At 36.0% G+C, this 130,634-nt stretch overlaps 3 protein-coding genes across 12 annotated transcripts in view; 1 reads left to right on the top strand and 2 right to left on the bottom strand.

Annotated features, from left to right (window-relative positions):
- Window positions 1-20,784: 20,784 nt before the first annotated feature.
- On the bottom strand, window positions 20,785-24,285 carry LOC118542502 (uncharacterized). Its single transcript, XM_036102766.2, has 3 exons — window positions 24,198-24,285; window positions 22,903-23,586; window positions 20,785-21,264 (listed from the first exon to the last, which is right to left on the bottom strand). Exons 1-3 carry the CDS (start codon window positions 24,283-24,285, stop codon window positions 21,086-21,088), a joined length of 951 nt encoding a protein of 316 aa, XP_035958659.1. The 3' UTR covers window positions 20,785-21,085.
- PHF3 (PHD finger protein 3) lies at window positions 23,304-108,172 on the top strand. Of its 9 annotated transcripts, none has more exons than XM_078055172.1 (16): window positions 23,304-23,443; window positions 33,609-33,877; window positions 67,110-67,271; window positions 72,021-73,803; window positions 79,301-79,610; window positions 88,960-89,143; window positions 91,839-91,986; window positions 92,069-92,225; window positions 93,769-93,885; window positions 95,585-95,716; window positions 96,717-96,852; window positions 99,322-99,517; window positions 100,027-100,174; window positions 102,475-102,564; window positions 104,688-104,883; window positions 105,311-108,172. In XM_078055172.1, exons 2-16 carry the CDS (start codon window positions 33,634-33,636, stop codon window positions 107,431-107,433), a joined length of 6,126 nt encoding a protein of 2,041 aa, XP_077911298.1. In that variant the 5' UTR covers window positions 23,304-23,443; window positions 33,609-33,633; the 3' UTR covers window positions 107,434-108,172. The 9 variants fall into 9 exon arrangements, with proteins under 9 accessions (XP_077911298.1, XP_077911301.1, XP_077911299.1 ...); XM_078055173.1 differs by having other exon boundaries at window positions 23,319-23,443; window positions 33,701-33,877; XM_078055171.1 differs by lacking the exon at window positions 23,304-23,443 and adding an exon at window positions 24,231-24,382.
- A 7,049-nt stretch (window positions 108,173-115,221) lies between these two features.
- The window catches only part of EYS (EGF-like photoreceptor maintenance factor), a 1,566,128-nt gene continuing 1,550,715 nt past the window's right edge, over window positions 115,222-130,634 (bottom strand). For both annotated transcript variants that reach the window (XM_078055169.1, XM_078055170.1), the window contains 2 exons: window positions 121,902-122,063; window positions 115,222-116,445 (listed from right to left, as the gene is read on the bottom strand). In XM_078055169.1, coding sequence (XP_077911295.1) covers window positions 115,247-116,445; window positions 121,902-122,063 — 1,361 coding nt within the window. In that variant the 3' untranslated portion in view covers window positions 115,222-115,246. The remainder of the gene's footprint in view (window positions 116,446-121,901; window positions 122,064-130,634) is intronic.

Below are 130,634 nucleotides of genomic sequence, written 5' to 3'. Positions count from 1 at the left end.
AGGATCATGACCTGAGCTGAAGGCAGTCGCTTAACTGACTGAGCCACCCAGGCGCCCTAAATAAAATCTTTAATTAAAAAAAATTGTAATGATTTCCCTGTGCTATCACTAAATTAAAATTTTAGAGTGATAAATGTAAGGGGAATTAGGTAAAAGAATTCCCCTTGTCAGGATAGGAGCAGCTATTAGTTGTTATACTATATTATATTATTTATTAATCATCTTACATTGATTTATAGAATTTTTGTCTTATAGCCTTCTACTTAAAATTCATTTGGCATCACAGAAAATGAAAACAATGATGTAATACAAAATGAAGCCTTTTTTTTAAATTAAGGGATTCTTCCTATTGTACTTTTTAGCCTTTGGGAAACATTTTATTACATTCTTTTTAAAAAAAAGAAAGCAAGAAGAAATGGGAGGGGGAAGGAAAGAAAAGAAAAGAAACCCGGTATAGCACAAAGTAACAATATTAGAAAAATAAGTAAGACCTGAATCTAGCCTTGTTGGAACCCATGGTCTGCTGGGAGAGTTAGATAGCTAAACTTCGCAATGAAAAGTGATGAATGTGTTTTCCACTGCTATGGTAACTGAAGATTGGAGCCCAACCTTCAGAGAAAGTTCAGGAAAACATCCTTAACTTCTAATGTCAAATTTTGCCAACACTTTGGAAATTTTTTTAAAGATTTATTTATTTATTCCAGGGGGGAGGGGCAGAGGGAGAGGGAGAGAAAGTTTGAGCACGGAGACCCCAGATCACCACCTGAGGTGAAACCAAGAGTTGAGGGCTTAACCGACAGAGCCACCCAGATGCCCCTGGAATCTTATTTCTAAGTGAGCATGTGGAGAGCATTTTGATAAGCCTCAGCTATGCTCTTAATTTTTATGCTTTTGAACATTTAGGTTCCACTCAGTATTTTGTAATTATATGTGTAAAACCTTTTCATGTCCACTAAAACAGGTACTAGATCTGAATGCAGTCAACTGAATGCAGTTTTAAGGCAATTCTTTGTGAATTGTGTAAAGAAGATTCTTTACTGTGTAAAGAAGATTCTTTGTGTAAAGAAGATTCTTTAACTGTGTGTTCTTTTGGTGTAATTATCTTAAACTGACATTGCAAAATAATTTCTGTAGTTAGAACTTATTAAATCTCAAATAGGCCATTAATGCAATTAAGTTGCAATATCTTTTCTCTTCAAAACATATGGCATGTACCTGGATTTTAGAGTCACAAAGTCTTGCATTTGGCACCTTGCTCTATCACTAATAAGCCGTCTGACCTGGAAGGTTATTAACTTCTGTGAGTCTTAGTTTTCTCATCTGTAAAATAGGGATAATAATAACTGCTTGTGCTTAATTCAGTACCTGAGACAGTGAAGGCACTGACTAAACTATTACAACTTTGTGGCCCTTTCCTTAAGGCGCATCCATAATTGAGTAGTCAAAGCAATGGTGTCTGTGGTTTGAGGACCTGGAAAGTGACTGGCAAGATTTGTTTTTATTCTTATAAACTAATAAGTTAATATGTTACTGTTTTGTGGATACTGGCCCAAAACACAAGACTGATAGGTAGGAAAGAAAGGACTTTATTACTCACAGCATGGTAAGCTGCATGAGCTTTGGGTGGATGCTATGCATGCAATCAGTTTCCATTGAGGCTGAGGAATACTGAGCTTCAGGAATTCGTCACTTTTACAGTAAGCGGTAAGCAAACCTACTCTTTGTCTGAGGTAGGCATTACCTCATCCCTCAAGGTTGCTCACTGCAAACACAACCCTGAGAAATGTCCCAGGGAAGGAACAGTAAGAGCCTTGCATTTTTGGCATACCTAGCAAGATTGTACAGGGATGCTCAAGGCCCATGGTGAATTGCCTCTCCACTCCTACCTATCTCACAGGTGAGATTGTTATTAAATATAGATTGAGAGGTGCTTTGGGCTTTTTGGAAAAAAACAACTCCCTAGAATTTAGCATAAGACGAGACACAGTGTTTAATGAATAAATTAATGAATAAATGAGAAGTATGCCCACGAAAATATAATTAGTATATTTATTGAATGGGTTTTTGTTGTAATTTTATTTTAAAATTAACATAAATGTTAAAAGGGCAATAATTTGTTAATTAAAGTAAAACTATGTATCTTGATTATTACTGGTATTTTGTAAAACCATGAGGTAGCCAGAGTCCTACTAGGAAATGTAGAAATCTAACTGTGAGATAATAACGAGATAAAAGGGGACTCGGGTGTTTAAACAGATAAATGGCCAGAGTTGACAATACCAAAGTAAACATATCCATAACTATTGAATTTGCTTATTATTGTTAACTGCCATCAGCTATTCAAGTTGTAATTTATTTTTTTTAAAGATTGATTGATTGATTGATTGATTTGACAGCGAGAGAGAGCGGGAGAGCACAAGCAGGGGGAGGGGCAGAGGGAGAGGGAGAAGCAGACTTCCCGCTGAGCAGGGAGCCCGATGCAGGGCTCCATCCCAGGACCCTGGGATCATGACCGGAGACAAAGGCAGCCGCTTAACCGACTGAGACACCCAGGTGCCCATCACGTTGCAATTTAGAGAAAAGAGTAAATACATGAGTAACTGAATATGTGATATTAGAAATCCTACAGGGCTATACTATTAATTTTAACTCTGTGGAGCTGCCTTATCTAGACATGCTTTTTGGCTTTCACAGCACACCACTTCCTTTATCCTTTCAAAGCCAACCTTCTATATCCTAAGACAGCTGCTTGGTTTAAACTCAGTATATTCTTTCGACAATAATTTCTTCACATGCTCTGATCAATTTCAGTTCTGCATTTGTGTCACGTGCAAAATGTGGATGGTGTGCTCACTAGCTTTTGTCACCCTAAGGGAGGCAGGGTATAAATTAAACAGTCCATGCAGTGAGAGCAGACACTGCCCTCCACACTTAAAGTCCACTCTTACAATTTCCAAAATCCTCTGACGTCTTGTATGCAACTACTTATACCAAAAAATATGAAAGCTTTAACTATGTTTGGGAGGTAGAGAAAGTTAAGCCATTCATTACCAGAAAGGAAATCTTACAGATCAAACACCCCCAGGGAGTGGAGTTCTTGCCAGTCAGATCGTCCTGAGTCTATTGCAGGTGAACATTGAGGCTACCTTCTCTTGGCCTCGCTCTTCCTATCCTCCCTTAAGATCCCTATAAAGTTCTTCATCCTTTCCCATCTCTTCCCTCCCATCCCCACCACCCTACTTCCTTTTCCTCACTCTCTGACTCAAAGTCCTTCTGAATCTGACAAACAACTGCCTGAGATAGAGAAGGAGAAAAGGAAGTGGGGTGGGGGGTTAGAGCGCACTGCAGACTCTCAGATCTTACACACGATGCAGAAGAGGGAAAATTGACCACCTCAAGGTCACAATCATGAAGACAACGAAACTTTCTTTTAGTATCGAATCTAGTGTGTAGTTTTGCCAAAGGGTACGGTATTTTTTTCTTCCATCTTGTTCTCCTTGTAGTATCCCAGCTTTGGGTGAGCCACATCCCCAGCAGAGTTGTGGGTAACTGTCCTAGGATAAGACTGGGGGGAGGAGGAGTCTCTTACCAAAAATACATGGTTACTTTTGCATGTGATTGGCTTATTAGAGGCATCACATAATATTTCCTTATCTCCTAACCCATATTTGTCAACCCCAGGGATGGACCTTCCCTTGCGTCCTGAGTGTCATGGAGCACATAACACAAACACAGTTGCTAAATTGCTCTCTTTATTACCTCCCTGGATCATTTTTCCCTTACTTTTTTTACCATACCAAATTCTTATCATCTGATGATACTTATCAATTTTCTTCATATACAAAATGTATTTGTATACACATCCTTCATATTCTCTGCTAGACTGTAAGCTATCTAAGAACAAGTTGCACTTTCAATTTTTATATGCTCACCACTGAACATCTGAAACATATTAAGAATGTATAAATAAATACGTTGAAAAAGAGTGCGAATAAACATTCTCTTCTTTTCTACAACTCTGTGATGACTCTGCTTTTGGTTTCTCTTTCATTTGGCATCTTTGACTCTTTAGTGTTTTTACTATATAGCTCTTGCTATAATGTTTCCCTCATTTTTACTTTCTAAGGCCACGAGATCTTTCTTCTCTACACTGCTTTTATAGGTCTTGTGACATAGTGACATACTTCAATAGCTGTGTAACATATTTTTAATGTCATCTTTTATGAACATAAAATGAATTCTATGCAGACACATGGCAGATGAGGCACTTTCAACCAGAATGAACTCTATTTTGTTACCTGCAATCTTCCCAAGTATGACCATACTATTATCTAAAATTGAGAGGAAGCCTTATCTTTCAGTTAAGAGACTTTTTATTAAATGTGACTGAGTGGGAAGTTTGGGAGGAAGTGATGAGTTTAAATTTAAAGAAAAATATTATGCACATATTAAGTAAATGTTCAAAATGGTTTAAAATGGAAAATACTCTGCTGCCCTGCCTCTAGTTCTTTTAATGATTACCTTCATCTCTCCATAGCTGTAAATAGTTTATTATTTCTAGATTTATCACCTTTATTTAATATGTACTACATCTTGACCCCTAATACAAATTATTTTTCATACTAATTTTCCCATCCACACCTTCTGCCAAATTAAATAGTTGCTTTATTTCCATTATTGATCCATCATTACTAGGTTGACATGAGTAAGTTACTTAACCCTCTGTGACTCTGTTTTACTGACTCCCAAAAAAAGAAAATCTGAGTACTTCATAAGATTGTTGTGGAGATTAAATGAGTTAATATATGTAAAGAACTGTGCCTAGCATATAGTAAATATTATATAAGTAATGACTTGTTGTTGCTATTTTCCTTCAAATGATTACATTTATAAATTAACATTATATTCTTAAATATTAATTTCTCATTCCATCAGTTTAGAAAATAAATACTAGCTCCCTACTCAAAATGCTATTCTTGCATTTTCCTCCATCTGACCTCTGATCTTGCACCTCCAAGTGTATTGGAATTAAATAATTTAATTGCGTTAATTTAATTCAATAATTAATTCTGCTTTGTAACCAAAATTAAGGTTTCTGTGTTTTGCAATGAATGATCTTGAAAATTGAACTCTCCCTCAAAAGACAGCATTTACATTGTGGTAATGATGTGAATATTATTCAACAAACAGAAGAAGCAAATGATATGATTATACTTCTTTATAAGTCCAACATCATTACCACATACCGATCAAAAAATGATGTTCTAAACATTGATAAAATATTTCCTCTTCTCACATTCAATCGTCTATTCAAATCATTCCACATTTTAGTTTGCTATATTTATACCATTGTTTCTGATAAAGCTTTTATTTTTCACTGGTATTTCTAATTGCTTTTCTTTTGCCTTGCTGGTAAAAGAAACATTACCCTTTACCATATGCTGAAGATTATCCACCCTGTACATACTACTATCTGTTGCATTACTATTTCAGGATCCTTCTGATTTCCTGCTTCCATCTGGACAAACTTTGTCCTGATTTTCCTTTGGCTTAGCTTCATTGCTCTAATACTTTCCTCATCATTCACTTCGTTCCTTGTTTTGCTAAACTAGATGACGGGGAGGTAAACTTTCTGAGTTCTTGCAAGTCTAAAATTGTACTATTTGCCCTCATAATCGTCTGATTATTTAACTGTGCATAAAATACTGAGTCCAAAATCATTTCTCTCTTCAGTATTTGTTCATATCCAGTGCTGCTAATTAGAAGACAGATGCTAGTTGGATTCTCATTACTCTGTTAGTGAACCTGGATTTTCTTTGTGGAGGCTTTAGAATTTTCTTTATCCTTGGTAATTTGAAATATAATGAGGACATGTGTGTATGTAATTTTATATACATCTATATAAAATTATATATATATAATTGACTTGACTCTTCATAGGTATTTTCAATTTAAAAACTTTGTTTTCAATCCCCAAACATTTCTTTTCTAATTTCCTCTCTCTAATTCTTCAATTCTCTCTTTCTGAAATACATGTTAGTTAAATGTTGGAGTTCCTGGATTGAGCCTATATATACCACCTTTCCATCCTTATCTTTTTCCTTCTCATTCTGGGAGATTTTCTTGCAGTCCTTCTATTAATTTTTTTTAAATAATTTTTTGTTGGGGCGCCTGGGTGGCTCAGTCCGTTGAGCAACCGACTCTTGATTTCCCCTCAGGTCACGATCTCAGGGTCGTGAGATCGAGCCCCACATTGAGCTGTGCACTCAGTGTGGAGTCAGCTTGTCCCTCTCTCTCTGCTTCTCTTTCCTCTCACTCTCACTCTCTTTCAAGTAAATAAATAAATAAAATCTTTTAAAAAAATAATATTTTGCTTCCAAAAGTTCTTGTCTTCTGATTGTTTATTTTTCATAGTTTCTAGCAGTCTATAGCATAGTTTTATGAATAAAATATCATTTTGAACTTTTCAGAGGATAAATTCTGAGTTTTATTAGTGTTATACATTCTCAATCACACATTGTCTCTGTTTTTGCCAGTTTTACTGTTTGTTCATCTTGGCCGTTTACATTTATTTTATTTTTATTTTTATTTTTATTGTTTTAGAGGTGGGGGGAGGGACAGAGGGAGAGAGAAAGCAGGCTCCACACCCAGCTCAGGGCTCGATCTCACAACCCTGAGATCATGAGCTGAGCAAAAATGAAGAGTTTAGGCACTCAACCAACTGAGCCACCCAGGTGCCCCTTGGCATTTCTACATTTAGACTGTCAATTTTCTTCATATTTCTTCATATTTCTCCATTTATGTTTATTTTTAAAAAGTAGATTGAGGGACGCCTGGGTGGCTCAGTCGGTTAAGCATCTGCCTTTGGCTCAGGTCATGATCCCAGGGTCCTGGAATCAAGTCCTGCATCGGGCTCCCTTCTCAGTGGGGAGCCTGCTTCTCCTTCTGTCTGCTGTTCCCCCTGCTTGTTCCCTCTCTCTTTCTGACAAATAAATAAATAAAATCTTTAAAAAAAAAAAGTAGATTGATTGATGCATGCTTGTGTGGGTTTCTATTGCTGTGTGTTGTTTCTCCAATAGGCTTCTCCACTGACTAGTAGCAACATATATGTAGATGAGTTAGAGGTATTGGTTGGCCAACTTTATTTAGGCTTTTCAAACAGAGAGCAAGAGAACAGTTTGGAGAAACACCAAAGAGTCAGAGTGGGGATGGGGGCAGTTTGCTCTGGGATATAACTCTTGTACTAGAAGCCTTAAACCTCCGTAGGAAGTTCTTTAAATTTCTTTAGAAAACAACCTCTATTCAGCTCTACTGGTAAATTCAGGGCATTTAGTTGCTCTGCTCCTACGGGGAGAGTAAAGTTGGAAGGACAAACTGAACAGTTGTTCCTGAAGTGGACTAATAACTATCCTGTTAGAACATGCCAGTTCTACAACCAGCGCCTCTCTAGGTTCCACTGGAAAGTTCAGATCCTATCATGCTATAGCTTTCTCCTCTTTGTAGAGCTTCCCAAGTGTCATTTGTCAACAAACTACCATCCATTTTCCATCTTTCAGAAATTCATTGAAAACTCTGGTTAAATAATCAACCACTTCCCCATTTTATTTACTATTAAGGGTTTATTCTCTTTTGTATTTCTGTTTTGTCACTTAGATGATGATATTTGGGGGGGAAGGAGTATTAAATAACTGTACTCAGGCTATTAACTTAATTCCCTCATTTTACAAATATTTACTGAGGGCATACCAGGTGTCAATATTAACATGAGATTGGTTTGTTGAGCTATAGATTTTCTCTTTCTCAGAAGGCCATTTTGGGAGAGCAAATAATTTTCAAATTTTTCTAAACAAATACACCAAATAATCATGCAATGTTGCTAGCATTAGATACAATCCTGGGTCACAAGTCTGCACACTCCTTTGCAACTCGTCCTGTGATAGCAGAACCTTTCATTTCACCTTTATTGTTTACTATGACTCCCATGTTATTTTCAAATAAATGGGGAAATCTGGAATTTCACACCAGAGGACCCACCACGTCCTTGCTTTGACATCTTGAACACTGCTCGGAGGCCATTTTTCTTCTTATTTCATATGTGAGAGACATAAAGCACCCTGAAGTCTGCCCTCTAACCATAGCTCTACTAGGTGGAGCTAGTAGGAAAACTAGATGGAGCTGATTAAGTCTCTCCTTGAACCAGCAGCCAAACTCCCTCTCTCTCCCTTACACTTTTCCCTGAGGTGTTTTTTTACCTTTCTGGAATGTTGCCCTTCCCTTACAGTCTGGCTTCCACATAACCTTAACAGTACAGAATAAATGGCAAGTTATTAAAAAAAGTTATTAGGCCAAATTTGAAGGAAAAAATAAGAACCTAGGGAGTTACTTTAAAAAAAAGAAGCTGCTTTTGACCAAAAACATTTTCCCAAGATCAAGGGTGAGAGAAGAATTTGATGTCGTTATGGACTGTAAGGCAGATAAATCCATCCAAATCTGGAACAACGGTCAGGGGTTGGGGTGTGCTCTAAAGGATCATCCCTGCAATAAACAGGGACTCTTCTTTCAAACTGAGAAAGAGCATATGTAGAGTTACAGCCCAGTCAAATTCCCTGGGACATCCAGAAAAACTCAAGACATGAACCTGGTTTTCTATGGCCCAGGACTTATAACATGCCCAGACACAAATGCTAATTTTTCTGGAGGAAAGTAACTTCAAAGTGTTTTATTTTCAAACATCACGCCCAGGAAACTGACATAACCAGGCACCTCCAAAAACTAGCTGCTATGAGCCAGAAGCAGATCCTCAGAGACTTCAGGTGTTGGAACCACCACATGGAGACTCCATAAACACGATGCTGACCATTTAAAGGAACGAATACAGCATCGAAGATATCTTCAGAGAATAGAAAACTATAAAAAATGATACCCGGGGGTAGGTAAGTGTGGAAGATAGAACAGCCTTTTCATCTTGAGAACCTAACAGGAGAGGTGTTAGACCCTTAACGGGCTTGAAAAATAATAGATATTAACAAGAGCTGACAGAATCTGAACGTTCACTACATATTAAATATTTCAGTCGGCTAGGGCTGCCAAACCAAAATACCACGGACTGGGGGCCAGGGGCGGGGGGGTACTTAAACAAGAGCAATTTATTTCTCACAGTTCTGGAGGCTGGAAGTCTAAGATTAAGGTGCCAGCTGGGGTGGTTCCTCCTGAGGCTTTACTCCTTGGCTTGCAGATGTCTGCCTTCTCTCTGTGTCTTCACATGGCCTTTTCTTTGTGCACTCGCATCCCTGGGGGCTCCTCCTCTTCTTATAAAGTCTCAGTCATACCGGATTAGGGTCCCATCCTTATTACTTCATTTAGCCTTAATTATCTCTTTAAAGACCTTAATCAAATACAGTCACATTGAAGGTTAGGGCTTCAATGTATGAATTTTGTTAAGAGAAAATATTTGCTAGGAAACTTTAAGAAGAATGCTATATCCATTTTGAGTGAACAGATGTTTATAAAAGCTTAAATAATAATAAAAGAACAAAAGAGATGAGATTTTATCATCATCATAGTTATAATCTTTGTAGAACTTTGGTAGAACCATTTGACATGCTGAAATTCATAGCATCAAACAAAATCATCTTCAAGAACTGTATTTTATTTTTAGCTATTTAATTTCATTTATATTAAAAAGTCTTTGAAGAAAAAATCCCTTTGGGAATTTTTTACTTCTGTGAGGCAGAATTAAAAAGAATATTAATTTTGTCAACTCAGATTCTGGAGTTGCTTGTTTACAAACTATTCAAGGAAGATGAAATATCTGCTATCACATGTATAGATACCCCCAGGCTGATAGAACCAAAGAAAGCCTTTTTACTATGCTTTGCAGATAATAATACTAGCATAGCAGAATTTACTAACAACCACTGATTGCCTGCAAGAGAAGTTCATTTGCTGCTGAAGAAATAAAATGATGTGCCTGGAGAAGGTAAGCCTTTCTCACGTGATATAGTGTAAAGATCCTACCGTCATTTAACTCCAAGAAGATTCTGGAATTAGTAAGCTTGTAATGAATGCTGAGAAGGACATGGAAATTCAGTGGTGATTCTATTTTCCTTAAAGCCAAAGCCATTTCCACTGCCACATTTTTAAATCCAAAGTGTAACCACAAAATGTTTGTGTAAAGGTAGTAGTTGATGCAAAAATATTTTTTAAAATGTGTATATGTAAAAGCAAATTTTTAAAATTCACTTTTTATCATAAAACTTTTCAAATACACACATGAAAGAACAGTATAATAAACCCTTTTGGACTTGTCACCTAGCATCTACAATTACCAGCATTTTATTACTCTTCTTTTATCTAATCTCCAGTAACTTTTAAATTTATTTATATTTTCTGGAGTCTTTTAAATAAAATTCCAGATATCATATGATTTCACCCCATCTGAATTTCCACATGTATCTCTAAAAGATAAGGATTCTTTAAAAATACTATTATTACACTTAACGAAGTTTTTAAAATTTTGTAAACACCCAGTCTATGTTCAGTTTTTACCCGTTGCATTAAGAGTCTTTTTTGTGGTTTAGTTATTAGTTCATCCAATTGTTTATTAGCTTGTTTAAATCAGAATCTAAATAAGATCTACGCATTGTATTAGTTTCACATGTCTTTAAGTTTCTTTTACTTTTTCTTTTATTTTCTTCTATTTTTTAAGTAGGCTCCATGCCCAATGTGGGCTTGAACTCATGACCCTGAGATAAAGAGTTGGATGCTCTATCTACTGAGCCGGCCAGGCATCCCTAAGATTCTCTTAATCATAATATTTCTCCCTTCTTTTTTGTTCTTTTTTTGTAATGTTAATTTGTTAAAGAAACTGGGTGTTTTGACTTGTAGAATTTTCCACATTTTGGATTTGCCTGATTGTATCTTCATAGTGAAGGGAACAACAATCTTAAGACTGATTCTAAAAAAATAAATACATAAGTAATAAAAATAAGTAAATTAAAAAGACTGCTTCTAAAAATAATTAGAAACATCTTTTTCCTTCAGTTTTTAAATTGAGAAATAATTGACATACATCACCATGTAAGTTTAAGGAGTACAGTAAGATGGTTTGATTTACATGTATTGTAAAGTGATTACTACAATAGGTTCAACTAACATCCATTTCTCATACAGATAAATTAAAAAGAAAGGAAAAAAATAAATTTCTCTTTGTGACAATAACTCTTAGGAACATCTTTTTGAGGAAGAACAGGATGTTTATATCATAATATTGTCTTTAAAAATATATATATCAAAAGTACCAACCAAATCTTCAAGTCTGGAAATAAAAATAAATCTTTATTTTAGTCAATTACTTCTAGAGAAGAAGGAAAGCTTAATCCCCTCAGTAGCAACATCACTATCAGCAGTACCTACACTGACAGATTTACCTGGAAAAATCTGTAGCTCCTTTAAAGATCTCAGTTGAAAGTAAATAAAAAACTCCAATATGATACTTAGTCTCACAAATGCACATATATTGACCATAAGGGCAACATAGTTGCTGTGTGTTGAACAATGGTTTTTCATGCATATGCTACAAGATAAAGATCAAACTGTTGCAGTACCTGGCTGGCTCAGTCAGTAGAACATGCCACTCTTGATCTCAGGGTTGTGAATTCAAGCCCCACGTTGGGCATGGAGACTACTTAAAATAAAAATAAAATAAAATATTTTGAAAAATCAAACTTAAAATTGAACTGCTAATATTTTTAATAATAAACTTATAATAATGAAATTTTTTTAAAGTTTTATTGCTTCCTAGTGGTTTATTCTTTTTTTTAAAAAGACTTTATTTATTTATTTGTCAGAGAGAGAGAGAGAGCACACGCACAAGCAGGGGGAAGCAGCAGGTAGAGGGAGAAGCAGGTTCTCCACTGAGCAAGGAGCCCGATGTGGAACTTGATCCCAGGACCCTGGGATCATGACCTGAGATGAAGGCAGACACTTAATTGACTGATCCACCCAGGCATCCCTAGAGGTTTATTCTTTTAATGTACCATTTGGTTTGGCATCAGTTTTTGCTGCATATTCATTTTACCATTCAGCCATATGTCATTTGCCTAAAATGTTAACCTCTATGTGACTAAATACTTATTTCATTTTATTGTAACATGAAAGAGATGCTCACTTCCTCCTGCCCCAGCTGGAACTGGGGTGCTCCAGTCCATCTTTAGTGTGTAGGAATTCAATTTCCTCATATTCTAGTTAGTGATAACATATTTGAACCAAACATCCCTCCTACCACTTTTACTGGGGGACAGGAGGGAGAGACACAGACAGACAAGAATCTAGTGATCCCGTAAGAAGTATCAATGGCTAAAATTTTTGGTTTTGCTTTTGTTTTTTAAAAGACTTACATTTGAGAGAGAGAGAGAGAGAGCAGGGGGAAGGGCAGAAGGTGAGGGAGAGGAAGTCCCAAGCAGATGCCACGCCAAGCACAGAGCCTGACGTGAGACTTGATCTCAAGCCCCTGAGATCACGACCTGGGCCAAAACCAAAAGTGGGATGCCCAACCAACTGTGCCACCCACTTGCCCCTAAAATTTTTGGTTTAGATGTATTTGCTTTAATCTGAAGTTTTGTGAGTTTCATATATGCTCACAGTCTTCTCCTATTACTATGTCCCACTTTTCCTCATGTTCATTGCCTACTAAATCACTACAAATATGTTTGGTGAGGGAGAAGCACTGTGAAAATAGTGATGGAGGGCTGAAGACCATGTCTTTCAGAGCTATCAAAACTGTGAACATTTAAGGTGCCAACAAAACACCACATTCCCTGAAGGTAGGTGCCAAAGCTGTCTATGTTCTACTCCAGGCATGGAGGAATGACCTCCTCCCCCGTCCACACCACACTTAGTCTTCTGGATACCAAAGAAGCAGTGCTTTGTATCTTCACATTTTATGAGCGCCTTCATTGAGAAATTCTTTGGCTTCTACCTACAGAAGCACTGGGACAAAATAATGCTCTCCTTGGCTTATGAGCCAATATGCTGTCCAGACACGACTTTCTTTGACCCCTGGCCTGGTGGATGCTGGAGTGGGGTGATTGGGGCATTGGTGGGATAAAGACAGAGGAAAGGATGACAATGAAACACTACAAAAATCCTTTTGTAGAGGTTAAATTCTTCCTGCAAATCCATTCTTGGCAGATTTAAGTCATCAAGCCATGGAATGTTTATTGAATTACTACTATGAGCCAAATATTGTGCTGAGAGCTAGAGGCTAGGATTTGAGCTGCATACAGTCTCTGTTCTTTTGAAGCCTACAATCCAGAAGAGAGAATGAACACTGAACAATTAATATACACATGCTTAATAAAATAGTTACAAGTGGGCAGTGTTAGGAAAAAGTTGAGGGATGCCCAAGAAAATATAACAGAGGACCTGTGATGTAGGTGTCCTGAAAGAAGTGATGTTTGAGCTAAAACCAAAAAATTATATAGTTTCATGATTCCATTGATATGAAACATCCAGAATAGACAAATCTACAAAGACAGAAATTAGATTAGTGAAAGTGATTACTGGTTGCTTAGGGCTGGCAGGAGGATGGAAGTTGGACAGTGATGGCTAAAAGATATGAGATTACTTTTTGAAATGATTTAAATCTCCTAAAATTGATTGTGGTGATGGTGTGCAACTGTGAATGTACTAAAAATCATTGGATTACACACTTTAAATGCACAAATTATACAGTATGTGAAATATGTCTCCATAAAGCTGTTACCAAAAAAAAAAAAAAAAAAAAAATCAGATCATGTCATTCCTTGCTTAACACATTCCGCAGTGGCATTCAATTTTGTCTGTAATAGATTCTAATTTCTCTGCTTTAGCCTACCAGGTTCTTGCCAATCTCTCAGTTTTCTGTCTTGCACCATATGCTCCAGTCACACTAGCCTTTTCTGTTTCTAGAGCATCCCAAATTCATTACCATCACAGTCTTGAATTAGCTTTTTCATTCCCTAGAGTACTCTTCCATTGTGACCTCCCTGGTTGTCTCTTGTCACACAGTCTCATCCCCTTACTTCCTCTTGTCTGATGAAATCCTTTTCTCTGGTCCTCCCTTCCAGTCTTTCCAGTATGTGCTCTAAATTTCCACCTTAGGATCAGTAAAGTTTCCTACATATTTCTTTTTTTAATTTTTCAAAAAGATTTTATTTCTTAAGTAATGTCTATACCCAACGTGGGGCTTGAACTCACAACCCAAGATCAAAAGTCACATGCTCTACCAACTGAACCAGCCAGATACATGTGCTCTTCCCCCCTCCCCCCACTTTTTTTTAAGTTACCTACATCTTTTCTTTCTTTCTTTCTTTCTTTCTTTCTTTCTTTCTTTCTTTCTTTCTTTCTTTCTTTTTCTTTCTTTCTGTTTCCTACATATTTCTATTGAATGAACTACCTGAGAGAACTTTTCTCATAAAGCCTGGACCCTTCTAGCAAATGCTACATTTTCTTGAGGCTCTGTCTCTATAGACATTAGGTTGTACATAATATTTTGTAACTTATTTTCTTCAGCAACAGTTTGAATTCAAACACAAATTATAAACAAGTTATTAGCTTTCGGTGATATAACTCGAAAAAGTTTTAAATGGGCAACCTGGCCTAGGAATGCCAGGACTGGTCCTTTTTGAACAAAACCATGACTACATTTAGTACCATAAGAAAAGAAGTCCCTCATACCTCATTCCAAGTCAGTCTTGCCTCATGGCCTTATGTTCTGTTGTAACTTGCTGAGCTTCCTGTTGAAGTGGCTTCTCCACCTCTGGACTGAGTGACATAGACTCAGTGCATCTTGGGAAACTGCAAGCTGCAGAAATGACTACCATCTCCTTCTTTATCTTCTGCTTGGTGTGAAGACAGTTGTAATCCTTCCCATGCCTTTGGGCTATGGACCTACCCTTTTGCTTTTCCACTGCGAGTGGGCCTAGTGCAGGCAGCATAAAACTTGTCTTAATCATATCTGATAAATCTGGTTCTCTACTACTCAGAGGACAAATCACAGCTCTAGCAACTGGGAGATCAGTCTTCAACTAGTTGAAAGTTATATTTAACCGCCTCTCAACAGATCCCCTTCATGTCCTTGACTTAATTGAAATCTGGCTATTCCCTGAGGACCTTATTTGCTCTGCAACTCTCTCAAGCTGAGACTACCTATTTTTCACACCCCTCTTACCTTGGGCTAGGCTTTCCATTTCTCCACTCCAGCTTCTTCTAGCTCATTTATTTCTTTCCATTCTGGGGGTGGGGGGCAAAACAAAACTGCTACCACTCTATCCCCCTTCTCGTTACCATCATCTATCTGTTCCTGGTCTTTTCGTGATGCCTTTAGCTTCTAGCTCAGCCATCTGCACTCCTACCATCATGTAATTTTCACAATGTAAGTTTTCATGTAAAGGATTCATTTAATACACTGAACTCTCACATCCTTGACACTCACTTCCACTTCATCTTAAGAATTCATTCTCATAGTCATACCTGAAAACTTGTAATCCCCTGAAATTATAACACTTCCAATCGTTTTGATTTCAGAAATCCTCAATTTAGTCACCAGCCTGGCCTTCCACCACCCTTACTTTATCATCCTTTGTACTGTTATTTTCTACCTCATTCAGATGCCAACCTATTGAACCTCACTACTTTCTCATTATCTAGCATGTTCTTCTTGTCTTTACTTCCTGCATCCCTCTGTTTATAGACTATGGTCTATCAATGTTACTACTCCCTAAAAATTATCTACCACTCATTGCTTCTCTTTTCTTCCACTACACTTGTCTGGCAAAACCTCAACTCTAATTGAATCCAATTATCCACAGTCTCAATGCCTATTGCTGTGTAGTAGACTGTTGCTGAGGTAAATCACACAACCAGGCTAACTGGCTTCATTTTATCATCACTGAAACCTTAAATAGACCCCCAAAACTACCCAAAACATCTCTTCCATTTCCTTAGTAAGCTTGCTTTTCCACTCCTAGAAACATCAACTTCATTGCTTTTCCTTTCTCTTCAAATATTCCAATATGCTTCCTTTGCTTACCGTTAGTCATTAGGAAGAACCCCCTCATCCTCTCACAACAACAAAACAATAGTTTTAACTGTAGCTTTATCCACTCTTCCCTCCTTTAAAATGGTGAGATTATACTTATGCCTATATAAGGCCAACCTCCAAAGGTTTAGGGTCAGCACTTAAACCAGCAAACTAACTACTCACACACACACACAACTCTCCTTTGAGTAGAGCTCCGTTGCCTCTTGCTGTTGCTCTGTTTCTATGCTTCCCTTAACAACAAAACTTCTCAAATCAGCTGCTATGCACATCATCTCTGCCTCCATGCCTGTTTTGTGCTCATTACCTACTGTTTCTCCTTCTGTTTCTGTGGAGGGAGCATTAGTTGCAAATCAGCTAGTTTCTTCATATCAAGCTTGATACTATTCTTTTATTTCTTATGTGGCAAAGCCATCACTATGAATTGCACATCTTTTATTAAACACTATGAGCCAAAAACTGTTCTTGATTAACCTAAATTACAGAAAGAGAATTCCAGCAAAGCAAAGCACACCCTTTGTAGAACACAAGATGAGAACAGCAGCAGAACCTACGGTGCCCAAGAGAGGGTACAGCAAGATCTGTGCTCACGCACAGTGACTGAAGGTTTACAGTTCAGTCTACCTAGTGTTAGTTCTCAATGTCTTAGAGTGTGCAATAGCACTCAGAACATGCATAAATACATCAATATATCAATGCCTACTAACGGCTGCTTTAAATATATATATCTTTAAAGAAAAATATTTCAGAACCAAGTAACATAAAAATCAGTGCGGTGTGGGGCAACATTAACCAAATAAGCCAGGCAATAAGTGTGCTTACTGCTAGGGACACAGAAAAGAAATGATGTCTTTGTCCTCGAAGAGCTCAATTTTTTTTTTTTTTTTTTAAGATTTCTTCATTGATTTGAGAGACAGAGAGTGCACAAGCGGAGGGGAGGGGCAGAAAGAGAGGAAAAGAATCTCAAGCAGACTCCCCACAGAGCGCAGAGCCTGACTCCGGACTCAATCTCAGGACCCTGAGACCATGACCTGAGCCAAAATCAAGGGTCGGCCACTTAACCGACTCAGCCTCCCAGGCGCCCCCAAGAGCTCAAGTTCTAACTGGAAAGACAGCAGCCTAGTAAGTTCTATAACAGAAGTGTGTACAGGATACAAAGTGGAGGATGAAGTATTTTGCTGTGGGAGGGAGACAATTAGGAAAGATTTTATGAATGAGACGTGAGTAAGAGTTTGCCAAATAGAACTTTCCGGTAGAGGAAGCATGTGCAAAGGAATGGAAGCATGAGATTGCCCCACAGAATTATGAGGAATTTGGTGGCTAGACCGTAAGAACAAGAAAAAGATACTGATGAATTGAGATCAGATCATAGATGATCTTATAAATCGTGCTAAGAAATTAAACATAAGATTATATTTTAGTCAGTGTGGAACTTTGAAAGGTCATAGGGAGAGGACTAACATTATTAAATTAGCCTTGGTTTTTGAGAAAGATTGTGTCCTGACCTGTGGTCAATAGATTGAAGGGAAACTAGAGGGGAGACTACTTCCACAATAAAGTCCAGAGGAGGGGCAGATTTTGGAGATCTCTAGGAGGAAGAATGGATAGGATTTGGCACCATTCTGTTCATTTGGTCATTCTAATAACTTAGTCACTACTTCAGAGGACATGTTCTAAATATTCAGAAGTTGTAAATAAAGTTTTACACATCCTTTAAGTAGGCTTCAGGCCCCGCTTGGAGCCCAACATAGAGCTCGATGTGGGTCATGAGCCTATGACCCCTGAGATCAAGACCTGAGCCGAGATCAAGAGCCAGATGTTCAACTGACTGAGCCACCCAGGTGCCCCAAGTTTTACACATCCTTTAAAATGTTGTTGTGGAGCTACATGATTAACTGGGAGGAATCTTTACTATATATAATTGATTTTTAAAAAACAAACTTAAAGTAATACATACAGTAAATCCCATTTTATATATAAATCTTTGCATACTCAACTTTTATTTTCTTAAGATAAATTTCTAGAGGTTGAATTCTAAAGTCAGAAGATGAAAAGTTTAAAATACATCTGGGACGGGGTGCAGGGGTGTGTGTGTGCATGTGTGCATATATATTGTTATATAGAACAAAAGTCTGTAAGATATATACTAATATGATGACTGAACTTATAGGTTGTTTTCAATTTTATATTATGAGCATCCCTATTCATAAATCTTTAGATTCCTCTCCTACTATTTCTTTAGATAAAGTCCTAAGAATGGAAATTCTGTATCAAAAAGTGTGCACATTTAAAGGCTTTTCAGAGATGCCTGGGTGGTTCATTCAGTTAAGCATCTGCTTATCTCTTTCTCTATAATAAATAAATAAATAATCTTTAAAAAATAAAGGCTTTTGATACACCCTGCCAAATTTTTTTCTAGAAAATTATCAATTCGTATTCCATCCTTAGTATATGACAGTTTATACATGCCCACATCAACACTAAATGGTGACTTTTAAAAATATTTTACCTATCTGCCTGCTGATATATGATATGAAGTTGATCATTTTCTTTTCTTTTTTTAAAAGATTTTGTTTATTTGAGAGAGAGAAAGAACGAGCAGTGTGGAGGGGCAGAGGGAGAGAGAAAGAGAAGCAGACTCCCTCTATCCCAGGACCCAGAGATCATGATCTGAGCTGAAGGCAGACACTTAACTGACTGAGCCACCCAAGTGCCCCATTTGATCATTTTCTGACACATTTATTAAAGATTCATTTTCTGGAGTCTTAAACATATCTGGAAATACTCTTAGCATAAAGTGTGAGATTGGGATTCAACTTCAATTTTTCCCCTAATTGTTGCCATGTAGCAAATAATCCTTTCCCTACAGACTTGAGATGGCATCTTTATTAGAGACAAAAATTTTATTTATATTCATTTTTCTGCTTCCAGACTTTTTTTTAACAGCTTTATTGAGATGTAAATTCACAAACTACACAATTAACCCATCTAAACTGTGCAATTTAATTGTTTTTGGTATATTATTTATTTTTAAAGACTGTGGTAAAACATATATAAAAATTGCCATTTTAACATGATTCAATGTACAACTTAGTGGCATTAATTACATCCAGAATGTTGCATTATTTCTAAAACTTTTTCATCATCCAAATGGAAACTCTGTAACCATTAAATAGCAAATCCTCATTCCTACTGTTCCTGGCCATCCTATTCTGTTAATCGACCATGTCTCTGTTCTCCAGACAGTCTCATGCCATTTTTATTATGATACATTTATATATTCTGGGACACCTGGGTGGCTCAGTTGGTTAAGCGTCTGCCTTCAGCTCAGGTCATGATCCCAGGGTTGTGGGATGGAGTCCCGCATCCCATCGCATCGGGGCTCCTTGCTCAGCAGGGAGCCTGCTTCTCCCTCTGCCTGCTGCTCCTCGTGCTTATGTTCTCTCTCTCTCTCTCTCTCGAACAAATAAATAAATAAAATCTATAGCTATCGTTGAGCTGCATCTTAAGAGGATGCAGGAGCAATCCACTTAACATGGTGGGAGGGTCTTTGGTGATGTTTGGGGTCAGTTCAGAAGAGGGCATTCCTGTCAGAGGTAACAGCATGAGCAAAGACTTTAGGTTGAGAGATAGTATGGATGTATGTAGGAACCAGTAAGAACTTACATATTGCTGTATCATAAATTTAAAAAGCAGGGAATAGTGAGAGAAGATATTGAAGAGCTGGACAAGGACTAATCCTAAAGTGTCTTAATGGTCATATTAGGAAGTTTGGATTTATTCTTTTTATTTTGGAGAACCAGGGAAAGATTTCAAGTAGGGAGATGACATTATCAGTGAGGGACATTATCACACTTACTTTATTTATTTATTTTTAGGGAGGGAGAGAGAGATGGGAGGGAGAGGAAGAGGGAGAGGCCCCAAGGTCAGCACAGAGCCTGACAGTGGGGTTTGATCTCACAACCCTGAGACTATGACCTGAGCTGAAATTGAGAGTTGGATGCTTAACTGACTGAGCCACTCAGGCATCCCTCATTAACACAGTTTCTTTGTTAAAAGATTTTCAATCATTTTCAGTATTTTCATTTGCAGTATGTCCAACCAGATAATGAATTGTTTGCAGCTCCAGAACCACACGGATTTTCTGGAACTTTCTTGTCCTTGAAGGCATCGCTATGTCAGAAATGCCTTCTCTCCACTCCAGGCCAGTTAAAACATGAATACATGTCCTCTGTGCCAAGCGCTGTCAAAGCACTTAATGACAGAATTGATCCTTCCCCGTGCTAAAGTCCGCAAAGGTCCTTTCTATGCCTTGTGCATGGAAAAGTTTTATTTTATTGTTTGACCTAGTCTCTCTAGGCCTCCCTGATCCAGTATGCTGTCCAAATGATTTACCCTGGGTCAGGATACGCATTTCCTTTTCACCTACTGTTTCCTGCTGAAAGCCTGAGTAGTTAGGAGCTATCTTTCTGGAGAAAGTAGGTAAAAAATTGTGTGGGAAGGGCGGAAGCCTGACATAAGGAACAATGTGTTCTGGGTTAAGTCCCTAAATTCCACAATGATCTTAGTAAAATGAATTCTGAATATTTTGATTTCACTGCCTTGGTCCCATGTTTAAGAATAAAAACATTTACATCTATTCTAAACTAACAGGAAATTGTGTCTGTGTATACAGAAAGTTTTCCAGAAAAAAACCCATTAAATATATTTGATATTTTTATTGATTTTCTGTTTGCTGCAGTTAACTCTTCCCATTTTTTCATCTTTAATGAACTGATACTGTAGAGACCAGTGTTTCAGTGATGACAAGCATTTTTCATATCAAACTTAACCTGCATACCAGCTTGGTGAGCCTCACTCTCTGGACCAGGCTCAATATTCCTGGGTAAAGTTTTGCAAGATCCAAATTTTGTCAATTTTCATTTTCCATCATTTTTAGTCGATTACAAGTATACTGGTTAGTATTATGCACTGTTAGTTTTCTTGTCTTGTTTTCTACCAAATTTAATTTTCCTGAGTTAATTGTGAGGTTTCAACACTATCAATACAATCTGATTTTCCAATAGGTCCTTTAACCAAAGCGGTGTCCTCCATGTTGTTAAAGCCATTCCCAGTATGATTATGATGGTTCTTTCTTCTTGTAACCTTTTCATAGACTGGGTAAAGACAGATTGTGTTTATATCTAGAAGCAAAAAGCAAAGATCATTAATGAACAAATCTGAACCTGGGTGCTTGGCTGGTTCAAAATAAGAATCAAAACATCATGCTTTGTGGTAAGCTTGTTGGCTTTTTTAGGATGAGAAATCTTTGTTTTGTGAATGTGACAGACTTGTCATTTCTATATTTTCTTTTTAGCTCCATTGTGTTTTTTCATAAATTTACTAAAATTTCTTTAACAAGATAAGTTTCCCCCAGCTCTTCCAAGGAAATTTTCCATCTAATGATTTTCCATTTGAATTCTACTCTAGTAAGTCCCTTAAGATTGGATTTTGTTTATAATCTTATTCTTTCCCAATGCCTTTTTCAAATTTCACATTAAGGTCCAGAAGAAGAGTAAAAATAAATTTAAGACTTATTTGTGCAATTCATCCCAGACATTCCAAGGGAAAAAAAAAAATTGATTACTCATTTCTATTTTCCTTTCTCAAAACAAAACAAAACAAAACAACCCATAACAAAAGATAGTAAAACCAAGTTTTTAGGGATTGATGAGTCAAGGCAGGGGATGGAATTCTAGGATTCCAGTAGAATTAGGACAATCTTAAACCTCCGTTGTGGAAGAGCATTTAGTATTGGGAGTGCTCCAAATACCAGAAGTCTGGAGAGAGTAAAGAACAGCTCTTCACCACATGCCTGTGAGCTATTATTCTACTCTGCACAAAACCTACAGTGTGGACTACGGTTGGCATGAGGCTTAAATTAACAAGTAAAGGTTTCTGAAGAGCCCAGCAGGTGCTGGCTATCATTCTTAGTGGGTACTGTAATGGTCCTTGCAAAAAGAAGGCACAATCCCTGTCCTTAAAGGGGCTCATTTTGGTCCTAGTGAAGTCTAGCAACAATTACCTCACAGTGTTTATAATGGACTGAGATAGAGGTCAGCGCAAGCTGCTGTGGAAGCAAGTAATCTAGACCAGTGGTTTTCAAACTTTTTCGTCTCAGGACCCCTATACACTTCCAAGAGCTTTTGTTTATATGGGTTAGTTATTTACCATCATAGGAATTAAATCTAAGAATAAAACATTTTTTAAAATAACAAAATTCTTTATCATAAATAATCGATTATGAAAAATATATTTTCCAACAAAATTTAATGAAAAGAGTGGCATTGTTTTAAATTTTTGCACATTTCTTCAGTGTCTGGCTGAATAGATGGCTGGATTCTCCTGCTTCTGAATTTAATCAGTTGCTACATGTTTTGGTTGAAGAAGATGAAGAAAAGTTGGCCTTAAACATATGGAATTGTCAGAGTTAAAGCTTCTCTGAAAGGTCTCGGGAATCCTTTAGAGGATCCTCTTGATACATTTTGAGAACTGCTGACTTCGACCGGGAATGATTCTTGGAGAAGGCAACTTGAGTCCTGAAGATGACTAGCTATTTAGAGACAAGGTGGGGAATGGAGGTGGTTAATGATGGGACTGTTGTGCACACCCAGCAGGGATACTTGGGCAAGGGGCTCAACTACTCCGCTCTAGTCTTCCATTTTTGAAAGCAAACCCAATTAATGAAAAGTATGGGGGGGGGCAAATTTGACCATCAATATTACATTATCTATGAAGCCTTCGTGCTTATTACAATCGAGAAAAACCGATCTATGCCTCACCCCTTCGGGCCGCCAGCGAGATGATAGCTAAAAGCCCGCAGGCGTGCCGCGCCCTCAGAAGACTGGGAGGGGCGCGGAAGCGCAGGGGAGTGCGACTGCCTGGGCCCCGCGGAGGCGCGGCGCGGGAGGGCCCACACTGCGCAGGCGCAGCGTGCAGGCCGCGGCCCCCGGAACGGTAAACAGTGGGGTCACGTGACGCGGCCCGGCTCCTGCCTCCGCGCCGCCGCCGCACGCCAATGGCTGCGGGGTCTCGCGCCGCCGCACGGTCCCCACGAGGCGAGCGACCCTCGGGCCCTGGGCGGCGGTGGCTGCTACGAAGATAAAGAGGGCGGCGCGGAAGCCGGGCTAGTGTCGTCAGCAGCAGCCGCTCGGCCCGGTGAGGAAAAGAGGCTGTGGCAGCGACGCCGACGTCCTGCGCGTACCCCCTCTCCTCGGCACCCACCGGGCCCCCTCCTCCTCGGCGGCGGCGGCGGCGGCGGCGGCGGCAGCGGCCACCATCTTCCTCTTGCTGCCAGTGGTAGCGCTCGTCTGGCGGAGCTGGGTGAGTTGCGGCTCTGGCCGCGGCCAGGGAGACGGGCAATCCTCCCCTCCCCCATCCCTTTCCACACGCACAGCGCCTCCGCGGGCCTCCCCGCCCCTCCCGCGGCGGACACTCCGCGCCTTTCTCCCGCGCAGCCGGGAAACCTCACCGGCCTCTTGCGCAACGTCCTCGGCCTGCCCGGGCCGCGCCTCTGTAGCCCGGGACCGTTTCGACCGCGGGCTGGGAGGGAGGCGCGGCGGCGAGATCGCCAGGCGGGGAGGGTTGGGACCGCGGCCTCTCCCCGGCTCCTGCTCCCGGGCCTTCGGCGGTGAGTGTGCCCTACCGCCGCCGCCGCCGCGCGGGCGCGCAGGCCCGCAGGGACCGCGGGCGCTGCCAGGAAGGCCTGGTCCGCAGGCCCCCGGACCCGGCCCTTCGGACCTCTTCCCTCCATAGGAGTCCGGCTTTGAGCTTTGGGCCCTGGGTCTGGGAAGCCAGGATTGGCCTTTGCCGCGAGGCCGAGCCTCGTCCCAGCTTTTGGAGAGGGGGGAGTTGGCGCTCTATCCATCCTCCTGCTACCGCGCGCTTTTGTGCTCGGGACCCAAACTGTCGACTCCTTTTGCTTAGTTTGAAATGGGAAGCCTAGAATCTGGCCTTCGGATAATACGAGTAATTTAATGAACCACTTGTCGATACGTGTGTGTTAATGGTGCTAAATAACTGATCACCTGACACGGGGGGGGCGGGGAGGAGGAAGAAAGGGAGAGAATGTTGGTACCGCGCATAGTCCTGTTTCCCTTCTTTCCCCCAGCAATGTGTTGCCGGGTCCGATGACCTTTTCCCATCTTTGGATTTTTAAGTGCCATTTCCTACTAGAGACTATGATTCGAGGTAGTTTGAATGCATGATTATTGGTGCTATTCAGGAATCATTCGCAGATTATGATCATGGATAATCATTAATGTAAGTGGCAACAACGCTTTGTTATCTACCTTTTTAAAATCTTCATTATGTGTAGAGATACTTAATTTAAAATCAGACATTGGTTACTGAGCCTTTCCCAAATGCTTTACTACCTTATTTTAAGCTTAAAAAAAAAAAAAGATACAGTAAACTATTTAGGGAGTACTTAGATAGTACATTGTTCTATTTAGTTACTATTTTGGGGTCGGACTTGTCTTCCTTTTTACAAACTCGTTGTTTGAGATCTTCCGAAACTACGCCTGCATTACTCATTCATTTCCTACCATTTTTTGATTCTTGAATGAAGTGTTTGGGATTGTGAAAATGTTTGTAGATATGTTTGTGGTTGGAAAGAGACGTGAGTCAAAGAACCAAGAAATCTTTGCAGCATTCTTCTGTTTTTGAGTTTGTATATTCATTCCAGAGCACAAGAGATGTGTAAAGATTATTATTTCGGGTAGTTTTTACCTTCACTACCACTCGACCTTTTCTTAATTTTCTATTATTTTCTGTCCAGTTCTTCTGTTTACTAGCCCTATAGTACAATAACGAATTTTTTCTCCATCATCATTATCACTATTTTAAATTACATATAATTTGAGAGGGGACTTAGGTAGGAACTATTATTGCTCTGATTAAGCCACACACTGTTCAATTCTTGAGCTGCCGAAAGACTTCTACTCAACTGAAGTGGGCCACTTTTTAAGTATGCAGAATTTCAACAATAGATTTTAAGCTTTATTTCATAGCTGTATTGGTGATTTGTCAAAAGGATAACAAATGAGTTACTGATGGGACCAGTTTTCCCTTGTTCCTTGCATACTTTATAGGTCCGTTTATTGAAGAGCATGAAAATGTAATTTATTATAGTGCTTTTGCATCCTTTGGGAGGGTAGTGAACTTCCTTATCTATCACATGCCGTTGGGATAGACTTCACATAACTTTAGTTGATCCTTTGGTATACTCCTCTGTTGCATATTCAAATAAGTCAAATCTAAAAGAAGTGGTATGTGTAAATGTAGGTGAAAATTAGCGTTGGTTAAGTGCAAATTTCAGAATAGAAAAGTGGTAAAGAAGTTGTCTTTATGTTAAAATGGTTTAAAACCATACTATTAAAATTTAAAATGTATTGAGATTGGAATTAGTTAAGAAAGGTTGATAATTTTTGAGTTCTGTAATAGCATATTAATAAAACTATTATTGATAAAAGTTTGGAAAGCAATTGACAGTTTGGATTACTGCAAAATTATCTTGAATTTAGATTTTTACATAGTATGGATTATATTTGGAAAAAACTGATGAATGTAAATTAGGCATACAGTTCTGTTTTTTTGAGTGCTGAAACGTAATGGTTATCTTCCTTGGTAATATGGTGTTTGCCTTTTTGATACATTTTGCTTTCTTAAATGTGCACTTTTTTCCTTGTTTTTTACACAGATTTCTCATGAAATCCTTTTTACTTAATTTTTTGTCTAGAGATAAGATCTTTTTATTTTTTGAGGTAATGAGATTTATTGATTACCATCTCAGGTTTGTAGGTTACCCATAACTACTTCACCAGTGTCATGAAGTATCAGGAGGAGGGCTGATTTCAAAATATTTTCATTCATCCATGTTTCAGGAATTCTTTCTGACAAGTGGCTGCTGATTTCTTTCTTGTGTGGAGCAGTACATCTTGGGCTCTGTTTCTCTTTTATTTCTTCTTGGAGCACCTCTGAGAATCCTGGAGTATCTTTTCAGAAGCTTAGACATTTTATTTTTTTAACTACAAAAATGACTTGGCAAGTTGTTAGACACTTACAATACAGTTGTATGTTGAACAGTAAAAGGTAACTCCCTTTTAGTTTCTGCTGTTTGATTACTGGGAAAAGATATTGAGGGTATTGATTCAAAATATTTGAGACCCAGGTGCTGTTTGTACCCTCAAGAAACCTGGACTAGGTTGAGAAACGAGATTCAAAGACATGAGGTGTTAAATCATTGTATTAGAGTTAAAAGAAGAAATTTCAAGAATTACAAAAGGCATTGTGTGAGGAATTGTCAAATGTATAGACTGGACACTTACTCCTATGCATTGTATGTTTAATTTAGATCATTTTTTAATGGTCGGGATTTTCATTTTTATGATCATTTGTACCATGAAGAGAGGTGATGGATGAAGAGAAATAGTTGAATAAAAATTTCAAAATACTATTCAGAAGTTTTAATCCGCACAATCTATTAGATGAAGTTTTAAATGGCATAGTAGATTGTACAGAAAGGCTAAATGTAATACTTTTGTTTCATTCATAATTTGTGTGAGTTGGCCACATGAAAAAATTCTAAAATTGTAGACTGTGAAAATAAATTGCAGAGTTTGTAGTGGATAACTTCCAAAATGATGTTTATACACACTGAGGATAGATAGCCACTGTATTTTTTATATGTAGGGAGTGGCTTAGTGCGTATTTTCTAACTTATTTTGGAAGAAGTGTATGTCACTTTATTTTTAGTATTTTTAGGATTTCATTAATGATATATTAAGAACTGAAAAATTAGTATGTGTTATGAGTAGAGTGCATAAAGTATAGTAGTTTAAGTGTGCAGACTCAGGAATCACAACACTGCCTGGGTTCCAGTTTGGGTATACTGGATATGTGACCTTGGGCAAATTACAGAATGGTCTGGGCCTCAGTTTGCTCATCTGTAAAATAGATATAATAATTGCACCTACCTCACAGTGTTGTTGAGAGGGACTAATGAGATAATGCATACAAGACACTGAGCATAGGGCCTGGCACATAGTATATGCTAAAAGGACATGTTAGCAGGACTGTTATTACCTACGCCATAGTTCTAATGATGAACTACTTCCACTGTTTCTGTGGTTAATCCAAACTGCTAATGCTTCCCATAATATCAATAGGATATAGTTGTAAACTTTGAAGTTAACTCAATACAGTTGGCTAGTGTAATTCTGCTTTTGCCAGTTTCAACTTGTACTTGATAGTTCTTTTTCTAGATTCTTAGGTCAGCTTTAGTCTTAGTATGGCAGACGCCTTGGGTTCTTACATTCTTTTACCTGATAAATTCAGAAAAGTTACAAACCTTGCTGCTTCTTACACATTCTAACCAGTGAAACTGGAGTAGAATTTGATGTGTGTGTTTGGAGCAATTGATGAGGTTGCATTACCCTATAGAATTATACTTTCTAGAATTGTGTCATACCACATGGTTTGACCATTTAGTGATTTTCCTTACCTCTATCCTGGAAGGATAATCTGTTATTCATCTTTAATGTTGTTATATTATGGTGGTTAAGAACTGACTTTTGTCTCAGAGCAGAATTGAGTCCCAGCTCTGTCACTTATTTATTCTATAATATTGGGTGTAACTTCGCTAAGCTTTAGCCCCACTCTTATGACTTGAGAATAATGATAGTACCTTCCTAATTGTGTGGTTGTGAAGATTAAATGACATGCATTTAGCTTTAGTATAGTGCCTGGCACATAATAAATATTCAATGCATTTTACTTTATAAACAGATATTATAGGGTAGTGGTAAGTGCATTGATTCTCGAATGAAATTTTCTGGGTTCAGATTTCAGCACCACTGAGCAAGTAATTTAATCTCCTTGATCCCAATTAATTTCTTCCTTCCTTCATTGTTTCTTTCTTCCTTTGTTTACTGGATTATAATACAGCATTGTTGTGAGGATTAAATTAATAAATGTAGAGCAGAGTTTCTTAACTTTAGCAGTTTTCTGGCTGGATAATTCTTTGTTGTGGGGCTTTCCTAGTGCATTGTAGTATATTTACTAGATGCCAGTAGCCTGCCCTTCAGTTGCGATGGCCAAATGTCCTCTAGAGGGGCATAATCACCTCTGATTGAGAATTACTGATGTAAAGCATGTAGAACATTGCCTGGTGTGAAATTAGAGCACATCGTTTTACGTTTTTCGTCACCATTAGTAGTGGTACTTTTATTTTTCTACTACTACTGCCTATTAGAAATTTGTTTATGGTAGGCATGACTAATGAATTGATGGCTTAATTTAAACTGTAGTATAGGGGCTGGAAGGCACCAAGTTTCCATTTCCAGGCTTTGTGTTTAGGTCTTTGCCTGGATTGCTTTTCCCCATTTTTGTATGGATCACTCTCTCTTTCCAGTTTTTGGCTTACATGTTGCCCTGTAATAAGATCTTCATTTAGCATTGTATGTAGAAACTCTCCTCCTCCCCGCATCACTATTACCCTGTTTAAATTTTCATCATAGATTTTATAATCTCCTGAATATATTTGTACCCCCCATGCCATCCCCATACACATACACACAAATATAGACTGTATGAGACAGAGCTTCATCATGCGATAACCTCTTAGGGCCTTTGATAGCTTTAGTGATTTATTGTTAGGCTTAGATCTATATATATATATATATTTAAGGAGATAACATGATAAAATACACAGTTTGACTTTGAAGATGCTTCTGAAAAGTCAAGATAATTTTAATGTACTCTTAATTTAAAGGGGATTTTTGTAGAAGTGTAATTTTTTGTGTGTGTGTGCTGTTGGTGCTTTCTAAATCTTTTGCTTTCTAGTCATACATGGAAAAATACATGTTGGCTTTTTTGAGCATAAACTAAATTTGGCTGCAGTATAATTTTTTGTGAGTTAAGATAAAACAAGTATTTTAAAGCAGTAAATATCTTCAAACTCAGATTAAATTTTATTCAGAATGTTGGTAGTAATACTTATTTTTTAATTGTATTCTGAGTCTTTCTAAATGGTCTGTTAGGACCAAACTCTGTCATTCATAATTAGCACATGCAATTCCCTTTGCCTGGAGTATCCCCTGGACCTTGAGGATCCAGCTGCTTAGATATTCTTGGCCTCATAAGTTTCACCTTCCTCTGTGATGATGTCAGTCCTTCAGTATGACACTTTCATATTTTGTTGTGATGTTTACATGTTGTTGTATTTGTTTATATGTCTATACTTTTTTATATTGTGAGTTCCTTGAATTTTGAGAAATATGTTTGTTTCACAGGTACCTGTGATAACTAACTAAGTGGATTATCCAATTCTCTGACTTAGTTGGATATATTTTATGGTCTGTAAACATGAGTTGTGACTGTGAACTGAGAAATAATTTCTGATTTTAGCATATATATATTCTCAAATTATTAGTATCGATTTAATTGGATATATTCGTGTCATTAGCCACTTAGCATACACCCTAGATAGGCTTGTTATATTTTATTTTTCTTTATTTTTTTGAAGATTTTTTTTATTATTATTTTTTTTATGGGGGGTGCAGGGACAGAGGGAAAGGGACAGAGAGAATCTCAAATAGGCTTCACACAGTGTAGAGCCCGATGTGGGCTTGATTTCACAACCTTGAGGTCATGACCTGAGCTGAAATCAAGAATTGGACTCTTAGCTGACTGAGCCACTTGGGTGCCCTTTGAAGATTTTATTTTTAAGTAATATGTCTACACTCAGCGTGGGGCTCAAACTCACAACCATGAGATCAAGAGTTGGATGCCCCACTGACTGAGCCAGCCAGGCTCCCCTGTTTTAATTATTAAATTTATAATGGCAAATATAAGGAAGCATTTAAGTATGATGTCATTGTAAGAAATAGGAATTTGTTTAACTCAGTCTGTTTAATTAACAGATATTGAATCAACTCTTAATTTTTTTCTTAATTAGTTCTGATTGTTTATCCACATTACTAGGTATCTCCCCTAATTCTATTTTATTATTATTTTTAAAATAAACTTTTAAACAATATCATTTTTTTGAAGTTTATTTATTTAAATAATCTCTACACCCAACTTTGGGCTGGAACTCATGACCCCAAGATCAAGAGTCACTTGCTCTTCCAACTGAGCCAGCCAGCTGCCCCTTCTCTAATTTTAGGTTAGTGTTTTAAAAAAGACTTACTTTGGAATAATTTTAGACTTACAGAGAAATTGCTGACATTGTATAGAGTTCATATATATCCTCATCCCAATTTCCTGATTGTTACATCTGACATAATGCTAGTGCCTTAATCAGAACTAGAGATCAAAATTGGTACATTGCTGTTAACTAACTTCCAGACTTTATTTTGATTTTACTAGTTTTTCTACTACTATCCTTTTTTTCTTCCATGATCCAACCCAGTTAACCACCCTGCGTTTAGTAGATTTTTATGTTCATTTTAAGTGACTTAATATTCCTGCAGTCAGCTTAATGTTTGTTTTCCAGTTTAGCATGGAAATAACAATAAAATGTTATTATTTTTGATACTGAATACTTGAAACTGATTTTTTAAAATAAATTACTTTATACTTCCATTAAATGTTACTTTCAAGATAGTCTTGTGGGATGACTATATACTATCATTTTTGGAATTCTTTGGAATTGCCCCCAAAGCCAGTTGCAGCTGCTTATGAAAAGTCAGTCTTACTAATTTATAACAATTTTACAAGAAAACTAGTCTTGTGATGTGCTGTGTAAAAATTGTCTTTTTGGGACCCTTAAGTTTGGGATGCTTTATTACCCTATTCTCTGTTGGCATATTAAAGATGTCTCAGTGGTAGATGCTTAACAAACGTGTGTTGAATGAATTAAAGGATTATTAAAGAAATGTAATTTTGTTTTGCCAGTCCTTCTCAACATTTGACCATGGAAGCTTTTTCCCTGATGTGCTTATTTAAATCCAGATAAAACACACGTTTTAAGTCATATACCAGTTTTGGCCAAATACCTGTACTGAAAAGTTTGGTTCACCCATCTTATTTACAATATGTTTTACTTTTTTTTTTTAATTGGTCTTTAAAGACTAAATATTGTTTACCATTGAGATTAAAAAATATGCCACAGGCTCTTAAGGTAAGGATGGTTCACTAATAACAGTGTTATTGAAAAACATGTGTTGCCTATTTAGGTCACTATTTAGAATGGGCTGGTCTTCCCTATAGCTTTGTGAGTTTGAGCTGTGTGATCATAATTTCTGAATATTCTGAATGTCTCCATCACTTGAAAGCACACAGCTAGTAGTAACAGAAAGACTGACTTCAGGTGAAGTTTGTAGAATTTACCAGACTCGTGTTGCTGTGAGAATGAGTGCATTTTTAGTAGATTCAGCATACTTTTTTTTTTAAAGAAGGAAAGTTAACTTTGCTTTTAGAACTGGAATTGCCCTTTTTTTCCTTTTGATTTATCTAAGGAAAGAAAAGATTACTAATTGGGATGCAACTTTGAAGAGGAGGTAGTCTTGGATTCCAGCACATTCAGATAAACTAATTTGTCTTTAGTTCTAGCTACTTGGTTGTGTAAACATTTAGTAACATCTTCGTAAATTATTTTTAATTACCAGAAATTTATTATACTAAAATTTTTTTTGGAACTTAAAAACATATTAGTGGAAGTATTGGTGATGTATGATAATTGAGCCTTTCTTAGTACTGAGAATCAGGTAACATTAGGGAATTAAAACTTTTCCTGACTTGTCAGCATTGTGAGCTATAATTTTCTTTTAATGGTATAGTTAGAGAATGCATGTAAAATAACCAGCAGATCAATCAAATAGTTAACATTTTATTTCAGTGTTTTATCAATATTTTAATATAAGTAAATAGAAAAATTTGAGAAGAGGTAGTAAAATCCTATTTAGAAGGGGATTAACTTTTGTAAGAATGAGGAAATTGTCTTTCCTTTTTTTAGGATTTTAAATTGCGTTACAATAAACTTTCCATTTAAAATGAACAGGTTGATGAATTTCCGTGGATGTATACATTCATGATTTAGGACGTTTTCATCATCTCCCAAAGTATCTTCCTGTCCCTTTGCAGTCTAGCCTTATGTTACCCGAGGACCCAGGCAACCACCGATTTGTTGAAAGTTATGGAAAATTATTTTTAAAGAAGAGCTTTGATGAGTCAAATCTAGTCAATTTCTAGCTCTGTAGCTCAGTGTGAAAGAGGAAGAGGTATGGCTATGGGCTATGGAGCCTTGGAACCTGGGATTGAATCTTGGCTATTTTTTGGTTTTGGGGGAAGACATTTAAATCGTTTAAATGAATTTTGTTTTATAAAACAGATTATTTACATGTATTTTCTATATAGAGCCTATTATTGGAAATAAATGGGTTAAATTTAAGTAAAATGGTTAGCAGCATATAATATATAACCAGTAAATTGTTGAGTGTCTTTGGACTTCCTCTTCTTTCATCATTTTTATAGGGGAAAGATCAAGGACAGTTTGAGGAAATTTTGGTAGATTTGGAGTCAGTCTAAAAATCATTGGAATTTTGGAACCCAAGATGTTCTCAATTAGTTGATTTTCTAGCTAACTGAATATTATTAGATGTTTTTGTTGATGAGCCCCCCCACCTTCCAGAATACATTGGTTCAGTTTTTTCTGAAACCAGTATTGAAGATAATTCAACTTTTGATTATTTGAGGATCTTCTAGGGCATTAGATGACCTTTCTGAGCAGTACCTAGTATCAGTAGGCGACTAGCTTGACATCTGTATATATCTCACATAACTCACTAAAATAAAATTAAATCTCTGCTATGTTGTTTTCTTGTCATTTATCTCATTTTATACTAAAGGAGTCCCCCCCACTAAAATGAGTGTATGTTGTTCACGTCTCTGCCTGCATATGTGTAGTTTTTTGAGTTTTGATTTGTTGGGTTTAATTAATAGTTTCTTTCCATTTTTTCCTCCTACCCCTACAAACAACCTTTTCTTTCTATATTACCTTTCTTTAAATAATGTAAATGCTTTGTAAGTAAAACAAGGCTATTTTACAGTTTTAATAGGTATGGGACAATAATTTGATTTTGGCTCTTTTATATGGATTTATTGTAAAAGCAGTGTCATTCTTAATTTATGAAAAGATTATGGTTAAAAACATACGGTTTTTATGGTTTAAGCCATGTCATTCTTTCAACTGTATCAAATTAATGGATTATATACATAGGTTCCCCCCCCTCAAAATAATGAATCGAGTAAACATTTAATAGGATTTCTGGTAAAATGATACTCTACATGTGTGATAAAGAAACATTTAGTAAAGATTCGTTCTACATGTCCAAATGTTTATTCTAAAAACAGTGAGGATTTTTTTTAAACAATTCAGAAATACCTAAGTGTGTTCTTAGACTCAAAACTATTAAAATAATTTGGTTTTAGGTGATTATCAATTGATAGCTTTATTTCTTATGGTATTTTTTTTGTCTTTCTATAGGGCTGAAAGACACACAGAAGTCTTCATGGATATAGTTGATACATTTAATCATTTAATTCCTACTGAACACTTAGATGATGCCCTATTTCTAGGATCCAACCTGGAGAATGAAGTCTGTGAGGATTTTAGTACAAGTCAAAATGTCTTAGAGGACTCGCTGAAGAACATGCTCAGCGATAAGGATCCTATGCTAGGATCTGCAAGTAACCAGTTCTGTTTGCCTGTTTTGGATAGCAATGATCCCAATTTCCAGATGCCTTGTTCAACAGGTAATTCTTACTTTTTTTTTTTCTTTTTTCTTTTTCTTTTTTTTTTTTTAGTCTGCAATTTAAAATAAAAAGAATTTTCAGCAGCATCTTTTTTTTCCTTTTTTTTTTTTTTTGGTGAGGGTAGTGAATTTAGGATTCTTTAACTTGAATTTAGAGCTCTTTTCTAGACATCAGAATTAGACTTTAAATTTTCTTCCAAGGAATGTGGAATTATCTTTGAGGATATTATGGATGTAGATAGGATGACCAGTGACCATATAATTTATTATCCAAAGGGGGATACTTTTTGAGAATTACAGGGGTGCTGTTAATAGTTACATCATGACAAAAAGCATAAATTGGGACTCTCCCTAGTATATAGGGATTTCCTAGCAAATCGGGACATTATATTACCCTAGGCCTGCTGGAGTCAAGGGGAACTGCTGAATAGACCTTTTTCAGTGCCCCTTCCAGCCCTTCAAATTTAATATATTGTATGCTTCAATTTTAGATATTTTGGCATTTTGAGAACTCTAGACCTGTGCTGTCCAACTTAGTAACCACTAGCCACATGTAACTATTAATCACTTGAGAGGAGTCCAGTCTTAATTGAGATGGGCTGTAAAGTGCACATGAGATTTTAAAGACTCAATATGAAAAAATATATAAAATATATTTTACCAGAGTTTTTTAAAATGTTGATTACATTTGTGATATTTTAGATACTTTTGGTTAAATAAAATATATGATTAAAATTAATTTCACCTTTTTACCTTTTTTTTAAAGTGGCTACTTGAAAATTTAAAATTATGTATGTGGTTTCCATTATATTTCTATTGGATAACACTGCTCTAGGTTCTGTAGTTGAAGTAACTGAAAGATTGAGGATAGTAACTTTCTAGTAAGGCTAAACTAATTCTTACTACTTCAGAGATATATTAATATGTGGAAGAATATGTAGGCTTTCTTTTATAAAGCAAAGCAAATATTACAACAAACCTTGGGGCAATTAGCTATTCCTTAAGCTAAAATTAAATAAAGGAAAACCAGCTTCACATGGAGAAGTTAGGCTTCCCCTCACTGTTCCCTAGAATAGTTCACAGGTTTATGTGGTGTTGATCTGTCTTTCAGTGACTCTAGACTTCTGCACTGTAGTTTTTCAGTATAGTTTTTGTTTCCTTTTAATATTTTCTACCTAATATTTTAATGACATTTAAAGTTTAGATTAGGCTGGCCTGCTATTCATCCATAAATCTGTCAGATTACTCTGCTTGAAGACCTCAACACTTTGACTACTAGGAATTTTTTCATTTTAACAACTCTTTAATGCTGAGGTCTTTTGAACTGCTTGCTAATGGTGTATCTCTGAATTATATACATTGTGTTGTGTTATTGCGTAGGTTTACATTGTTTTTGTTGTATTCTAAATGTTACAAAGCTTTTAAAATTTTGTTTTATGTATGCATTGTTCAAGTTTTTTACTTTGGTTCCTGTGTCAGTACAATATACCTAATTATCTTTATTGTCAAGTGCTTTTGACAGTTCTTGGTTGTATACACAGTTTCACAGTTCAGTCCAAATTCAGGAAAAACATTTATTGCATACTTAATGTGCTTGTTACTGGAAATATAGATCCTCTTAGGGATGTTATTCTAGGTCTGAAATTGGCAAATGTATCATCTTGTTAGACTTCTTTATTTATAAAATTTCAGCCCTTTAGTAATACTACTGGTATTCCTACTTGCTGTCCCCCTTTTTAAAAAAAATTATTTCTGTTGATATGAAAAGTTTTTATTGATGTGAAAAGTCTTTTCAGTTTGGTGAACATTTCTTTTGTTATTTGAAGATACTTGACAATTTTTTTGAGGTATGATTAATTAATACTTGTTTGTGATTCTATTATCTTACAAACTAACTTTTTTATTTAAGAACTTAAGTGAATTCTTTTCTAAAAATTTTTTAAAATTGCTACAATTTATCTTTGTTCTGAAGCAGAATTGTTTGTATTAACATGTGTGTAGTATATATGTTTTTAAGGTATGTAGGGAATTTGTAGAGGAAATTTTAAATAATAAAGCTCTTCTGTCTAGGATTGTTGAGGTTTCTTTGCCACCAGGTAGGGCATATATCTTGATTGCTTCGAAGTTCCCTTTGCCGTTTGGGATATTTGGTTGAGTAAAAGACCTGTATATTTTCTAATGATTGCAACATGGAAATCATTTCAATTTTAAAAGAATTTGTTTTGACATAATTTTAGATTTAAGAGAAAGTTGGAAAGAAGAAATTTTATTATAAACTAGTGAAAACCTTAGATGGACAACTTTTATAAGTTTTAGCTATTCACATACTACTTCAGCTTTTTGTTATAAAAAGGACAGTTTTTACCCAGATGTTTTGTTTGTGGGTCCATAGATTTTTACTAATTGTCTTGACTGACCTTTAGCAGGGAAATGATCCTGGCAGTATTACTCATGTCAATGAAAGCTATAGATTATGGTTATTTTGTAACCTTGGTTTGAGTAGTGCTAAAACTAGCAAACAAAGTAACTGCTATGTCTTGTTCTCTGCTATGCTGAACCAAGTTGATTTGCTGTAGTTGTTAAAGACCAGTTTTTTGTTGACACGGTTGAGTAGCTTGCATACATTTCAGTTGTCTCCAGAAATCATAGAATAGCTTTAAAAATTACAAAAATAGGAAAGAAACATGGAAGATTACTTTTAGGGCTCTGTTCAAGGCAAAAGAGTTAGGATGCTAATTGCTTCATTTTGGGACATAACCAGTAGATTTCTCATCCCTTTTTTTTTTTTTAATGCTTTTGACTCTAAAGCATTTCTTTATATACATATTGCTGTATTTATTTATGGTTTTTAGATTTGCCCAGTAAACATTTTTTTTTTTAAGTCTAGTAAGGAAAATCATTAAGTATTGTTGGGGAAATGTTTGGTCTTGATGTTCAGTCAAGCCAGTTATTGGTATTTAAAAATCCTGTTATCCTTAAAATTAAAATATTTGCCCACCTAATAGTTTCAAGATGCCAAATATATTATTTATATAAACACTTGAAGAGTATATGTAAAATCATTGAAATGGTTTTTGAAAAACTGGTGGTATAGAGTGTCATGAAGAAATAGTTTATCATTTTACAAACATGTTCCCCTTTTACATAGATGACTAGGATTCATAAATGTGAAGCAAATCTTGTATTATTTCTTTACATGGTATATTGAAAAGTTCAGTGGCTGTAATTTGATTTATTTTCTTAAGACCAGGAAGACAGATACATTGTAGATACATGGGTATTCAGAGTAGCCTTTCATTCAGATAGCACTCATAGCTACTGCACCCTTCAGTAATATCAAGGTGTTCTTTCCAGGCTACATCATGGCTTACAAAATCTTCATTCACTAAATTAAAAAAAAAAAAAAAAAGCCCCTCCTGTGGCATGGTGTTTGGAGATTAAAGAACTCAGAAAGTCATTAAATTCTTACAGGTATCTTGCTTATTTGCTAAGTTGATTCATATTGTATACTTAAGTATTTTTTTCAACTGTAAAGGAAAATTTCTGCTAGCATGCATATGTGATAGTTACTTTCCTATCATGAATGACATTGATAATATATGACATTAAGCAGTTTTGTTTAAGAAGAATTTTAGCTTATACTGCTTTCCTCTCACCAAAGTATCGTAATACTTGTTAAGACTGGTTTTGTAAGCCTCTTAGCAGTAGTGTGATTTATTCTCTTTTTTGGCACAGAAGTTTTAACTTTCAATCATAGCGCTATAGTTGGGGCTTCTTCATCATTAGAGGCAGAATTCATCTATGTAATACTAGAAAAATGGTGTACTTGTCCTGAAAAAAATAATTTCTGTCTTAGTGCATCACTGAGATTTGTTTAAAAGGTGTTCACAAGTTTTTATGGCTTCATGCTTCTCTTAGACAAATTTCCAATCAGACAGTACATTGAACTAAACACAGTGGACCTTTGGTCCAATAAAATCCTGTTTTCAAATTTTAATTATTGTTCTTGTCCGGGGGTGACAAACTCTTTGTGCAAATTATTTAGACACATGGATCCAAGTACACGTATAAATTCATTCCATATTTGCACTGGGGTCCTTTTTCACCGTTTTTGTTTATTATTCTGAATGGTAGTTTCTTTTTTTTTTTTTTTTTTAACTTCTTGTGCCATTACAAGAAGTCACAATCAATGAACCTCTTGTGTGGTTGATCTTTTTGAGAATTGCATTTGAATGAGAAAATACAAATCTAATACATGTAAGTGAAGTAGTTATACAAATGAGATAAATGTATTGTTTGAGACAAAGTGTATACTGTTTAAGACAAAGTGTATTCTGTTAATTGATTGGTAGAGTAACTAATCAGCCTTGTAAGAACATGCATAGCCCTTTAAGAATAAAACTTAATTTCTTAAGATTGATATTAATATTAAATATCATTTTGAGTTCTACTTTAGAGGGGTTTTGGCAAAAGAGGGTGTGTTTAGAAGAGAGCAAATAGAAAAGATTGGCGGGTGCCTGGGTGGCTCGGTAGTTAAGCATCTGCCTTCGGCTCAGGTCATGATCCCAGGGTCCCGGGATCCAGTCCCACATCGGGCTCCCTCGTCGGCGGGAAGCCTGCTCTCCCTCTCCCACTCCCGCTGCTTGTGTTCCTGCTCTCACTATCTCTGTCTCTGTCAAATAAATAAAAAAAAAATCTTAGAAGAAAAGATTGGCAAAAGTTTGTAGAATTAGAGATGTAACTTAGTGGAGGAGAGAAAATGCTGGAAGGTGGGAAGAGTAGGATATAATAGCAGCCATAGATCCTTGAGAGTTTGTCAAATTGGCAAGAGATTTGACCTTTTAATGGGTAATGGGAAAGAGCTGGATCCATTATGTAGCAGTTAGAGATACAGTTTGATTGGCTAGAAGGAAGAACTTGGGGTTCCCCAAAAATAGAGTAATAGTTTCCTGGGGATATGAGATTTATGCTTTTTTTTTTTTTACAATTGACTTTTGCTCTGCTTAGCTTGAGCTAAATATAAAACCAAGTATATTTTAATTTTACTTCGCATTGACTGAGCCTTTAATTTTCTGTCTTTTTAATTTAAAATCTGAAATCATGGGGAGCCTGGGTGGCTCAGTCGGTTAAGTTTCTGCCTTTGGCTCAGGTCATGATCCCAGGGTCCTGGGCGGGCTCCCTGCTCAGTGGGGAGTCCGCTTCTCTCTCTCCCCCTGCTCCTCCACCCCACTTGTGCTCACTCTCTGTTGCTCACTCTCAAATTAATAAAATTTAAAAAGAAATCTGAAATCATGTCTTCATCACTATATCCCTAACTAATGTCTTTTAGTTTTTTCTTTTATTTATTACTTAAAGTTTATTTCTATTTTTATTCCTGTAACCCATTGCTTACTTCACTTAAAAACAAAATACAAACCTTGGATCAAGACTAGAATAGTTTTTATTCTTTGGGTTGCTAACTGAATCTTTTTTTTTAAATTTAACTTGCATATCTATGCTGTTATAACAGGCTTCTTTTTTCAAGGTCTTGGACATTTGGTTCTGTTGAATCTACCTTTTTTCTGGAGGTCTGCCTCACAGGGTCCTTTGTCTTGTTCTTGTCTGGGTTGGCTGTTCTCTAGGCCTGTTGAGTATCTGTCATCCCTGAGCTTCACCGTGCTCCTGGAGTAGAGAGCTATTGTTTCCCTGTATTTCATTTTCTTTATCTGTGCCCTCTTAATGACATCCTTAGTAACTTTCTGATAACATCATATTTCAGTAATAATTTGCTTTTATATAGAAAACAAAGTTGAATATCACCTTTTAAAATTTTAAGACATTGCTTCTTAGCTTCTACACCTGGTATTGTGGATAGGTTGTCTGATTTCTTGTATGAGACTTTTAGGTGGCCTTTGTTAGGTGGCCATCCCTGCATCCCTGCTTTAGGATCTTTTCTTTATCTTTTGGTGTTTAGCATTTAATTTTTGCGGGTACTTGGTGGCCCTTTTCAGTTTGAAGAGTGATTCCTTCAGCTCTGAAATTTTCTTCTGGTTTTTTTTTTTTTCTTTTGCAACTGCTAGTAGACAGATTTTGCTCCTTCTGGAGCCCATGGTTGTTTTTTGTTTTTCTTTTATTACTTTCTTGCATCTTTACCATCTTTTGTCTTTTTAAAGTTCACTGCCATATTTTCTCTCTTTGAATATTTAATTTTGACAATTATAGTTTCTAAGAACTCTTGTGTTCATTTGTACCATTTTTCTAAAAAATTTTATTTATTTATTTACTTATTTATTTATTTATTTTATTTTATTTTAAGTAAGCTCTATACCCAGTGTGGGGCTTGAATTCAACCCTAAGATCAAGAGTTGCAAGCTGTATGTCCTGAGCCAGCCAGGAGCCCCTATTCGTACCATTTTAAAAATAGTATTCTGTTGTTATAGGGATATAGTAAGAGTCTCTTTATAGTCCAAATTGGTTTGTGTATTTGTATATTTTGATCTTTCTCATTGTGTTGCAAGTGTTTTCCAAATGTCTAATTATTTTTGGTTGTTTGTTGATGTTTAAACTGGGAGAATTGGAAATTTATGTCAGGTTTGCTGTGGGATAAGTGAATGTTAGCTAAATAGCCTGCAGTTATTTGGGGGAACCTCTGAATACCAGGGTGAGAGGCCCTTTATCATGAGGTGCTGTCTTAGTCTCTCCAGCTTGTTCATTCAGGTTCAGTTTAGGGTTAAGAAAAGATTTTCTTGCTTGGAGTTCAGTGCTTGGCTGCAGGCCTTGCTGTGGGTGGTATTAAAGTCAGGAGAAAAGATGAGGTTGACCACTTAGCACATTAGTCCTTAAGTTAATTCTTCATTTCTAGCCCAGTCACTACCAATGCCCTTTGCTGGGTGGGGATTGTTCCCTTTTAAGTTGCAGCTCCTTTTGGCTCTAGGCTGTAACTTTTTCATGCTCTGTTTCGTTAATCTCTTCTCTTCAGTTTTCTTTTTGTCTTTCAGAAGTGTGTTACAATCTTTCATCTGTTTTTGGGCTTCCACTTTTTGTTATTATGGGCTTTTACCTTTTATTTCTTTATTCTCATTTTAATGGGATTTAGGTAGAAGTAGGAGATAAAAGTTGGCCATATGGAGCCAATGACTCTTTTAATTGGATCAGATAAAATTTCTGATAACCAGTAATTCCTACTTAAGAATTTTGGAACCCTGTCCATTATTATCTTGCCTTTGTCAGTTTAGAATTTTACCCTGTTCTTTATTTCTTCTATGGTCAGTTTGCATTTGTTCCCTTCCTTTTAAGATTTCTTAACCTATTAGTAGTATTAATCTTAATTGCTAGTTTTTTGTTAGTGATAAAGTTATTAACAAACTCCTCAGAGTTTGCAGGTTTATTAGTCAGAGTTTTCCAAAGAAAGAGAAACCAGTAGGGGGTGTGTGTGTATTATATAGGGAGAGATATTAAAATTAAGATTGTTTTATTTTAAGAAATTGGTTTATGTGATTGTGGAGGCTAGCAAGCCTAAATCTGCAGGGTAGGCTGGTAGGCTGGAGACCATAGGAAGAATTGATGTTGTATCATGAGTCTGAAGAATCTTGAGTCTGAAGACAAAATTCCCTCTTACTTGGGGGACCTCCATCTTTTTTCTCTTAAGGCCTTCAGTTGACTTGATGGGCCCAATCCATGTTACGGAGGATAATCTGCTTTATTTAAAGTCTACTGGTGTAAATGTTAATCTCATCAAAAATATATTCACAGTAACATTTAGATAGGCATGTCAATAAATAAGTTCTGTGGCATAATGAAGTTGACACATAATATTAACCATCAGAGCAAGGTACCAAACTCTCAGAACATGATACATTATTCTTTGAACTATTAGTGCTAGTTTATGTATGTTGTCATGAAAACAACTTTTAATCTCAGGATTTTTGAGAAAGTGGTTTCATGGGGAGTTTGCAGGCAGAGGTATCTTATAAAGCCCCCAGGTCTTTTCTCTTGTAAGGGATTATATATGAAGGAAGTTGATAGAAAAGCTAGTATTTGTGGATGTTAATCTAACAAGTACTGTACAAAAGTATTTGGCCAGCATTATCTCATTAACTCTTTACAAAAACCTTAAAAGCTGTAAATAACTATTATTAATCTCATAGGTAAATAAACTGAGATTTTGAGAGTTAAGTCATTTTCCAAGTTTACTAATAAGTAGGTCATAGTAACTTAGGCTAGAAAAGATTTTCAGTCTTTTTTGCCTTCAAGTACATGAGTGCTCTTTTTTTTTTTTAATTTTTTTTATTGTTATGTTAATCCCCATACATTACATCATTAGTTTTAGATATAGTGTTCCATGATTCATTGTTTGTGCATAACACCCAGTGCTCCATGCAGAACGTGCCCTCCTCAATACCCATCACCAGGCTAACCCATCCTCCCACCCCCCTCCCCTCTAGAACCCTCAGTTTGTTTTTCAGAGTCCATCGTCTCTCAAGTACATGAGTGCTCTTATGGTCAAGTCTCTAAACTGTATCCCAAACTTCATTCGGCTTCATAGTCAGCAAAAGTAGCATGAGGAGTGTTGTTTTGTTTTTGTTTTTCTTTTTGTTTTAAGTTCCATTTTTAAAAGAACAAAGGGGTTAGTTGTCCTCTTTTCCTTTCAAAGAATGTGTGGATTTGTAGGAGAGATTTATGAATGCCTGATATGACTCTTCACTGTTAAAGACCAGGTGTTTTAGAGAGAGATAGTCATTAGCCAGTGATTTAGGCAATTGTAAATATTAGAAAGTTGCTCTAAGGATGTGCTTTTTACTCAGTGTCAACAGGTAGAAGTGTACTACAAGCTATGTAAAACTTTCTTCAACAGGTAAAGTACTGATTCAAGATGCTATTCAGTTAGATAAAAGGAAAAAAAATCTAACCTCTTCTCATTTTATAGTTGAAATTGAGAGTTAAAAATAAACATTAACTTGAAGAAATTTTGTTAACAGTGGGTCATTTTGGCTTTATTCACTTATTGAGTGTGTATTTTGTATCAGGTAGTGTGCCAGACAGTAGATATACAATGCTGAGTAAAACAAAACTCAGTTTCTCTTTTAAAGGAGCTTTAAGTTTAGTATAGAAGTAACGTTTCTGATATTTTGAGGTTGCTTAATAAGTCTAGTTATTTAACATGCACTTGCTGGGAGAGGTAGTCTATCATGGGTCTTGTGTGTTCCTGAATGTTCCTGCTGAGTGTGCCAAGAATGCAAGGTCTTAACCAGTCTGAAACTGGGCTATTTTTTTAGGGTTGCATATTGAAAAATATAAAAAATTGTATTTTTAAGGTTGTGCAAGCAACCTTGAAGACTAAGATAACATTTATTCCTTCACCCCCCCCCCACCAGACAAATTGCAAGTTTGCTTATTGCTTACTATGAAAACAGTAAATTCCCCACACTGTTCCTCTCTTGTATCTCAACCCACTATGTAGGCCCACCTGTTGCCCCTATGGAACTTGGGGGTGGGGGGGGTAAAGAGAACTGACAACATCGAGGTCATGCTGCTTGCTCTGCCATGATGACAGAATTCTTTGTCTCTGACCCAGTAGTTTCATGTCTTTTGTCAACACCCATGTATCAGTAACAGGCTAGTTTTTTAGTTTGCAAGTAGGGTAAAATCCCAGACCCTTCGTAGTTCTCAATATTAGTGTGTTGAAGTTCAGAAATGATAATATGAGGGCTTATTACCAAGCACTTTAATTATTAAATATGAAAAAGTGATTTATTTCCGTGAAGGCAAAGATAGCTTTATATATAGTATGTTGTTTATACTGGCATTAGAATAGTTCCTAGTCTAGCACATAGTAGGTGTTCAGTAAATTTTAACCGGGGTGGGTGGGAAGGGACAAAGAAAGGGAAAACAGTAGGGCCAGGTAGTGGGACCAGAAGTTAAGGTGGTAAATAAAATGTTTGCTGCAGGTGGGCACAGCTTTGGCTCTCAGATTTCTAGCAGTCATTGTGGAAGAGGAAAACATTCCAAGGTGAAAAATTAGTGTCTTAAAGTAAAACCTAATCCAGTACCCAGGAAAAGGAAAACTATTTCTGACACTAAAACTAGAAATTTTATCCACAAAGTTTTGTCCTAATGTGTGATGCAATTAAAAAAAAATCCTTAGCAGCGTACTCTCAATAAACAAAGGGCTCAACACTCAATATGTATCCCAGTATGAGCACTATCACAAGGACTAACAGAATGGTCTGACCCAATCCTATGTTAGATTTTACGCTATCTTTCAAAACAACCTTACTTGGATGTCATTTCTTAAACCAGATTTTTAAACGTATTCATGTGAGGGTGAGTTATATAATACTGTCTGAGAACTGGTGGGAATGCAATTACCCCCCCCCCTTTTTTTTGCCACTGTGAATGCATAGACATAAGCTTTATAAATAAACAGGGCTGTGTATGGGATTGTGTAAATTTAAAAGCTCTGATGGGGGTATTTGTTTGAATAGGAGGCTTCTCTCCCTCCCTAGCAGAGGAGGACAGAGCCATTATTTTCCTCAGAAAATGATTTTGGGATCCTCCATAATGCATAAATGGACAGGAGAAGCCTCATATTTCAGATATAAATGAAGATCATTTTGGCATAGCTAATCTTTGTTTTATAGCCCTTGTTTTAAGTAGCAACTTGTTGAGTAAAATTAATAGATTCTACCCTCTTTAATTCCAATCGATTATCCTTGCTGTTCTCTTCTAATCTCGAGAGGATTGCATAATCCTTGTGGCTATTTTCACTATTATCACTGCCTAGATTCCTTTGGAACTCTTTAGGCTTGTTCATTCTACTTCTGCCCCTTGTACTTTTCTCCCTTCCGTATTTATTTGCCTTAGTTGGAGAATGTTTTGAAAAGATTTCTTAGTTTTAGCTATTAGTGTTGCTATTGTCCTCTGCCATCTCTTCTCTAAAATACTGCCTTTCTCTAATTTTGCTCTTCTTTTTTCATAGACTTTATTAAGTCTAAGTGCATCTCGAATGGTAATTAGTTACAAAATGTGTACTTATAATAAAAGAGGTAAATTATCATGGGAGGATTAACTAGAAGTTTATTTACTAAAGCAGAGAAATACCCAAAATTGTTCTGAGCATAATTGGTCTAATTCCTTTTTCCCTGGTAAAGCTATTTCCTATAATCAGAGTCTCAGATTAAGGTGAAAGCAGTAGTTGGGTTGCACATCTTCAGTACGTACCAGTCCAGGAATACAGTGTGAATAATACCTCCTGAAGTTAAGTGAACAGCTGCTGGGATAGCTTAGGGGAGTAAACATTTTAAGTTTATATTTGGATATTTTTATTTAAAATGATGGCTGATAATTATTTAATTACACTGGTTATTTTAATAGTTTTTAATCTTCTTAAATAGGATGAATGTCATATCTGATAAATCTCATACTAGTTTGAAAAACTAGTCTAAAACTAGACTTCTGTCTGTGATGATTAGACTACCATCACCTAGGGGTGGTGCCCTCTAATAGCAAGAAAAGAGAAAAATATCTCCTGTATTTTGAGTCAGAAAAGCAAGAAATTTTTTTCTCCTCCCAGAGCTAAGTATAGTCTTAATTTTAAAAACTTTCATCACAGGAAATATTCTTGTTTTTTAAAAAATGTAAAATTTGGGGCGCCTGGGTAGCTCAGGCAGTTAATTAAGCGTCTGCCTTCAGCTCAGGTCATGATCTCAGGGTCCTGGGATGGGGCTCCCAGCTCAGCAGGGAGTCTGCTTCTCCCTCTCCCTGGGCGTGTCTCCCCCCGCCCCTTGTGTACTGTCTCTCTCTGAAATAAATAAAATCTTTAAAAAAGAAAAATGTAAAATTTATAAAATATGGCTGGCACAGTATTTTGAAGAGAATAATGTCAGATATTAAAGATATCCTAATTATAGTTAAAATGAAGAACATAAACAGGAGTCTGTTCTGATGATGTATAAATTTGAATTTACTTTTCTCATTAATAGGGTTAGGAATGGTTAGATTTCATATTAGCTTTCACGTGCTTTTTAAACGCATACTCTGTTGAATTAGAATAGAGTGAGCCTGACCTTGGCACCTGGTTTTGTGGAGAAGTATGAAAGAGAAGTGTTGTTAAGCCCCTTATCCTGGTGCATTTTGAAAATATGTGATATGCTTGTTTTTGACCATCTTATATTTTATTATCTCAATTCTCTCACCTTCCTACCTCTTTCTTCCTAGCTGATTTCCTTTCAGCCTCATTCTTTATCTGTGAGGTTTTTTTTTTTTTTTTTTCTCCAGAATTAACCGCTTACTCTATTATCAAAACGTATTTTTATACCTTGTTTGTGATCTCAAGTCACAGTTTAAGCAAAGTAAGCTTATCTGGCTAATTTAAACATGATTGATAACTTTTTATCAGTTCCAGAGCTACTTACATTATTAAAAGAGGATGCTTTCTAATGCAGATGATTTTGCAGTTATTGGATGTTTGTACATTCTAACATAGTTGGTAAAAAAGTTTTCTGTATTATATGTGGATGATGGGTAGTATTCTTTGGGCAGGAAAGCTAATGTTCTGAGTTTAAAAGTTTAAACTTTTTGCAGTTTAAAAGACGAGTTCTTAAGTTGACAGCTGTTTAATGTGATAGCAATTTGATCAAATATACTTCTCATCACAGAATATTTGTTATATACTAGATGTGAAATAGATGTGAAAACATTGATATTTAGTGTATTTATTAATCAGCATGAGATGGTTTGTGAGCAGCTTTTTAATCTTTAGTGAATTCTGCTTTGCAGTTTAAAAATTTTGGTATAAAAAGAAAATCAAGGATCCTTGTGCAAATGCTTCTTGGCTTTGGTTTTGATCTTCTGTTCCTTTGTCTAATTAATCCTATAGTTTTTATTCTTACCATTTTTTTCCATTGGTAAGAAAAATGAATAATGAACTCTCATTTTGCTATCTCTTGATTTTTCTATCTCTTTAGGATGTTGACCAAAAGGAATTCTGATAAAAGAGTGAGAGCTGCATCTGCAGTTCTTATGGGATCTCAATGATGAGACAGTTTGGCTGACTTTTAGTGACCCTAGAGAGAGATTAACTTGTTTTAAGGCCCTGTCCTGGCGTACCTTCCCTGTCCTAGTGATTGTTGTACCTGCCAGCCAGAGGAATTGAATTTCATAATTCCTTGGCACTGGCAGATTCCTGTTGTTAGAGAATTGGAAAAGCCGAATTACCTAGAATTACTCGAATCATAGATGTAGGCATCCTCAGCCTACTGGCTGATCCCAGAAATACTTTCCCTATTCCAGGCTCTGTTCTTTCCCTAGTCTGTTGCTGTGATGGATTTGGTTCTCACAGATTATGATTTACTGGGTCATCTTGATAAAATTTTTTGCTTTTTTGGCCTAGGATTAAGTTCAGCTTGGGAGTGACAGAAAACTCCAAATAACAGTGGTATGAAGAAAAATGTATTTTGTTATATAGTAGCTCGGAAGGTAACTGAGAGTTGGTGTGGAGCTTCACAGTGTAAGGGACCTAAGCTCCTTCTACCTTGTACTATCATGTATGATCCCTAATTTCGGGTTCACCTCATAGTTTGACATGGCTTCTCCAGCTGTGAAGCTGGATTCTAGTCAGTAAAAGAGAAAAAGGGAGTGGGAAGGTACGTCCCCTTCCTTTGTCCTGAAAGTTGCATGTACCATTTCTCCTTTCATTCCAGCGGCCATAACTTAGTGGCCATATCTAGCAGTAAGGTAGGTTGAAAAGTGTAGTCTTTATTTTGGGTGACCATATACTCAGCTAAAAAACAGAAATTCTGCATGAGGAAGGGTGGATGAACAGATACTGGGCAACAGTTGGCCAGCCCTTGCAAGCACAGATTCTGTAGCTCACTCTGTGGAGAGGCTAAGATCAGGATCTTTTTCTTGGTAAGCTGACCTCAACATACAGGTTATCCTGGGAGGTTTGAATACTTGGCTTGTTTTCAGAGTTGATTCTGCTTCACTCACCAAAGACTTTCCGAGGCTGTATATCTGTTTTTTACCCCCAACTAATGGAACTTGGGTCTCAGTTCATAAAATTCCAGGTCTCTGTTCATAGATCATGATTGTCTGCTCATTTCAAAAATTTTAAGAGAATTCTTCTATTGTTTCACCCTGAAGAGATGGGTGTCAGAATTGCTACTTGTATATCTGAGCCTTTATTTCATTAAGGTAATGGTGTCCAAACCTTTTTGACTGTACATGTTTATTAGACATTTTGGAGAGTTCATCAGTACTTGTATGTGTATTGATACACTTGTCCTACTATACTAGTATATTAATGTTCATTATATAACATAAAACATATTGTATTTTTTTATAAAGATATTTTAAAATAAGCTGTAGATAACATAAATGATATTTGCACTTTAAAAATTATCAATTGTACAAGAACTTTTTTGGAGTGCAGTTTCATTATACTTAATTATTTTTGAAAATTACATCTTGTCACTTTGATACAATGTTGTATACATTTGGTTCCAAGTTGAGTTTATTTTGATGCTTGATTTTAATGGCTCTCATGGATGAAAGCCATAACTCAAGAAAGATACATGTATTTAAATGGAAGAAATTTACTGTAGGCTCTACATAACAGATTATAATCCTAGGTTTTTGTTCCTATCTATCAGGTATACGAACGCTTTTATTGCAGCTACACTGGGAACATTTCTGCCATCTTCACTGTGTCCGTTATTCATTTAAACCAATAGGAAGTTTTTACCTTTCAAAATATTTATCATTTGAGCTCAGAACTCACTAAACCTTTTTATTTGGAAAAATTTTAAAGTGTCCAGATAAGAGGGGGGCCTGGGTGGCTCAGTCCATTAAGCGTTTGACTCTTGGTTTCTGCTCAGGTCCATGATCTCAGGGTCCTGAGATGAGGCTCTGCACTTGGCAGAGTTGGCTTGAGATTCTTCCCGCCCCCCCCCCCCATGCTCCCTTTCTCGCTCTTAAATAAATAAATAAATAAAATCTAAAGTGTCCAGATAAGAGTTTTTTGTAGGTGTCAAATTTCATTTTTAGTTACAAATCATGTAATAATGGAAGCATTTCTAAACTTCAGTTTTCTTAGCCCAAGTTTGTTTTTTTTTTCTTTTGATTCTGGTATAGTTAACATACAGTGTTATATTAGTTTCAGATGTTCAATATAGCGATTCAGTAACTCCATACATCACCAGTGCTCATCATGACAAGTGCACTCCTTAATCCCCATCACCTATTTCACCCATTTCCCCTGCCCACCTTCCCTCTGGTAACCATCAGTCTGTTCTCTATAGTTAAGAGTCTGTTAGCCCAAGTTTCTTTTTGAAAAACAATTAATTTCTTATTCATTACTAAAAATGTCACCTTTATCTAAAAAGGACAGATTAAGGGTGCTTATTTTTTCATATGACCTATCCCTTACAGCTGCTTATAATAGAAAAGGCTTGTAACACTTGTCTCATTTATAAAACATTTGTCTTATTTAAAAAAAAAAATGTATAACTCACCCTTAAGTATAACACTTTTTTCTTTCTCTCTTTCTTTTCCTTCCTTCCTTCCTTCCTTTCTCTCTCTATCTGAGAGATAGAGCCAGAGAGCACAAGCAGAGGGAATAGAGGGAATGGCAGAAGGAGAGGGAGAAGCAGGCTCTGCATTGAGCAGGGAACCCGACACGGGACTCGATCCCAGCACCCTGGGATCATGACCCGAGCCGAAGGCCAACTCTTAACCATCTGAGCCACCCAGGCGCCCCAAGTATAACACTTCTTAAGGACTTTGCTATGAATTAATGGAGAATCTCTCTGTAGTATAAAGATTTTAATGGTCCCTTCCCATTTTATGAAACTTACTGTAAACAGTCCACCCTTTATAAAGGTTTTGTTTTTGTTTTTGTTTAAATATAAAAACACTGTTGATGACATCCTGTAACTGCAAAATGTTGAAGACAAACAAGTCGTTTAAGGGTGCCAACTCCACGACTTTATGGACTTCTCACTCTTCTCTCGGGGTATCTCTCTTTAGATAAGTTGTGACTGACAATTCAGCAAGGATACTAGTGTCAGTTTGATTAAATATCGGTGAAGTTTAATTTCTTTTTAGTTTTTAGATAACAGTAGATGATATTACTTCATTCCTGGACAGAGATTGTGTGTACACGCCTTTAGTTCTATATACCTCTTTAAGAGACCATTTGGTTAGTATATACTTGAAGTCTAATGGAAGTTGTTATAAGGATACCTGTTGAAATGGTATTTTATTTAGAGGCAGTACCTTTTTAATGTATACTGACCATTTTTTTCATATTTTTCTTTTTAAAGAGTTTTTGATAAATACCTGACAAACTTTGACTTTTAAGCTTCATAAAATGTAAATATATGTAACTCATTCTGGGTACTTACATTATCCTTGACTTAATCTTAGTTTCTTACTTATATTTTTCTTTTGCTTAGGTTTTTTTTTTTTTTTCTTTTTAAATATTAGCTTGTTTATCTTTTGTAAGACCACTTTAAGTCTGTTTTGGAACAAAGTGGGCTATATATCAAATGTATGCTGTTCAGATACCTGATTAAGGATATATTTTATTTTGAGCTTCTCTTTTTTGTCGTTCTAAAGATTTTATTTTTAAGTAATCTCTATACCCAATGTGGGGCTCAAACTTAGAACCTCGAGAACAAGTCACAATCTCTGCCTACCAGCTGAGCTAGCCAGGTGCCCCGAGCTTCTCTTTTTTTCTAAAAATTTAACTTTGTATTTTGAAAATTTAAAACATACTGAAATAGGAAGAATAGTATGGTATACACACATGGTGTATGTGCACCATCAACACGATTCAACTATTAATGTTTTGCTCTATTGGCTGCATTCATTTATCAATGTACCAGATCATCCACCCACTCCTTCCATCTAATCAGTTTATAACTTCATCATGCATCTACAAAAAAAGAGGATTTCTACATGACAGTGTCATAAGCACACCTAAAAAATAGATAATTCCCTAAAATGTAATATTCTGTCCATATTCAAGTTTGCCATTTGTCCACAAAATACCATTTTCATTTGGTTTGTTCAAATCAAGATACAATCAAGGGATTTAAGTGTTGTATTTAATTCTGTTTCTGAAGCCTCCCACATTCTTTTTCCAGTGACACTGGCTTTTTGAAGTAATAAGACCAAATATTTCTTAGGAATGCCCCCAGTTTTGGATTTTTAATATTGTTTCTTTGTGATGTTAGTTAGCTTTTTCTATTCCTTTTATTTCCTGTGAATTGGAAGTTAGGTTTAAAAACGTGATTCAGGTTAAACATTTGGCAAGATTCCTTCATAGGTGAAGCTGTGTAGTTAATATTATATAACATCAAGAAATCTTACCATGTTTCATTTTGATGGTAAATTCAATTACTGGGTTTGGCAATAGCCAAAACTGTGCTTCCTAAATACTTGAGATAGCAGGTAATCTGTAGGGATAGAACTTTGGCAACATTAAAATATTAGTTCTTCATTAGCGTTTCCTCTAATGGCTTTATGCATCCATTGATGATACTTGGTAGAATCATTTGTAGTAAAGTGGTGATTTTCTAAGTCTAGTAAAGTGATTTTTATAACTCAGTAACACTGAAATTAAAAAAAAAAGTTTAAAAAACCTGTCAACTCTGCAATAAATTTAGAACACATAAGAGAATTATTACAACTTGGAAAACACAAGAAAAGAACATAAAAATACCTGATAAACTTAAATATACCTAGGTAAAGGTCTTGTTTAATGAGCAAAACATGAATTAATACTTTATGTATTTAGCCTTGAAGCAATGGTATATATAGTAAAACATATCTCATTGCATTTCATAATGTAGGTTTAGAAGTCAGTACACACTTTCTGTCATTTCACTAAGTCTCTGGGCTCTTACGAATAAACTGGACTGGATGAGTCCTTCTTATCAAGTTCATTTCAGTTAAGATTCTAATTCTAGAGCCCTCCCTAAGGAAAAGTTAATAGCAGACCTCAGTGAAAAACTACTTTAATAAAGTTTATTTTTGTGTTACACACACACCTTTATTTACAAGCATGCACTCCCTTACTTTTATTTCGTGTATTTTTAACAATCTCATTTCCCTGAGATTTAACAAAATATACCCAGTGCTTGAGAAAGATACACTAATAGTTCCAAAGACATTATTATTTAAAAAGGAAAAGTAAATCACTAAAAAAAATTTTTTTCCAAGTATATTTGTCTCAGGTCCAATTAACGTAGGGACCAAAAGCCCTCCCTAACTACAACAGTACCTAAGGATATCACTAATATTGAAAGATGTAATAATTTATTTCCTAAGAGAATTCAGTCTACAGTTACTAAATTCATGTTCACTATATTGATTAAAAAAAAAAGAGTTATGTAACATATTTTAGAAAATGACCCACCCAAAATAGTTTTCAAAAAAATCATTTTAAAACTACTCTTTCTTGGGGACTATCTTATATGGGATAATTACTTTCCTAAAACATCACATCGGTGTTTCTCTATTAAAGTCAATATTGGGGGCGCCTGGGTGGCTCAGTGGGTTAAGAATCTGCTTTCAGGCTCAGGTCATGATCCTGAGGTCCTGGGATCAAGTCCTGTGGTGGGCTCACTGTTCAGGAGGGAGTCTGCTTCTCCCTCTCCCTTAACCCCTCCCCCCGCTCGTGCTCTCAAATAAATGAATGAAATCTTTTTAAAAGCCAATACTGCTTGTCCATTAGTCAAGGTCATTTATTTGACAATTCTCCTGTGACCAAAGTGTATCAAATTTGATTTAAAGCATTTCTATCAATGTTAAACCTAGGAAAATTTTTCTGTCAAATCCTATCAACAGATCAGTTACCAAGATGACTTCTTTTTACACATTAGATGTACTTTTGTAAAGCTGCTTATCAGGAAATCTTTCATCAAGAAATTGACTGAATTACACATGTAAAACAGGAAAATATGGTTCTAAGGCCAAAATTTAACTAATATTTAATTTCAGAATGAAAAAAGGAAATCAATAGTACTTTAAGAAGCACTCTACCTCTGTAACAAAGCCAAAGTATGTAAATTCTCCCTATAAAAATGTATATGACTGGACATCAATACATACATTTAAAATATTCCATCTCACTGATTACAGCTGGGGCAATTTGAGCATATAAAACAAAAAGGACAATTTGAGCATCAACAACAAAAAAAGTGTAGGGGCGCCTGGGTGGCTCTGTGGGCTGAGTGTCTGACTTCCACTCAGGTCATGATCCCAGGACCCTGGGATCAAGCCTGCATCAGGCTCCCTGCTCAGCCAAGAGTCTGCTTCTCCCTCTCCCTCTGCCTGTGTGCGCTCTCTCGCTTGCTCTCTGTCAAATAAGTAAAATCTTAAAAAAAAAAAAAAGTGTAATACAATTAATGTATTTTTTAAATCTGTGCACCAGTTAGGACGACCTAAAAGGAAAGAGCCAAAAAAATAATCTGCCACCTCTGACACTGATGTGATCTGGAAACTGATAATCAGATGTTCATTCTTTCCCCTTAATCTGCCTCTTCAGGAGGAACTAGTTCAGAATAACCAGATAATAAGGGAAAACTTTTCTTTGCCAGAAGAATGTCAACAGATAAATGTAAAAGAAAAGATAGCATTAGAAAATCACTTTACTACAAATGATTCACCAAGTATCATCAATGGATGCATAAAACCATTAGAGGAAATGAGTTACAATTGGCATATAAAACTGTAAGGTATTTACAGTGTATATCATGGTGATTTGAAACATGTATACTTTGTGAAAGGATTCCCCCATCTAGTTAATTAATAATTATCACCTGATATATTCATGTTCATATTTTTCTTGATAAGAACATTTCACTTCTCTTACTAAGTTTCAGTTATGCAATAAAGTCGTATCAATTATAGACATCATGTTTTACATTAGATCCTCAGATCATATTCATTTTATAGCTGGAAGTTTGTACCCTTTACCAACCTCAGCCTCTCCCTCTTTCCCCCACCCACTGGCATCCACATTTTTACACTCTGTTTCTATAAGTTTGACTTTTTTTTTTGATTCCACATATAAGTGATACCATGTAGTATTTGTCTTTGTCTTTCTCTTGATTTATTTCACTTAGCATAGTACTCAGGGTCCATCCATGTAATCCCAGATGGCAGGATCTCCTTCTTTTTTCATGGCTCGATAATATTTCATTGTGTGTGTATTTATCTGTGTATCTATCTAGACACCACATCTTCATCCACTCATTGATGGACACTTCAGTTTCTGTATCTTGGCTATTGAGAATAATGCTGCAACATGGGAGTGCAGATATCTCTTTGATACCCTGTCTTCATTTGGTTTGGATATGTACCCAGAAGGGGGATTGCTGGATCATATGTTAGTTCTATTTTTAGTATTTTGAGGAACTTCTGTACTGTTTTCCATAGTGCCTATGCCAGTTTACATTCACACCAACAGTGAACAAGCGTTTCCTTTTCTCCACATCCTCACTAACACTTGTTATTTTTTTGTCTTTTTGAAGATAGCCATTCTAACAGGTGTGAGGTGGTATTTCATTATGGTTTTGATTTGCATTTCCCTGATGATTAGGGATGTTGATCACCTTTTCATATACCTGTTTCTTTGTATGTCTTCTTTGGAAAAATGTCTATTCAGTTCCTCTGCCTGTTATTTCAGTGGATTGTTTGTTTTTGCTATTGTGTGAGTTCTTTGTGTACTTTGGATATTAACCCCTTTTCAGATATATGATATGCAGATATTTTCTCCCATTCTGTAGGTTGCTGTTTCATTTTGTTGATGGCTTTCTTTGTTGTGCAGAAACTTTTTAGTTTGATGTAGTTCCCCTTATTTATTTCTGCTTTTGTTGCCTTTGTGTTTGGTGTCAAATTCAAAAAAGGATTGCCAAGGCTTATTTATTTATTTTTTTTAAGATTTTATTTATTTGACAGAGAGAGACACAGCGAGAGAGGGAACACAAGAAGGGGGGAGTGGGAGAGGGAGAAGCAGGCCCCCCGCCGACCAGGACCCTGGGATCATGACCCAAGCCGAAGGCAGACGCTTAATGACTGAGCCACCCAGGCGCCCGGGATTGCCAAGGCTTATATGAGGAACCTACCCTCTATATTTTCTTCTAGGAGTTTTATGATTTCATGTCTTATGCTCCAGCCTTTAATTCATTTTGAGTTGATTTTTATGTATGGTGTGAGATAGAGGTCCACTTCCATTCTTTTGCATGTGGCTATCCAATTTTCCCAACACTATCTATTGAAGAGAATATCCTTTTTCCATTGTATATTCTTGGCTCTGTTGTCATAAATTAATTGACTATATATGCATGGGTTTATTTCTGGGCTCTCTATTCTGTTCCATAGATCTGTGTGTAGTTTTGTGCCCAGTACCATATTGTTTTGATTGCTATAGCTTTGTAATTAATAGCTTGAAATCAGGGAGTGTGATTCCTCTAGCTTTGTTCTTCTTTCTCAAGATGGCTTTGGTTATTTGTGGTCTTTTGTGATTCCATAGGAATTTTAGGATTGTTTGTTCTATTTCTGTGAAAAATGCCATTGGAATTTTGATAGGGATTGCATTGAATCTGTAGATTGCTTTGGGTAGTTTGGGAATTTTAACATTAATTTTTTTTTTTTTTTTTTTGGAAATTTTTTTTTTCTTAAGTAGTCTCCATGCCCAGCATGGAGCCCAACACAAGGCTTGAACTCATGACCCTGAGATCAAGAGTCTGATGCTTAACTGACTGAGCCACCCAGGTACCCCTAACATTAATTCTTCTAATCCATGATGGAACATCTGTCCATTTATTTGTGTCGTCTTCCTTTTTTTTCATCAGTGTCTTACAGTTTTCAGTGTACAGATCTTTTACCCCCTTCGTTAAACTTATTCTTAAGTATTGTATTCTTTTTGAAGCCATTGTAAATGGAAGTTTAAGTCTTTAATCTCTATGTAATATACTTGGCCAGAGTTCCTTTTAGAGACTTTATCAGTTCTACTCTTTAGAGGATTTAGTTCCTATGCATATATCCTGAAAAAAAGCTACCAATTGTATCTTTTTGAGTGAGTAGGTTTTTGTTGTTGGTTGTTCCATGGTGGGATATTTCTGGTCTTTGTTTAGTAAACAACTGTTAGCATTCTTACTCTGAGTCCTGCAAGGGGTCCGAGTGCAAGGGGTCAATCAGCACTACTGTGATGAAGTAGAGGTGTTTTATTCTGTTTCTTTGCTTGCTAAGGGTAATTTCCTGACTAGAGTCAAGTTTAAGGTAGTGGTTCAAATCTCTTGAGATGGAAACTTGGGAACAATAACATTTTTGTATACTTTCATGCAGTTCATTCAGACTGTGCTTAAGGGTGAACACTATGTTCAGGTGTGTTCTGGGAATTAGGGATATATCAGAAAGCATAATGACAAATTCCTGCTCTCATGGAGTTGACATTTTATTTTATATTGTTTATAATATCATTAAAAGTCTTTTCTTGGGGGGCGCCTGGGTGGCTCAGTCGTTAAGCGTCTGCCTTCGGTCCTGGGATCGAGCCCTGCATCGGGCTCCCCACTCCGCGGGAAGCCTGTTCTCCCTCTCCCACTCCCTCTGCTTGTGTTCCCTCTCTCACTGTTAAAAAATAAATAAAATCTTTAAAAAAAAAAAAGTATTTTCTTGGGCTGTTACAGATTAGAGATATTAATTGTTTAAGTCTTTAACTACTGAAAAATACGTAATCCTTTACGAACTTTTTTCTTGGCCTCATTTGCCTTTGGTTTTCTTTGTATTTGAATAAAAGCGAACCAAGTGTTATAGAACAAAGTGCATAACTGAGCTCTGATTCACTGAAATGGGAAACTCAGTAAATAATGGTAAGATCCGTATTACAAGATGGTTACGTTGCATTTTTTTCAAACGATTTTTGTTTCATGGAATCATTCTCATTAAATAGCATTCCAGACTTCAGGAGCTTATGGCATAGTCCACAGTGTGAAGTATAATGATTTGTTTTGGCATAAAAATGGTTGGTACTGTTTGTTCATTTAACACATATTTATTGCATACCCATCAGGTACCAGACTGTTTTCAATGCTGGAGGGTACAGTTTTGTTTGAGACAAATAAAGCCCCTGTCCTCATGGAGCTTACACAAAATGTAAGACGATAGAGAATGTCTGGTTGTTTGGTGCTGGAGGGCATGGTTTATTTGAGTTGGGCTGGTCAGAGGAGGTCTCTCTGTGGAGGTGACATTAAAATAGCAGCATTCTTAGAGACTTGTAGTGGCCAGCCTTTGAAGATCCTGGGTTCCTGGGTAAGTGAAGTACATTCCATGTAGAGAAATAGCAAATGAAAAGTATGCATTAATTTAAGTGGTGATTAGTCAATCCTTTTGTCAGATTAAAGTAATCCACTGTTAATAAATAGCTCTACTATCCCCTTGGATTGTGATTACATGATTACATTCATATTTAATTTTTCACCCAGGTGAGTCTATAATTGGTAGAATATGTAAATGAACAGTGAAACACAGATTTCCCCATGTGCTGTCCCACCAAAAAAGAAAAAAACTAAGAAAGAAAAAATGAAATTTAGATAACCAGAAGCAATCCCTAAGCAACTAAGTACTCCCCAGTATTCCCTAAACACTTAGGCTTATATTGACAGTGTTTACCTGGTCACTGAACTTTTTTCCAGAGTTAGCTAGTGGGTGGCCAAGTGCTTTCTTCTCTGCGCTTGTTTTTAGAAGCATGGGATGGAGCTAATCCATGTGAAAATTTGTTATGTGCGTTTTTTTCCCCCAAAGATTTTGTCTTGGAGAGAGAGAGCGCGCGCGGATGCGCAAGCAGGCCCAAGCAGGGGGAGCGGCAGACACAGGGAGAAGCAGGCTCCCCACTGAGCAGGGAGCCCGATGTGGGACTCGATCCCAGGACCCTGGGATCATGACCTGAGCCACAGGCAGACACTTAACCGATTGAGCCACCCAGGTGCAGTGCTCTGGTAACTTTCTGTTTCACACAAAGAAAAAAACTAAAGTCCTTGTAGTCTAGACCCTTCTTAGTTTCCCCTGATACCTCTGCAATTTTATCTCTTATTCTCCTCCTCACTTTCCCTAATCTAGCCACACAGACCTGCCCCCGAATCTATTCTGACATCCTAGGCATGTTCCTTCTTCAGAGTCTAGGTATTTGAATATGCTTCTAGATAGCTGTTGCCTCAACTTGCTCAGGTTTTTGCTGCAGAGTCATCTCAGCATTGTCATCCCCAGACCCCTTCTAGACTATACAGTGTCTTTTTGGGAATTAGAAAAAGGCATCCTTTTCTCCTGTGCACTTCTAGGAAAGCAGACAGAGGCCTGGATGTCAGTCTTCACTTTTCCTTTGGGCCTGAAGCTGTTGTGCAGTAAACAGCCAGTACAAGTATTCCTGGCTTTCCCTGGCTATTCTGTTTAAAATTACAAACCATACTTTGTTCCCCTCTCCACACTCTGTATTACTTCTTCCTTTGAAGTCTTAAGACTTATAATCTAACATGGTGTATGCTTGTCTCACCCTCATTAAAATGAAGCTGAAGCTTCATGGAAACAGTTTTTAAAAATTTGTTTTTTTAAAGATTTTATTTATTTATTTGACAAAGAGAGCACAAGCAGGGGGAGCGGCAGGCAGAGGGAGAGGGAGAAGCAGGTCCCCGGCTGAGCAAGGAGCCCGATGTGGGACTCGATCCCAGGACCCTGGGGTCATGACCTGAGCTGAAGGCAGACGCTTAACCGACTGAGCCACCCAGGTGCCCTAAAAATTTTGTATTTTATGGAAATAATCAAACAAAGCAGTGAGAATAGTGTAATGAACCTACGTGTACCTATTACTTAGCTTAAACAGTTAATAGTTGGTTTTATTTCATTTATACCCTACTCACTTCTCCTTACCTACCTCCCACCACAAGATTATTTGAAGCACAGCCCAGAAGTCATATAATTTCATCTGTTTCAGCATGTATCTTTAAAATATAAGAATATAAGAATTCTTGGGGTGCCTGGGTGGCTCAGTCGGTTAAGCGTCTGCCTTTGGCTCAGGTCGTGATCCTGGGGTACTGGGATCAAGCCCCACATTGTGTTCTCTGCTCAGTGGGGAGTCTGCTTCTCCTTCTCCCTCTGCTCCCCCCCCGACTTGAGCTCTTTCTTTCTCAGATAAATAAAATCTTAAAAATAAATAAATAAAATATGAGAATTCTTTATTTAAAAAAATAGCCAAAATAATATTATCCAGTCTAAAACATTTAAAGATAGTTCTTAATATTTTCAAGTGTGCAGTCTGTCAGCTTTCAGTTTTAACCCAGTTCCCTAATTTTTTTTTTAAGTTTGAATTGGAATTGAAATAAGGTCAATATATTCATTTGGTTAGTATGTAAGTATATATCAGTCTTTATAAGTCCCCCCCCCAGCCTCCTTTCTTGGTACTCATTTATTGAAGAAACCAGGTCATCTCATCTTAAGTATTCTGTATCATTGGTATCTAGAATAATCGAGGCCAACATGTGACATATAGTAGTACTCAGTAAATGTTTTTAAAGGAATTAATTGAAAGGTAAGTAATTTATAGTATTCTAGGATGGAATTAAAATGTTAAATTTTTAGGGAATGATTGCCATCTCACTTTTACATTAGCTTGATAGAATGATCTTGGCAATAAGAGAAATTATTTAAAAAAATAAGAGAAATTATTTAGACAGTTGAGAAGGGGCCAGATACAGGCCACTTAGGGCTACAGAAAGTTATTTGGAAAAATCTGCCAAGATATATTAATAATTGCTACCATTTAAGATCTTATTATTTGCATACCAAGCGCAGTATTAGAAGTTATATATTAGTCAATTCAGTTTTCACAGCAACCTTTCAATGAAGGGTTCAATGTCTTCATTTTCCCAGTGAGGTCATTGAAGTTAGTGGGGGAAGTGGAGAAGTGTTCCTGGGCATTAATGTTTTTCTTAACAAACTTTATAAAACTAGAGACAACTCTTTAAAACCATATGCATGTATAACTTTGGTAAAAAAGAAAAAAAAGAAAGAGGCACCAATAATACTTGTTTAGTGTGTATCTTTCTAGTTTCTTTTTCTAGAACTATTTTTTGTGAAATGGATTAGAAAATGAAAAAGAAGAAAGGGAAAAATCTCTGAAATAACCATTATTAGTGTTTTGGTGTATGTTTTTTGGGGTGTGTGTGTCTGAATATAAAGCTTGGAAGACAGTTATACCACATGCGGTTCTTTCCCTCATATGATGCCTGTTTAGCATATTGAAAACTGAAGATCTGTGGTAAAAAAACGGTTCTAATTTGCTTTAACCCAGTGTCTTTCTTTTATACTTATTTGATAGAAAATCCCCTTTCCAAGACATAGTGATAAGTTTTACCCAAAGTATGAAGTTGAGTTTGGCAGAAATTGAAGTATTTGTGCACAATTAAGTATAAAACTTTATAAATTTGTTAAATTATAGCAGAAAGGATGGATAATTTGATGGTATTGGAGTAACTGAAGACGACATTCTGAAGAAAAATTAGCTTAGATTGACACCAAATAATACTAAAATAAGGTAAACAAGGGAAAATACTTGTGTCAGATAGGTAACATAGATATTACATAAAATATTCTTATACAGGGCGCCTGGCTGGCTCAGTCGTTAAGCGTCTGCCTTCGGCTCAGGTCATGATCCCAGAGTCCTGGGATCGAGTCCCACATCGGGCTCCCTGCTCAGCGGGAAGCCTGCTTCTCCCTCTCCCACTCCCCCTGCTTGTGTTCCTGCTCTCGCTGTCTCTGTCAAATAAATAAATAAAATATTAAAAAAAATATATATATATATATTCTTATACAAAAAAAAAATACTCGTATACATTGGAGAGAAAAACACCTTAACACCTGAGTGGGGGAGTAGGCAGAGCTAAAGAAATACAAAAAGTCAGTATACACATCTGAAGTGTTCAAGGTTTTTTAGTAACTGTTTCTTTTAAAAATCTGAAACTCAATGCCAGTGAGTTCTTATTAACATGCTCTCTGCACAGTAAATTCTTTATAATCTTTATGGAAAGACATATGATGAGATATATAAAATAGTAAAATATGTATATTTTCATTCTTTGACTCAGTAAACCTATGTTTTAAAGTTTATTGTAGAGAAGGAATTGAAGAGGGAAAAAAAGATGCATGTGCATAGGAGCAATATTTATATTTTCAAATTAGGAACATCTAATATCTAAAGTGATAAATTCACCCAAAATGGTTTATTTTATGTAACATACAACTTGATGTATATCATGCCACAGCTTCTTCTAGGAATGAATGGATGAATCATCCATAAAGGAAAGAACTCTCACTGAAGGGAGTTTAAGTAGAGGCTGGGTGGTATTCTGCAATATTAGAGGACAAAGTTGTGGTGCCTCTGTTAGGAGGATATAACCATATAATTTCTTTTTCTACTTCAAACACAAGTCCTGTAAATAGATATCTAACCTTTATTGGAATGCTGCAACATCATGCTCTTTAGGTTTATCTCAAGTCTGATACTTAATGCCAACTTTTATAACAGAGGAAGTAATTGTAGTTGAGGAAATAAAAGCAGTTGAGTTTGGCCTTTGTACTGCCAGTGTGAATTAAGGCATGTCAAATGTGAAGAATTTCCTACTGTACTTGTGGTTTTTTTCTTTTATATGGTATTAAAGTGATTTAAACTAATCCTAGTTGTTGAGAAATTCAGTTAGTTTAACTCCAGATCGTTTGGTTTTATTTTCTTTATCTCATTTACCTCCTCTTCCCAAAAAGATAGATTGGAAATAGTCTGGAATATTAGTGTCGGGAGGACGTCACATAGACTTGACTGGTGCCAGAACTCAGCAGATTTAATTAGGCCCATTTGTGGATAGGGATGGGAGGAGTTTTAATGTGATCTAGACTCAAGCTCAAGGATTTCTGAGTATGATGATAGATTTTATGCCAAAATTTCAAAATGAGACTGACATCTAATTCTGGAATCTGGGAGGGAGGAAAAAATATATTTTTTTTTTCTGTATGCCATGACCATACACTTGTCTCCTAAAGAATCTGGGCCATTGCATTCTTTTGGTAACTCAAAGTTCCCATTTTAGTGAATTTAAAAAGTTGGACATCAAATACTGAATCTTGGTTAGCCTTGTGGCAGAAGGAGGGGGAGATGTGGGAGGTCCCTGAGAATAGGCAGGGTTCTGAAAAGAGCCCAGATTCTCCTTTACTTCTATTCATTTTCTTAGCAGAACCAGTTGGATTAAATTCTTTAAAACACAAATACCTATTTGGGAAGGTTTTGCCTCAGAGTATTCATTCTGCACTGTGAATTACTTTAATCAGATGAATGGATTAGAAGAAAGAAGTTTCAGATACTTTTTAAAATTTGATTTGTTCTAGGAGGAGTTGAGGAAAAGCAGTGAGGGAGAAGGAATACATAATTTTTGATGGTGGGTACATGGGCGGGGAAGACTGAAACAGAAGTTAACAGGAAATGTAGGGCTTTCTAAGTGGTAGATACTGTTCCAAGCCTTTTAAACATATTAGTTTAATCATCACTGTAGCCCTCTGACCCACTAGTATTTTCTCCATTTTATTGAAGAATTTGAGGCACAGAGAAGTTAAGTAGGTGCTTTACTAGTTGGGGGCCTTGTTTAGATGAGAGCCCAGGAAACGTTAGAGACCACGTAGAGCTTGATTTAATATAAAGATGGGCTTTTTGAGGTGAAGGAAATGTATGTGTTGCCAGATAGAGCAGGAGTACAAAAAAGGCTGCATTCTTGGAAATCTCAACTCTGAGAAATATCTCAAATGAACTCAGGTATTCTAATTGTAGGCTGTTGACCTAGGAGGTTTTTGTATGATGGTGGGACCTCAAAGCATCACTTATCTTCAAAGTTATTTTCCAACACAAACATGCTGGGATCTTTGTTGATTTTCCCTTCTTCCCCTTTCCTCTCTCTACCTCCTGCCCCCCCACTTTTTTTTTTTTTTTTTGGCCACATTCTCTCTCCCTTCCCATTCCCATTCCCTCATCTCTCTTTTGGTAAAGGTGATTCTTCCTACCTCACCTCCTTCCATTTCCCCTTTCCCATTTGTCACTTATAGAAAAATCATCTTTGTCCCTTTAACTTCCTTTAGTTGGTTGTCCCCCTTTCTGTCTTTTACCATTAAACTTCTTTAAAAATAAAAGAGACTGCAGTTGTCATTCTTTACTAATTCACTTTTTAACTACTTGTCATCTGATCCTGCTTGTGTGTGTCAAATAGTGGATTTTTCTCCATTGTTTTCTCTTGTTGCATTAACCTTCCTGATCCCTACTTCATTGAAATTCTCCTTACCCTTATGTGTGTGTGATGTTGTATTATCTTGATTCTTCTTTTGCCTGCTCTTTTTCTTTGTATCATCAGTATATCCAAAAAGTGAAGTCAGCGCCTCACTTCCAAATTTGTTCTTTCCAACTTCTCTCTTTTGGTTAGTGAAAACATTTTCTCTCATTCATCAACATTAAATTTTCCTGACCCCTTCTTTTCCCTAGTTCTTTTGCTCAGCAGATATTTCTGGAGTGTTTCCTGTATTATAGGTTATTATTCTAGGTTCTGGAGTTTCAGCAACAAATAAAGAGATAGAGTTCTGACTTGAAGAGCATACATTCTAGTGGAGAAGATAGTTAATAAACATATTTAATCAGGTAGTGTGAAAAATGTTTTAAAGAATGAGGTACACTAAGCATCAGTAGGCAGTGATGGGAGTATGTGCTGTTTTGGATAAGATTGTTATGAAGAGTTTCTCTGAGAAGGTGATATTTGGGTATAACTTGAAGAGAGTAAGCCACATGGAAATGTGGGAGAAAAGCACCCCAGGCAGAGGGAATAGCAAGTACAAAGAGCGTGAGATAATTTTAGGCTTTCCTGTGTCAGGAAAGGCCAGTGTGACTGGAATAGAGTGAGTCATAGATTGGTAGGTGAGAAGTCAGAGAAGTTGGCCCTGGCTGGGATTTTGGACATAAATCTAAGTGTGGTGGTAAGAGTTTGGAGGGTCTTGAACAGAAGAATGGTAACAAGATAGGACTTCATATTTTAGAAGGATCACAGTGATGACTGTGTGGGGAGTAAACTGTGTATGTGTGTAGGGGGTGTGTCAGAAGAACCTGGGATGCTATTATGGTATAGTTTTGGTAAGAGGTCGTGGTAATTTGGAGTAGAATGTTAGCTGTGGAGGTGGTAAATGATCAGATGAATGATAGGTTTTATTTATTTTTTATTTATTTTTTTAAAGATTTTATCTTATTTTTATTTTTTTTAAAAAAGATTTTATTTATTTATTTGACAGCACAAGCAGGGGGAGCGGGAGAGGGAGGCTTGATCCTAGGGCCCTGGGATCATGACCTGAGCTGAAGGCAGATGCTTCACCAACTGAGCCACCCAGGCACTCCAAGATTTATTTATTTTAGAGGATAGAGTGTGTGTGTGCACGAGCTGGGGGTAAGGGTAAAGGGAGAGAGAGAATCCTCAAGCAGAGCCCAAGGAAGGGCTCCATCCCAGGACCCTGAAATCATGATCTGAGCCGAAATCAAGAGCTGGCCTGCTTAACTGACTGAGCCACCCAGGTACCCCGAGTGTTTTATAGATAGAACTAGCAGGATGTGCTGATCACTTGAATGTGGTATATGAGGAGAGAGGAGCTAAAGATAGTTCTAGAGTTTTAGGTTTGAACAGCTGGGTGAATGGAGGTTCCATTACCAGGAATACCTTAGGAGGGACAGTTTTATTGAGGAGGAATGGGTAGAAGCAGTGTTTATTTTCAGTGTGTTAAGCTTGAGATACCTGTTAGACCTAGTGGAGATGTCAAATTATACTCTTCCAGAGGTCAAATGTAAGCTTGGGGCTGGAGAAGATAATTTTGGGAGTCATCCAAGTATAGGTTGTACTGGATGAGATCACTTAGGGAGGTTTGAGTGTAGATAAAGAAGAGAGATAGGAGGACTGAACCCTTAAGTTCTCCAATGTGTAGACCTCTGCAAGAAGAGGAAGCTCTATAAAAGGATATTGAAAAATAGCTAGAGAGATAGGAAGATGTGTGATGTTTAAAAGCTAAGTGAGGAGAAAGGGATTCAGGAAGGAGAGATGGGTCATCTATGTCAGGAGGAAAGGGAGTAAGATAAAAACCTAATAATTGACCTTTGGATTTGGCTTGCTAAATCCCATTGATTTTTGCTTTGCAATATAGCCCTAAAATCTAGAACATACCTTTTCACTCCCTGCCAATAAACACTATTAATCAGGCTTTAATTGCCCTTCTCCTGGATTATTTTCATACTCTTGACTTTTTCCTTTTTCTCTTGATTACAATACAAAATACATTGTGATTGTAAAAAAAGTTGGAAAACACAGAGACAGTATAACAAGGATGTAAAAAAACTTAAATTCCTTATCTACCTTACCATTAGAGATGATCACTGATAACACTCCAGTGCTTTTTTTCCCTATTTCTATCTATGCATATTTGTAATGCATATATTGTATATATACTTTTATATAAAATTGGGATGAAAAGTAGTCTTAAATCTTACTTTTTTAAATGAATATTAAAATTTTTTGAGAATGTGTGTGAATGTGTGACAGCTAAGTATTTCATCATGGTGAAATAGCCTTCTAAATGAACTTTCCACCCATTTCTCCCCTAATTATATCTTCAGTGAGTCCTGATGAATTTTCCTGAAGTATATTCTTTAAGCTTTTAGTGCGTAGGATAGTGATTGAAGCATAGACTATTTTTGAGAGTAATACATGCATATAGCAGGAAATCTGGAAAATAGGAAAGAAGTATATCATCTTTTATAGAATAACTTATAATTTTCATCTATTTCCTGCTAATAATCTTTTTTCTGTTTGTCTAAATGTACATACACATGCATTTTGTTTTTTACTAACAAAGATCACACTGTGTTTTCTAGCCAGCTTTTTTCCATAATTTATTCTATTTATAATTTATTGGTCAAAGTATATAAGCAGTTTCATTATTCTGTTTGTTGTCAAAGTATTCTTCAAAAAGATTGTACCATTTGAAAGTATATTTATAAAGAATTTTGTTCTCTTTAAATTTTAGGATAGACCACTATCTTGTTGAGCTCTTTTAATTGAAGTTCTTCTTGGATACAAAGATGAGGACTAGATAACTTCTTGAGGTTCCTTCTAACCCCTAGGATGAAGATAATAACTAACATTTGTATAGTGCTCTAAAGTTTACAAAGTGAGTTCTCATACATCATCTCACTTGATCCTCACAACAGCCCTGTGAGGTAGGTAGGACAGGTATTGTTATTCTCATTTTAGAGATAAACTGAAAGAGAGCTTAAGTGACTTGGTCAAGTTTTATTTAAGTGTTTTAGCTGGGATTTGAATCCAGGCCTTCTGATCTAAATAATCACATTCTTTTTACAAGATTTCGTACAGCTGCACATTTAGAATTGCTGTATGTCAGCTAGTTAAGTGAAATAAATTTGTTATATACAGAAATAAACCCAATGACAATATAAATAAATACAGTGTTTATATTTTCTTCAATGTCCCCCAATCCTTTTCCATATCTCCCCCTCCCCATTAAATGATATACTCTCTCTTTTGACTAGAAGGTAATTTAATTATATAGCTATACACCTACCATTTTACCTGGCATTTGGGAGAGGGGGAAGTTATGTTTTTCATTTCTCTCTGTGTATATTTTTTTTGCTAGCACTTAAAGGTGTACCTATATTACTTTCTACACATGTAGCATAAAATCTTTAAGTAATAGAGTTATACTTCGAACTAGAATCTTTTGAGTCTAGCATGAACTTAGAATCACAAGCTTTTCAGGGTATTAAAATTTTGTACTACTTTAACTAAAATTGGGATAATTGAGTATTTCAGGTATAGTTGTTTATGATGTTCACAGAGGTACAGTGAATAATAAGTGAGAGTGACAGTGGAGGTCAAATCAAGAACAATTATAGCTAATCTACTCTTTGACTAGTTACCTCATAAGGTAAAAGTTTGTAAAGCTGAATTGGGAGCTTGGTAGTGGCAATACCACATAATAGAAGTAGACCTAGATTTTCAAGACTGTGTAGTATAGTATTGCATTAAAATGTCTCACAGTGTTTTCTGTAACTGCCTTTAAATACTTAAGGTAGTCAATATTTTTAAAAATTAATTTTCTTGTTTTTGTTTTTTCTCTAGTTGTTGGTCTTGACGATATTATGGATGAAGGAGTTGTTAAAGAAAGTGGCAATGATACCATTGATGAAGAAGAACTGATTTTACCTAACAGGAATTTGAGGGACAAAGTAGAAGAAAATTCAGTGAGATCACCAAGAAAATCACCTCGTTTAATGGCACAAGGTAATCCTTCCAGAGAGGTTGAGCTAGAAAATCAAAGGTATAGGGACAGATGTGATAGTTCGTAAACTTGCTAAGCAGAGACTGTATTTTCATGATGTTTGCTAGTCTGAGCATTTTGATAATAATCAATTTTGAGGTTATATCAATTTGTTAGTATAATTTTAAAAAATTTTTGTTGAAATTATATATTTACAAAATTTGAAGGATTCACTAATTCTGTAAGTTTCTAATGCCTATTTTCCTTTCCCCAGAGGAAATCATTATTAACTTTCCCAGCTGGTTTTACTAATTTTTTTGGTATTTATTTCCATGTCTCTAAGTAACATATGTATATTGCTACTTTCTGATTATTCTGATGTGTAGGTATTTATTGATTTCCCACTCTAGATGATGAATTTAGTGTTTGTCTTCTTGTCCTCATCTCACAAAAGTGTATTTTCTCATCCTTCTAATAAGTAATTTTGTTAGATCAGTAGTAATTATTTATGTTATTGTGACTCTGTGCTGTTCGAGATGACTGATTTAATAAACTAAGGTTACCTTTCCTATACAACTTTTTGTCTTTCTGATTTAATAATTGTTTTTGTTCATTTGCTTATAGTTTTGTACATTTGTACACACAGTTTTCTGTGTACATTATCAGTAATAACACCTCAACTACTCTGGTAGTTGTCTAAATCTTTCCTAAAAATACGTGTGCATATCAGATACTGTGTCATTTTCATTTTATTGAAGTCTCTTGGAGCTTTCTGATCTGCTTCCATGTGTACTGGTTTGTTAGCCCTATATAAACGTGATGCATAGCTATTATCCAGGGATCTCCCTTTACTATTCTTCTGACGATTCTGTTTGGTGTTGTAGTTCTTATTTCCTTTTTTTTTTTGCCTTAACTCCTTCATTTTGGTGACACTTCTAGTAGTTTGCCGTGAAAAAGGAACATGGAGATACATTATTTTAAAACTGTGTGTCTGCAAATGTATTTAATCTGGTCTCGTGTTGGAATTATAGTCTGGTTGAACATAGAATTCAAGGTTGGACATAATTTTCCCTCAGAAATTTAATAGTGCTCCTCTATTTTCTTCTAACTTCAGTGTTGTTGAGAAGTTTATTCTGATTCCTTTTTTTTCTTTTTTGATATGTTATTTACTTTCTTCTGGAAGTTTGTGGAATCTTCCTCTTCAGCTCGAGTATTTTGGTATTTCTGATAATGTGTCTTGGTATAAGTGTATTTTAAGTATTGAGCTCTGGATACTCCATAGGTCCTTTTAGTCTGAAAAGTATTATTCAGTTCTGGGAAAATTTTTTGTATTATCTCATTGGTAATTCCTCTGTTTTTTTTTTCTCAGCTCTTGCTTTCTGGAACTCATTATTCAAGTGTTAGGTAGGAAGGACTGGCCCTTCCATTTTCTTTATATTGCCTACTTTGTACCTTTGTATGTCTTTTTCCTCTACTTGGTGAAGTCTTTTCATGTTTATCCTCCAACTTTTCCATCAAATTTTACATTTCTAATTTCTGAATAGTCTTTTTGTTTTGGGAATAGTCCTTTTGTAGCACTGTGGTCTTGTTTCATGGACACAATATCTTCTGCTATCTTTCATAAGGTACTTACATTTTAAAAAGTGTTTTAAAAAGTTTTTTTTTTAATCTCCTTTCATAGTTATAGTTTCTTTTTTCTCCATGTTGTCTGTCTGTCTGTCTCTCTTTATCTGTCTCCATCTTTCATGTTAAGAGACTTTTCTAAAATGTCTAATAGTTTGCTCGTGTTTAAGAGTAGGGAACTAAAACTGTATGAAACTAAAAGGTTAACACTTAAAAGAGAGGGTGGGTTGGGTTTTGTCTACTGTGAGCTTCACTGTATGGTTCTCTGGTCATGCGGGGTTGTGTTGTTTGTTTGTTTTTTAAGGAATCCCTGATGCTAGAATTGAGGTTATTTATTCCCTTAGGCTCATTAGATTGGTAGCATGTTATGGGAACCTTTCAGGGAAGCTGACAGGGTGTCTCAGCTTTCAATATATATAAATTCACTTAATGTCACAAATTTCAGTGTACTTTACTGCCACTTTTAACTGTGCCTGATGTTCCTTAGTCTAGAAACCCTGTTTTATACTCTTCCGGAGAGCAAGCCTCCAGTCTTGGATTAGGACCAAGAAAGGGCAGTTGCCTGGCAGATGGAGTGGAGGAGAGGGAGCTAGGGATCCAAGTGCTTCTTAAACAGCTTTCATCTCATCTTCATTTTAACTCGCTGCCTTCATCCACACTTTAGAATCATTTGGGGTCACCAATTTCTAGCCCTTTTGAAGTATTAATTGTATTGGTTCTTGCTGACACTGCCATGTTAGGGTTTGTCTTTTTTGGGGGTCTCTCCTGCATCAGTTACTTCTTGAGCATCTTTTGTTTGACTTCCAGAATTGTCACTGTTTTCTCCTGTTCTTCCTTTCATTTTAGATTTATGCTTTTGTATAGCTTTAGTGTGGGGTAGATGCATGTATTTACTTTATCATCTTTTCCTCAATTTATATGTATATATATGTGTGTGTGTGTGTATATATATATGTGTGTGTATATAGATTAAAGATTTTATTTATTATAGAGTGAGTGCAGGGAGGAGCAGAGGGGGCGGGAGAGGGAGGGGGAAAGAATCTCAAGCAGACTCTGAGCTGAGTGTGGAGCTTGATGCAGGATTCAATCTCACGACCCAAACATCATGACCTGAGCTAAAACCAAAAGTAGATGCTTAACCAGCTGAGCCACCCAGTCTCCCTACTCTCAATTTATATTTCTAATCAGCTTTTTAAATCTGTTATTTGGTAATACTTGTGACTCTGAGTAATGAAAAGAATAGGATGAAAATTATGGACAAATGATTAACGCTTAGCCTATTCAGCCAGGATTCAAACTAAGGCAATTTATATTTAGAGCTTGATCTTTGGCTCAATAAATCAGTTACTATTGGAAAATGTTTTTTTCATCTTAATTACCTTGATAGTTGAATATGCTGTTCATTTGTCATTTTTAGCAACAACCTAGATAATGGGTGTTAAAAGTTCATTTATTTTATTTCAAGGCAGACAGAGTAGAGCTGTAAATTATTTCAGGCTGTCTTCAAAGCTTAAAATATATAAAAATATTATTAAAGTATATAAAAATATCCAGATATTGATAATGAACCATTAAGTTTTTAGTTACTTTAAAATGTTATATATCTGGACATGTGATAGTTAATAATCCACACTAAGTAATTTTTAAAAAATTGTTGGGTACTTATCTAATGATGAAATACTGTGCCACGTTCTGGGAGAATTAGAAAGAGTCTCTAAGATTAGGATGAGCAAATAATTTTTTGTTCAAACTAGGACACCTTTGAAAGTAAAAGAGTGTGCTATTAATAATCACATCAGGACTGTACATGTCACCTAGGACTGTTACGGACAAATGAAGACACATGATACCTTCCTTAAGAGTTTAATGGTATATGACAAATAAGCAAGTGTTTAAGTATTGGTGCATAGTAGGGTTTTGCATTGAAGGGAAGGAGTCTTTTTTTTTTTTTTTGGTAATTGATAGTGTTCAGTTTTCATGCAGAGTTTATTTGGAGGCATTGGATGTGCATAGGCTTGGAAATAGCTTATTTTGTATTTCAGTTTGTGGGTTTTTCTCATTAATGAATCTACTTTAGCTCTGTTTCCTTCTAGTTTCTTTTTTTTTTTTTTTTTTTAAAGATTTTATTTATTTGACAGAGAGAGACATAGTAAGAGAGGGAACACAAGCAGGGGGAGTGAGAGAGGGAGAAGCAGGCTTCCCGCGGAGCAGGGAGCCCGATGCGGGGCTCGATCCCAGGACCCTGGGATCATGACCTGAGCCGAAGGCAGACGCTTAACGACTGAGCCACCCAGGTGCCCCATCTAGTTTCTTTTCATTCCATTTGTTCTCCTGGAGGGTTTATCCAGATAGGGAAAAGAGGAAAAACTTATATAGTGGATTCTTTGTTAGGAATATTGTTAAAGGTGGGAAACTTTATTATTTTCATATTTTCTGCATTTTCTTTCATGATATATTTTCTTGGCTTAAATTTCTTTGATTGTAATTTCTCTTTATCTGTGTTTAGTACTCTAGCATGTGCTTCATTTCTTAGGAATAGCTTATATGCTAAGATGGTGATACAAGTGAAGGACATTCATAAAAAGGAGTTCGTGTTCTTGTGAGGCTGTGTTTTGAAACTCACACAGATCTGTTTATGATAGGTGGTCTAGTTCATATTTTGCTAGGACCTGAACTTGTTTGGTATTATTTATTTGAAGATATTTAATGTTAAAAAAAAAAGACATTTGGTGTTTAAAACTGTATGACAGTCTCGCTTTATGATGGCCATTAATGTGAAGGAAGCTCATTTTACTTATTTTACTCCCAGCTTACTTACTATAGAAAAGAAACTTGATGTAAACATTCTTGTTTTGTAGTAAAGTATAATAACAGTTTGAATTTTGTAGTTTGTTCTTCTGCCAAAATTTATAGAACTTTGATAAATATAAAACTTAACATGGGTATGTATATATATATATACACATATGTATGTGTGTGTGTGTATATATATATATAAAATCATCATCATGAGTAAACTGTTCAGTACATTTTCATTGAAATGAGCAAATTTATAACTCAGAGTAAAGAAGTAATCTAAATTGTATTGAAATAAAAACACATGGCAATATAGCTAAGTTATTTTTATTTATTTTTTTCCTTTGTGATAGAACAAGTAAGAAGTTTGCGACAAAGCACTATTGCCAAGCGTTCAAATGCAGCACCTTTAAATAGCACAAAAAAGGCGTCTGGGAAGACTGTATCTGCCCCTAAAGCAGGGGTGAAACATCCAGAAAGGTGTCCGATTAAAGAAGTTTCTGTGTCACCAAAACCTGAGTACCATAAAGAGAGCAGAAGGAGCAGCCGACATACTGGACAAATTGAAGTGGTACCAGAAGTATCAATGTCTTCAAGTCATTCTTCAGTGTCATCTCGTCTTGAAATGAAGGATGAAGCTGGGTTAGATTCTAAGCAGAAGTGTAATAATCAGGGAGAAGCAAATGTGCCATCTCATGAATTAAATTGTTCACTCCTTTCAGAGACTTGTGTTAGTATTGAAGAAAAGAAAAATGAAGCTCTGATGGAATGTCAAGTCAAGACTGTTAGTAGCCCACAGTTTAAGTTTTCAGATAAAGAAGAACAGAATGACTCTATTGCAGATAAAACGGATGGCACTGTTGTTGAAGAAGTGAGGGAAAAGGGGAAAGTTGAACAAGAATCAAATGAGACAGTAAAATTATCCCATGAAGATGACCAAATTACTGAGGAACCTGCATCTTCTGCTTCTCTCTCTGATGCTGCTGCTTGTGCAAATCCAAATAAGGCCGAAGAGAACCTTGTAGGTTTGTCTTGTTCTGTGAATGAAGTGAACAAATGTAATTTGGAATTGAAGAATCCCATGGAAGTTGCTGACAAAGCTAAGAACTCCCTTCAAAGAAATGAAATAGAACCGTTGGGTTATTGTAAAGACACAGAGTCTAATGATAAGCAGTTGGAGAGCACAGAATTTAATAACTCAAACTTAGAGATGGTTGATACTAATGCTTTTGAACCAGAAAGTAGTATTTTAGAAAATGCTATTTGTGATGCACCTGACCAAAATTCAGAACAGGTGAATATTGTTGAAAGTCTTAAAATGGAGTCTCATGAAGTAGCAAACCTTCAGGATGATAGAAACAGCCAGTCAAGTAGTGTTTCTTGCTTAGAGTCAAAAACCGTAAAATCCAAACAAATAAAACCTATAATTCATTCTAAGCAAAACATGACCACAGATACTCTGAAAAAAATTGTCGCAGCAAAGCATGAATTAATGCATAACAAAACTAAAGTTAATGTCAAAAGTGTGAAACGAAATGTTGATGAACCAGAATCTCAGCAAAATTTCCATAGGCCGGTCAAAGTGAGAAAAAAACAAGTTGAGAAGGATTCAAAAATTCAGAGTTGCAATTCTGGTGTTAAATCTGTGAAAAATCAAGCTCATTCTATATTGAAAAAAACATCACAGGATCAAAATTTAGTACAGGTTCCCAAACCCTCAACTCATTCTTTGAGTGATAAGCCTCATGGTCACCCTGGTTGCTCTAAAGAACCCCATCATCCTGCACAAACTGGACATTTATTACATTCCAGCCAGAAACAATGCCATAAGCCCCAGCAGCTGGCTGCAGCAATGAAAACCAATAGTCATGTGAAGGAAGAGCTTGAACATATAGGTGGTGTAGAGCTTTTTAAAGAGGAAGATAAACTGAAGCTAAAAAAACCTGAGAAGAACCTACAACCCCGCCAGAGAAGAAGCAGCAGAAGTTTTTCTTTGGATGAGCCACCATTGTTCATTCCAGACAACATAGCTACTATAAAAAGAGAAGGCTCAGATCATAGCTCGTCATTTGAAAGCAAATATATGTGGACTCCCAGCAAGCAGTGTGGGTTTTGCAAAAAACCACATGGCAACAGGTGTGTGTGTGTTTTTGTGTGTGTGTGTGTGTGTGTGTGTGTGTGGCATGTGCATTAAAGAGAAATTGCTTTTTAGGGTGGGGTTATGTAAGAACTTTTTTATAGAAAGAAATTATTTAACATACAAAGACTTTTGCAGAAACAAAAAAAACCCCTCATCAATCCTGGATAAATGATAGAAAGATGGAGCCACTGAATTTATAAATATATCATCCCAGAACATGTGAAAAAGCATAGCCTGACCAATGGCTGGTATATATTGAAATGTTTTGTCATTGTAACCAGTTAGAGAGTGTGATTTAGTTACTGCATCTGAAAGAGAAAAAAAGCTTGCTGCTAATCAGAAAATTGTTACACTGTTTTGGGTCTGTAAGATATATATTACTTTATTTGGCTTGAGAAGAACTAGTAATAAAGTGTAAAGGTCATAATGGAAATTCTATTTTTCTTTCGAAGACTTTTTTTTTTTTTGGGTAAATGAAGCACACTTACCATGACTTAATACCACCACTTCATAACTATCAAACTTAACCTTGGAATGAAGTTTGGTAGCTAAAACAACTGTTAAATTATCCTGGTGAATTGTGTATGTAACAATAGAAAAGCTGTATTTCTTTTTTGAATGTTTTAGTGATTTGAAGGATTTCTTATGAATTCTAATCTTTTAAGTGATTTTAGGATTCAGTGTTTATAGCTTTTTGACACTGCCCGACCCTCCCCCATGAATTTTTTATTTGTTAGCTTTTTAAGAAAAGGAAAACAGGAGATGAAGTGGAGTTTGCAGTACAAGATTGTCCTGTTCAAGTGTTGAGATTGCTGTTGGAACGTCTATCAACACTGACATGATAAAAGAACATTATAACTTGCACATTGTAATATTATCCTTACTCATGAAAGTAAATATTAGGATGACTTTTCCCAGTACTATCAGATTACATAAAAATGTGAAACTTCTTAGATAGGGAAAATTTAGTAAAGTACGTTGTGTAATTATTTTATGTGGGAGCTGGTGGTTGGGGAGAGTTGGTGGGAGTTTGTGGGGCTATTCTGTAAAAAGTTTTATGTCAGCTGTTATGTCAAAGACATAACAAACTTTTATGTCTTCATTTATGATTCAGCCCATGTCCTATTTTTAAATGTCAGTGGTTACTCTTCATAACAACATATTCCAGTTTTAAAAAATTGTGTTTTGTTTGAGTATAGTTCTACATTTGTCCTCACATATATGCTCTTTTAAGTTTTTTGTTTTTTTTTAACAGCTTATTCAGATATTCTAAAGTGGGCCTGCTAAATTTTCAGAATTAAGGGCTGGGTGGTGCTTTTAAGTGTTCTTTTAAGCCAACACTTTTCTCTCTGCCAGAATCTTCTAAAAATCATTACACTGACATGTGGTCAGAATAATAGAATAGGAACCTTAACTTGAATGAGTTTCTAAAATGAAACTTGAGCCTAGAGTTGGAAGTCATGTTAGGTATATCACCGTGTAGCTTTGTTGCAGGTAAGCTGCTCTTCTGATGGCCTGGTCCTCAGGAGCTTGCCTAGGCTTTTTAACCGTGGCTCACTTTACCAACATCAGTTGTTTTCCTAAAATGAAGATTAAATTTTAAGTCCCATTATGGTTCCCCCCCCCATGCCACCTTCTGTATCTACTCTATAAAACCTGGAGTTTCTTTGCCTCATTGTGGAAAATGACTTAGAATATTAGCTATGTAGGGATTTTGAGTTTACCCAATGTAATTAACATGAATATATAATGACACTGGAAACAATCAATTTGGGAAGCAACATTTCACATTACTTCAATTTTGTGAATAAAGAAGCCTAAGTGATTGTTTTTTTCTTTACACATTAACTAGCCTTCACTACTTTTTTGATACATTGTGCTTGTATACATTGAGTTTACTCAGAAAATGTACCTGACATACAGCATGTAATTTTCCTATTTTAATCCATGTGTAAGATTTTGAATTTATTAGGAAGGGCATATCTGGAAATAATTTTCATTCATTTCATGCACTAGCCATATGGAAAGCTGTTTGTTAATATGACATTTTCTAGCACTTGTGACAGGTTTGCTTCTGTAAGGACTATTTTATAACTTCAGCATTTTACATGTATTACAAGTGAAGTTAGCTTCCTGTCTGCGCTTCAGTTGGAAATTACATTTTTAAATATAGATTACGTCATGGCATCACCAAATGTAATAAATATTTGACCATAAGCAACTTCTGTACATATCCTAAAGACAGTAGGTATGGACTCTAACAATTTACACATCAAGCTTTTGTTCTTGCTTCCATTTACTTTCCTCATTCAGCCTTGTAACAAAGGTATACTCATTATTTTCAAAACCGGACTACTTAATAGTCATTTTTAAAAAATGATCTTTGGACATGTTTACATAAGCCAGTTGGCATTTTGGAAGGAAGAAGTGTGGGTCTTTTCATATTACCTATCTTGCCGTTTCTAGCATTTCCCTACCGCTCCAGAAGGTGTTTATGTTTTTAGTTTGTATTGCAGTTTCTTGCCCAGCTGTAGATGATTAGTATATTGGATGAAGTTTAGAAACAAACAAAATCTCCATAGCAGGATGGATTCATAGCTTTATACTCAAACAAGAAATCTTTTTCTGAGAAGGAAATTTTCTTCCAGAATAAAAGATTTCTGTTTAAGAGTTTGACAGATAAGTATTTTTGTCTGCATATTAGATTGTTAGTGACAAAAACAGTGATTTAATGTTTATATGGAATAGAATCATTTTAGAAAAGAGTGAATCTACATTCACAGTAATATGGTATAGATTGTCACACACTTACCAGAACTGAACAACCATCTTGTAACAGGTCCATTGTTAGTAATCATAACACAGATATGCTAAGAACAGGAGTTCTCAAAATGTTGCTTGCCTTTGTGATTTACTTTGAAGAAACTTGGAAGTTTTCTAAGAATATATTTGGCTTATGCCAAAAAGATTAGAATTTTAGTTTTTGTCTTACAACAAGCCTAATTTTTATTAAGCTTTGTGTATGAACATTTAACAGTAAAAGAATACAACAAATACTTCTGAACTCTTCTATTTAACTGATTCGTGCCTATCTGGTTTACTTAACTGATCCAGTGGTAAACTCCGTACATTATTTTTTTTTAGTGAAATATTTAACATCCAGGTTATAGTCGTTTCCGTAAGTGATTTTGCCTATTAGTAATCAGAAATTCATGGCCAGAGCAGAAAATGGAATAATTCTGTTAGCTATGTGATTCATACTCCCACCCCTCTCCCCCCTTTTTTAAACCATGAGGAATAATACAAAAAGGAAAGAAAATCATATTCCCTCTTTGTGATAGGACTTTTTTCCCCCAATATGGTTCATAAAATTTGTAGTACTTCTAACTTTCAGACCTAAAAATGATCCATATTTACATTTTTGCAAAATCAGTTTTATTTTCAAGTGAATTATATTTTTCCCTAGGACATGTGGAAATTATTTTTATAAATGACTTCAGAATTTTATTTAACCGCAATATCTTTTATATAAAATCCTAAACTATTACGATAACTGTAGATGGCACTAGAGATTTGCTTTTCAGAGCGTCAAGTTTCAGGAGACATTTCCAAAGTCAGCTTGAAAGGAAGCATGATGAAATATTTAGTTTTGTCATCATAAAACAACTCTTCCCTGATGAAGAATTTGAAATTTTTAAATATGTGCTTTATAATTAGATATTCAAATTTGAATATGGGCTAACAGCATAGCCATGGCCATAGTGTATAGGTTTTTAAGTAGTGTCTTATTGAAACTAGTTTAGACTTGCTTTGAAGAAATCATAATACAGCTCTGATAGTGGAAGTAAAGGGAAACGACTGCTAGTTTTCCTTCAGTATTTCAAAGACATTCATACTACCCACTTGGAAAAAATAGTTCTTACAACTTTGCAATAGAAAAACTGCACTTGCATTTTTCAAACTTATTTTGTTGGCTGGAAGATCTGTATCATTGAAACATGGACCCATCTAAAATTTCCCCAAGCCTAGATAGACCATTTCTATCTTGTAAACAAATACCACATTGTTTGAAAGTTTTCTTGCTGGCTTATGAATCCAAAACATTTGTTTTGACATAAGACAGGAGGTTTTCTTGTTTCTGTTTCTTTCCCCAGCATTTTGGGGAAATGAGGACTTACTTGATAAAGCTAGCACAGGCATTACTAGTTAGGGTAAAGAATGGCGAATTACAAACATGAAGTCAAGTTTCCTTAATGCGCAGCAATAGTTTGATACACAACAGAAAGGCACAAGAGGAAGAGAAAAATGTGCTGCTGCTGAGGAATGAGTAGTTGCTGTGACTTTTTTCAAGACCTGTAAGGATTGAAAGTGATTTTTATAATTTCAACCTTAAAATCTCTGGTGTAAGAGAGTTGGCTGTATCACTTATTGTACTACCTTAAAATGAGTTTTGGCATTGTTGGTGCCACTCTTACAAAATCAGCAGAAAGTCTTTAATTAATTAAAGAATATACCTAAATCTTTTTATCTTAACCTTTCAAAAACATACCATGAATTACTAACCTGAAGAAGAAAGAAGAATGTTAAACATGATTGAGCTCTCTAGTTTACCTAACAATGGGTTAAAATTAAAAAAAAAAAAAAATCCCTCAAATTGCCATTTGTACATCTTATTTACCATTTTATTAAAAAGTAATTGCAGATATTTTTAAGTTAGACTAAATCTTGTGTCCACTGATTTTTTTCATTGTTAGTGAAGTTACTTAGATAAAATGTAGTAAAGGGAAACTTTTATAAAGAGATTGGAAATTAAAAAAAATTCAGCCTGAATATTAATATCTTCATGTTAAAATATCTTTATTCAGAGAAGTTTATTATCTAAAGCATGGTCAGTAGTAAGGAAGTCTGCATACAAAAGTACGTAAAGAGATTCTTCAGCTTAATCACTGTGATACCACGAGCCAGAATGTTTTGAGCTCAAAGAATAGTGACATAGTTAAGGTGGTTAATAAACAATCTGAGTCTCCATTTTGTTATTTTTTGAGTTGCATTTTTGCTCCGATCTTTTGTCATTCAAAATTACTCATTGGATGACCGATTCTTCAGTTTTAGGTAGGATTTCGGGTGTGTGGGGTAAATGTTATTGTAACTTTGACGGATTGTCTGTGATCAGATTTTCACAGATCTTACCACCCTTCTCAGTGGAGAAATGTGGTTATTTTATACTTTGTTACTCTGTGCAATATGCTGACAAAGGTCAGTTGCCCTTTATTTTGCCTTTATGGTTTTGTGTATTTTCTCATTCATACTAGAGTGGGTATATTTGACTTAAAAGTTCTGTCTTGAATATTCTTTGAAAACTTGCTCCATGGTGAACCAATAGAATGGGTAAAGATGGAAAACATCAGAAAATGATTAAAAATTTAATTTAGGCTCACTTTTAACATTTTTTTTTTAATGTATTAAATCAAAGTTTTTTTCCCCTCTTCCCAGGTTTATGGTTGGCTGTGGGAGATGTGATGACTGGTTTCATGGTGATTGTGTTGGTTTAAGTCTTTGTCAAGCACAACAAATGGGAGAAGAAGACAAAGAATATGTGTGTGTGAAATGTTGTGCTGAAGAAGATAAAAAGACTGAAATAGTAGATTCAGATATTTTGGAAAACCAGGCTAAAGTTGAAGTCCATAGTGAAGATAGAACAATGGAATATGAAAAGCTTGGGTTATCAAAGCACACAGCAACAAATGATAAAACGAAATATATAGAAGATACAGTGAAGCACAAGGTCAAAATTTTAAAACGGGTAAGCTTCTCATTAATGCATTCTTTTTAAGAACTTTGTATGGTCTGACAATTTGAAATTTCTGTTTGGGTTTTATTGTTCTAAGTGTATGTTTTCAAATGTATTTTTCCATAAAAATGAATGGATTTTTATTCAAAATATTTTGGCAGTCGTGGTGAAACCAGGTAGTGAAATCTTCAAAATATATCTTATTTCTTACAGTATTTTGTGTAGTTTCTAGTCTCTAGTTTGATACTTGGATTTCCTTTGATAGGATGTGTGTGTGATTTTGTGGTATTAAAGTGGTACTGAGCTCTACATTGTGCTTGCTGATAAGCTTTTAAAACTTTTCAGTCCATAACTATCTACTAATTCTTAAACCACATTTGACATTATTATTTTCAGGTAGAAGAGTTATTTTGTCTCTTTAAGGAGCAGTAGACTTAATTCTTTTGATTTGTCCCAGTGTTTGCTTGGAACTTCACTTCATTACTTTTCTCTTTAAAAAGTCAGTTTTCCCTTACCTTATATTTTTAACTAATTTCTAAATGTATTTTCTAAATAGAAATTTCAAGATACTTAGTCAATTACCAGAGAGATGTATAAAAGATTCAGTGCTTTATCTGATTAAATTTTTATAATTTTCATTGTGTATGTTTTTATTACCTATGATTTTTCTATGTTTGTTCTTACAATGGTAGGAAAGAGACAACAGAGGCAACAAATATATGTGGATAGTCAAATATAATAATCCAAGAAACAATGAACATGAGTTGGAGTGTTAGAAGAACCATGGAAATCTTTTAGTCTAGCCATTGAGATTGAAGAACATAAGCATGTTTTCTCCAAAATATTCTTCATTATATATAAACTCAGTTCTTTGAGACACTTATATTACAAATCTGGATTAAGTTGCAGTTTGCCAGTCCTTGTAGCATCCAGTATTTTCTGGCTCCCCAGACATTTTGAGAATTAGATGATGTCCTTCTGACATTTGCTAGTCCTTTTTCTGTTGATTTGATTAGCACCAAAGTAATTGATACAGAATTGAGAGCTCCATTGAGAACAGTTTATAGCACATCTTTGGAAAATTTCTGTTAATTATTAACTATTAATCATCACTTCTTGGATGTAATATCTTGGCCATTCAGAAATATAGCTCATTGTTTTGTCATTTAGCTAAGTTGTCTCCATCTTGTCTGAAAAGACATGAAACATAAAATGTTTTGAGGAAACCACTCTATCCATTCTCTGTATCAGAAAAGAAATTGAAGTTAGTCTGATTTTTAAGGACATGTGCAATCCAAGTAATTACTGCTTCCTTTTCTTTTTGATGGTGAACTGTTGAATCTTACTTGGACTCTGCTGATACTAGTTTGTGGAATCTGCTTTTTAAATATCACTTCTTATACCTAGATTTTATGTTGAACCATTTCTTGAGTTCCTGTTGTGTGCCAAGCATGGTACCAGACTTGGGTATATAGCACTGATTGGAATATGTTTCTGTTCTCAAGTAAATCTAGTTGGAGAGATAGAAAATAAGTAAATAAAAAATTAGAGGATTCCTAGTCTAGAGAAAATCAGTTTTTTTGTATGTACTCTGTCTTCTTAAAGCCTATAAAAACCTATGATTATATATCATAGTGTTCTTTTCCCTGTCATTCTTTTTTTAAATTTTTCATTTTTTAATTTAAATTCAATTAACATGTATTATTTGTTTCAGAGGTAGAGATCAGTGATTCATCAGTCTTATATAATACCCAGTGCTCATTACATCACATGCTCCTTAATGTTCATCACCCACTTACCCTACCCCCTCCCACTCCCGTCCTCTCCAGCAAACCTCAGTTTGTTTTCTATGATTAAGAATCTCTTATGGTTTGTCTCCCTTTGGTTTCATCTTGTTTTATTTTTTCCTCTTTTCCCCTATGATCCTCTGTTTTGTTTCTTAAATTCCACATATGAGTGAGATCATATGGTAATTGTCTTTCTCTGATTGACTTATGTCTCTTAGCATAATACCCTCTAGTTCCATCCATGTCATTTCAAGTGGCACGATTTCATTTTTTTCATGGCTGAGTAGTATTCCATTTTATATATGTACACATCTTTATCCATTCATCTGTCAATGGACATCTGGGCTCTTTCCATAATTTGGCTATTGTGGACATTGCTGCTATAAACATTGGGGTACAGGTGCCCCTTTGGATCGCTACATTTGTATCTTTGGGGTAAATCCCTAGTAGTGCAATTGCTGGGTTGTAGGATAGCTCTATTTTCAACTTTTTGAGGAATTTCCATATTGTTTTCCAGAGTGGATGTACCAGTTTGCATTCCCACCAACATCCTAATAGGGTTTCCCTTTCTCTGAATCTTCGCCAATATCTTTCGTTTCCCGACTTGATTATAGCCATTCTGACTGGTATGAGGTGGTATTTCATTGTGGTTTTGATTTGTATTTGGATTTGATGATGAGTGATGAGCAGTTTTTTCAAGTCTGTTGGCCATTTGGATGTCTTCTTTGCAGAAATGTCTGTTCATGTCTTCTGCCCATTTCTTGATTGAATTATTTGTTCTTTGGGTGTTGAGTTTGATAAGTTCTTTATAGATTCTGGATACTAGCCCTTTATCTGATATGTCATTTGTAAATACCTTCTCCCATTCTGTCGGTTGTCTTTTGGTTTTGTTGACTGTTTCCTTTGCTGTGTAAAAGCTTTTTATCTTGATGAAATCCCAATAGTTCATTTTTGCATTTGTTTCCCTTACCTTTGAAGACATGTCTAGCAAGAAGTTGCTGTGACCAAGGTCACAGAGGTTGCTGCCTGTGTTCTCCTTTAGGATTTTGATACATTCCTGTCTCATATTTAGGTCTGTCATCCATTTTGAGTCTCTCTTATATGGTGTAAGGAAATGGTCCAGTTTCATTCTTCTGTATGTGGCTGTCCAATTTTCCCACCATTTGTTGAAGAGACTGTCTTTTTTCCATTGGACATTCTCTCCTGCTTTGTTGAAGATTTGTTGACCATAGAGTTAAGGGTCCAATTCTGGGTTCTCTATTCTGTTCCATTGATCTATGTGTCTGTTTTTGTGCCAGTACCATGCTGTCTTGTGAGTACAGCTTTGTAATACAGCTTGAAGTCTGGAATTGTGATGCCACCAGCTTTGGTTTTCTTTTTCAACATTCCTTTGGCTATTTGGAGTCTTTTTTGGTTCCATACAAATCTTAGGATTATTTGTTCTAGCTCTGTGAAAAAAGTTGATGGTATTTTGATGGGGGTTGCATTGAATGTATAGATTGCTCTAGGTAGCCTAGACATTTTAACAGTATTTGTTCTTCCAGTTCATGAGCATGGAACATTTTTCCATTTCTTTATGTCTTCCTCAATTTCTTTCATGAGTGTTCTATAGTTTTCTGAGTATAAATCCTTTGCCTCTTTGGTTAGGTTTATTCCTAGGTATCTTACGGTATTTGGTGCAGTTGTAAATGGGATCAACTCCTTAATTTCTCTTTCTTCTGTCTCATTGTTAATGTATAGAAATGCAGCTGATTTCTGTGCATTGATTTTATATCCTGCCACTTTGCTGAATTCCTGTATGAGTTCTAGCAATTTTGGGGTGGAGTCTTTTGGATTTTCCACATAGAGTATCATGTCATCTGCAGAGAGTGACAGTTTGACTTCTTCTTTGCTAGTTCAGATGCCTTTTATTTCTTTTTGTTGTCTGATTGATGAGGCTAGGAGTTCTAGTACTATGTTGAACAACAGTGGTCATAGTGGACATTGTTGCCATGTTCCTGACCTTAGGGGAAAAGCTCTCAGTTTTTCCCCATTGAGAATGATATTCACTGTGGGCTTTTCATTTGTGGCTTTTATGATAATGTTGAGGTATGTTCCCTCTATCCCTACACTGTGAAGAGTTTTAATCAAGAAAGGATGCTGTACTTTGTCAAATGCTTTTTCTGCATCCATTGAGAGGATCATATGGTTCTTGTCCTTTCTTTTATTAACATAGTGTATCACATTGATTTGTGGATGTTGAACTGCCCTTGCAGCCCAGGAATAAATCCCACTTGGTCATGGTGAATAATCCTTTTAGTGTACTGTTGGATCCTATTGGCTAGTATCTTGGTGAGAATTTTTGCATCCATGTTCATCAGGGATATTGGTCTATAATTCTCCTTTTTGGTGGGGTCTTTGTCTGGTTTTGGGATCAAGGTAATGCTGGACTCAGAACAAGTTTAGAAGTTTTCCTTCCATTTCTATTTTTTGAAATAGCTTCAGAAGAATAGGTATTACTTCTTTAAATGTTGGATAGAATTCCCCTGGGAAGCCATTAGGGCCTGGACTCTTGTTTGTTGGGAGATTTTTGATTACTGCTTCAATTTCCTTGCTGGTTATGGGTCTGTTCAGGTTTTCTGTTTCTTCCTGGTTCAGTTTTGGTGGTTTATATGTCTCCAGGAATGCATCCATTTCTTCCAGATTGCCTAATTTGGTGGCATATAGTTGCTTATAATGTGTTCTTATAATTGTATTTCTTTGGTGTTGGTTGTAATCTCTCCTCTTTCATTTGTGATATTATTTTTTGGGTCCTTTCTCTTTTCTTTTTGATAAGTCTGGCCGTGATTTTATCAATCTTATTAATTCTTTCAGAGAACCAGCTCCTAGTTTTGTTGCTCTCTTCTACTGTTCTTTTGGTTTCTATTTCATTGATTTCTGCTCTAATCTTTATTATTTCTCTTCTCCTGCTGGGTTTAAGCTTTATTTGCTGTTCTTTCTCCAGCTCCTTTAGGTGTAAGGTTAGGTTGTTTATTGGAGACCTTTCTTATTTCTTGAGAAAGGCTTGTATTGCTATATACTTCCCTCTTTGGACCACCTTTGCTGCATCCCAAAGGTTTTGAACAGTTGTGTTTTCATTTTTCATTTGTTTCCATGGATTTTTTAAAATTCTTCTTCAATTTCCTGGTTGATCCATTCATTCCTTAGTAGGATGCTCTTTAACCTCCATGTATTTGAGTTCTTTCCAAATTTCTTCTTGTGACTGAGTTCCAGATTCAAGGCACTGTGGTCTGAAAATATGCAAGGAGTGTTCCCAGTCTTTTGGTACCGGTTGAGACCTGATTTGTGACCCAGTATGTGGTCTATTCTAGAGAATGTTCCATGTGCACTGGAGAAGAATGTGTATTCTGTTGCTTTAGGATGGAATGCTCTGAATATATCTGTGAAGTCCCATCTGGTCCTGTGTGTCATTCAAAGCCCTTGTTTCCTTGTTGATCTTCTGCGTAGATGATGTGTCCATTGCAGTGAGTGGGGTGTTAAAGTCCCCTACCATTACTGTATTATTATAGATGTATTTTTTAGTTTTGTTATTAATTGGTTCATATAATTGGCTGCTCCCATGTTAGGGGCATAAATATTTACAATTGATCTTCTTGTTGGATAGACCGTTTAATTATGATATATTGTCCTTCCTCATCTTTTATTACAGTCTTTGGTTTAAAATCTAATTTGATGTAAGGATTGCGACCCCAGCTTTCTTTTCTTGTCCATTAGCATGATAAATGGTTTTCCACCCCCTCACTTTCAATCTGGAGGTGTCTTTGGGTCTAAAATGAGTCTCTTGCAGACAGCATATTGATGGGTCTTGCTTTTTTTTAATTTTTAATTTTTTTAAAGATTTTATTTATTTGACAGAGAGCGAGAGAGAGATAAGTAGGCAGAGAAGGGCAGAGGGAAAGGGAGAAGCAGGCTCCCTGCTGAGCAGAGAGCCCGACGCAGGGCTCAATCCCAGGACCCTAGGGTCATGACCTGAGCCAAAGGCAGATGCTTAACCAACTGAGCCACCCAGGTGCCCCTGGGTCTTGCTTTTTTATCCAATCTGATACCCTGTGTCTTCTGATTGGGGCATTTAGCTTAGAGTAACTATTAAAAGATATGAATTAGTGCTGTATTACTTGTAAAGTCACTGTTTCTGTATATTGTCTCTGTTCCTTTCCGGTTTATGTTACTTTTGGGCTCTCTCTTCGCTTAAAGGATCCCCTTAAATATTTCTTGCAGGGCTGGTTTAGTGCTCACAAATTCTTTTAGTTTCTCTTTGTTCTGGAAGCATTTTATCTGTATTTTGAATGATAGCCTTTGGATAAAGTATTCTTGGCTGCATATTGTTCTCATTTAGCACCCTGAATATATCATGCCACTCCTTCCTGGGCTTCCAGGTCTCTGTGGATAGGTCTGCTGCCAGCCTAATGTTTCTACCCTTGTAGATTATGGACCTCTTGTCCTGATTTGCAAGCTTCACTATTATATGTTGAGGTGTTGACCTATTTTTATTGCTTTTGAGGGAGGTTCTCTTGTGCCTCCTGACTTGAATGCCTGCTTCCTTCCCCAGATTAGGGAAGTTCCTTGCTATATTTTACTCCAGTATACCTTCTGCCACTCTCTCTCTCTCTCTTTCCTCTTCTGGGATCCCAATTATTCTAATATTGTTTCGCTTTATGGTATCACTGATCTCTCGAATTCTCCCCTCTTGATCCAGTAGTTGTTTATCTCTTTCTCAGCTTCTTTATTCTCCATCCTTTTGTCTGCTATATCACTAATTCTCTCATCTGCCTCATTTATCCTAGCAGTTAGAATCTCCATTTTCGATTGCATCTCATTAATAGCCTTTTTGATTTCTACTTGATTAGATTTTATTTCTTTTATTTCTCCAGGAAGGGATTCTCTAGTGTCTTCTATGCTTTATCTTTATAATCGTTATTCTGAACTCCAGTTTTGACATCTTATATCCATACTGATTAAGTCCCTAGCAGTCAGTACTGCCTCTTGTTCTCCTTTTTGAGGTGAGTTTTTCCATCTTATCATCTGTCCAGAGAAGAATAGATGAACAAGAGAATAAAATACTAAAATGGCAACAATGACCTCAGAGAAATATACACTAAACAAGTTAGAAGAGACTGGAAATTGGGGGGGAAAAAAAAAAAAAATATATATATATATATATATAATCAGGTGAACAGAAAAGAGCAATACACTGGATCCTGTGTGTATTTTGGTTTGTTTGTTAGAAGACTAGATCCCAAAATTTTCAAGAAGGAAAACATATGTACAAAAATGAAATTAAATACATTGAAAGGATAGAATGTAACTGTAAAAATGAAAATTAAAAGACAAAAAAAGGACTATAAACAGACAGGTGAACAGAACAGAGCAGTGCACTATATCCTGAGTGTATTTTGGTCTTTGTTAGAAGAAACTACATCCCAGAATTGTAAGGAAAGAAAAACTTATATATCTATAGAAAAATAAAATTAAATACAGTGAAAGGATAGAATGTAACTGTAAAGATGAAAACTTAAAAAAGTTTAACAAAAAACAAAAAAGAAAAATAAAAAAGAATATGATCAGACAGGTGAAGAGAACAGAGCTATACACTAGATTCTGGGTGTATTTTGGTCTGTTAGAAACTGCATCCCAAAATTGTAAAGAAAGAAAAACTTACATATATACAAAAATAAAATTAAATTCAATGAAAGGGTAGAATGTAAGTGTAAAAATGAAAATTAAAAAGATTTTTAAAAGTTGATAAAATAAGAAATTGGTTGAGAAAGGAAAGAGAAAAAAAATTGAAAGTCTAAAGAATCATGGGAAAAACCATGAATTCTGTATATTATTTTCCCCTAGTACTGGAGTTTTGCAGTTCTCTGATTGGTAAACTTGGTGTTAGCTGGATGTTCTTGCTGATCTTCTGGGGGAGGGGCCTGTTCTCAGGTGTCATTTCCCCAGGCAGAATTGCACTGCTCTTGCCATGGGGCCAGGCTAAGTAAGTGGCTCTGGATTGCTCTATGTGACTTTTGTTTCCTGAAGGTTTTCTGTGCTGCTTTAGAGGATGAAAATGAAAATGGCAGCCTCCCAGTCTCCAGCCCTAAAACCCAGAACTCCCCCTTCCCCCCACCCCAGTTCCTCAGTGTGCCCTCAGGGAAAAGTAGTCAATCACTCTGGTCTCCCTGGTCTCTGGCTGCACTCTGTGCTCACCCAGACTGTGACCAGCGTTTCTGTTTCATGGCACGTGACCCTGTTTTGAGTCTCCAAACCCTACAGACTCCTCCAGCGCCCCCCTCCCCAGGGGGGGGTCTCGGGGTGGTTCTGCTGTTTGCTGGGCCCCTGCTCAGAGGTGGTCACCCGACCATGCTGCAGTTCGCAGTATATGGCAACCATGAGCTGAGAGCCCACTCCTGGGCTCCCTGATTGCAGCTGGCTTCCCTGCTCTGATGCCTGGGAGCTCTGACGCACTCAGGCACCCCCCAGTCTTCCTGTGACCCCCGAGGATCCTGAGACCACACTGTCCCACCTAGGTGCTTCGCCATCTGAGCACCTTTCAGGCAGGGATGTCCTTCACTGGAGCAGACTTTTAAAAGTTCTGACTTTGTGCTCTGCTGCTATATCACTTTCTGGTGCTGGCTGCCAGAGGCTCCCTCCCCCTACAGCTTATCTTCCCATATATCACCTCAGATTCACTTCTCCACATCTCCTGCCTTGCAGAAAGTGGTTGCTTTTCTATTTGTAGAGTTGCAGCTATCCTTTTCGTAGACCTCTGGTTGAGTTCTCAAGTGTTCAGAATGACTTGATAGCTGTCTAGCAGAATTACTAGGACCAGATGAAACTAAGGTCTCCTACTCCTCCACCATCTATGGAAAAACTTCTCCCTGTCTTTCAAACACTACCATGATGTGATTAATTACTTTAAAGGCTCTTAGAATTCTAGCTCACTAGTAGTTCTTTGTTGGTTATAATTAGGATGAGAGTAGCAGGTATTCTGATGGTTTGTTCTACTTTATGGAAGTTAAAATTGCCACTTGATACCGTGAGAATTTAAGTGATAAACTTTAGTATATGTGCTGCCGAAGCGAGCACTTAAGTGATAAACTTATAGGTGGGTATGATTTCATTTGTTTTAGAAAATAGTGTAAAACATAGATACCTATTTGTCCACAATCTTTCCCTCCTTTTTCCATATCTACAGCTAACTAAAAGAACTCTTACTATCTTATATCTGATTTTTTTTCTAATATCGTTACTGGGAAAATGGTATCCAAGTTTTTTAGTTCTCCTTTATAGGCTATTATGTGTTCTGCAAAATAGGTGCTTAACAAATGGATTTTGAATGAGAGAGTAAAACTCCTTTTTGCTATTAATTGAGAGTTATTTTTGTACATCTTAAAAAAAAATCTTTTAAATACTTATTAGGCTAAAGAATATAATGTTTGCTATCTTAATAGATTGTAATAATAATTAGGTTTAATTTTTTTCATCCACATACTCTTGAGCCTTGCTTTAGTAGTTTTCATTCTAATGAATTAAATACTATTTTTTCCAAGGAATCTGGTGAAGGCAAAAACTCATCAGACTGTAGAGATAGTGAAATAAAAAAATGGCAGCTAGCTCCTCTTCGAAAGATGGGACAACCAGTTTTACCTCGGAGATCCTCAGAAGAAAAAAGTGAAAAAATGCCAAAAGAGACTACAACTGTTATTTGCACAGGAGAAAAAGGTTCCAAACCAGGTAGTAAGATTAATAAAAATTATTATGTATTAATAAAGTTATATTTCATACACTATCAATTAGTGTATTTTAGGGAAATTTAACCATTTTAACATTTTAATAGCAATAAAAATAGTTTAGGTGATATTTCTTGAAATTAAAAACTATTGCTCTAAATTCTGGGAAGGACTAATGAACTTAGTAAGACCCCATCCTCATGGCACTTAAACACTAATAGGAGAAGACACAATAAGTAGACAAAATGGTGTGCTATTTTTACAGCGTCTAGGCACTGTGAAGAAAAAGTAAATGGGGTTAAGAGTCACAGTTGAGGAGAGTGGTGGGAGTTTGTTTTAGGTAGGAGGAGGTAAATTGTGAGGTGGGATTTGAAGGGATGGGAACTTTTTTGGAGGACTGGGTAGAGTGCAGTCTCAAGGTTTCAAGGTAGAATCAAGCTTGGTATTTGAGGAGCACGAGAGCCACTGTGGAGTGGTTAGACAGTAATACATGGGATAGAATGATGGTTGAGATGAGTTCAGAGAAAATTATGTGGGAACTTTGAGGCCATGACAAAGAGTTTATATTTTATTCTGAATGTAATGAGAAACCTTCAGAGGATTTTGTACAAGGTAATGATGGGTTACTTTCGTTTTCCTGTGAAGATTGGATTGTAGGAGAATAGGAGAGAACGAGGATAGTTAGGAGTCTGTAGTATCTTAGGAAAGAAATGATGGTAGCTTGGAACAGAGGTAGAGTGGAAGAATGAGAAATGGTCAGATTCCGATATATTTTATAGTAGAATTGGCAGAACTTGCTGGTGGATTAGTTATAGGTAGGTGAAGGAAAGAGAGTCTTAGCAGAGGATTAAATAAATGGTGCCATTTATTGAGAAAAACAGATTTGGGGAGGAAAATTGAAAAATTATGTTTGGGTGTTTTAACCTTGAGCTGCCTTTTAGGTACCCAGGTAAAGATGTTTGAGTAAACCTTTGGCTGATGAGTCTGGAGCTTAGAGAAGACTTAAAGGGGTGGTATATAAACAAGGGATTTATCAGTGCATAGTTATTTAAAATCATGGACTAAGATATAAACAGCTACAAAAAAAGTTTGATAATGAAGAGGCAGAAGCACAGCACTTGGGGGGCATATCAGCATTAGAAGTTGAGAAGACAAGAGGTTCCAGCAAAGGAGACTAAAAGATGGTCTGTGAGGTAAGAGAACTAAGGGACCATGATGAAGTTTCAAGAAGGAGGGAATGATCAATTCAGTGTTGTCTGGACATCTAATAAGATGAGCACAGATCCTATGTGATTTAGTGAAATGGAAATCATTGGTGACCTTGACTAGAATGGTTTTGGTGGAGCACTGGGGATAAAAGCCAGTTGTAGTGGTTTATGGAAGAATGGAAAGCCAGGAATCAGAGATCCTGATTAGTGTTTTAAAGAATTTTGCTGTTAAAGGGATCAGAAATGGTGTGGTAGCTAGAGGGATATGGGAGGTCAAGAATTTTTTAAGGGAGATATAGCATGTTTGTAAGACTATGGGAATGATCCAGTAGAGAGAGAGAATTTGATGATGTCTTTTAGGGGCTCAAAATCCATGAAGAAACAAGAGGGGATGGGATTTACATAGAAGGGTTGGTCATAGAAAAGGACAGCTTATCCATTTTAATAGTAGGGAAGATGATTGTATATGGTGGGAGGGAGGGTAGATGCAGGTAGGTTAGATTTGGTGATGGGAAGATGTGATAGCTGTCATTTTCCTGTTTTCTTAGTAAAATATGAAGTGAAAAAATCAAATGAGGTTGAAGTTGGGGAAGGAGGTATTGTTGGTTTGAGAAGAAAGGAGAAAAAAGTCTAAAATAGATATTTTGGGAGGTGGAGAGCAGATTTACTAGGAAAACTTAATAGGATTAGGACAGCAGATTGTTATCTACTTCAGATTTGTGGTTATAAATTTAAAGTGAGATCTGTTAGCATCAGTGTTTATTTTTCTCCAGTTGCCTTCAGCTGTTTGGAGGCTATTTGGCTTTTATCGGGGTTGTAGTTTTGCAAATGCAGATGTTTAAAGGAGAGACGATAAAGGTGTTTAGTATGCAAGAGTGTGGTAATGTTGGACTGTCAAATCAAAGTTGGTTATGTGGGAAAATGAGGACATGAATGATAAAAATGATAGATTTCAGAATTATTGGGGCAGGGAAGGGGGCGGCGGGGGGGGGGGGTGCTGGCTGGCCTAGTCAGAAAAACATGTGACTCTTGATCTTGGGGTTGTGAGTCAGAGCCCCATGTGGGGTATAGAGATTACTTAAATAAATAAAGCTTAAAAAAATGGGAAAAAATAAAATAGGAAAAGGGCATATGCGTTTCATAGCTTTAAGCCACTTTTTAGTCACTTAATTTGTCATTAAAATTCATTTAAATTAGAATTTCTTTTTTTTAATTGAGATATAATTGGCATATAACATTATGTTAGTTTCAGGTGTATGACAATGGATGTTTATATATTGCAAAATGATCACAATAAGTCTAGTTAACGTCTGTCACCATATATAGATTAGAATTTTAATGTCAGAAATATTTCAGTATGGAATATGGGTTCTGATCTTATTTCTAAATAGTGATTTTTAATCAGTCAATTTTGTTTATAAACTTACATTATGCATTAAAAAGGAAGATACCTTTTTAAAAACAATGAGTTTTGATAATTGTTTAAATTAGGGGCTCATGAGAAGCAAGAGCTAAAAAAGAAGAAAATTGAAAAGGGAATGCCTAATATGCATCCTCCTGCTACGTCTACTTCCAAGCCTTCTGCAGATCAGATCAGACAAAGTGTCAGACATTCTCTCAAAGACATTCTTATGAAAAGGTAACACACATTATTATTATAGAAGATTAAATAATATATGCTTCACATATTTGAAGAATAATTGACTTATTCTAATTTTAAGACTTACAGACTCAAATTTGAAGGTACCAGAGGAAAAAGCAGCAAAAGTTGCCACAAAAATTGAAAAAGAGCTTTTCTCTTTTTTTCGGGACACAGATGCTAAATATAAGAACAAATACAGAAGTCTGATGTTCAATCTGAAAGATCCTAAAAACAATGTAAGTATGTTTTGTTCATGTCTATAGATATCTATGCTTCCAGCTTTTCTGAATACATTGGAATTTAAGATTATAATACAGTAGATCTATAATTTATTTCTTCAAGTGAGACTGTCATTTTAATAGTCATTTGCTACTGAACTGAGTTATGAATTCTGCATAATGGTAACTAGTGTTATATAATGAGTGTATTAAAATATAAAATACTAAGTCTGCCTTAACCTGATTTATGTGAATTTTCTTTGCTTTATGTCCCTTATTTAATCCAACTTATTAAAAATTCATTCATTATGTATTCTTTAAAATTACTATTAAGCCAAAATTCATAACAAACACAATATTGCATATTGGTACTTCTGATTTAAATCTAAAAATAGAGTAACAGTCCTTAAGAAAATAAATTACATTTAGGTAAAAAAGAATACTATTTTAAAACATTCTGTTAATTTAAATATGATTTTAATTCTAAATATCTTTTAGCAGGGCGCCTGGGTGGCTCAGTCATTCAGCGTCTGCCTTCGGCTCAGGTCATGATCCCAGGGTCCTGGGATTGAGCCCCTCATCGGGCTTCCTGCTCAGTGGGAAACTTGCTTCTCCCTCTCCCACTTCCCCTGCTTGTGTTCCCTCTCTCGCTCTCTCTCTGTCAAATAAATAAATAAAATCTTTTAAAAATACATACATACATACATACATACATACATATCTTTTATCAGTGAAGCAAACATTACTTGAACTGTTAATCATTTCCTGGCATTTCTTGTTTGGGACTTAGAGGATATCTAAAAACTGTGTAAAACTCCTTGTATATTTGCTTAAGTTTTATAAGATTTTCACATAAGTGATAACAGTTCGTCAATTTGTATAATGATATTTGCAATAGATAGTATGTGAAATGAGGTATTTCCTTGAGGTATACTAACAGCTACTTAAGAAAAATCTACATGTACAATCCGTCATCATGGTCTAGGGGATCAGATATATTTTTAATTATATAGTCTGGAAGCTTTTCTTCAGTTAGTAAACATTTATTTCCTTTAGGTTTCTTTCTTGCAGTGGGTTCTTTGGTCTGGAGTCCCCTCTAAGCCTGTTAGAACTTAAACATATGAAATCTTAAAAATATGAAAGACCTCACATTCAGTAAAGTTCTTTTATGCAGTACCTTGCTATGCCGCAGGTTGGCTAATAAGACAGAGTGTGTGTCCTTGGGAACACTCTGAGAGTCTTTTTTGGTGGGGGGGAGTAGGGAACAGAGTCTCAGTACAATTTTTGGATAGACATAATGGTTCTACATGCTTCTCCACTGTGTGTTGATTTTCATATGAAAGATATATTTTGCTGCCTTAGATGATAAATTCCTAGAATACAAGGCTGTCAATAAATTTCCTGTAGTAGATAATATATAAATCATTAAACATTTGTAAATAAGGTTTCAGAACTGATTTTTTTATTACATCTTTATTTATTACAAGTTTTTATACAGCATTTCTTCTTTATTTTAAAAATGTTTTTCTCCTCCTTCATTCCCATTTTTAAATATTTCCAGATATTATTTAAAAAAGTACTGAAAGGAGAAGTAACCCCTGATCATCTTATAAGAATGAGTCCAGAAGAACTGGCTTCTAAAGAGTTAGCTGCATGGAGACGGAGAGAAAACAGACATGTAAGATTATCTATGAATATGGTGTTTGACTATATCAGAACCTGTATTTTTCAGCCATAGGGGGAAAATTATATATACACGGAAGTAATTTAACACAGAATGCCCAGTAATACAAACTTCCTGTTCTGTGCTTCTTATCCCCCATTAACTGAGTTCTTAAAATTCAGTTTTTGTTTTTCTTTGTCTCTGCTGCTTTTTTCTCATTTTTTCCAGTTATGAGAGTACATAATTAACTTGTATTTTGTTATATTTTGTAAATCAGAAAGATGGGAAAATAAGCACATCTTAATCACATCTGTACTTTTCAAGAACACAGTTTGAAGGTATTATGAATATTGGTAATTTGTAGCACTAGATTAAGTCAGATTGAAAATTTTATAGGTGTATAATTCCTTTCTGGTCATAAGTTTCAAAAGCCAAAAGCTCAGAAAAACAAGGTTTTCTTTCCCTTACACATTTATTGATAAAACCTGATCCAAATTGTCATGTATGAATGTTCATATTTGTTGTGGGCTTAAGTACCTCAGCCCCAGCTCATTGAAGTGTTATATAACATAAATAGTATGTGCACCATAGTCCATTTTTAAAACTAAAAAATTCTGAAAGTAACCAATGCCAAGAGTTTTCATTTGGGGGTTGTGAACTTTTAAATACCTTTAAAGATTAAGTGAATATGACTTGGGGTTATTGTGACAGTGGGATGACCACGTTATCTACTATTTTGATTACAGTGGCCTCAGAATATTAGCTTTTTATGCTAGAAAATACTGGTTACTTACAGTTCATATGAACTCTACATGATTTACCTGATTCTAAATACTTGCATCTCAGGCATTAAGCCTCCATGTAGGTCTTTTTCCCAAACTAGTTTGAAGCATGAGGCCTTGATTTGATATATTATACTTATTCATATAATTCTTCCACTTTCAACCTGTGTAATTTTTCCTTTTATGTTGAAAATAGTATCACCTCATCTTCTTTCCCTCCATATCCCAAATATGCACACGGCTCTCTTCTGCTTTGAAACTGTGGCTGCAAGTACCATCTGCTTTGGAGACCAGCTTGTTCTTTAGGGCATGTATCTGATTTCTTTCTTTAAAGGATGATTTGCACCTAACAAAGGCAAGATTAATGACCAGACCCATCTTTACCTTTCTTAACCCATTCCACTCTTGACTACTTTTCAGTAGTTTTTGCTACACTTGCTTAATATTTTGTTGCCAAGTTTGTTCAACTAAATTATCACTGTCACAAAGTATGCTTAGTCAGGAGACAGCTGACAGGGGACTACCTGATAATTTTTGGTGTTTGAATAAACTTCCATTATTTGGGGGGATGTTAAGAACATCAAATTAGGAATCTGAGGAAGATAATTCTCATTTTCCTGGTGGCAGCCGGTAAAAAACTAAATCAGAAAGCAGATAAATACCATGTTTCAACCCTTTGCAAATTACATTGCACTTTAGTTGCCTCTGGTTAAGTTACATGTGAACTTCTCAAGGCTTATAACCCCAGCACTTAAAATAGTCTCTGGCATTTGTAAGTACTCAATATATGTTTGTTGTTTGAGAGACCACCTAAAGATTAAAAATCATCTGTGATGTTGCTTTCATTTTTAGATAAGCTATTATTTAAAGCTGTACATTTGGAAATATGTGTACTTTAATTATGAAGTGTTTCTTTAAAATATTTCCTTTAGACCATAGAAATGATTGAGAAAGAGCAGAGAGAAGTGGAAAGACGACCAATCACAAAAATAACTCATAAAGGTGAAATTGAAATTGAGAGTGATGCCCCAATGAAAGAACAGGAAGCAGCCATGGAGATACAGGTAAAAATAATAAAAATGTCATGTTTTGTAGTGCTCAAAACATGAAGGTTCAGAAAAGATTTGTCTAAAATGTTCTTAAAGGTAAAAGAAGAATTTTTAACAATGTATATATTTTAAAGTAGTTCATTTTATTGGTTTCATGGTTTTTTTGAGTGTTTACAATATTGTTTCTCTGGTTGTAGTGTGCAGACCATCTGCATCACAAGCACCTGTTAAACACTTGTTAAAATGTAGATTCCTGGGCGCCTGGGTGGCTCAGATGGTTAAGCATCTGCCTTCGGCTCAGGTCATGATCCCAGGGTCCTGGGATCGAGTCCCGCATCGGGCTCCCCGCTCATCGGGGAGCCTGCTTCTCCCTCTCCCTCTGCCTCTCTCTCTCTCTCTCTGCCTCTTATGAATAAATAAAATCTTAAAAAAAAAAAAAAAAAAGTAGATTCCTGGGGTCTCTGTGATTTGGTGAATTCTTTAATAGGCCTATAAATCTGTAAGTGCTTCTTAGGTAGACTGTGGTGTGAGAGCTTGGTACAGCTTTTCTTATTTTCAAATATCAGTGAGGAAATAATATGAAATCTTGTTAGAGGCCTAAAGAATGATGTCTGAGTTTTTGCTCTACTTTAAGTAATAATTAGTATCTAGCATTTATTTTTTAAAGAAATAGTGAAGGGGGGGCACATGGGTGGTGCATTTGGTTGAGTGGCTGACTCTTGGATTCACTCAGGTGGTGATCTCAGGGTTGTGAAATTGAGCCCTGCATCAGGCTCTGTGCTCAGTATAGAGTCTGCTTGAGATTCTCTCCTTTCCTTCTGCCTCCCCCCCCACCGCTTGCTCACTCGCTCTAAATAAATAAAATCTTTAAAATTAAAAAAAAAAAAATAGTGAAAACCTATGAATGGAATAGTTTTCATTTTAGAAAAAATCAATATGAAATATAAGTTGATTTTAATAATTAGGGCCAAATTTTGTCTGCTAAAACTTTTTACTCTTTTTTTTTTTTTTTTAGGAACCTACAGCTAACAAGTCATTGGAAAAGACAGAAGGAACTGAAAAACTAAAAGAAGAGATTGATTCTATGTCCAAAGATACCACTAGTCAACACAGACAACATCTTTTTGATCTTAACTGTAAAATTTGCATAGGTAATTGGAAATTTTTCTTTCTGAAACGTTGCTTTCATTTTGAAAGAGAGATACTTGTATTTGTAATTTAAATAGGTTTTTGTTTTCTCTGAATTGGGGATGAGGTACCTGCTCACTCCCTTTGAGGAGTAGCACATTTTTTGAGTGGTAGTCTTCAGAGTTGAGTTAATAGTTTTATACTGTGGTATGGTTTGTGATCTAGAATTAATTATACTATCTAAGATCTGAACTTAACAACCCTGGGGCAAAAGGCTAGAATTTAAGCATTAGACTAGGCATCAGAAATGTTGGGCTGTTGTGATGGTACTGTCATTTATTAAGTGAAGGAGTAAAATAGCATTCATATTTTATTATCATATATAACAAATGAAACAAATCCCAAAATACCTTTCTCTAGCATTCTTCTATTTGGTCATTCATTCAATAAATATTTATTGAGTTCTTGCTGAGCACTTTCTGGTGCAGGGAATATAGTGGTGAAAAAGTCAGATCTTACCAGGCTTTAAGAGAAACTGTAACCTAGTGGGAAAGACAGGCAGGTGATGATTTGGATTACAGAAGTACAGTTATAAATGTATTTAGCTAGCAGAAAGACCCAGCCTAGACTGGGGCATTGGGAGACTTGGCTGAAGAATTGACATTTAAGCTGAGTCATGAAAGTTGAAAAGTAAGCCTGCAAAGAGAGAGGGGAAGACCATTCTGAATACTGGGAATGGCATGAGCTTGAAGTGAATTCGAGAAGAGGAGAGAGGCACATCATTTGTTTGAAGAGAGAGATATTTAGAGATCACATCTTGTAATATCTTTTTGCCTTTCAAATTTCAGATTGTGACTTCTTATTAGTAGTGAAACTAATTTAGTAAGTAGTTACTAGCATTTCAAAAACAAAGAAAAACAAAATAGAAAATACCACAGTGAACTGCACTTATAAAGATGAGTACCATTTTGTGAGACTTTAGTTTCAGTTACTTTTATAACAAAAATACATATATACACATACACATACATATATATACACACACGCATGCACACACACACCCACAGGGATGTGAGTGTGTGTATGTAAGTAATGGATCATGAGATAAAATATTACTTTATAGATCATGATCAGAAATGCTGAAAATCTCTTGTAGCTGCATTGAAGATTTTGGTCTTTTATCTAAGAGTGGTGGACGGTGACTAAAGGGTTTCTTAGCAAGGGAATGACATGATCAGATGGGAATTTTATGAAGATCTGTCTCTGACTTTGAGAAGAGATTAGAGTGGGAGAAGCCAGGAGAGGAAGGAGGGAAACTGCACAGGCAGCCTTTGCACTAGTCCAAGTAGGAGATGAAGATAGTTTTGATTAGAGTGATTAGAGTGGTCATTGGAGATAGAAATAAGTGGAGGCTTTGGAATACTCACATTAGGTAATATTGATAGATGTTGGAGGTTGACTAGATTTAGGGCATAAAAAATGGGTATTAAGGAAGAATTTAAATTATATTCAGTTTATTGTTAAAAATAGAGGATCAAGAATTTTGTAAACTCTGGACATGTGACTCAATTTTTATTTTTTTACTGTGGTATGCTAAGAAATGATACATACCTTGTTCAGTAACATGAAAAATTGTTAGGTTAATCTGTTTGCTGCCGTCCATCATTGGATTAGAGGCTAGATGAAATGTATTACAAATTAAGTAATTTTCCTATAATAAAAATAATCCTATCTACTCAAAATTCTGTTTACATATTTTACAATCTGTACAGTGATAAAGACTTAAAGGCCAGAATGTTTTTAGACTTTGTTATTCTTAAAGAAAGCCATCCATGATGTAATAGTATTCTTAAGTACACCCATTTAGTTCTGTCTTAATAAAAAATACTCTTAGTTATTTCTATTAATTTTAATCATTTCCGTGGTAATAGTTTAGTAAATTTAATGGTATCACACAAAAACATTTGTTAAACACTACTAGACCTAACCTATTTTCAGAAAGTTTGATTTTTTTTCCCTTCTTGATGTGATAGCCTAAAACCAATGTCATTTTTTAAACTTCACTAATATTTTTCATGTTTAGTAACTAAGCACTGCACTGCATTTATGTCACGAGCTGCTGCTATATATGTAAAACAAAGTAGGATACAGAGTTGTTTTACTCCGTTCTTCTCAAGACTTGGAATTTGGTGTAGTTTAGTTAAAAAAAATTGCTAGGGTATCAAGAAACTGACTTTAGGTTCTAGTTATAATGTTTCCATCTCAGCTTATCTAAGTTGCTTAGTTAGCATCCTCTTCCCCTAATTTTTCCCATCAATTAGAGAGGTATAATACAACACAGTATGAGAGATGATAGTTAAAAATTACCCCAGGAAATCTTAAGGTTATGCAACAATTCAGTCAGAAAAACAGTAACTTTAGAAGCAAAATGGATGAAGTTATAGAAATTTCAGTTTACAAAAATGATCTATTTTCATGTCGTCTGGTGTTAGGTCGAATGGCACCACCTGTGGATGATCTTTCTCCAAAAAAAGTTAAAGTTGTTGTTGGAGTATCTCGTAAACATTCAGATAATGAAGCAGAAAGTATAGCAGATGCATTGTCTTCAACCTCAAATATTTTGGCTTCTGAATTCTTTGAAGAGGAGAAACAAGAGTCCCCGAAGTCAACATTCTCTCCTGCTCCACGGTAATATTCTCTTAGCTACAGTTTCTATAATAATCATTATAGATCTTTGCCAGATTATACTTGGAGGTCTTCAAAAACAAAAAGGTAACATATTTCTTCGGAACCTTTCTTTTGAGAAAGTAACTGTACCCTCTAAAACATTAAACTAATTGAGATAAAAGAATAAGACTCAAAATTAATTTAGAGATTTGAGTCTGTATGTGGGGACTTGACTTTAAAATTCCGTTTAATTATGTTGGTCCCAAGAGGCAAGAGATAGGTCATTTAAGAAAAATTGCTTGTACTTCTCTGTACCTTCATCTGAGCCACCCTGGAAGGACGATTTTGAAAACACGACCATGTAAATATGAATGTAGTTTTTTATAAAGTGAAAATCTCTTTAATGAATAGTCTTTACGTATTTTGGCTTTATTGACATGCTAAAATAGAAATAATTGATGACTTAGTAGAAAATGGATTTATTCATGAGCAGATCTTTAAGGCTGAAAATTTTTAATGTCGTATTTTAGTCCAGAGATGCCTGGAACTGTTGAAGTTGAGTCTACCTTCCTGGCTCGATTGAACTTCATCTGGAAAGGTTTTATCAACATGCCTTCTGTGGCAAAATTTGTTACCAAAGCCTACCCAGTGTCTGGTTCCCCCGAATATTTGACAGAGGTACTGTGAACTTTTCTGCCCCTTTCTGCTCGTATTAACATATGTGTTTATAAAAGCAGTAGGAGAGAAAACAATATTATAAATAATAAAAATATTAAATGATAAATTTATTTTCATTCATAAGAAAACTATTGACAGTGATCCTTAAACCATTCAATTAATGGAACTATTGAGTTCACAAATGGAGTTTTTGAACTGTAGATAACTGTGTTCTGAAAGTTTTAAACCCACATGTCCTATACTTTAAGATGCGCTTTCCTGTGTCAGGGAATTAAAAATTAATGAGAGTCTGCATGGATAGCTTAAGTTTTTCTTTAAATACAGACTTGATAAAAGATTGACCTACTTAGTATGGTCTTCAGTATTAGCCTGTCAGGAAGATTTTTCCTTGTTAACAGTTCTTCTCATTCTCCTGTTGCTTATGTGTCCCAACTGCGTGAATACAGTTCTTCCTGCCTCTTTCTGTGAATGAGATGCAGGTTATAGTTGAAACATTACAGCAAGTTGACAGTCTCATGAGACCAATGACTGTAGTTGCTGCAGGTACCCTTGGTTTTATACCTGCAGGAATAGGAAGGAATATTTATGGAATATTAATTTAGAATATTTATGGAAATATTTTTGGAAAATAAGCAGCTATACTATTATGATAAATGAGAAAATATGACATTTTTGAACTATTTTGAAGAAAGTTGTATTTTTCTGTGTTTATGCAGAAGGAAAATAAATCAGTACACGTGTACTGTATTTTTGTTGAGATTATATTTTCTATTATATTACTTTTCTTTGTATTCGGCTGAAGTGAGTTTATTTTTTAATTTTTTAAAAATATTTTATTTATTTATTTGACAGACACAGCCAAAGAGGGAACACAAGCAGGGCGAGTGGGAGAGGGAGAAGCAGGCCTCCCGTGGAGCGGGGAGCCAGCCTGACGTGGGGCTCGATCCCAGGACCCTGGGATCATGACCTGAGCCGAAGGCAGACGCTTAACGACTGAGCCAACCCAGGCGCCCCATTTATTTTTTAATTTTAATTTTTTAAAAATATTTAATAAATTATTAGAGCACATTCTAAAAATTTTTATTTTTTTAACATTTATTTAATAAATAAATAATTATTTATTAGAGAGAGAGCACAAGCCGCGAGAGTGGCAGGCAGAGGGAGAGGGAGAAGCAGGCTCCCTGCTGAGTGCAAAGCCTGAGGGGAATAAGCAACTTGAGCCACCCAGGCGCCCCTAGGCTGAAATTAGTTTACATGTAATATGGCTTAACTAATGTTGATCAGTTTATTTGTTTAGCATTATGTTTTAATAAACAACCTAATTATTACTTTTACATATAGTTTACTTGGCAAGTAGTATTTTAGAAACATTGATTTTATAAGAGGAAAATTAAATGGACCCATGATGATCTTCTTTTTGAACAAATCTGTTTAGAGATGTAGTCTTTGACCAGTCTGTGGTGACGAGAACTCTTTTAAATGGGAAAGAAGTCCTAAACAATGGAATTTGATTTTAAACAAATTACTCTCCTTTCTAAGCCAGTTTCTATGTGGTTGCTTTCCCGAATTCTACCTCTGCTTTCTGCTTATTTTTAGTTTAGGACTAAAATCCCAAATAAATATTTAAAGTAATTAATAATTTAAATAAACTTAATATCAATTAATTGTGCTTTTTATGAGTTTTCTCAGCTTCTTAGAAAAATAGAAACATACTGATTAGTTTTAAATATTTTCAGTTACACACTTAACTGATTTTATGTATAGTCATCTATTTTCAGAAAGATTCTGCAATTTAAAAAAACGAATTTGCATTATTACAGTGTTATTCTCTACTGTGTAACAATATGTGCTATAATTAAACTTAACTTTTGAGATGCAGCTGTTAATGATTAAATGATATCCTTGCCCACTACCACCAAGAAGAGGGGGCGGGGTAGGGGGAGGTCAGAGAAGAAAAACAATCTCTAATATTCTGAAATCTGTTGTGTTCTTTCTGGATTTTCAATGTGTTGTATGCTTGCCACTACCCTTTTACTGTGCCTGTCATTCCTGCTGAGAACTGACATGACCTCAGATTTGATCTCAGTTGTATCTTGGGTACCCACCTTAGTTATTTGGAGTTGACATTTGAGGTAAAGCCTGATTGCTGCCCCTGTACTTTCTTATGTTCTGTGATGCAAATCTTTTTATTTCCTTGTTTTTTATTACCATTTCAAATTAGTCTTAGAGCTAAATTTAAATGAATTATGACTATTATACTATATTTTGTATATGATGCTCACCTTCCTTTTTTACTGTAGGATCTACCAGATAGTATTCAAGTAGGTGGCAGGATATCGCCTCAAACAGTTTGGGATTATGTTGAAAAAATTAAAGCATCAGGAACCAAGGTAAGGAAAATTTCTTTAGTTATACCAACATGAGAGAATATTTGAAAAGTAAATCACTGAGAGTTCTATATGCAGGGTACCCTGGGCGTAGGAGCCAATACAAATTCTATATCTACATAGTATTCCTGACAAAACTGAACTAAAGCCATTTGCTAAGGTGCAAAACAGCCCAGCATTCCTTTGGTGGGTTTTTCTTTCCTTCTGGTATGCTTTCTTAGTGATTTCTGTGTCAGTGTTTTGGAAGAAATGCTTTAGAATTAAGTATTGAGATTCCTCCTGGAATTTTGCCTTGCTTTGATTATAGACATTTGTTGACTTAGGGCATAGCCTAAGCTGCTGCAACAAAGAGACCCTAAAAGTATAGAGGCTCAAAGAATATAGAAATTTATTTTTTTTAATATGTCAGTGGTTCAGAGTAGTTCTGGGGCTCTGATTCTACAAGATCATTCAGGGACCAGTCTCCTTCTGTCTTATTATTTGCCTATTTCCAAGAGTGTTATCCTTATCAGTCAAATGTGGTCAAAGCTGACTTATCAACTCATGTGGGAAAAATGGAAGAATGCCTGTCTAGTTGTTTTAAAAGCAAGACCTGGAAATTGCTGTTATCCTTTCACTTCCTCTAACTTCCATTGGCAAGAACTTTTTAGTAACATAGCCTTATGTAAGCTGCTAAGAAGGCTGGGAAATGTAATTTCTGGAAATGTTGTCTCTATTGGATGGTGATGTGCCCAGCTAAAAGGCTTCTTTTTATAATAGGAGGAAAGGAAGAGAATAGATGGTTGGTGATCATTAGTAGCCTCTATCACAATATTATTTTTTTCTTTTCTCTCTCTATATTTTCTATCATTTCTTTAATGTGTAGAACAGTACTACACAGGAAAATTTACATTAGAAGAAATTGTTTTTCCCTCCAAGGATGATAGTACCTAGCATATTACAGACATTCAAAAAATAAATCTTAAATAAGAGAACATTAATTTTTTATCTTAAGATTAGACACGTCTAGTAAGATTAGAAATAATCCAGAATGGATGATCTCAAGATAAAAAGAATATGTATTTTTCAATAATTGATTTTAGAATTTAAATTGATACAGTGTTAGAATACAAGTAAACTTTGAAGCACTATAAAAAATGTTACAATATGTATTTGCTATCACTTTCTCATGACAGTAAAAGTCATCGGAAAGCATTGGTATTACCCTTGGACGTTTTGGGAATCACTCTTGATCTACCCCATATATTTCTGCCTAACACTTAATAGTATGCCTCCTTTCTGAACTGACTGAAACACTATAATAGTTGTTACCCCTAAAAGAGGACAGTTTAGATGACCTTTTGTAAGAGGTGGAGCCATAGTTTAGCTCATCTGTACGTTTTCTTTAGGAACTTGCATCAATTTAGGCTTTGTAGCAGTTCTGGCTCTCTCCCTTTTGACTACCTTTATGAAAAGGCATCCATTTTTTTTACATTACCAAATTAATACTACGTTGGAACTCTCTTTTCTATTGGAAACAAAACCTAGAACCCAGAGGCACACAAATAAGTTCCCAAGTAAGCCAAAGGATTCTACAAAATTTATGGCCTTTGTGTATTTGAGGTCTTTCACACAGCCTCTTTTATTTCTAAATCCAGTCCCTGTAAATGGGATTTTCAGTGGATTTGAGTGTTTTTCTGTATGTGTACATGGCAGGGTGGTGGTGGTAGGTGATACTAATTTTCAGTATGCTGAAAACACAGGCAGCCCTTTGTGAAGGTTGTAACATATAAATATAAAAACATATAAACATATAAATGAGATAATGTAGACACCAAAAGACTTGGGTTTAAATATGTTCTCTATCACTGAAAGTTGTGTCACCTTGAGCAAATTAATTACCTTGGACTCAGTGTCTTATGGGACACCTTCAGATAAAACAAATCTGTCAGTGGACTCAGCGAAGATCTTTTCCTAAGAGTTGCTTCCCTTTACTATTTTTATCTGCATTTAAGTTGGTAAATCATGTTATTTGGTAATCATCATAAAATTTACTAGATTATTACTATAATTGAGAAATGATATTTAAAACCAAGCTGTTCTTTAGGTTATTATTTTAAACAATCATTTATTATTTTCTTGAATAGGAAATTTGTGTGGTTCGCTTCACACCCGTAACTGAAGAAGATCAAATTTCTTATACTTTGCTGTTTGCATACTTCAGTAGCAGAAAGCGCTATGGAGTAGCTGCTAACAACATGAAGCAGGTTAAAGATATGTACCTTATTCCTTTGGGTGCTGCAGATAAAATTCCACACCCTCTTGTGCCTTTTGATGGACCTGGTAGGTATATATTTTAATAATAGAGTATGAATAAAATAAAGTGGGAGGTGAGACCAGAGTGACAAAATGGACTCTGCTTTCTTTCTCAGGATCCAGCCCTCTAGAGCTGACTTGACAGGGGCAGTCACCCATTTAATAGGCTGTAATAAGCTGGATGCAAAAATGTACCCTTTATTGTAATGGTTGAAAATGACTGTTTTTATTTTATTTTTTTTTAAATTTATTTAACAGAGAGAACGTGCATGCACACAAGTGGGGTGGGGTGTGGCAGGCAGAGGGACAGGGAGAAGCAGGCTCCCAGCTGAGCACGGAGCCCAACATGGGGCTCGATCCCAGGACCCTGGGGTCATGAGCTGAAGGCTTAACTGACTGAACCACCCAGGTGTCCCGAAAATGACTGTTAATTGATGTTTTTTATTTCATACAGGGCTTGAACTGCATAGACCTAATCTGTTGTTGGGCTTAATTATCCGTCAGAAACTGAAACGGCAACATAGTGCTAGTGCTAGTACTAGTCACACAGCTGAGACTTCTGAAAGTGTACCAATGGCTTTGCCACCTGATAAAAAAAGTAAAATAGATGTTTCCACAGAAGAAACACCAGAGGAAGAAAATGACTTTTTTAATTCTTTTACAACTGTATTACATAAGCAGAGAAATAAGCCTCAGCAAACTCTTCAGGAAGACCTTCCAACAGTAATTGAACCTTTAGTGGAAGTCACCAAACAGGAGCCACCAAAACCTTTAAGATTCCTTCCTGGGGTATTGATTGGCTGGGAAAATCAGCCTTCTACTCTGGAATTAGCAAATAAACCTCTTCCTGTGGACGATATACTTCAGAGCCTTTTGGGCACGACTGGTCAGGTATATGAACAGGCTCAATCAGTGATAGAACAGAACACTCTCAAAGAAATTCCATTTATAAATGAGCAAGCCGACCCCAAAGCAGAGAAAATAGATAAAGTGGAAGGAACTGATGGTGAAGCCAAGGAGGTAAAGGTTAAAGTAGATGATCTCTCAGAATCTACAGTTAATTCAGTAGTAGTAGGAGAAGAAACATCAGTAATGGGGTCTTCCATTTCTCCTGGACCTTTGGCAAGTCTTAGCCTCAGAGGTAAGCCACCAGATGTTTCTACAGAAGCATTCTTAACAAATTTATCAATTCAGTCAAAACAGGAGGAAACTGTGGAGAATAAAGAGAGAACATTAAAAAGACAGCTGCTGCAAGATCAAGAGAATAATTTGCAAGATAATCGGACTTCAAATACTAGTTCTCCATGCAGGTCTAATGTAGGAAAAGGAAACATAGACAGTAATGTCAGTTGCAGTGAAAACCTTGTTGCTAATACAACAAGGTCCCCACAGTTTATCAACCTGAAACGGGATCCTAGACAAGCAGCAGGACGAAGTCAGCAGATAACTGCTTCAGAAAGCAAAGATGGAGATAATTGCCGGAATGGAGAGAAACACATCCTGCCTGGTCTGTCACACAAGGAGCACTTAACAGAACAAATCAATGTAGAGGAAAAGTTGTCTTCTGTAGAGAAAAACTCATGTGTTCAGCAGGGTGAAAATTCAGGGGTTGCACAAAACTCACCGTCGGTAGAAAACATACACACTTCTCAAACAGAACAAGCAAAACCCTTACAGGAGGATATTTTAATGCAAAATATCGAAACTGTGCACCCGTTTCGAAGAGGATCGACAGCAGCAGCATCTCATTTTGAAGTTGGAAACACATGTCAATCAGAATTTCCTTCTAAAAGCATCAACTTTACTTCCAGAAGCACCAGCCCCAGAACAAGTGCAAACTTTTCACCCATGAGGCCACAGCAGCCCAACCTTCAGCATCTCAAGTCTAGCCCCCCTGGATTTCCATTTCCAGGGCCTCCTAATTTTCCCCCACAAAGCATGTTTGGATTTCCACCACATTTACCACCCCCTTTACTTCCCCCTCCAGGCTTTGGCTTTGCTCAAAATCCCATGGTTCCCTGGCCACCTGTTGTTCATCTGACAGGCCAGCCACAACGTATGATGGGTCCCCTTTCACAAACATCAAGGTATATAGGCCCACAAAATTTTTACCAGGTTAAAGACATTCGAAGACCAGAAAGGCGCCATAGTGACCCTTGGGGTAGGCCAGATCAACAGCAACTGGATAGGCCATTTAATAGGGGTAAAGGAGATCGACAGAGATTTTATAGTGATTCACACCATTTGAAAAGAGAGCGACATGAAAAGGAATGGGAGCAAGAATCTGAAAGGCATAGACGCAGAGACAGAACCCAAGATAAGGACAGAGACAGAAAAAGCAGGGAGGAAGGGCACAAAGATAAAGAGAGGGCACGGTTATCACATGGTGATCGAGGAGCAGATGGAAAAGCAAGCCGGGATAGTAGGAATGTAGACAAGAAACCAGATAAACCTAAAAGTGAAGACCATGAAAAGGACAAAGAACGAGAGAAAAGTAAACATAGAGAAGGAGAAAAGGACAGAGATAGGTACCACAAAGATAGGGACCACACTGACAGAGCTAAAAGCAAAAGGTAAAATTTGCAGGCTGCTTCAAGATTACATTTAAATAACTGAAATGTTGTATCTTAAAAACTTTGATTGCCTGCTAGGATTGTGCCATCTTTTAAATTTTTAATATTGGTGGTTTGCAGAACAATAAAATCTGTGTTGGTGCAGAGTGCTCTCTGTATCAGTGCCCATCATCCCTTCTTCATACCAACTGTCCCTAGTTATAGGAATTTAATATTTTTAAAAGTTTTACATTGCTGTATATTCAAAGATTTGTTTTATTAATATGCAATAAAGGCTTAGAAATTTTAGTTTTATTCCTTACTTGGTAAATATGGTTAACTATGGAATATATTTACTGCCTCTAGTGAATGTCCTTTATATAATGACTAATTTGAGAGTAATGTGTGCTCTGTAAGTTTGTTTTAAATTGCACTGTTTTTAAAGAAACTGTAGAGGAGCAACAGAAAGCCAAGCAACTTCATAATCAGATTATATTAATCATTTAGTTGAGCAGTTTTTGACTAAGAATCAGACGCCCAAGGGAGTACTTTTATTGCTTTAATCTGCACTCATTGAAGGCATTTATTACCATATACTACAACTTTGTGGTAGGCCATTTTTTTCCTTTTCATTTTTGGCTCTTTGGAAACTTGAATACTTAAGCTTGTACATGATCTTGTGTTTTGCTATCCTTTTTACTGTAAAATGTAAATATTTTAAGGGATATTTTGATTCTAAATATGATAAAAGAATTTCTCACCTATTTTGTGTGTGTGGTTTGAAATTCAGTAGTAAAAACATTTCTTCTTTAAAGCTTTAATTATCAGATACTAAACTCTTTCTCCACCAAGAACATACAGGTAATAGCTCTTTATGTCAGGCAATAGATGAGGGGAAAAACAATTTCTGTGTCATGGATTACAGGCTATTGAGTTAAATCATGTAGTTCTAAAGAGGTTAGAATTGAGAACTACCAATGAAAAAGTGTGTAGCTATAACCCATTATATAGGTATGTTTCTGAAAACTTGTATACCATCAAAATTTGATACACTGACTAATCATTACAGAACTTTTATTTAAGAGAAACGTGGTGTGAATCTCTTTGTAAAATGTATAATTAATTTGTTGGTGGAGATGGGATAACTCTCCAGTTCTGTATGCTAGTTTTGCTTGAAATAGCACATGGAGGCTATTGTTAATCCAAATTTAAATTTATTTACACCCTAAATTACCTACTGTATTGATTGCTATCATTTAAAGCAGTAGCTACCAAAAGATACTAACACTTGAGACCAAAAAAGGGGGGGTGGGGGAAACCAGGATTTTTACTCATCTATATTAATGAAGAAAAATATAAATGACTTCACAAAATTAAAAAGATAAAGCTTGTTTTCTTAAAAAGTCTAAAGATTACAGTTAAAAATAGCTTTTGAAATTGAATCAGCTTTGCTATTCTTACTGGAGAGAAAAGGGGTGTAAATTCAAAACCAAATATTTTGTCTAATTTGCAGCCCTTTTTTGTCATCCTTATCCTCCGAAATTAATCATAAAAGTTCTGAAACAGAGGACTTGTATTTAAATAAAGTTTGTTTAATTTTGGTCTACTTTTCTTTTGGAAATGAACTTGTTAGAAAACTAGTCAGTTTGTAAATAAAACCTTAAGTCATCTTTTGCACAATTATGAAGAAATTGTTTTCAGGGTTTTACTATAAACAAACACAAAAAACCACCTCAAACCAAAAAGTTAGCTTTTTTATTTCAAGTATGTATGTTAGTAAGTCTGCTCTCTCTCATTTACCTGGTTGTGGGGTTGAGCAGACACTGGATTTTTTTTTTTTTTTTTAACAAGGTACAAGTGAAGAGTGAGTTAATAGAAGAAAGCCTTTAAGTTAGTTTTTGATTACTTCTTAGTAGTTTCTTGTATATATTGTTGCAATGCTTGCTTGAAAGTTCTTTCTTCCTGTCTCTTTGGAACCTGATACATTCCTGTAGAGGCCCCTATTAGTAGCGGTGGCCATCTCCTATATATTCAACAGACAACCATTGACCCCTCGTTGATTGAAGTATTGTGGAGAGTGGGAGAAGTATAGGCATAATGACTGAGATTGTAACTTGTAAGGAAAGGGGGAAAAAGAAAAGTTTTCAGTGAGAAGATCCAAAGCCATTCTCGGTCTAAGTCTCACCTATAACTACTAGCCTTACATAAATGTGAGTTAAATGAAGTTCATCTTTATTTTTCCTGTCTTAAGGAAAACTTGCTCTTTAACAACAGTTTGATGCTTTTTAAATAAATTTAGAACCATCTTAAGATGGTTTATACATACCTCTATTAAGTAAAATGTACCAGGGTGTCTCGGTACTTAAAAAGTCCACCTCTTGTAATCCTTGTGGCAATAAGACAGTCTCTGTGAACCCTCTGTATGTCAGACCTTGTGCTGGGGTGCTTTATATAAGCCTTGGTCAGCCTGAAAGTTGAAGACTTACCTTAGAGGTCTCTTGAGGAAACTTGTACTTAGAAAAATTTAAAAACTTGCCCAAGGTTAGACTGCTATTGTCAGAACTGAATTCTAGCTCATTTCTAGTTTTCTGCAAGGTCTATGTGCATGCCAGTTGTAGGAGAATTGAGAACAGGAGAGAGAGAGACAAAAGCCTGATTACTATGTATGTCCCTTTTGTATCCCCTTTCCTCTCTATTCCACCAATCTGTCTGAAACCCTTTATTGAACAACCCAACTCCTCAAAGTGAGAAGGAAGACACAAAAACACGTGGTTCCCTTGTATAGATTTGCTAAGTTTATATTCATTTCAAATCCTAATTCTCAAGTCTTATTTTCTATTGCTTCTGTGACAAATTATTCAAAACTTAGTGGCTTAAAACCACACAAATTTATTGTACATTTCTGTAGATCAGAAGTCTGAAGCAGATCTCAGCAGGTTGAGATCAAGGTGTCAGAAGAGTGCATTCCTTTTCTGGAAGTCTTAGGGGAAAATCCATTCCCCTTGCATTTTCCAGCTTCTAGGGGCCACCCACTTTCCTTGCCTCATGGTCCCTTCCATCATCTTCAAAGCCAACAACATGGGGCTGAGTCTTTCTCATGTTGCCATCTCCGATCCTTTGATCCCCTCTTCCACTTTTAAGGGCCGTTGTGATTACATTGGGCCCATCCAGGTAATCCAGGATAACCTTCCTATTTTGAGGTCCACTGATTAGCAACCTAAAGGCCATCTGTGACCTCAGTTCCCTTTTGCCATATAACCTATTTACAGGTTCCAGGGGTTAGGATGTAGACAACTTTGAGGGACCATTCTACTTACCACAATTCTTAAGTTTAGCTTATGTGTAGGTGAACTAAGTTTTTGGAGTTTTAACAGCTCTCAGGCCAGAGTAAATATGTTTAAAAGTTAAGAAAAATACCAACAATAGAAAAGAAAATGGAGTTGACAGTTTAGCCACTTGGCTGTTGACACAGGTTTATGTATATGTGTTAACAGAAAACTGGTAAATTTAAATCAGATGTTTTTAGTTTTTAATAATATCTAGTTTTTTAAAGATTTTATTTATTTGACAGAGCGAAAGAGTACAAGCAGGGGGAGCGGCAGGGAGAGGGAGAAGCAGGCTTCCTGCTGAGCAGAGAGCCCAATGCAGGGCTCTATCCCAGGGTCCTGGGATCATGACGTGAGCCAAAGGCAGATGCTTAACCTACTGAGCACCCCCCCGTCCCGTGCCCCAGTAGTTGTGTGTGTGTGTGTTTTTAAGATTATTTTTTGACAGTGAGAGAGGGAACACAAGCAGGGGGAGAGGGAGAAGCAGGCTTCCTGCTGAGCAGGGAGCCCGATGCGGGGCTTGATCCCAAGACCCCGGGATCATGACCTGAGCCGAAGGCAAATGCTTAACGACTGAGCCACCCAGGCGCCCCAGTAGCTGTGTTTAAAGATGGATATGAATTAATTTTAAATGCATTATGAGAGTTAATCATATTTTATTAAAGCAAATAGTTTACTTAATTTTAGCATTTAAATATACCAGTTGCACTATTCCAATCTCGGATCCCTTTAAAACATTTGGTCAGTTTACCACTTAACTAATGACAACAAAGGGCAATATACATAATCAACTATTGACTTTTGTCTCCCAAGCGAAACCATGAATAGAATTGGTTACTTTTAAAAAGGTGCCAACCCTGATTCTTTGATTCCTGCTTCATAAAGAATTTCAGTAATTCATGTATAGAGCAAGAAATACTAGGTTAATAGCTTAGAAGTGTCTTGAAAACATGAGTCTACTTTATAGATTCAGAACAGAGTCATGGGGGGGAAACTTCAACATATGTACTTAAAGAAAAGGCAGTGAATTCAGTATAACTATGAATATCCCCAAATACCTTTGCTTTTTCTGTGAAATAATTGTGTGGATGGATATATCTGCCCAAGCTGTATTTTTAAAATATTCCTTATTTTAAAAGAATACCCTGCAAAGTAATGATTTTTTGCAGCAACTTTTTTTTTTTTAAGATTTTATTTATTTATTTGACAGAGACACAGCGAGAGAGGGAACACAAGCAGTGGGAGTGGGAGAGGGAGAAGCAGTCCTCCCGCGGAGCAGGGAGCCCAATGCGGGACTCGATCCCAGAACCCTGGGATCATGACCTGAGCCGAAGGCAGACGCCCAACGACTGAGCCACCCAGCCGCCCCAGCAGCAACTTCTTTAAAAGAGATCTTTAAGGGGCGCCTGGGTGGCTCAGTTGGTTAAGCGTTGGACTCTTGGTTTTGGCTCAGGTCATGATCTCGTGAGATTGAGCCCCATGTTGAGCCCCACAGTAGGCCTGCACTCAGTGGGGAGTCTGCTGGGATTCTCTCTCTCTGCTCCTCCCCCCCACTTGGGCTTTCTAATAGTAAATCTTAAAAAAAAAAAATCTTTAAAAAGGTAAACATTGGGGCACCTGGGTGGCTGAGTCGGTTAAGCATCTGCCTTTGGCTCAGGTCATTATCCTGGGGTTCTGGGATCGAGCCCCGCCTCAGGCTCCCTGCTCAGCTGGGGGCCTGCTTCTCTCTCCCTCTGCCTGCCGCTCTCCCTGCTTGTGCTCTCTCTGTCAAATAAATAAAAAATATTGAAAAAGGTAAACATTGCCATCACCTGGCTTGGTGATGTTTCACCTTTACTTTAAAACATGTTTACATGGGGCGCCTGGGTGGCTCAGTCGTTAGGCGTCTGCCTTCGGCTCAGGTCATGATCCCAGGGTCCTGGGATTGAGCCCCGCATCGGGCTCCCTGCTCAGCGGGAAGCCTGCTTCTCCCTCTCCCACTCCCCCTGCTTGTGTTCCCTCTCTTGCTGTGTCTCTCTCTGTCAAATAAATCTTTAAAAAAATAAAACCTTAATATTCAACACTGTTTCAGAAGCATTGTAACATTTATAGTAAAGTTATTTTAAAGGGTTTCTGTATCAATTTTTGTGTTGGAAAAGTATATCATAGGAAATCTTCAACACTGTCATCCCAAGGATAGCAAAAACGAATAATGGTGATAATTCACCACATGAAATTTTAGATTTTCACCAAGTCATTTTGACTTCCAGGAAATTGCTAGGTAGCAGTTTTAAGTTCTTACCATTAGCTAGCCTCTAGTCTCTTGGAGCTTGCAGTGTAGTGTAGAAGACAAGCGGTCACATCTTAACGTAAAATTGCAGCTGTCAGAAGCAGCTCTAAAGCAGTAATTCTCAAACTTTGGGTTCAGGACCCAATTTTTTAATCTAAAAAATTACTGGGAACCCATAAATATGTATGGATTATATCATTTAGCAATTTAGAAATTAAATGTTACAATTTTAAAGATATTTGACAGTAATCTACCTATTACGTTAATGTGACATTTGTATGAAAAATAACTTACACTAAACTTAGTAAGAATGTCATTGTTTTCCTTTTTGCACATCTCCGAAGTCTGACTTAAGACAGGGGGATTCTCTTATATGTTTCTGCATTCAGTGTTTTGCAATATGTCATTTGTTTGAAATACATGAAGAAAATCTGACTTCACATGGAATTGTCATTGAGAAAATAAGTGCTCTGTGGATCCCCAGAAGATTTATGGGCTTTCAGGGGTCCCCTGAAACGTTGGGAAGCGCTGCTTTAAGGATAGGTGCTCTGCATTTATTATGAGAGAACATGTGGCCTGCTGTGATGGGGGTGTGGTTCACTGAAGCTTTGGTAGCCTTACATAGAACAGCTTTCTTGCCTATATACATAAAATGTGTATCTTTAAAGTTAGATCTAATTATCAGCCATCAAAACAATTTAAGAGCAGCTTTGATTTTAATATCACCGAAGTTAAATGGTATGGACCAAAACAAATTTAGGTCACAGTTTTTCAGCAAATATTGGACAGAGTTTTCTTGCATGGTTTCTGTTAAAAACAAAAACAAAACCAAATTACTTTGAATCTATATATAGAATATTCTGCAATTTATATTATATCTTTGTTCACACACGTTTTCTAATTTAATATACCTGGGGGCAATTTGTGTCCCATTGAGTGGTGCCAAAGGTCTTAACTTGAGTTCTGCGGCCCTCCAAGGGCATCTACAGCATTCTGACCCCCCCAAATCTAAAATCCTTCAAATGATAAGTTGCTTACCTGGTTTCTTTATACAGACTGGACCCTGCACATGCCGAATTCTGCCTAATAGCATTGAGAAGTTAACCATGCACCAGTCCTTTTATTTGTAAACGCTCTTCTCCATTTAATAAGATAATTATGTATTTTTCCTTTCAAACTTCACAAGTTGCTTATTACCAAGATAATTTTTTTTCTCCACATAGTTCTCCCTATTAATGCATTGTGTCAGTGGTGATGTCAGTTGCTTTCTTGGTGGCCAAATTACCATAAATATTAAACTCTAAAAATGCTAAATAACAGCAGCAGTAACTACTTTCCCATCTGCAGTGGTGGAGTGGGGTGGGGAGAGAAAATCCTACTCACAATTATATCAGTAACTGGTGGTTGGGTAAAATGGACTTTCACAAGTTAATGCTTTGAATGGTACAGATAGAATCAGTATGACAACTTTTCAATGGCATTATTCAGAACCTGCTTTATGCCCAATTTTGAGACCTGTAGACTTGAAAAGTTAAGTGTAAATAAAGTTTAGCTTTTATATTTGATCAGTTATATAATTACATGGTTTAAAAAGTAAGTCCATAAGGTTTATAACAAAACCCAACAGTGTTTGCACTACTCTCCAGAGGTAACTATTTTCGATTCTTTTAGCCATTTCTTAGGATATTTGCCTTCATATTTGTGACATGTTATATGCTTAAAAAAAAAGTTGCAAAAACTGTAACTATTAATGTCTTACTGTGGAAGATAAGTGTTTAGCCCTCACCAGCCAACTCTCCTTTCCTCCACCTTCTGCCTTCCCACATTCATGCAAAAACTTTTGGTTTAAGTCCATATTTAAATTTCACATTATTGCAATCATGTAAATAATCATAGCTGAGCCATGCAATAGAATATGGTTATATATTTTTCTTATATAATTTTTATTTTTCCTATGGTTAATTTGCTTTTTTATTTTATTCTTCTTTGTATCATTTATCCCACCTAAATTTTACTTAAAAACAATTTTCACAGATGTGCAAACACTAAATGGAGTGAAAACTTTGGAATCAACATATTTACAGACATATTGGATGTAGGAAAACAACCAAAATCGTTTCTTTAGCTATATTTTATAAACTTACAAAAAAGATGTGTTAGCATTTAGACTACAATGTGCCAAAGAAATGACTATCGAAATAACTACATTTACATATATATTTTGTAAATTAAAATCACAAGTACTAGTTTGTATAATTTTGTTCATCTCCATTAAAAACATTGTATCCCTCTGATTTAATTAGCTCAATTCTTTGTGAATCCTGAAAAAATACATCTTTAATTTTGCCAACAAAATCTCTTTTAAAAATCTCTTGAGTCACTTTATTTACCTTTTGGCCATATTCAAAGCCCCCTAGATAACAAATGCCATCATAGTTTAGAGCAACAAATTTTTTGTGTGGGTCAATATCCTCAGAGAGAATTAGATTGTCATCTAGGTAGGCCTTAATAAGAGTCTGATTTTGAATTACTCTTACATGGTGCCATTTATTATGACAGAATGTGCCATTGTTATAGGTCATAGGCACAGAAATGCTTTCTCCTAAGTTAACTGCTATTTTCAAGGACTGATTATGGAGCCCAATTGCCAGAAAATCATTTTCTTCATTTTGAGCTTTTCCTATCCATACAATTAAGCCTTCTGTTTCAGTAGTACTGAAATTTAAGGATATAGTAGTGAACTGAAGGTTTCTCCTTCTGTAATCTGGATCAATGTATTTAATGTAAGAATTACCCATAAATTTTGCAGTTGAAAATGAAGTTTTGTTTTCACAATACTTTCCCACCCAACCCAAAGCACACAAACAAGTGTAAGAAAATGACTGGTTAGGTATACATAGAGATTGGTGAAGACAAAGATTATTCAAACAATACACAGACTGGTCACATGTATTTCCAGCCCAATGTGGCAAACATCTGCAAGAAAAAGTTGTGCCATTTACCATACATTCACCCCTATTTCTGCACACATTGTACCCACAGGGTGTCCCATCACAGTCACCTACATTTGAACCGCCTTTTGCTCCTGATTCGGTTAATTGTAGTTCTTGATTATTTATAATAACTTCTCGGACACAGCCGTGAAAACCTGTAGGTTCACTTGCTATTGACATAGGATTTACAAGATTTAAGGATGACACTCCTCCAATATAGAAGTCAGTATTTGTGTCCAGGGAGCTCATTTTAGCATTGGCTTTTTCTGTTACATTTATCCCATCCAGATCCAGGTAGCCTTCTGCACCAACTCTTCCTGCTTTAATCACATGCCAAGTACTTCCATTAGTCGTTACTTTTTGGAGAGTTTCGAGAATGATAGTTCTGTCACCAAGGTTGTAGCGAAGTTGAACAGAACCATTTACTAAGGAGATACATAAAAAATCACCTGTTGAGAAAGAAAACCAGTTAATTAGTAACGGTAAAATGTTGCTCCATTAAAAACTCTTGCCCTTTTGGCCATTTGAGTAAGTTCTGGTTTTGGGAAAAAAAGCAATAGTCTTGATCACAATAATGTTAGAGAATTTTGTTTCCATTTAGAGATAAAAATATATGTGTATGTATTTCATACATATATCTTGTATTATTCAGGAATTGGCCACATAAGTTTTTCCTAGTTGTAAATATTTCACACTGAATGAATGTATTGTGGTACTTAAAGTGAGGTTTTCCTTTAATGATTTTATATGGTTAAGGATGAATGTGTAAAAATTAGTAACTTAGATGTTTTACTCCAAGCTGCTGATTCTGTTTTTGACAGAGCCTGAGGAAGTAAGAAAGAATTAAGAGCAGTTAATACAGGTGCTATGAACACCTCTTCTTACACGCTCTCCAAGGTTTCAGCCATGTCCTTGGCATCAAGTTCTGTCTACAACTACACAAATCCCTAGTTGAGATCTCTGCTTGGATGTTTTAAAGGCACATCAAATCCCAAAGTTCATATCTCAGTTTGTGAACTTCCTCCCATACATCTGGCATCTTCCAGTCTTTCCAAACTCAGCGAGTCACTCCCTCATCCTCCAGTTCTTCAAAAATTTAGGTTTGATCCCTGATTCCATATATTTTTTTGTTCCACAATAATCAGTCTATCAAAGATAGGTCTCTAATGAAACAGATTTATTAACATTTTAGTTCACTGTAAACTTCTTATTCTGTCTATTTATGCCACCTTCATTAGGTTTACTGTCATCGCTATCTTAATCTATTGCTAGAGCCTTCCTTTCTAATTGATTTTAGAATCTACACTGAAGCTAAAATGATCTTTTCAAATGAAAAGATCTGGTCATTATACTACCCTTTAATGGCATTCACTGTTGTTGAGATAAGAGCCTAAAATCCTTACATCTATAGAGGCTCTGGAGGTTCTCAGCCGCTTTCTCTAGCTTTACCTGGAGTGTATTCCCCCTCTTCCTCTACTCTCTTTACTCCAGTAACACTGACCTTGTTCTTGCCTCAGAACCTTTGTTCATGTTTTCATTTTCTTGGAACACTCTGCCAGATCCCCATTCCACCTCATCTACTATCCTTTAGGTCTGAGATCAAATGCCACTTCCTCAGAGAAGTGTTCCTTGATTCCCCGAAGTTGGTCAGGTTTGTTTCTTTTAGTACTTTAATTGCACCATGATTCTCTCCTTCACAATATTTATCTCATTTTAAAATTATACAGTCATCTGCAAACAAATCTGAACAAATATGATCCAGAATGTGTATGAAGTTGCAGTGAGGCATTCAGAGGAAAAGTAAATGCAACTCTCTGTGCCTAGAAAAAGAATGCAGCCCTTCAATGTAAGATTGTTTCAAGAGGTTAGCAAAGTATGGACATTATCTTCCTTAAGACAGCATTTTCCCTTTTCCCTAACATTTCACAACCAATAAAAATTTATTTTCCTATCCAAGGATATTTCTTGGCACATGCTACTATTGCTTCCTTTTCTCCTTGGGCAGTGCCACACTACCTCACCTCCCTCCCACAAATAGTGTCCTTTTCTTCTATTCACCCTTGTGGTCCACTTCAGACCATTATTCTAAGACTGGTGGGAGACCTAGCAGTTCTACAGTCCTACACCTATGATTTCCACTTGAGAAAACTATATGAGTCCATGCAAAGTATGGTTCTCATAAATCATTTTCCTCAGAGAATTTCTAGTGAATATAATCTGCCATTACATCTGTGATTATTTGATTAACAGCTGCCTCATCCACTAGCTTGTAAACTTCATGAGAATAGGGTCTGTGTCTGATTTGGCCCAATGGTTGATCTCCAGCACCTAGCACAGTTCCTGGCACGTAATTAGATGCTAAATAAACAATTGTTGAGTTAAGAAATCACCTTTGTATAGTTGTGGGGTGAGAGGACTCAGAGTATTTCTCAAATACTAGCTTGAGGTTGAAAGCAAGAAATAAAACATCTTTCTCCTGTAATGATGAGCAAATTAAAAAAAAAAAATCTCAACAAAAGGAAGAAATTCGCTTTATTCATATATTTTCTAACATGAGTAGTATTTTAAGTCTAAAGAGAGAGAAGCAGCATTTGCAAACTTTTAGGCTATATAAAAGAAAATTAAATGTGGACTGAATCATCTAAATTTTTGTACTATAAGAAACTAGAACAATGAAACATAATTGATATTAAGTTTTAAAAATGTATAACACTCTGAATATACTTTGTGGCCTCTAAGTGGACATAAATTCTCTCACCAGATTATGGAAGAAGTTTCTCTTGCTACTTGTCTCATAGAGTGTCCTATGGTAAACGGTGTTACAGTGAAGGGCTACATTGGAATATAAAGTATCTAAAAAATGATTAGGAAAGCTAAAGCTGTGATCTATAAAATCACTGGTCAAGTTGCCAACTCTAAGAGCAAAGGGAATAGCTTCTGCCAAGGAAGACTTATTTTAACAGTTTTGCTGGTACATTCTTGTCTTGTGAAGACTTGACCCAAAAAGAGGTGTTTTTCTTTCCCCCCTCTGTGTCCCTGGAAGCTAGAATTGCTCTTGTAACTGTATTAGCAGATTTTGTCATGCAAACCTTTATTTTAGAGACTAGAATATGGGCCCTGGCTGTAGTCATGGGTCACGAGTACAGACTGGCATTAGGGTAAGTATATGTTAGAAGTTGACCTCTAGTGGACAGTCCTAAGAAACTGAGCTCAGAAATGGAATGAAGATCATAAATGAATTCACCTTGGCTATTTAATGCCTGTTTAACCATGTCTAGGGCCCTCCCTCCCTCATCCGTGCTGCCACTGCCCCCCACCCCTCACCTCCACCCCAGCCATGCATCAGAGATCAAAGCAACCTTTTAGGATCTAACATTCATGAAGGTACTATAGAAGAAGTGTATTAGGGAAATTTTATACACTTTTATCTCCCGAAAAGGAAAGCGAAGGTAATATTAACTTACTTATCTTGCATTGTTGGTTTGAATATGCTTTAACGTTAAGTTACATTGTGGATGACCAGGCTTTTTTAAAAACATATTTGTGAGGATTATAACTATATCAAGATGAATTCAGGCTGTCTGTGATTAATTTGTGCTTAATATAATATTGATAACTTATGTATAAAAACACTCACTTTAAGGTATAAAATACTTAACAGCAATGGGTAAACAGGTGCCAAGGGTTTATTTCTTTAAAATCTCTTTCCAGGGGGCACCTGGGTGGCTCAGTCGTTAAGCGTCTGCCTTCGGCTCAGGTCATGATCCCAGGGTCCTGGGATCGAGTCCCACATCGGGCTCCTTGCTCAGCGGGGAGCCTGCTTCTCCCTCTGCCGTTCCCTGCCACTCTGCCTACTTGTGATTCCTCTCTCTCTCTCTGTGTCAAATAAATAAATTAAATCTTAAAAAAAATAAATAAATAAAAATAAATAAAAATAAATAAATAAAATCTCTTTCCAAAATCAAAGATCTAAAATCAATGAAGATAATTTTGAAATTATTTTGTTGTAAATTTTATATTATTTGAGATTATTAAAATTATTAACCTCTAAAGAGATAGAGATACCTTGTTAACTGAAAATTTGGCTTTTCACATATGAAAACCTAATTGGTTTTTGATATCTAAATTTATTTTTTTACATTGTGTGTTAAGTGGGCATTTTTTACTAAAAGCTCCTCTCAGCAGAGAATCAGCTATAAGTCTTAGTTAACATTTACATCAGACATAACTCTTAAAGAAGGTACGAAGTACAAGAATACCACTTGTATTTTATGCAACCGTAAATAAATGAAACATCCTTTACCACTTCATTACACTAACTGAATGCTAATAAATAAGTTTATGCTTTTCATCTGATAAATACCTTTAGGTTAATCTAAGTCTGAGAATGTAAAGCTTAGGTTTTTAATATTTTAAAGTTTTCATGATTTCCTTACATAAGTGTCAAATGCAGCACCAACCATGACATGAAACTAATATATCTATTTTCATCTCTCTTTGTAAACAGTGTCTGAGGCAGAAAAAAGGAAAATCTTGACTGACATGAATTGAAATACAGTGCCATTTAATAACAGATGTAAGAAAAATATGCTCTTGGACTGCTGTATGTGTTAATGTGTATAAGCTTTTTATTTTACATACGTAAACATAAATACGTATCTAGTATACTAATTATAAAACTACAGTACAATATTCTTTGCCAGTGCAGTTCCAAATTAATCTTGATCCAAAATCTTGTTTTTATGCCCTTATCATGCAAAGGTTAATCCTGAGTTTTTTAATGAGCAACATAACTAAAGCTGATTGTTTTTTAATGTCTCTTGATTTAGAAGTAGAAATTTTCCGTTTGTGTACAATTCTTTAATTTGGCATTTTCACAGGGAGATCTAATCATGAATTTAAAATGAAATATAAAATCTCAGGAAAACAAATCTCTTCTAAGGTATATTTTGTAGTTCAATCATGTTATCTTTTTTTATTTGAAATTATCTTTTCTCCTTGAAATTATTTTGAAGGTATTTCACCAGTGCATTGAGACAGAAACATGGAAATGATATTTTAATCATTCAGCAGTATATTAAGACATCTTCAAAAGAGCTACTTAGATTAGACTATGAAAATCAGGGTACCATTTATGTTGACTATGGAAAAAAAACTGATTTAATTATTTCCCAATACTAAAATTTCATTTTCTGAGAAACAAGATGAAAGAAAAGCCAAATGTAAAATTTATAAATATTTTGCAATAAAAATGTAACTATAAATGCAAATGTCTTCATCAAAATTCTGGAGAAAGATATATGAAAATGGAAATCAAGAGTAAAATAATAAAAACTAAAAAACAATTTTTAAACTGCAATATACTACGTGGATATTTTTATTTCATATTGTTTTGTAATAATTGTGCTACTCTTATAGTTAAAAATATTTTAGAAACTTATTTTGGACTGTGAATCCTAGGTTTACTATTTAGATAATAAATTGAATAGCTTAAAGAAAATTTTTGGAGCTTTAAATGTGGATGGATTTACTGGAAATATATCAATCATGCCTTCCTTTCCTTTATCTTTTATGTACATATTTTGTTCCTTTTTACATAGGACTATTATGCTTGACTTCAACCTCTTTTGTGATGGGACTGTTATACAGTTGAGAATATACTATATTTGGCTTTTGCTAACTTTAATTCTAAATCTCTTGCTATTTTATTAAAATTTATATTTAGAGAGTCAGTTCATAAACATATACTTGCAGTGATAACAGAACATACAAGTATCAAGTATTTACATATTTTATAGGCTCAGTGACTTAAAAAAATAAAAATACTCCATTACACATTACTTAATAGACTACTGGGAATTCGTTAGGATTCCCCCCGCCCCCGCAAACATCCTGCCAACTTTACCTGATTGTGCTTTTAAGTGTTGTGCAACATAAAATAAGATGCCATCTGCAGAAAGAGGTTGAAACTGCAATTGAATATGTGTCTTTTTTCGTATACGGAAGGAAGCAAAAGACATCCAGGATAATTCATGGCTTCTGAAAGATGGATCACTTATAGATAAAACTAACAACAACAACAAAAAACCTGAGTTAAAAAAAACAGTATTGCTCATAAATACAGTAAAGTCACATAATTTTATCATTTAAGAACTTACCTTATCTTCCAAGAGTTGCTCCTCGCTAAATACATTGAACCATGGTAAATCTGTTCTAATCCCACTAACCGTAGGCTTTTTGTAATGGAGCCAATTATTGAAAAGCCACCTATTACTTGTGGTAACTATGCTCCTTTTGGCTGGTACTGTGTGGCACAGATCGTCTGCTCTGGATTATATTATAGAGAGGCATCAGATGCATAGATTCTGAGAATGTTTTATTCTTATCTCAAGAAATAGAAATTCTTGGGAATGCTTTCAGAAAGATGATTCCAATTGTGGGAGGCAGAAGGCATCACTATATGAATTATTCTTTAGTTTCTATATTTCTGATTAAAATGTAGAGTGTAATCAAGTCAAGATAAGATTAAAGTGATTATATAAATGGAAATAAATATCAGTTTACTTGACAATAATTTAAATCCGTATCTCTTCAGAAAGTACTAACCTCTGGGTTTTCCTTCATGTTAAATCTGAATAAATTCATTTCAACATGAATTGAAGTAGAATCATTATATAGATTTATAGTCCCTCAGATATTACTTGTTGCTTCTGTGTGTTTATGAAAGGAAGAAGGAAAGTTCTGAACACTTGGCAGCTTTTATCTCTATAGATTCTTTGTGCCTCATTTTATATGACAGTGCTTCTTAGAGTATATGTTGGTTCACCACATTTCTTGAACCACTGACCTAGTTATTTTGCCTTTTCTCCCTTTAGACCAGGCCTGTAACTGTTGTTCTTCACTTTCAGATTGATACGCAACTGGTAGGTGTTTATCCAAGAGGTGTTGGCATTTGCTGATTATTCAGCAATACATCATTCATTGTGACTTATTGTAGTTCAAAATGGAAGAGGTTGGAATCACCCAGTGTGATTCCTAAGAGTGTAAAATCTTATATCTCGTTCCTAGACCAGACCCTTAATAAAGCTGAGATAGAATCTGGGAAGTAAATTTTAATAAAGACCCAGGTGTTTCTGACATAGGTGTTACTTGGACCATATTTTCATAAACATTGAATTAAAGTTTAAGAATACAGGCATAGTTAAAGTGAGAGTCCTTTTGGAATTGTGTTTGTAAATATTACTAAAGTAATGCATATTCATTATAAGACATTTAAATAGTATAGAAGAAAGTAAAGTAAAAAAGATGAAATTCCATTGTTCTATCTCCTCTCTTAATTCCCATGAACCACTGTAAACAGTTTATTGAATATGTAGCCAGACTTTATTTTCTGATGCACATACACTTGATGTGTGTCTATATCTAGCACCTGATTTATTTCACATAAAAGAAACCATACTATATACAAACTATGCATAATGTATTTACTTTTAGGGCACCTGGATGGCTCAGTCACTTAAATGTCTGACTCTTGGTTTCGGCTCAGGCCATGATCTCAGGGGTCATGAGATCTAGCCCTGCATCAAGCTCCATGCTCAGCGAGGAGACTGCTTGAGATTCTTTCTCTCCCTCTCCCTCTGCCCTTCCCCCTGCTTGAGCTTGCATGCGTGCATGCTCTCTCTCTCTCAAATCAATAAATCATTTAAAAAAAAATAATGTACTTATTTTTTTCACTCAACAATCTATCTTCATGAGACTCTGATGTTAGCATATTTTGCCTATTACTTCTTCTAAACACTTGCACAGTATTTTTAAAAATAAACTATCTTTAGAGAAGTTTTAGGTTCACAAGAAAACCAAACAGAAAGTACAGTTTCCATATACTACCCTGCCCCCTACCCCACATATATAACCTCTTCACTATCAACATTCTGCTACAGAGTTGTATAGTGTACAATTGATGAACCTATACTGACATATTATTATCATCCAAAGTCAATGGCTTACATTAAGTGTCATTTTCAGTGTATGTTCTGTGTATTGTGACAAATGTATAATGGCATGTATCTACCATCATAGTATCATACAGAATAGCTTTACTGTCCTAAAAATCCTCTGTGCTTCACCCATTTTTCCCTCCCTTTTCCTCCCCAACCCCTGGTAATCACCAATATTTTTATTGTCTTCATAGTTTTGCCTTTTGCAGCATGTCATATAGATGGAATCACAAAGCATGTAGCCCTTTCAGCTTGGCTTTTCTTCAGTAAGATGCATTTTAAGGTTCCTCCAGGTCTTCATGTCTCATTTCTTCACAGCTTATTTCTTTTAGTGTGAATAATATCCCATTGTATGGATGTACCACAGCTTAATTTATTCATTTATCTACTGAAGGATATCCTGGTTTCTTCCTAGTTTTGGCAATTATGAAAGATGTTTATAACATCTTTCCAATTGTCCAAGTCTCTTCCAAAGTGGCTGTACCATTTCACATTCCCATCAGCAATGAATAAGAGTTCCTGCTGCTCTACACCCTTGTCAGCAGTTGGTGTTGTCAGTGTTTTGGATTTTAGCCTAAAATGGTATGTAGTGGTATGATATGTTAGATGTTGATATGTCCTAAAGAGAAAAATTAGGATGTATGCCTGTGGAGTCAAGGAAGGTGATATTAGAATAAAGATCTCACAGAGTTGAATAAATGACCTCTGTGGATCTATGGGGAGAGAGAAAATGGGTGCAAGGCCCATGAGGTGGGAAGTTTCTTGCCATGATCAAGGAATAGGAAGAAGGGAAGTGTGACTGAAGGGGCAATAAAGAAGGGGATAGTTTTATTTTTATTTTTTTTAAGATTTTATTTATTTATTTGACAGAGAGAGAGCGCACGCACAAGCTGGGGGAGCAGTAGAGGGAGAAGCAGGCTCCCTGCTGAGCAGGAAGCCCGCTCAGGGCTTGATCCCAGGACCCGGGATCATGACCTGAGCTGAAGATAGACGCTTAACCCACTGAGCCACCCAGGTGCCCCAAGAAGGGGAGATTTTTAAAAGAGAAGGTCAAAGAGGTTATGGGGCCAGATCACATTGTTAAGAATTGTGATGTGTTTGAGATTTTACCTACTGATAAGCTAATAAGAGCCTGCCACATTTCATAGATAATTGCAGAAAACATGAAACACCTGGGTCAGAGACAAAGGACAGTTTATTACAGCAAAGCAGTAACAAGAGTATCAGAATTTTTTTTTGTCAGTTCCAGGAACCCCTATTCTCTTAGAAAAATGTGAGAGGAAACAATTGATATTGTGTGTTGCTTAAAAAGGAATTCTGAGCTTAGAGGTCTGTCTTTTATAATTGGCAGTGAGCATGCCTGCTCTTTGCCCTGAAGGAAGATACTATCTCTCTTCCAAAGCAGGAAACAAACTGACTCTTTGTTTCAAAGTTAATATTATCAGTAGTGAGATGGGCCTACATCATGTACCTCTTCACGTGCACAGACTCATTTTCTGCAAAGATCTGTGGTATTTCTGTATTTCTGCAAAGATTAAATGATTTGAACCTGGTCATGCAGAAACATCAGACAGATCTAAGTGAAAGGTGATCCTATAGAATACTGTCAGAGATATGGAAAACAGGTAAGATAGAGAAACTGTTCCAGATTGAAGGAATCTGAAGAGACATGACAACCAAATGCATACATCCCTAAAGAGCATCCTGGATCAAAATGAATAAACACATTGTTGGGGCAGTTGAGGACATTTGAATCCGGTCTATGAGTTGGATGGTAGTGTTGTACCAATGTTAATTTCCTGATCTGGAGGTTTGTGTGTAAGAGAATAGCGTTTCATTTGGGGGAAATAACCACAAGGATGTTTAGAAACGATGGGGCATCACATCTTTAGATTGTTCTTAAAAGGTTCAGAAAAAGACTACTAATGATAAATGCTGCATGGGCATGTGTGTGTGACACAGAGAAGAAAATGCCATAAAGAAACAATTAGTATGGGGGAAAGAGATATAGGAATTCTTTTTATTACGGCAACTTTTCTGTAAGTTAAGAATTATTTCAAAGTAATTATTAAAAATTATTTTCCAAGACGCCTGGGTGGCTCAGTCATTAAGTGTCTGCCTTTGGTTCAGGTCATGATCACAGGGTCCTGTGATCAAGCCCCACATTGGGCTCCCTGCTCCACGGGAAGCCTGCTTCTCCCTCTGCCACTCGCCCTGCTTGTGTTCCCTCTCTTGCTGTGTCTCTCTCTGTCAAAAAATAAATAAAACCTTAAAAAATAAATAAATAAAAATTATTTTCCTTATTGTTTTCATTATACACCTCTTTTTTTTAAAACTATCTTTTGTGTTTATTGGACAAAATGACTTTTTAAACACCTCAAAAATAAGCTCAGTACAGCAAATTAAAAACCCAAACCAAAACAAAAGCCTCAAAGGTGAAGATTAAACTGATCATTATAAGACCTAGTGCTACCTGTTACTGATGGTCAGGGAGGATTAACTTGTTTTTCCTCTGAATTACAGCTTTCTACAAATCTGTAAATGTTTATATAGTATCATTCTCTTGGTATTTATTGAGGCTTGTCTTATGGCCTAGAACATAGTTAATATTTGTAAATGTTTTGGATGTTTTTGACAAGAATGTGTATCCGGAAGTGCTGTGTTCTTTCTGTTCATTATATCAAACTTGTTGATTATGTTGTTTAAATCTTCTATATTCCTTACTGACTTCTGTCACTTGACCTATTATCAAATTCCAGATCATGTAGCAGCCTACTCAACTACCCCCTTGAGAAAGTTTAAAAGGCATCTCAACTGTCCTAACCTGAGCTCCTCATTTCTCCAAAAATATGTTCCTCCCATAGTCTTCTTTATTTTAGTTAATGGTGACATTATCCTTCCAGTTTCTCAGGATAAAAACTTTGCAGCTATCTTGGACTCCTGTCTTTCTTCCTTCTCATGTGTGATCTTTCAGCAAATTGGTTGTCATGTCTCTTCAGATTCCTTCAATCTGGAACAGTTTCTCTATCTTACCTGTTTTCCATATCCTTGACAGTATTCTATAGGATGACCTTCCACTTAGATCCATCTGATGTTTCTGCATGACCAGGTTCGAATCATTTAATCTTTGCGGAAATCAGAAATACCACAAATCTTTGCAGAAAATGATTCTGTGCACATGAAGAGGTACATGATGTAGGCCCACCTCACTACTGATAATATTAACTTTGATTACCTGCTCATATTTGTGTTTGACAGGTTTCTTCACTTTAAAGTCACTCAGAGATGATCTGGTGCCAAACCAGACAAAAGCACTTAATGAGACATGGAGAAGAGTAAACTGCAATAGGAGTTCAGATCCCTTGAGGACCGTATACTATATGATAGTCAACTATGGATTATGTCCAATATTAGATTTTGGGATATCATCACTACAACAGCGAACAATGACAAAATCATCTTTTCAATAGAGAAATCTCAACAGCTTTATTTGTAGCCATTTACTTCCAGGGACTGTTAGATTTGTAATATAATCAGGACAGCAGTCATGATGTTCCTGGCTTTGGACTTTGAAGCTGCAATTACTCCATGTTACCCTTAGTACACCCTTATTTTCAAACAGGAAACAAATCTTTCCACATAATGTACATTTGTCTCCTACTGAATGTACATTCAGCTGCAACATCAGAGAAGGTGCTTTCCTTCTGGTTAGCATGAAAGTATGTCAGCATGGGCACAGGTGAGGAACTCAGCCTCCAACATGCAGGGCTGTGGTGGGTCAGAGAGTCAGGGCAGCATGACTTGTGTTGGGTGGCTGGGAGGTAAGGGAAGAGATACAGTTATGGGAAGTGATAATACTTAACATTTTATAGCAAACTACAAACTACAGAGCCCTGTGTAATCTTACCTAATCCTAAAAACACTGAGGTAAAATCTATTATCACCTCTACTTTGTGAGGAGGAAATGGAGGATCAGACATGTTATGCAACTTGTCCTGGGTCACTTTTACTAGCTGGCAGAGCAAGGGCAGGTTCCCAAAGAACAGTAACACAAGACAGTGCAAAACAAATGACATAAGGGAGGAGAATGCTAAGAGCTTTAGGAATCTTCATGGAAGCCTGGGCACTTGAACTGTGGCTTGAAAAAAGGTAGAATTTGGGAAAAGTCCGGGTTTTTCAGTGACACAAAGTTGTTCTGACAGTGAGTCATCTTTGGGAGATTTTACTAATCAAGGTAGGTTAATTAAGAAGAAAACACCAACACCCCTCTTCTTGGATAAATGATCTACTGGGTTCTGGCCAACAGCCTCAGGGATGGTCAGTGTGAGGGGCAGTTACAGAAGGGATAGTTTTCTGAGAGGAAGAATAGCTAATAATTCAAGTGATTTTCCAGATTACACAAACTTCAATCATGACCATCACTTTTATGACCTTGTTAATTATAAATAGGATTCCTTGAGAAATTACTAATATTTATATTTACCACTGTTTAAAAGCTGTGTCATTGACTGGCACCAGGCCAGTGCAAGCTGGTAAAAAAAGTAGAATGGCCTGCTTAGGGAAGTAAAAACACTTGGATTGCAATGATGCTCCATCTAATTTAGGGAAACCACAGATTTCTAAAACAAGCAACATTTTATTTTTTAAGAAACTACCCAAGGGCGCCTGGGTGGCTCAGTTGGTTAAGCGACTGCCTTCGGCCCAGGTCATGATCCTGGAGTCCCTGGATCGAGTCCTGCATCGGGCTCCCTGCTCGGCAGGGAGTCTGCTTCTCCCTCTGACCCTCCCCCCTCTCATGTGCTTGCTCTCTCTCATTCTCTCTCACTCAAATAAATAAATAAAAAATCTTAAAAAAAAAAAAAAAAAAAAAAAAAAAGAAACTACCCAACTATTTTCTAAAGTGGCTATACAAGTTTACATGTTCACCAGCAATGTGTGAAAGATCTAATTTCTCTACATTCTCACCAGCATTTGGTATTGTCTCTATTTCTTAAGTTTTAAGTGTATAGTGATATCTCATTGTCTATAAACTCTTTTTAGACTTGTGGGTATATATGACACCTTTTGTTTTCAGCCTTGAGGCCTCAGCAGAAACAGACAACCAGAAAAGTCAAATCTCACTGCACAGTGAGTCAAATAACCTCTGACTTAATACCTTGCCAATAAACACGTTTATGCCTGAAGATTCTCTGTGAATAATGTTTAAAGAATTTTAGAATATTATGTCTCAAAGGAAGAAAAGAATGTACAAAATTAAACCAATATTAAGCCAGTCTAGGAGAAGAGAATTACCAGTTTAATCAAATTATTGCATATTCTTTTAAAAATTATTTTTACCCTCTTGTTTGGAAGTAATTTTTAATTTATTAAAAATCGAAGAAATAAAACTAGTACAAAGAATATTGTACCCATATTTGTCTTTTGCTAATTTTCAACCCCTTTATCTAGCTCTATCTAGCTATCTATATGATATTTTTTTTTCTGAATCATTTGGGGTAAGTTCCATACATCATGGCTCTTTGCACCTAACAACTTATAGATATTCTCTTTATATATAAACACAGTACAGTTATTAGTAAGTGTAATGTTAATACTATACTTTTGTCTGACATTCATATTCTAGTTTTTTTAGTAGATACAAATATCATTTATAATATTTCCCTCTAGAGTATGAAATTACATCGAAAATGAGATGTTGCACTGAGTTGTCATGCCTTTTTATTCTTTTTTTTTTTTTTTGAAGATTTTATTTATTTATTTGAGAGACAGAGTGAGCACAAGCAGGGGAAGGGGCAGAGGGAAAGGGACAAGAGACCCCTGCTGAGCAGGGAGTCCAACTCAGGGCTTAATCCCAGGACCCTAAGATCATGACCTGAGCCGAAGTCAGATGCCTAACCGACTGAGCCACTCAGGCACCCCATCATGTCTCTTTAAATGTCTTTTCATCTAGAGCATTTCTACAGCCTTTCATTATCTTTATGACCTTGAATTTTTAAAAAAAATTTATTTAATTCAAGTTAGCTAACATATAGTATAGTATTGGTTTCAGGAGCAGAATTTAGTGATTCATCACTTACATATAACACCCAGTGCTCATCCCAACAAGTGCCCTCCTTAATGCCCATCACTCATTTAGCCCATCCCCCACCCATCTTCCCTCCAGCAACCCTCACTTTGTTCTCTATAGTTAAGAGTCTTACGGTTTGCCTTCCTCTCTGTTTTTCTCTTATTTTATTTTATCTTCCCTTCCCCTATGTTTATCTGTTTTGTTTCTTAAATTCCACATGAGTGAAATAATATAGTTGTCTTTCTCTGACTGACTTATTTTGCTTAGCGTAATACCCTCTACTTCTATCCACATTATTACAAATGACAAGATTTCATTCTTTTTGATGGCTGAGTAATATTCCATACCATATACATATACACCACATCTTCTTTATTCATTCATCAGTTGATGGACATTTGGGCTCTTTCCATATTTTGGCTATTGTGAACAGTGCTACTATAAACACTGGGGTGCACGTGCCTCTTTGAATCACTATTTTTGTATCTTTGGGATAAATACCTAGTAGTGCAATTGCTGGGTCATAAGGTAGTTCTATTTTTAACTTTTTGAGGGACCTCCATACTGTTTTCCA

This window comes from Halichoerus grypus, chromosome 9 (assembly GCF_964656455.1).
Source record: "Halichoerus grypus chromosome 9, mHalGry1.hap1.1, whole genome shotgun sequence".
Lineage (NCBI taxonomy): Eukaryota > Metazoa > Chordata > Mammalia > Carnivora > Phocidae > Halichoerus > Halichoerus grypus.
Note: the sequence above shows the minus strand (reverse complement) of the source record. Positions and strands in the feature narration are given on the sequence as shown.

Excerpts from the sequence above, each read along its gene's own strand:
- LOC118542502 (XM_036102766.2), bottom strand. The coding sequence starts at position 24,285 with ATGGCACTTAAAAATCCAAAGATGGGAAAAGGTCATCGGACCCGGCAA. Across the intron at positions 23,587-24,197 it reads GGGAAACAGGACTATGCGCG|GTTTCCCGGCTGCGCGGGAG; the intron begins GTACCAACATTC and ends GAGGCCGGTGAG. Across the intron at positions 21,265-22,902 it reads CTCGCTGGCGGCCCGAAGGG|ATATAAACACAATCTGTCTT; the intron begins GTGAGGCATAGA and ends TTTTGCTTCTAG.
- PHF3 (XM_078055171.1), top strand. Across the intron at positions 99,518-100,026 it reads ACATTCTCTCCTGCTCCACG|TCCAGAGATGCCTGGAACTG; the intron begins GTAATATTCTCT and ends GTCGTATTTTAG. Across the intron at positions 100,175-102,474 it reads CCCCCGAATATTTGACAGAG|GATCTACCAGATAGTATTCA; the intron begins GTACTGTGAACT and ends TTTTTACTGTAG.